The following is a 115,109-nucleotide window of genomic DNA, read 5'->3' as shown; positions in this document are numbered from 1 at the left end:
CAGGGTTGGCCGGGGGCTACCACATGCATATACTTACCTTTTTTCTCTCCCGTATTTCAATAAAAGCATTTTCGATTTCCTGAGGACTGCGTCTGTGCCATCGTTTCCTTTTGAAGAATCGTGGCTTGAATTAGCACGCTCGTGCTCGACCCTGCCCTCGGTGGCCCGGGCCGGCTAAAATCGCCAAACGGGTCCCAGAACCGAGCCGTGTCCCGGGGCGTGGTGAACTCCGGGGGGGAATCGGCAAAGGCCCACAATCGGGTCATCCATAACCCTCGGTCACCACGCTCCCGGCCTGGCCAGTCTCGACACGAGGATCTCCCCAGGCACTAGCCCCGACCCGCGCCGTTTGAGGCTGGGACCTGGGCACGAGGCCTTGTTCAAGCCAAGACACAGAAGGACCGCGGCACAGGCCATCCTCGTCTCATACACACAACAAACAGAGCTGACGCAGAAATCTCCTCTTTACTTGATTGTAGATTAAATCAGTCTATACAAGAAGGGGGCCCGAAGGCCTCGGAAGAAGAAGGAAAAGTTATTAAGATTGGCGGGGGCCTGGGGGCTCACTCCGACGCGCCCGGGTCGTTGGCCTCGTCGTCGCTGTCCTCCGCACCGTCGTCACCGCCCTCCTCGTCGGAGTTGAGCGCGAACGCGAGCCGAGGGGCCGTACCCTCGAAGCTGTGGACGATGTGGTCGGCGGCGTCCCGGACCTGCGCGCGCGCGCCGTCCTCGGTTCCGGGAGGGAACTCTTCCAGCGCTGCCCACGGAGAGAAGTCAGGGTCCCTGGCCTGGTAGCTTGCCAGTACGAGCTCCACCGCCCCCCGGGCGAGGTCCCTCGAGGATGACTTGATAGTCTCCTCGAGCTCCTCGGGGAGCCGCTCGAGGGCCCCGGTCATTTCTGAGAGGCGCTGGGCGAGGCCCCCCCTGGTTGGCGGCGTACTTCGCGTGCCGCCCGCCCCAGAGGCCCGCCTGCCGCCCGGCACGGTCTAGACGGGAGACGGCGTCCCGAAGCATGCCGGGCCCTACCTCGCTCGCCAAGCGGAGGGCCTCGACCTCCCCGGCGGACGAGTCCAGTGCGCCCTGCAGCTCGGCGATGGTGTGTTCGGCGGCTGCGAGACGGGCAGCTAGGTCGCTGTGGCCCGCGGCCGCCCCGCCGCTGTGCGCTCTCGCGTCCAGCTCCTTCGCCCGCGCCTCGAGCTCAGCGGCCCGCTGATCCAGTGCGGCCCTCTCGGCGCGGGCGCCTTCCAGATTGCGGCGCGCCTGCTCCTCCCGCGCTGCCTCGCGGAGGAACAGGCTGTCCGCCAGCCGCTGCGCCGCGGCCTCGGCCTCCTCGAGAGCTCGCCCCCGCTCGGTGAGCGCGTCCTCGCGGAGGCGGAGTGCGGACTCCTCTTCGGCGCAGGCGGCCTCGTGCGCCGCCAGTGTTGCCTCCCGGGTGGCGACGGCGGCCTCGCGGTCCGCCAGGTCTCTCTCCTACGCGTCCAGGGCGCGGGCACGCTCCTCCAGCGCCGTGGCGCGAGCCTCAAGGGCCTCTTCGCGCTGCCGGGACGCCGCCTCGTTCTCCGCCGCCCGCCGTTCCCGGGCAGCGGCGGCGTCAAGTGCTCCCCGGGCGGCGTCGAGCTTCTCCTCTAGCTCCGCCACCCGGCTCCCGTATTGGAGGCGGAGGTCGTCCCGCGCCTCGTCGAGCACGGCGGTGGCGATGAGGGCAGTCTCCCGCTCCTCCTCCACCTCCCTGGCGATCTCCGCCAGGTCTCTACGACGGGCCTCGAGCTGTGAAGCGTGCCGGCGGTGTGCCATGCGGCCCGCCTCCACCATGGCCTCCACCGAGCACCGCCCCTCCTCGACGCGCGCCCACGCCGCGTCGAGCTCCGCCCGCTCCGCCTGCAGGGCCTCCATCTGGGCACTTAACCCGTCCAGCACCGTGACGTTCGCGGCGGCCAAGGCCTGCAGGAGGGGCTCCGCGCTTGGTGGGGCAGCGGAAGGCAGAGGGGAGAGCCCCCTCGGTGTGGGTGCCGCGCAGCTCGGCCCGCCGATCGACGTGCCGGACTCGGGGGCGTCCCCCGAAGCTGGCTCGTCCCAAGCGTCGCCCGAGGGGTCGGGCCCGAGCGGCGCGCCCGCGGCCTCGTCGTGGGTGGCCTCGGAAGTCATCGTCGCCTCGGGCGGAGTCGGGTCGGGGGTTTGGCAGGCCGCCTCGCGTGCGTGCGCCGCCTCTGCCTCCCGGATGGACTCCCCGGCCCGGCGGAGTCTGGCCTCCTCCCGAGCGGCCTCCTCAGCCTGGCGAGCCCGGACGGCCTCCTGGGCAGCCTCCTCGGCTTCCTGGAGGCGGTCCGCGGCTTCTCGCCGATCAGCTTCCCGCCTCCGGGCCTCCGCGGTCGCCGTCTCCTCGGCCTCAGACCGGCCGGACTTGGAATGGCGGGGGAGGGGGGGCGCGACGGGATCTCGCTGAGGCAGAAGAAAAACCAGAAGACAAAAAGAAACGGGTGAGTGAAAACTCGCCTTGGGAGATGGGAGAATGAATACGGCCGCGGTGGGCGCAGGGACGAACCTGCGGGGAGGTCGGCTAAACGACCACCTCGGGGGCGAGATGAGGCTCCACCGGCATGGCTCGGTCCCCCCCATCTTGCGGGGCCGTTTCTTCTTTCGCTCCCCCTCGGGCTGCGGCGTCGGCACGGCACCCTCCGGGCGCCTGCTGCTAGCACGCACCGCCCCGCCCCCTCGGGGAGGAGATGGGGGAGGGGTACCCTCCTGCTTCCTCTTCCCCCGGGCGTCGGCAGGGCGGCTGCCCCCCGGGCCCCCGTCGCGGGGCCTAGAAGCACGACCCCCTCCCGGGGTAGATTGTTTCCCCCTGCTGCTCCCGCCCGCGCCATCGTGGCCTCAGGGGGCCCGCTCCCCCGACGCCCCGACCACCTGCATGATGGTCAGGATCTTGGCGCGCTCTGGATCGCAGCAGAGGGGGAGGACCCCTTGGGGGATGAGGGATGCCTCCACGGAGCTGAGATTCAGCACCCGTTGGACCACCATCCTGAAGTCCTCAGGGTCCCAGTCCCATTTGCGCCCCTGGTGGGTCCTCATGTAGTCCTCGGGTCCGGTGTACTCCCAGTCGCCCCGGGCGCGCCGCTGGAGCGGCGCGATCCGGCGACGAAGGTAGTCGCCGAACACCATGGCCCCCGTGAGCCCCTGGGATCGCAGACCCGCCAGGCGGTCAAGAACGGCGTCGTAGCCGTCTCCCAGATCTACCGCCGCCCGCCAGCTGGAGGCCTGCGCCGGGGGCTGGCTCGGAAGTCGGAGGCGCGCTTCGTCGGCGAGGGGGGTGTAGAACCGGTCGCTCTTCCAGTCGTCCCACTTTTTGCAGAGGACGCAGGGAACGTAGCGGTTCAGCACCTGCCCCCGCAGCTGGAAGTAGCAGCCACCGACTACCGTCGGCGGCGACACCGGCTGTACGGTGAAGAACCACCGGAACAGCCGGAGAGATGGGCGCACCCCGATAAACATCTCGCACAGGTGTGCGAAGATGGCCAACGTCATTATCGCGTTGGGCGTGAGGTGCGCCATCTGGAGATCATAAAACTCCAGAATATCCATGAAAAAAATAGAGAATGGCGGGACCAGCCCCGCCATTGCGAAAGAGAGGAAGAAGACGGACCGCCCCGGGTAGTGTGGCGCCGGGCATCCCTCGCCCAGCGCGACCACCTCCCGGCCGGTGGAAGATTCCGGCATGAATCGGCGCGGCAGCCCGGCCTGTCTCTCGCTCACGATGCGGGAAGGCGGCAGCACGCTACCATCGAGCGGTGCGGAGCCCCGTGCCATGACGCCGGCGGAGGAGGAGCTTGAGAACGAGCGAGTGCGGCGAGGGTAGGGCACAGGAAACGAAGAGTTAGAGCACAAGTGGCGAAGGCAAGGGGAAGAGTGGCGAGAGGAAAGAAACTAATCCCTTCCTCGGCGTCTTTACACCCTTGCCAACGCTATGCCCGGCTCCTCGCTTCCCGCGCCCACTACCTCGCCCCCTCGTTTCTCGCGCCCACGCCTCTACTAACCCCACTCGCCCATTTGCGGCGCACGCGGCAGACGTGCGGCCGTGGCGGTTGAGATGGGGCAGATCGTGCGCGCGTTAACTACGCTCGCCAACCGTGAAAAACGCCATCATCATGTCTCCAGGCGAAACGAACCGGCTCGTCCCGATTCGCGCGCTGCTCGAGTAATGTAGCGGTCTTGAAGAGGCCGCTCATTACTATCGATCGGTTTTCCCTTGCCGATGCGCGCGATTTGCGACCGCTGGGTTTCTGCCCGCCTGTAGGGACCGGCCCCACCTGTCACCGGGCCTAAGGAGTGGCGTCACGCTCGAGCGCTTCCCTCGAGGGGGGCGATCGCCCTGGCGTAACGCCGGGGGCTACTGTCGGTGACATGGGGCCGGGGGTATCGTGACTAGAGGCTTGGGTAGCCACGGTCACCCACGTGGCCTGACCCCCTCGGGGGGGTCGGGCCCGAGGATGACGTGGCCACCCCTCCCTCTGTCTCCCCGAGGGGTCGGACCGCTCCCGTTTCGGCCCCGAGGGCTGGGGCACCCCCGTTTCGGCCCCGAGGGCTGGGGCGCCCCCGTTTCGGCCCCGAGGGCTGGGGCACCCCGACCCCCTGTGGTTTTGGCGCCACGCGTGTGGGTTAGGTGAGCACAGCGGGGCTCACCTAACCGCATTTATAGCGGGATTGGACGAGTGCGCCACGCCGCATTTAATGCGGCGCAGCGCACACTTATCCGGTCCGTGACTGGTCGCGGTGTGTGACCGGTCACAGACCGGTCAGATCGCGGGTTAGGTGGCAACAGGCGGTCTGTCACACGCCTCGCCCCGTCCCGTCGGAATGATGAGAGCTTCCTGGCTCTCGTCCCTAGCCGGAGCCGGCGTGCTAACTCCTGGAGTTGGTATGTCAGTCCCGGTCAGATCCATTCCAGGCTTCAGCGCAAGTATGGCAAGGAAGTCGCTGGCCATTAAATGAAGGTTGAAATGGGCGTCCACCGGAAAAGCGGGCGAGCGGGGCAGGAGACGTGCGCTCTGCTTGTCAGAGGTCACTTCCGGCTGTAGACTAGCCCTCATTGTAAAAAGCATGTTTCCCTTCTTAGGCAGCTAGAGGCCCATGTGGTGACCCCTGACCAGATAAAAAGGAGGCCCAGGCCTAGGAAAAAAAGGGGGAGAGAGAGAAGAAAGGAGGGGAGTTGGGACTCTGGCGAAGGGTTTCTAGAGCCTGAACTCTCTTTCGCTCTCGGCCTCTCGGGATTCCTCCACGCACCGATCCACCAGAACACAGGAGTAGGGTGTTACGCTTCTCAGCGGCCCGAACCTGTCTACGTCGCCCGTGTCTTGCGCATTTCCTCTCTCGCTGACGTTCCTCAGATCGAGGGCGAAGAATCTCACTTAGTGCCCCCGGCCGAATCGGCAAAGGGGGGCCTGCGCGGTCTCCCGGTGAGGAGCCTCACGCTCCGTCAAAAACCAACTCCATATTATTTATCATCTATTCCAAATTTAATTACTCTTACTTTTGGATATTTATATACTATATTTTTCTATGGATTCTTCTAGGTATTTGGTCTTCACTTATTTAATTTTTTCTTATAATTTTGTTTCAAATAAAATGATATTTTTAAGTTTATTTGTAATTATTATTGAAAATACAATTTTAGAATTTACTTTATTTTTTATTCTGATTTTTGCATAATCTTATGTTGTGTTCTAGATGTTTCAAATTCTTTTTTTTCCTGAATTTCACTTTTTTAAAAATGAATTCCTAGTTGTACTTTCTTTTTATCCAATTAATGTTGGAAATGTCTAGCATCTGGGTCGAGTATTTTTTATATTTTTATTTCGATTTTCTGTGATTTCTTTAAGTTTTTTTAAATTCGCATTGAAAATCTAAATTTATGATATATTTTATCTTTTATTTTGAATTTTAATTAATCTCTTGTTGTGTTCTAAATGGACCATTCTTTAAATATTTTTTTATTTCAAATTTCAGTAATTTCTAAATTCTATTCCTAAATTAAACTCTTATTTTCCTTTTTTTTCTTCTTCAACTAATACTAAAATTTCTAGCATCTAAAACAATATTGTGGCCTTTTGAGATGTTTTAATAATAGATAGATAGATCGATCGATATATAGATAGTTCTGAGTGTCGCACCTTGCGCGCCACCGAAGTTGACAGCTGCCTTACATTTCTGACCTCTGTATGCTTGTGCATACGGCATAGCGGCATGCTATATGTATATATGTTGTTTAATTGTTTCTTTTCTCCTAAATATTGCATGGTTATATATTTACAGCGTATACATGCTCTGCCACTTATTAATTTATTTTTATTGCTTTGAAGAACACTATATTTTTTCCAACCAACTTTGAGCGCTTAGGCAGTGTTATTTGAACACTTTCCTAACTTCTGCCTCTCGTTTTTCACGCACGCATATTCTAAACTATTAAACGGTATGTGTTTTGCAAAAAAATTCTATAAAAAAGTTGCTTTAAATAATCATGTTAATCTATTTTCAAGTTTTTTAAGCTAATGCGTAATTAATTATGTGCTAATCCGTTGTTCCGTTTTATGAGTTGAGAGGAAAAGGGTTCCAATTAATCCTCACTAAAGAACACTGCCTTAATACAATACCCCTATTTGCTTGTTTTTGCCATGGGTGAGTACGCAGTGCAGATCTCTTATATCACAGTGTCAAATGCTATATGCATGCGGACATGAAACATGCAAGCATGTCCGACTCCTAATTGGATTGCTCCAGCTGCCTCCAGCAACATATATGTTGTCTGATTCTTAATGAGATAAAACCCTTAATTGCTTATGACTTTACCATTATAATATAGGAAAGAATAGGCTAGCCTCAATCGGTCTCTTTAATGTTTTCTACGTGGACTCTGCATATTATCTTACCTTTTTTATTCCGAATTTTAGTATATTTTATAAACTGTATTTTTACATAGACTCTGTTTTTCTTTTTCTCGATTAATGTAGGAATTTCTAGCCTCCACAGCGAACGTGGTACCTCATTTCAAAGCTGTTTTAATAATATAATAGATAGATAGATAGATTTGGATTTTATTTTATTTTTATTTCAAATTTTGATTAATCTCGTATTGGGTTCTTATATGGAAACTTCTTTCAATATTGCTTAATTTTAATTTCGAATTTCAGCTTTTTTTAAATTGTATTCCTACTTGGACTCTCCTTTCCTTTTCTAATTTTGGATTTTATTTTAATTTTATTTTGAATTCTGATTAATCTCATATTGGGTTCTTATATGGAAACTTCTTTTAGTGTTGCTTATTTTAAATTTCAAATTTCAGCTATTTTTAAATTGAACTTCTACTTAGATTCTCCTTTTTCTTTTTTTTTCTTTTTCTACGATTAATATGGGAATTTCTAGCCCCTACAGTGAACATAGTGCCTTCTTTCAAAGTTATTTTAATAATATAATAGATAGATAGATAGATGGTGCAAACGGTGAGCCAATCATGGTGTCCCCCAACATAGACAACCTCACCGCGAACACTTTCAGCATCACCATGCCGGCCCATTACCCTGCTGTGGAATTCTACTACAACGGTGTAGGCGGTGAGCAGAACATCGAGGAATTCTACTACAACGGTGCAAGCACTGAGCAGAACATGGCGTTCCCCACCATGGACACACACGCAGCGAACATTTTCAGCTTCGATGCGTCAATCAATCACTCTGCTGAGGAATTCCGCCAAATCAGTGCAGGCGGCGAGCTGAACACGGTGTGCCCCAACATCGACACCCCCCTCGCCGCGAATGCGTTCAGCTTCGTCGCGCCGGTCCATTACTCCGATGCCAATGCAGACCTCCATCTCCATGTGGTGGATGCCGGCGGTGAGCAAGACACGGTGGCCGCCATTGTCGACGTGATCGGCATCCCAGCATCACCACCATCTCCAGCACCGGCAAGCATCACCAATGCCACCGTGAAGAGCGTGTGGCGGGAGAACTACAGGGAGCAGTTCAAGCTCGTGGTCGACGCGCTCCACCAACCTCGTCGCCACCTCTACATCGCCGTCGACATGGAGTTCGCCGCCGACGCCACCACCAACATCCGCCGAAGGCCGGTAACCTCCACCGGTTGCTACCATCACCTGCGCGAGTTTGTGAATCGCGGCGACATAGTCCAAATGGGGCTCGCGTTCGTGTTCGTCGGCGGCGGCGAACAATCCTCCTCCTCCTCCTCGCCGCCGCCGATAACACTGGAGATCAACTTCAAAATCAACATCAAGGCGCGCAAGTACAACAAGAAGTCGATCGCCTTCCTGTCCCGACAAGGCCATGATCTGAGGGAGCACCGGAGGAGGGGCGTCTCGCCGCGGCGCTTCTACGAGGGGCTCCTGCGCCACCTCCCGTTCGGCGATGGCCGCTCCGTCACATGGCTAGCTTACCACAGCGACTACGACCTGGGTTTCCTCCTCCGCCTGCTGCAATGCGGAGGCCGCCGCCGCGGAGGCGGCGACCTCCCGCGTCAGCTAGCCGCGTTTCTGCGCCGGCTACGGGAGAATTTCCCGGCGTTCTACGACGTCCGCGTGATCAGGCAGATGCTGGAGGATCATGGCTTCAGCGGGAAGCTCACCGGGCTCGCCGAGCACCTCGGAATCCGGCGTACCGGCGGCGCCGCGCACCATGCCGGCTCCGACGCGCTGCTGACACTGTCGTGTTTCTTCAAGATCTTCAGATCCCTCTCAGGACAGCAGCTGCATCAGCTGGATGCTCGGCGAGGGTTACTCGCTGGGTTAGAGGAGTGGAACATGGCGATCAAGTGCGCTCGCCACATTGACGATCACACTAGAAACATCAAGGTGATCGAGGTGGTGGCAGAAAACTTGGACGAAGAGGCGCGACGAATCGGAGAGCTGGTTGCCAGCAACTTCAGCATCATTGGAGTAGATGTAAATCAGGTAGTAATCCATCCTCGATTGGGCAGGAAGGGTTATGAAATGATCATCGCGTTCATGAACCCTGAAGGAATGTTGGCTTACGGGCGTGCCTGGAAATTCTGCATCAGTCGTTTTACGTCAGACAACAATGGCAATGTACTGAATCTGAAACAGCTTGTTGAACTTATGCAATCTTGTGGAGCAACCAACAACCCTGATGTATCCTGGGTGACATTCCAGGGATCAGATGTGATCTACAGACTTATCAGGTCAGCCAATGGTGGTGTTATTCCTTCATTGATCAGCGGAGAGAGCTACTTCCCTAGCTTGTATGATGTCGCATTGATCGTTGGTGGATTCCATGGCATCGGCACACTCGCTACAACTGATCGCAAAGTAGGTATTTTTGATGTTGCTCGAGCGCTGAAACTGAAGGCCATCAAGGCCGACAAGGAGGCAGAGAGGGTTCTTCTTACTTTGAGATGCTTCATGAGATTGGCAGAACTGATCCCCTGATTTCCCAGACATGGCGTCGGCTGTCCAATGGTATTAGCTTGTGGCGAGCTTCCGCGATGCTGGAGCGTTCAATGTGCAGTGGTACCAAATCCTTGCTGTGACTGTCAACATAGTGTTTTAGCTATTTTGCTGATGATACGAACTTCTTCTTCTCAGACTCATACGAGTGAACTTCATATATGTATGTAACAGTGTGATTTTGTAGCTCTAATTTGTGCTTATATGACTTCCCTTACAACTTGTACAAATTCCTAGCTTGGAATATAATAATACGGGTGTACATACGTGAATTGCTCTGGGTTTGTATGCTGGTGAAAAAATATAGATTAATTAATTGGATGTTAATGGTGGATGGAAACGAAATGCATCACGTTGTTCTTCCGTTTGGAATGTTTTTCTTCCGTTTGGCTGGAACATGTTGGCATCTAGCATCTGCCGTTCGATCTCTCCGTAGTTTACAGCGCTTACTTTTTTCTTTTCAACAAGTGCCAATCGAAATTGAAGAAAAAGAGAGCTGTTCTACTAAAAATTAAAACTTTAAACTCGAAATTAAAAAATCAACCAAAATTTAAAACTTTCAACACGGAAATTGAAACTTTCAAATCAATTTTAAAAATCTATCAACTTAAATTTGAAATTGTCAACTCAAATTTCGAAACATTTAACCCAATTTCCAAAGTAAAACTCGTAACTCAAAAAATATAAAAAGAACTCTACCCAAAATTTTGAAACTTTCTACACCAAATTGAAACTAAAATTAAAATTTTTTAAATAAACTATTTATTTATTATTCTATTTTAGAAAGCCATTAAAAATACCAAAAAGTAGCCTTAATTATACGAGACTTTTTACGTTCCTTTAGGAGGTACCACGAGATACTAGGTATCACGAGGTACTACTCACATCCCACCGTTGGTTAGAAAGGGGTAAGATGGGTATCAGATATTTCTATAGGTAGGAGTCCTCGCGGAGTCCGCCTTGCACAGCCGCGTTAGGTCGCGCTCGCGGAGGGAGACTACCTCGCCGGTGCGCGCGTCGCAGATGTGGTAGGAGACCATGGTGGAGGCGGAGGTGACAAAGGATGCGTGCCGAGAAGGAGGAGAAGGCCGGAGCGGTCGGCGGCGGCGCGTAGGGGTAGCATCCAAGGCACGCCGGGAGGGAGATGTGGGGCGGCACGGTGAGGACGGAGGCCCGCGGGACGTCGTTGCGGCCGACGGAGATGTCGGCCCACCACGTTGGGGATTGCGGCTAGGATGGCCCAGGGGCTCCTGCGCCGGCGGCGGCATGACTGGATTTTTCGGAGGAATTCAATCGGTTAACAGGTCCGTGTTTCCACGCCGTGTCCGAGATTGTGGAATTCACTGCCGCTGCCGCCGCTCGATGTGCATGCCGAGCTCTGCAGCGCCTAATCGGAGCGAGGAGGCACCACCGGAGTTGAATTGTTCACATAGCCATCAATTTGCTCTACTGGTTGGCCACATATAGGAGGTTGTTTGCACCAGCCAAGGTGAGCAAGGAAGCAGCGCCTCGCTGTCGCCATTGGAGCCACAGCACCATGCTTGCCGCTGCCACTGGAGCTGACTAGCGTGCTTCGAAAAATCTAGACGCCTGAATCTTCTCCCAAGGGCGGGGCAAAATTTTTTCTTAAAAAAAATGAGCAAGAACATTGGACGACAATGAGTAGAACTTTGCGAAAATTTCACTGGCATATGCTAAATGGCGTAAGTGGGAGGAGGGTGGTCATAAGAAAAGAAAATAGATCGGAGAGGAAAGAGGAGGCAGCCCTGAGAGAGCGCACGGGGAAGAGGGAGGAAGCGGCGGCGCCGTACGGAGGGGAAAGGAGGGCGGTCGGAGGTTCTCCCGAAGTCGCTGCCGTCAACCGATCCGCCGCCTCCAACAGGCTGCCCACGAGCTCTACGATGCCTTCCCGCTGCCTCCATCAACCAGATTTGGCGCCCGGCGGCGGCGGCGGCGGCCGGATTTGGCAGCGTGGAGCGCGAGCGGTAGAACGGGCGCGCCGAGGGGAACGGGATGAGCGGGGAGCGGGGCCGTCCGTGCTTCGACGAATTGGGTCCAGCCGTCCAGATCATGCATGCGAAAATACCTTTATGCCCTTTACAAGCTCGGCACCTGGAGGTACCGAGTATTCTCGTCCGTCAGATGACGCTAGATGGACGACCATGATTTTGTACCTGCCTTCGTCGAGGAATCACAGGTAGTTTCACTAACTATTCTTACACGTGCGTATCTTGATCAAAATCGGATTCTTTTGCTGACATTGCCCTTGTAGTAAAAAAGCACACCATAAAAGATGAGACCCTATTCCAGACTACTCATTCAGGAATCTACTGAACATTCTACTTCATTTCAGAGTTTCAGACCATATTTTTTTCAGGAGATACTGGTGTACTGCACATTCTATTACAGAGTTTCAGACCATGTGTTCAGGATCTACTACACATTGTACTACACCCATTCCTACTCCTATCTTGCAGTTTTGCTGCGCATAGTAGCATGCCTCGCTCACTGTCAGGAAGATCCACTCCTCTCCGATGAGCCCGAGAACATTTGATTTGTCCAATTTCCTCATGATTTCACTCCCCGGGTTCGCCAGCGCAATCTGCAGACACAACATCAGAAAGTAATTCAGGTGATATATAAGCCTTGAAACCAGAGATTTTAAGCAATTTGAGGTGCTAATGCAGCTATTAGTTTGCTCCTCCTTACCTGAATGCTACTCCTGTCTAGGTTCTTCTTGAGATCTTCCAACATCTTCGTGCCGCTCGTGTCGATGCTGGCAACGGCTGCAGGAAAGACATTGGTTGATCAGCCCTCATGCAGAAATTCCCAAATGAACAAGTTATTTCAGGTTCAGTGTTTCAGAGTTCAGATATGTGTATTATTTCAGTCCAGCTGTACAAGAAGAACTTACCACCCATGTCCAAGACTACACACTTCAAGCTCTCCAGACCCTCGGCCTTGATCCGGTCCTCCTCGTGGTCGATCCACCGCATGATCCTGAACACAACACCAGAAATTTGCTGTCAAACATGAGATTCTCCAGTCAAAATATGTTTGTCAGATATTGTACAGTGCAAATGCACTGTAGCATTTACTCTCTTTTTACACACCTCTCTCGCAGGTAGCCTGAATTGGCGAAGTAGATAGGTGAGTCGATGCGAAGCACGAGCAATCCCGGCACGGCCTTCGCCACGGTGTACTGGTCCATCCTCCTGAAGTTCGTCGAGTTTGGCATCTTCCCGAGGACTGTCGTCTTCGGCCGTGCGATGAACAATAGGATCCGGAGAATCGATATCCCAACCTGCAAAATCGCACAAAACCACAAGTTTGATCACAAATGTTCAGAACGACAAGCTTCAGAGAAGTATGATGATGATGTCAGTCTTGTTCAGCTCAGCTCAGACTAGAGAAAGCTTCGGAGCATGTGCTACTCACTGCAATGGCGAGTCCGATCTGGATGTCGCCGAAGACGACGCCGAGGTAGGTGCCGACGCAGACGCAGAAGTCGATCTTGTCAACCTTCCACAGCCGGACGGCGGCCTTGTAGTCGATGATGCCGATCATCGCCGAGATGATGATCGCCGAGAGCACCACCAGCGGGGTGTAGTGGAAGAGCGGCGTCAGGAACTGCAGCGTCAGCATCACGGCCACCGCCATCACCGCGTTCGACATCGGCGTCTTGCACCCGGCGTTGTGGTTCACCGCCGCCCTCGAGAACGGGCCTACACCACGCCAGCCATGGAGATCGGATCGATACAGTGATCAGTAAGAGCTCACAGAGATTTTTGTCGGAAACATAACAGTAACTAATTTGTTACGGAAGAGAAGAAGAAAAATCTCTTGTATACCAGCTGTGAGGTAGCAGGAGGTGCAGGAGCCGACGATGTTCATCGCCCCGAAGGCGATCATCTCCTTGTTCCCGTCGACATTGTAGCTCTTCAGCATTGCGAAGCTCCTCCCGATCGCGATTCCCTCCTGCAATTTTATGCAGACACGTTACAAGCTCGGTGAGTTGTCTGACATAGCCGATGTCATTTCTGACGAAAATGGAGTTCAGCTGAAAGAGTGAAGCGGCTGCTTACGGCGAGGCCGATGATGCCGGTGATGATCCCGGTCCTGAGAGCGACCATCGTGTGCGGCGACGACAGGAGGAGATCGCGCGCCGACGGCGGGTTTATCCCCTTCTTCAGGTACCCAATCTGTTAATTGTTCATGATTCAGTCACATTTTTATCACTACTGATCAGTGCAAATGCGTTATGTTTCTTGGAAATTAAAGTGATGAGATCTTTTGTTTTGCTCGTGCTCACCACCGGGATGCCATGGCGGTCGCCGTGGATGAGGTAGACCAGAACGCTTCCGGCGATGACCGACGCCAACGGCGCCATCGCTGATAGCAAGAACCACTTAGGCTTCCTCTTGCTCTGAATGTACAACAGATTATTACAAAAAATAAATAAATCAGCTTTGATCGATCAGAGCATCAGAAATTCAGAACATTGGGTTTTCTTGACTAGCTAAATTAAAGATGAACTGAATTCAGGGCAAAATGCCAAATGGATATAGTAGTCTAGATTACGTCTATGATTTTGTCCTGGATCATGTGCTGATCGATTCGTTTGTCCTAGTGCGACATGATGCACGGCTCCAAATATCTCATGGAAGTATATATTCCTTGGATCCATCACTGACTGTCCGGTAGCAATAACGATCTGCAGCTAGCTTATTCGGTCCTATACTAGCACAGGTTCAGGACCAGTACTGACAAATGAACCACCTACCACTACTACTACTACAATCCTGCAAAATTCTAGTAACTTCTAGGCTTCAAAAGTTAAAATATCAGGACCAGTTACCGTACTGCTTAGTCTGTTTGGAGAGCTTCTAACAGCTGTAGATTCTCCAGCTGCTAGAAGCTCCCCCAAACAATCCAGATTTTTACCAAGATTTTGGAAATATGTAGTTATAAAATCCAAAAAAGAACTAGACTCAGCTTCTTCAGATTCTCACCAGCTGATTTTTAAGATCTTAAGCTCCCCAAACAGCGCGCTAGTAGGGGTGGAAATGAGCCGAGCCGAGCCGGCTCGGCTCGGCTCGTGGAAGCTCGCGAAATGCCAGGCTCGGCTTGGCTCGGCTCGGTTCTCCAACCGAGCTGTACATTAGGCTCGGCTCGGCTCGTGGTCTGGCTCGAGCCGGCTCGAGCTGGCTCGTGAGCTTTGCAATAGCAGCAGTTGTATTGCCAGCAGCAGTTGTGTTGCTTTGCAATGACTTGGTTATTCAGATAATAACTCTCAAGTCCCTACAAAGATAATTAGGTATATTGTATGCAGCCAACATATAACAAATTGATGGGCTTTTTTGGTTTTCGGCCAGAAGTCTTTCTATTCAAACCGAGCCTACTAAGCTCGTGAGCTGCTCGCGAGCTGGCTCGGGCTCGGCTCGGTTCACAAACGAGCTAAAACCCAGGCTCGGGCTCGGCTCGTTCAGGATTCGAGCCGAGCCGAGCCAGGCGAGCCCGAGCCGAGCTTGAGCCGAGTTCACGAGCCCGAGCTATTTGTCCAGCCCTACGCGCTAGTCCTACTACTCTCCCCAAATCTCAAGCATCCAGCTCTGGATCCTACCATAGTTTTCACGTTTACATTGTATATGTGGATTACGCTACCTATTTTCCCTCACTGCATATATCCGGCCAGTTACTACTAGCTACACTTGATTATATTTTGGCTTCAAGATTTACCAAAACCTGACTTCTTTCTTAGTATATCATTATCATTTATTAGTTTGATCTTTCCACTTTTTTTTAAAAAAAAAAACACAATCATACTAGTAGCTGAGATGAAAAAGGCAGCACTTACGATGTAGCGAGCGAAGAGGAGGAAGATCAGGAAGCAGCACCCGACCACGATGCTCTGCCATCGCCACTGCCAACCCAACAACACAACACAACCAAGTTAGACACGGATCGAACACCGGAGACAACAATGGCGCGGCGGTGGCGGTGGCGGCGGGCAGCTGACCTGGTGCGACTGCGTGACGACGGAGCGGACGACGGCGACGACGTCGGTGGAGGTGGTGAAGTGGGCGAGGCCGAGCATCCCCTTGAGCTGCTGCAAGCACACGATGGTCGCCGCGCCGGCCATGAAGCCGACGATGGCGGCGTGCGACAGGAGGTCCACGAGGAAGCCCAGCCGGAGCACGCCGAGCCCCGCCTGGAGCACCCCGGCGAAGAACGTCGCCGTGAACGCCAGCGCCGCGTACAGCTCCGGCTTCTCCCCCGGCGGCGCCTCCTTCCCCAGCGTCGCCGCGAACAGCAGCGACGCCACCGCCGTCGTCCCCACCGCCAGCTCCCTCGAGCTCCCCATCACCGCGTACACCAGCGGCGGCACGAAGCTCGAGTCTGCACCCACACACAAACACCCATCACATCAACAATGGCACGCATGAAGAAGGTTGGACGGCGGCGGCGGCGACGACTTACATAGGCCCATGATGGGAGGGAGGTCGCCGAGCTTGGCGTAGCTGATGCCCTGCGGCACGGCGAGGCTGGCGATGGTGACGCCGGCGACGACGTCGGACCAGAGCGCGGCGAGCGAGTACGACGGCAGCCACTCCAGGAACGGGAACACGTACCGGAGCGCGGCGAGGGCGCGCCGCCCGCCGCTCTCCCGCGCCACCGCCCGGAACGGGTCGTCGGGGAAGAACGTCTCCATCAGGTTGCCCCCGATCGTCCTCAGCAGCGGCTTCGGCGGCGGCACTGGCACCCTCGTCGTCGCCGCAGCCGCCGCCGCCGCGGCGTCGACCACCTGCTGCTGCCCTACCATGGTCGAACACCTGGTGCTCACGTGCCAATGAACCTGAGAATAATTAAGCGTACACAAAAACAGGTTACACACCTTTCCAATTTATAGAGCTCGTGTGAGAATAGGTGTTATATGTACTAGTCCTATTTAGTTATGGTTGGATTTAGAATTATAATAGGTGGTAAGGGGCCGAGTTAGAGTCGGCCTCTGTAACCCGACAACTAGTTGTAATAGGTGGTAAGGGGTCGAGTTAAAGTACTCTCTTAAATAAAGAGAGGGGCACTACCATATAATAATGGCGACTACAATGTAGCGTAAACACGCAGGGAGATAATGGCGGCGTAACCATGGACTCGTAATGGTAGGAGCTATATTGATTGGAGAGGAGCGTTCATAATCAGAGCCCCGGAGGTATAGGCTTCAGCTGAATTTCGTGAATAAATATCGTATGTTCCTATGTCGTCATTTGACGTGTCTTAGGTACACAATGGCTGAATCGATCAGAGAAGGCTAGTCGTTATTACTAACTTTCATAACAGTTTGTGTGCGTGTCAACGGCACGATTGTCGATCGATCGATTCGTGACGTGATTGAATGATCAGGCGTGATGGGGAAATTATTCAGTGTGTGAGAATTAATTACCGGATTAACCATAATTAATCCTTATTGCTATTGTGGCTATTAATTTATACTTTTTCATAGTTTGGGGGCTGGTGTACGGGTGGAAACGATAGGAACCGGTAGCATCTCTTTAAAAATGACGTTTGATCGGATGGTAATTATCATTTAAAATACCCTATTATGATATTAATACGATGCAAAAATAAATTAGAAAACAACAAAATTTATAAATAACAAAAACGATACAGTCGGAAACGTTATACTTTATACAGAAACGGTGGTCAGTTGGAATTTTTGTGAGGTGAATCGGACATAATCAATCGGTTGACCGATTTCACCCCTAGCTGGTGAATCGGACATAATCAATCCGTTTATACGAAGTTAAGACTAGTACTCTGAGGTATCCGGATCAGATTATACAATGGTGTACATGGAAAGCTTTTAGGTGGCAGGATAAGAATATTTAAGGAAACGGTTATGAATAGGTCTCATTTACAAACACACAAATAAGTTAAAAATGGATTTACTTTTTGTGGAGTTTCAAGTACTTCTCTATTCCTAACAGCACAAAATACATGTACTGCTATTTGGCGCACATGTGCGTTCCCAACGATACAGTAAAGAATTTTACGTATTTTTTAAAAGCATTGAGGAAAATAACATGCGACAATAATCTGGTAAATAAGGGGATTCTAGGTGAGGTTGTGTCGCGTAATACAACCTTTTTTTTGTGGTGAGGATATTTTTAAGTTGGTATAGAAGTGCAAATTTGCAATCATAGCGTTGGTGGCATATCACGAGGACCGAGAATGTCAAAACATATTATCAATCTCATGGGTGAAACATTGAAGAGGCGAAACACCTGCTTGAGCGAAGACGGGAGCCTTGGAATAGTATCGTGAGGCGAAATACCAAGCCAAGGGGAGATGAAGCAAAGAACCTTTGCTAGTAGGCGAAGGAAACCAAGCCTCAATTGGACTGGCCCTTGGGGAGGCCACGGTTGGTGGCCTAGGAATGGGCCCTAGGGCCCAAAGGCTAGTTAAATAGATTAATTGTTTGTAATTACCCTGTAAGTATTCCTATCGTAAGGATAATCGTGTAAATTTCTCTGTACATATAAATCCTAGGGTTGCTTGGACTAGTGTTAGGCCTATAAATAAACCCCAAGGGGTATGTAACGGAGGACCCCCAAGAAAAATATTAACACAAATATCATTTACTTTTTCATATCTTCGAGTGAATCATGTCTTTCGAGAAACGATGTTTTCAATCGACAACACGTAGTTTGTTATATGAAGAAAATTATTATTATTAGACAAAATATGCATGCTAGCAAGTGTGATGTCACTAACAATCATATGTTAGCTTTTTCTAGTACGTGATGAGTATGCGATCAAAGAAAATTCAATTAGCAAAATACTATAAAGTATTTCTCTTTATTTTATATTATAAGATGTTTTGACATCCTTGAATAGGCATGTAAAATACATGCATGAATCTATACGAATCTAATTAAAACAATTTGAATAGACATATAGAACACATGCATGAATCCATACGAATCTATTTAAAATCTAAAACAACTTGTATTGTGAAATTATAGGAATTAATCTAAGACTATCTAGTTGAAAGTGACAAAAATCCACATGAATTAAGCACAGATTTAACATATTTAGCTCAATTCTTCAAAATAGATCTTCAATGTATTCAAAGCTTTAACACATATCATCATCGTGATTACCCCTATTACAAGCTCAGCACACATATTTAATCTGTTAAATATACATGTATTTCTTTTTATATGTACAGAAATCGAGACAGATTAAGATTACAACTCCGATACCTATGTGTCGATTAATTACGTGTATAACCTTACCAATAATTTGTTAAATATGATTATGTATTTAGCCGATGTAAACTAAATTAAGTATAAATGTTAGGATATATCAAATACTAATAAAAAATCCATTGAGATGGAGATGAATGTAGAAATTGTTCATTTAAAGATAAAAAGAGAAAAACAGGAAGACCCATACGTGTATGCTCGATTGCGTAGAGGAGTTGTTTGCGTTTCACAATTGATTTTGACAAACAATTTTTGAAAAGAAATTTTGAAACAAACGATGAGGTTTACATTACACAATAATTGAAAGTAAACTTTACATGAGTAATAATTAGAGGAGCTATTTTTGTTCCACAATTAGGTTTACATTACACAATAATTGAAAGTAAATTTTACATGAGTAATAATTAGAGGAGCCGTTTTCGTTTCACAATTAGTTTTGAAACAAACAATTTTTGAAAAGAAATTTTGAAACAAATAAGGTTTATAATACACCGCTATTTTTAATGTAATTGAAAGTAAATTTTACCTGAGTAATAATTGATCTTCCTCTTTCTAGCGTATGCTCTTTTTAGCCTTATTTATCTCATAAAACCAAACTATTTATCTCATAAAACCGAACTGATAGCTGATGGTTTACTTGTTTCGAGAGATACACCGACAGAACATACGATCAAATTTGCCAGAACATGTAATCTGATTTGCCAGGGAGGAATTTAATTACATTAAAGTTTTAGATTTTTGAAATGAGAAAAATTATATATGATGAAGTGATTTTGAGATGAAAGCTCATATCTCCAAGGGCAAATTTGTTACATGGCATCTAAAAACGTGTAATTAGTTGGTTTACACTACAAGAACGCGTATATCCTGGGCATAGTGAAGAAAAGGTACTTAGCTGTTGGACACTTGCGGTATTATTTTATTATTTCTAGAGGAATTGGATAGAGATATTGATGTGAGAATAAGATTATGCCCCTGCCTTCAGGGTTTACAGCTAACTGGTTTTATTCAAACCCAGACCCAGACCAATCTCACTCTCCTAAATCCCCGTCTCTCTCCTCAAACCCTAGAAATTGAGGGCGGTGAAGTAGTTGCAACAGCATGGTCCACGACTAGCGGCGAGTTCCGTTGAGGGTGATGACAGATTGAAGTTGCGCAGTGGTTGCACCGATGGAGCTGTGAGCCTGGTGTGGTGTCATCGATGCTTGGAACGTTGGCCCTGGGGTGATGTATAGGATCAAGATGTCGACTAGAGGGGGGGTGAATAAGCAATTTAAAACTAAATGGCACTTTATCAAAACTAACCTAAGTTGCTAGACAAGGAGAGATGCAAAGTTAACTAAGCAACTAAGTTAAGTTTTGCAAACCTAGGGTGATATGAGCTCAAATACATCTCTAGGAAAGTAAATCACACACCTAAGTTAAGTTTTGCAATCATAGGGTGATATGAGCTCAAATATGTCTCTAACAATGTAAATTGCACAAATGTAAATGCAACAAATAAAATGAGACAAGATACTGGGAATTTTTCACCGAGGTTCGGAAACTCGCCGATTTCCTAATCTCCGTTGAGGCGAGCCCAACTCCACCGATCAACCACAAAGCCACCGCACACCCCCTTCGTCAAGGGGTGGGCAAGGTGGGAGCCGGCCCACGGAGAGGACTACCCAAGTCTCGATCACTTTGGTAGTTCTTCCTTCACTCCGAAGGTGGTGAACTCCAAACCACTCACAACCGGGCCGAGCCTCCTCTACTATCTCCTCGGAGAGGTCACCGGGCAACACCTCCACAAGCCGTTTAGGAGGCAGCAACCTCCAAGAGTAATAAGCGATGACCCGGCTCTGAGATGATCAAGTGACACACTAGCTCTACAATGAAGCAAAAGCACTTGACTATTGGCTAACCAACCCTCAATCACACCTAATGGATGAACACAAGCACTAGAGAGTGTGAGAGAGTGTGCAAGGGGTGTATGCAAGTGAAGCAAGTGCCAAGAGAGCTCCCTTGCTGCTAGTGGGGGAGTATTTATACTCCCACCAACCAAAACATGCCGTTGGGGGTCGAAATCCCCCAACTCAGTGCACTACCGGTCAGACCGCCACTGTGTGGCCGGTCAGACTGGACTACTATGCAATGCACTGACACACTGGGGGCCAGTCAGATCGCAGGTGTGCGGCCGGTCAGACCGGCCACAACTCGGTCAGAACACCGTCGGCTCGGTCTGACCGGCTACGGCTCTGGCGGCTCTAGATCGCCATCCCAGAGCACAGCCACCAGCCACCAGGGGGCCGGTCAGACCAGGGTTAACCCGGCGGTCGTACCGGCCGCTACCCGCCGGTCTGACCGGCATATATGCCTCGGTCAGACCAGCCCTGGTCAGACAATCTCAAATGTATATAAATTGAAAGAGTCTAAATGAAAATGACCTAATGTGGCAATTTGATCATCTCTTTGTCTAGGTCATTACCCCTCTTAATAGTACGGCAAAGCTATAAATAAACTAGCACAATTTTGATCGCCCAAATCCTCGATCAATTTAAAATTAAAACACTAGTTTAACGTCTTCTTTTCCTTTTGCTTTGCGCCATCAATTTTAGTCCACGATAATCATCCATGCACACATATAACGTAATCCTATCTCAAAATATATAACTCAAAAGAGCGGTTAGTCCACAATAAGCGCTTGTCATTAATTACCAAAATTAACAACGGGGGCCTAGATGCTTCATGATGTCACTGAGGAAGAAGCCCGTCGCTACCAGGTTGAAACCACCGCGCCACACTTGCTACCAGGACATGTCGGCGACGATCGCTGCCACAGCCGCCATTAGTCATCGTCTCCGCCCAAAATCTAGGGTTTATGATGGGGATCGATTAACTACAAGAGTCCTCGAGGCTGGTTTGAACCGGACCCATTCAGGTAGAAATAAGTTCAACCAAGGGCAAACTTGTCTTTAATGGTTGTTTCTCTCTCCAATTACTTCGTAAATAATAAAATAATACCGCTAATTACCGATTTTTTTACAGTGCCCTATAGCAGATACGCGTTTTTGCATTGTCCACTAAGGGTGTGTTTGGTTGGGTGGATGAGCCTGGATGGGAGATGGCCATCCGATTTTCTGTGGTGTTTGGTTGGAGGGCAGTGTGGATGGGGCGGCCTGGAATAGGGAATATTCCCTCAAGATGCTGGATGAGTGCATCCGACCGATTTGGCTGGATGAAGCCATCCAGTTTTGGTCTGGGTGATGTGTCCTATTCTGATTGGGTGTGGTTGGTTTGATTTCTCCAAATGATTTTTTCCCCTAAACCATTTATCTAATTTATGATTTGATTACACCATTATATTTGTTATAATTAAATCTTTAAAACAAGATCTCGGATGATTATATTTTGATAAAAAAATGTATATGACAAATGGGTCCCACTAACTTATGGCTTTTCCCATCAATGCTATATCCCTCCAACCAAACAAGAAATTGGATCGCCATATCCATACAAAACAAACAAAAAATTGGATCACCATATCCAACAAAATATGGATGACCATGTCCCATCCATGCATGACCGTGAACCAAACACACGCTAACCAATTACACTTTTTTGAATGACCTGTAGTAAATTTTGCCTATCTGCAATCGGAAGCTTCGTTAAATCAAGATGATTAAAAGTCTTGTGCTTAATTTGTGCTGACATTTTCGAATTGAATGTTTGAGATTTCGAAATTGAAAGTTCATTGCACATGTTAAGTAAATGTTTTAAATACGTGGAGCATTTCTTTTTTAAAAAAAGGAAAAGCGGAGTACAAATCCTCAGCACAAACAGGGAGGCTAGGACTTTTCTACTCGTGCGTGCGCGCCTGGCCCTGAATCGGCTAGGCGCGCCGCGTGCACGGCCTAGGTTCGCCGCGCACACGCGCAAAACTAGCTAGGCAACCTGCCCCGGATGAAACCAGCAGCTTGCTCCTTAATGAGGGTGATGTTGGCAATGCACAGTACGTCGACATCTTCACTCTTGACTAGCCTTAGCTTAGCTATCCATAGGTAAGCTTAGCTTGGGCGAGTCTTGAGAAAAGGAAATAAATAGAAAGATAGAGAGAAGCTGTTGGGGAGTTTGGACGGACGCTCATACATACGCTGTCACGCATGCACGCACGACCAAAACATGTCAACTTTGACGACGAGTATCGACCGTCGGTTTGGTGATTGTTGGTTGCGTTCAAATCGAATATGACCGCATATTGTTTGACCATGCTGCTTGACATGGAGCAGATCTGACAGCCATCGAGATAGAGCAGCTTGTCTGTAGTTTACTGTCTTTTTTCAGTAGCAGCAGCGATCGTCATCATAGGCTTTTTTTCGTGGGTGCCACGCGCCGACGTGCGTGAGCATCTCTTGAACGTAGTCCCAAAGCAACGAGCGGCGGCCGTTGGGATGGATAGCTTAGCTAGCTGGACGCCGGCCATGCATCCGTTGTCGTCGTAGCCCGGCCCGGCCCACGTGATCCCCGTGTGGTGGGCTAGGAGTTTATGTTGTTCAGATTGATGTCATTTTAAACGATACCGATTTTTTTTTGGTAAAGTTATCATAAATGTGCATTCATTTAGTTTTTATCAAACTTTAGTAAATATATAAGAAATTCAGCTAAAATTTGGCAATAATACCAAATTGTCAAAATTTGGTAAGATTTATTTCGACTACAATCTGAACAACCCCTTAGTTTCTTCAAGATTTGGACAATAGATGGCAATGGCCCCGTTTCCCGTTTCACCGAGGTGAATTCACCCATTAGAAGGTGGGGATGGTTAGAGTTGGTTTTTCATGAGAATATAAACAAGAGTAGACATGTCCCTGTCGGTTTTCCCAGGGGCGGGGATGGTCCTTCATTCCCATTCCTCGCTCCTAGTGGAGACCAGTGGCGAAGCCAGGAATTTAACCCTGTGTGGTCAATTACTACTAGTTTGTATTTAAGTGGAGTCTTTTCTCTAATTTTTCTGGATTTATACATGAAAATCAAGGTCTATAGGGGTGTTTTTCAAAAATCTATGGGGTCAGCCAACCCCATAGCTTATGCATATGCCCGCCACTGGTGGAGACCTGCATAGGGATCCAAGTTTAATGTTTTTTTTACTTATTTTACCTGATTTTATTACTGGTAATCTTTGATAAACGATAATATTGTGTTTTTATCATGTGAATTAGTAGATAATATTACTAGATATATATATTTATTTATTAATATAAAGTGAGAATATATGTTTAATTGTATATATAATTTGACATATGCATATTGTTTTAAGTGCGGACGAAGACCCCTCGAGGATTTATTCCCCGTGTGCGGGATGGGGATGGGGACAAAGTTTTTCCCTATTGTACCTGCGAAGACGGGGACAAGGAAAGTTTTGTATCGTGGGGGTGTGGATGGGGATGCATTCCTTGACAGTTAATTCCCCGTTACCATCTATAATTTGGATATTGCAATCTTCTAAAAATACTTGTTTAAAACATATTGTTATAAAAAAATAATTTTATAAATGAACTGCGAACTCGATCTTCACCAAACCCGATGACATTGAGATCTAACATCTTAACGTCAGATGCGTTGGCGCTAACACTTTGCAAAGAATGGAGCAGCTGATGCTTTGTCCCGATGCAGCTTGTCTCATAGGGTGAGCTTATGGGGCCGATGGATTGAGATCCAGTGCAGTTGTTACTATCACTGCAACTTTAGCAGTTGCAAGGTAGCTGATGGATCAAAAACCAGCGGCTCAGATCATCAGAAAATACTATTCACGAATCACTGTAGCGTACATTGTTACTATCACTGTTCACGAATCACTGTGGCAGAGCAAATCCAAGCTATTGGCTGCATCGATCCAACGGTCATAATATGCTATCACTGCTAAAGTTGCAGTTGTTATTACAACTGTATTAGATCTCAATTCGGGGCCGATGTGGTAGGAGGTCAGTGCCAATTGGCCTCCTAACCTCAACGCAAATAAGCCTGATGCCAAGGTAGGGGGAATTAGGCACCGCTGTTTATTCTTAAAATAAGTTTGTTCTAAAAGGGTTAATTGTGAAAATTTTGGTAGATCCCCTCTCTCCATAGGGAGAAAACGACGAGCGTGGTGGGCCCACTACGACGAGGTCAAATGGTCAATTAGTGTTTGGGTCGTTTAGGCCCACCAAAATTTAGAGAGCTCCACCCAAGGGCTTTAAAGGGAGGCCCATTCGAGGCCCAATTTTGCCGGCCCTAATCAAGCCCAAAGCGATATAACACTGCGTTTCATCGCAACTACAGATTGTACGTACCTAGAGTCCTAGAGTACTGAAGATGAAATCATCGATGAAGATTCTGTGGTTCATTCAAGAACTGGATCGTGTTCGCTGGTTAATTGCGCATCAACGATGAATTGTAGCACTCCGTAGCCCGTACCACTACTCGATTCAATTGATGGCAAAATTCCGCACGATCGATCTCGTTAATTTTCATTTGTCCTTCTTCCATCATTCATCAGAGAAAAAAAAATCATGTACAGATTCAGTTCGAATCTCTCACATGCACTGCCCATTATCGTACAAATCATCCACGCATTACATCGATCGAGATCACACGTTGTGTTGCTCACATCTCTATCAACAGTTGGAACACGGAATCGTTTGACAAGAATTTGCTCAAAAAACAACTCGAAATTGATTGAAATTTATACAAACTTTGACGGAAATCGGCGAGCGAGCAAGTGTTTGGTCGATCAGTAGTGGCCCCTGTGGAGGTCTAAGCCGACGAGGGAGCGGCAGTAGCCGACGGTGGTGGCGGCGGTGAGGACGGAGCTCGTCGTCGACCCGCACTCGCTGTCCTTGAGCGACGCGCTCGATCTGTCCAGCTGCTTCACCGACCATGGATACTGCCCGTAGCTGTAGAGGTGGTGGTGGTGGTAGCCGTGCGCCGCCGGAACGCCGACGTGCGACGACGAACGCTGCATCTTGACGCTCCTCGGCACGCCGCCGCCGCGGCGGCGGCTGGGCTGCCGCTCGAAGTGCGGCGGCGGCGGCGGCGGCTGCGGGAGGTGAGGCTCGGTGCGCTGCCTCGGCGCGCTCTGGGAACGCGCCTTGGCGCGGGAGGACTGCGTGTTGGCCATGTAGTTGGGGAAGAACTCGCCGCCGCCGCCGCCGCCGCCGCCGCCGGGGGATGGCGGAATGTACGGGCTGCTCCGCGCGGTGGCCGGCTCGAACGGCGAGAAGTCGTCGAAGTGGCCGCTGTACGACGCGTCGCGCGGCGGGCTCGCCGCGGCCGCCGCCGTGAACGCCGACGACGACGGCGCGGGGGAGCACTGCGCGTAGTAGCCGTACTCCGCCATCCGCCGTTCCCTCGACTCGCTCGCCGCCACCGAGCAGCTGCTCCGCCCCCGCCGCGGCGGCGCCGGCTCACCCACGTCCACCTCCACGATCTTGGCCTGCTCCTCGCCCGACCTGTCCATCTCCTGCAAAGCGTGTACATAAGAAAAGTTTCCACGGCGGCGCGAGGGGAGGCGCGCGCGGCTTACGTAGGAGCGGCGGTGCCGGGGGTGGTGCGGCGATGACCGGCGGTGGTGGTGGTGGCCGTGGCCATGGACGTCGTCGTCTTCTTCCTCCTCGAGCATGCGCATGCGTTGTGCGCGGAGGCGGGCCTGCGCGACGAGCAGCGCCTGCATGCGGCGGAGCGTGGCGGTGGCCTGCTTCCTCACGAGGTTGCCTCTGATCAGCGCTTGCAGCTTCACGAGCCCCCTCAGCGCGCACAGCGCCTTCCTCGCCTAGCACATTCCACAAATTCTCTCAAATTTCGCCCAAATTTCGATCGAATGGGTGCGGAATGAATTAGTGCTTTTTGAGCTCACCAGGTAGCCTCTGTAGGTGGCCTGGATCATGACGGCGGCGACCACCTCGACGGCGCTCGCCGACACGTCGTCACCCTCCGCCGCGGTCGCCACGGCGGCGACCGCCATGGCGTGCTTGCTCTGCCCCTCGAGATCAGCGACGTCGCGCGCCCGCTCCGACACCGACGCGAGCCCGGACACGCTCGGCTCCGGCGTCGACGGCGCCGTGACCGCGGCCGGCTTCCCCATCGCCGCCGCCGACGCCGACGCAGACGACCGCCGGAAGCTCCACCGCTTCTTCTCCCTGGTACTCGCCGCCGCCACCTCCACCGCCGGCGTCGCGTCGCCGCCGCCGTGCTGCTGCCTCTCCCCTGATCTCCTCCCACCCCCATCCTTCTTCCCCGCCAAGAAGCTCCTCAGCCACCTCCCCGCCTTCCCCATCGCCAAGAGAAAACCTCACCAAGATCGCTCGCTCACACGACAGCAGCAGAAGCAGGGACGACTATATAAGCGCTCGCCGGCGAGGGAGAAGATGACCGGCACAACACCCAATCACCAACCACCACACAGTACAAACGCTTCTCAGTCAACACGAGAGGTGATCAATGGCGAGCCGGGCCGGCATGTGATGTGATGTGAGCGAGGAGAGGAGGATCGGGAGGAAGGAACGTGGAGGTGGGGATCCTAAATTCCCGAGCTACGAGCTACGAGTACGAGCTAAAAGCTTGGCTGTCAGAATCTTTCGCCATTAAACTACACATACAGGACGAGAAGATGGCGGAGAGCCGGTGAGAGAAGCTAGTGTGTGTACTGACACTGTGTGTGCTCAGCTGAGCTTGGGGCCATGCTCGCTTCCAATCATGGCCATGCTCGCGAGGAAGACGATGGATTGGCTGTCTGTCTGTCCTTGTGGATTGTGATCTGTGTGAGCTGCAGCCTGTAGCAGCGTAAAAGGCAGCAATGGTCTGAATTTTTCTTGGATCAGTCACTAACCATATACATAGCACTATGATATATCTGTCTGCTGTTGATCTTTCTTCAACAAACCTCTCCATTCCATATTATAAGATGTTTTGGGTTTTTTCATAAGTTAAACTTCCACAAACCTGATTAAATTTGTACAAAAATTTAGCCACATTTTTAACATAGAAAAAATATATTACAAATAGAGATTTAATGGAGGTTTTAAATAAAAATTTGGTATTTTTAATATGTTTTCTTATAGAGATTTTTTATTGTTCTTGAGGTTGTGCAGTACCAAATCCCGACCGTTGATCTAGCATCATCCAACAGTTAGAAATCGTCCGTACCTCATGGTATTGCACCTCCTCATCGAAGTGATACCATGGGTGGGAGGGTATTTCTGTCATTTCCTGTTTCACGAGAGGGAAAAAATCGTCGGGAGGGCAGCGAGACCGCGAGAGGCAGGGGCAGCCAGATGCGCGACGGCGGCGGCAGTCGATGCGCAACGGCGGCGGAGGGATGCGCGACGGCGGCGACTGGATGCATGACGGCGGTGGCGGGCTCGATGCACGACGGCGCGGCGGCCTAGATGCGAAACGTCCCTGGCCAGCACAGACGACCAGCAAGAGAAGAGACATCTTTTTTGTTTGCCCGATCATACCCCTGCTAATCCAACGGTTAGATTAGATTGGTACCTCGTATCTCATGGTATCTCATGGCACCTCCTCAAAGATGAAAAAGATGAGATTTGCTCTGGTCAAAAAAAAAAACCTCGAGGTACTGGTAAAAGGAGTATTTGACTGACAGATTTAGTCAAACCGAAAGATCAAACTTAGAACATCTTATAATATAAAATAGAAGGAGTATTTGACAGACAGAGACCATGAATAAAACCGTAAATCTCGTGAAATTTCCTGAACATGAAATAAATTTGTCTCATAAAATCCTGAACATGAAATAAATTTGTCTCATAGTTTGTACCTGTCATGTTGGCGACCATTTTATCCTCACATTTCCCAATTAAACATATCTGCTGGCGAAAACCGAGACATGTGACCGTGTCTGCGTGAGTTAAATAATAAGATGATTGCCCTGTCCTTACTGCATTTTTGTATGAAGGAAAATGTTATTATTTTCGCAAGTGAATCGTTGTGGATATCTGCATGTTTTTGTATGGATGCATGATCTGTAACCAGGGGAGTTGAGATTACTGGTTGGCAACCACATGGTTGGTCTCCTATAATGGTTTCTATTCTCCTGTGACCCTTGTGTAACTTGTGTGTCGGGTCATCAGAGACAAACAACACTAGTGCAGGTACTAAACCCAATTACTAACAGGAGAGAATAATAACAAACAAAATCGTATACCCTAGATAGTTACAAGATATACTTAGTAAATATTACCTCTTATTTTGGATTTCTTACAAATTACAATCTACTTAGTCTTTTAAGACTTACTTTACATATAGATTTCTCATATAACTTATTGCAAAAAATAAACCTCTAGCCTAATGCAAAGTAATTGACACCGATACTCTTAAAACCCTGTGGTTATTGGCGCCGACCTCCGATGACCAATAAGGAACAAAAGTCTCCACCTCCATCCCTCTCTCACCACCTCCATTTGATTTGGCATGAAATAGACCAAGTAATTAATATATACCTTTTTCTCATCCCCTATATTTTTTTTCATTGTACTACATGATGTTTGAGCTCAGTTCAAACGTACCTCCTGCACCTCTCTTTTCAAATCCAGTTAATTTTGGCATAAACTTTTTTTTCAAAATGAAATTGACCAAGTAATACACCTCCTTTTTTTTCATTTCCATGTGACTTTTTCTATTTCTATTGGATGATGGTTGAGATGGGGGATACAATCTAGCCTATACGGGGTGTGAAGGTCGGCACAGATAACATCGGCGTTGAGGGTCAACGCTAACGATATTGGTGATAACAATCTCTATGTCATTAGCCATGGTGGACTCTATGCCACCCGCGCTATGTTTCGGCGCCAACAACATCCAAGATGCCAGGTTTGGAATGAGTTTGATAGAAGATCTATTTATAAAATATGTTTTTAAAAAGCACCAAATTGCTAAAATTCCATATCCTAATTGCTGTTCAAGAGGCAAGACATATAGAATGATCATTTCACCCAATGTAGCTAATTAATCCACAAAGGATATGATTGATGTGGTAATTAATTGAAGTGCCGTCGTTGTAGGCAGGTTTTGCAATGGACATAGACGAAACCAGTGGCACTGTCAGTCGTACGTGCTAAGGAGTGTCGGCAACTGAAGATGAACCATCATCATGTACGTGCCCCAGGCTAGCTAATAAAAGAGCAGAAATGCAGAATTCAGGGATGAACAGTGTGCTGCTACAGCTGCATAATAAGTTTGTCACTGTCGTCGTCGATCGGTCGCACAGCAGAGTTGGTTGTGTTCAACGTGTGCATGCTAAGTATAGGGTGTGTTTAGTTCCTTCCAAAGTTGGAAGTTTGGGTTAAAATTGATACGATGTGACTGAAAAATTGTGTGTGTATGACAGATTGATGTGATGGAAAAAGTTGAAAGTTTAGATCTAAACACAGCCATACATTCAGGCAGCTGTGTGTAGAAAGCTGCAGGGAACTGCAGGAACCGCCCTGCCCATGCTGCTGGCCACAAATTGGCCCCGTTCTTTTCTCCAACAAAAGTTGTATTAAGATTAAGATTTTCGTGGCATGCTTTTTAAACTAATAAATGGTACGTTTCGTGCGAAAATTTATTTTCCCAACTTACCTAACTCATCTTCCTCGTTTTTCCCATGCATGTTTTTCAAACTGCTAAATGGTCTATTTGTTAGCTTATCAGTTACAATTGAAACTTCAGTTTGAGGGCTTTTTTTTGGATCGAAGGAATTTTTTTCAAAAAATGAAGGATTTTATTCCTTGGAAAATACTTTCTATGAGCTCCTTGGAATCAAAGAAATAAGGGTAGCAAAGTCCTATGGTATGGTTTCTTATGCCCTCATTTCATAGGAAAACAAACATGAGGTCTAATATCGTCTTTTCATTTCCTTTGAGAACTCCAATGCACTTACTCTCTTTGGGTCTGTTTGGGGAGCTTAAGATTCTGATAAGCAGCTGGTTGGTAGCCTGCTTCTGAAAATCTGGAAAAACTGGGTTTCCCAGCTTCTGACTTCTAGTTCATTTTCTAGATTCTACAACTACAGCTTCTCACAATCTGGACCAATAGCTGTATTGTTTGTGGGGACTTCTAATTTTGGGAGAAGCTGCAGCGGCATAAGCTCCCCAAACAGACCATTTATGTCTATACACACTCTCTCTAATTCCTTCAAAAATCTTGTGTTTTATTTCCTGTGAACCAAAGGCATTGCTTCTGATATCTTTTGTTCTGAAGTTCTGTAGGATTCTACTGTGTATGACATCCTATTTTTTACGTTTTTCATGTTCCCGCGTTTTCAAAATCCTGTGTTCCAAAAAGAACCTTTAAGACTTGAGTTCATTTACAGGTTTTTATTTTCAGCTCTAACATTCCTAAAAGTAATACAGACATTAACACTTCCATTCATGGATCAATTTTGGTTATTTTGTTTTGAATTTCTATGGCTTACCTGCCCTACCCCAACTGATCAGAGCCAAGTAGCCGGTGGTTTTGTTGCTGGCATGTGGCGCCACTGTGTCATGTGCATGCATTGCGCTTGCGCATAATAAGGAGAGAAGAGGAAGGATAATTAAGCTTGGGCTGTTGCAGAGCAGCTACAGATTATTGCAGAGGTAAGGTATAATGGTGTGCATGTACGTGTGCAGACGATGGTTCCAGGAAAAGACTATGGGTCTATTTGGAGGAGATTCTGGCAGCTGAAGATTTTCTAAAAACTACCCCCAAACAATCCAAATTTTCACTCAAATTATAAGAAACCGTAATTATAGAATCAAAAGATAAACTAAAAGTTAAAAGCTGGGTTTCAAGATTCTACAAATTCTAAACAATCCAAATTTTCACTCAAATTATAAGAAACTGTAATTATAGAATCAAAAGATAAACTAAAAGTTAAAAGCTGGGTTTCAAGATTCTACAAATTCTTACTAACTAGCTTCTCGTTGGCTGTTTCTCAGAATTTAAGCTCCCAAACAAGATCCTATGAATTGGCCGGCGGCACACTGTTGCATTGCACAGCATGACAGCAGCACAGGTCGATCTGATCTGATCTGCGGCAGGGCATGCAGCTGCCATGCCTGAATGCCAGGCAGATGCATGATTGGTCTATTGGGAAATCATTTTTGTAACTTCAATCGGCAAGTATGTGTATATGCTCTTGATGTTTTCGCTTTGATGTGGGGAGAAAGTAGATTCAATGTGAGATTTTCAATTGTTTTCGAGAATTCATATTTGGAATAGTAAAATTTGACCGGAGTTTGATTGAAACTTGACGGAAAATGTTATACCACTAGGCTACTTATAAAGTCATCTCAAAGAAAATAGGGAAAATGTCCAAGGGGGAAAAAGAGATATTTGTGCAAAGAAAAATATTTTTGCCCGCTCTAAAACAAAACGGGACACTTACAGTTTGCTCTACAACAAATCGGCCACTGCCAAAACTTAAATTTTAATACTTTGTTTCGAAGTTGATTTTACGGTACTTTCAACATGATTTCTTTTTCAACATTATCTTTACAAGTTGCTAAAAACACATAAATGTTTTATATGTGAAATAACTCAGTGGCGAACAGGTGGCGACATGCCGATGGGGAGAGCGGGCTGGCTGCCAGCGGCACAAAGCCCATAGAAATGTAATGAAAAGGAATAAGTTCACTTTGAGTCCCCTCATCTTGTCGTCAAGTTTAGATCACATTCTTAAACCGTAATACCAGATATAACGTACTATCCATTAACTTACAAAACCAAAATACACAAGGTCTTGAGATAGTATTGAGACCGGTTTTGAGTGGCGCGGCACTGAAAGTCAACAAGGAAATAAAATATCTGGTATTGTGGTTTTCAAGTACGTAGGCCCTGTTTCTTTCAGCTTGGGATTATTATAATCTAGATTATTGAGTCAGATTACTATAAGCTAGATTGTTATAATCTGTAGTAGAATAAGCGGTTAGTTGTTTCTTTCCTAGATTATCAGAGCCTAGATTATTGGGTTTGCAAGTCTAAAGAGGGAGTGGGGTGGCATGGTGGGTAATTTTTCACCCAATAATCTGGAAAAAGCTCACCTAAATGAGCTTATCAGATTATAATAAGCTGAACCCCGGATTATAATAAGCTACTTCAATAAATTGTCTGTTTCTTTCAGTTTACTCCAAATAATCTGGATTATAATAATCCCAAGCTGAAAGAAACATGGCCGTAATCCAAACTGGACGCCAATATGAGAAACTTAAAGTGAACTTATTCCTAATTAAAAGGCCCACGCTATACAGCCCACAGAAGTATAATGAGAAGGCCCACGCTAAACAGCCCACGTAATAACCGCACGGCCCACGGATCCGATCCGAGCACGGCAACCTGCCTCCTCTTCTCTCGTCTCCTCTCCTCGACTCCAAAGTCCAAACTCTCCAAGCAGCAGCAGCAGCAATGGAGGACGACAAGACGACCCAAGAATCATCGGCGGCGGCGGCGCCGCCGCTGAGGAGCCTCGCGGACTACGCCGTCGGCCCCATCCCGACCCTCCTCTACGTCCCCGGCTTCATCTCCGACGCCGAGCAGTCCCAGCTTCTCCACCATGTATTCCTCCCCGGATTGCTTGCTTTTTATTTTTTGTGTGTGTCTCTGTGATCTTGTGGTTTTGATGCGTCTGGTGCTCGCGGGGGGATGCAGATTTACCAGGCGCCAGCGCCCAAGTGGAAGTCACTCAAGAACCGGAGGCTGCAGAACTGGGGTGCGTGTTACTCTCTTCTCTGAAGTCTGATCCCTCGCTTGGAAGAGCCCCTTTTTTTCCCCTTTCCTTTTGCTTTGCAATGGGCAAGGTTTTGAGTTTTTGACTGAATTCGATTTGTTGGTTTCTGCAGGAGGAGTGGTGCATGAGAAGGGGCTCCTGCCGCAGGCATGTGAGTATATAGCAATCAAAGCTTGCAAATTTTAGCTCAACTTTGTGGTTTATCTAGTGTGATTAGACAGGATATTGCATGATTGAAGTGATATGAATTTCGTGGTTTTGTTTTATGTGATTAGACAAGAAGATATTGCATAACTTAAAGTGATCCCCTTTTAAGTTATTGACCTTTTGATTCATTATCTAAAAAGATCTTCTTGTTCAAACTGTAAGCATTAACAGCTTGTCTATATTAAGGGCTTGGATGCCACAAGGTTTCTTGTCTGAACACTGCATAAACAGAACTAAAATTTGGGTCTCCCTCTGTAATCTGCTCAAATGAAGTTCCTTAGGTGATTGAGAATTAACTCCTAGAATAAAGCTTAACAATCACCGGGGTTGCCGTGTAAAACCGTTTCAAACAGCATCAAGCTCTTTCTTGGCCAGCAGAGTAGTTTACAGTAACAATGTCATGAACATCTATTGGCTAGTTTGGCACAACTCAAGATTTCCCAAATTACCTTACTTAAGGGCTTCAATTTACAGCCCCTCTGACTGGATCCAACTTATTTGAGGCTTCTAGTGCAATGAGGATTTAGGCTTAAATGTAAGGCCTTAGAAACCTTCACCTTTGGCCTAGCTTATCTTTAAAAAATGCATAAACTGAAGCAGTAGTTCAAGCTAGTCCAAAAAGGTTCCCTAAATGACTATATTTCTTATTTTGTGGACTGCAATTATTTTCTGGTATTCCATACTTATTTGAAAAACAGTGATACTTGGATGATTACAAGTATGCTCACATTTTACTTTTTGAAATATGCAACATTTTATTATTGAAGTATCAATCTATATATCAGTGAAATTAAACTGAATGTGCATCTCATACTGCAGTACCTTCATGGCTAACAAAGATAACCGACCGAATCTGCCAATGGACTGGTTTATTTCCTTCAGCAATCAATCATGTTTTAATTAATGAGTATCATCCAAATCAAGGGATCATGGTTTGTAGTTTCCAGCTCCTTATTGTTTTTTCCCCTGGCTTCATATTATTTTTTGCCGTACACTGAACTACAAGTAACATTGCACATTTCAGCCACACCAAGATGGTCCTGCCTACTTCCCTGTTGTTGCTATAATTTCTCTTGCTTCACCGGTTGTGATTGACTTTACCCCTCATCAAAGGCTTAAAGGGGAGGACTTTACAGATCCCCAAAATGCACACTCTGGAGAGTCGCAGGCAACTACAACAGAGAGCAATGGTTCCCATAATCTTGAAGGTGCAAATGAAACTGACCCTGCTTCTTCATCACTTCTTCTGATGCCGTGCAGCCTGCTGATATTCAAAGATCAGGCTTATACAGGTTAGATGAGTACATTTCTTTTCTGCTCATCTAGGCACATTTGAAAACTTTTTTATTTTTGATATTTGATGAGTTTTGCAGACTACCTGCATGGAATACAAGATAATGAGCTACAAAACCTAGACAAGGTGCCACAGTTTCAAACTCTGTAAATCACTTGTACATTTATTTGACAAACATTTGAGCAAATCCCGTACATAGAAAACCTAATACTTTTGTCTCATTGGCAGGTCGCCAATATGTTACAGTGCCCAGAATTCAAGCATCTAAATTCTGGTGATGGGCAGGGGAACACAGATGAGTCTTGCAGCCTTGAGCAAAGTGGCGTCTACCGTAGGACTGCGAGGAGAGTCTCGCTAACGTGTCGGCTGGTGTTGAAAGTTCACAAGAAGCTGTTCAAAATGTAGTCTATTCCTGTTGGTTGGGTTAACAAGAAACAGTGTAGAGTATATTCTAAGAGTAACCTGTGACATTATGCTGGTACCGAAGACTACTGACTGGTGTACAAGGCCTTGATCTGCAAGCTGGAACAGCATGATTTGTCTAAATTCTGAAAGAAAGAAAAAACTGTAGTTGTTTGGACTAATGGGCAATATGCTGCTGCATGGAAGAGGGCCCTGACTCCTCAATAGTGTTTAGTTTTGAGACATTACTGTGCTTTTAATGCCCGTAGGAATTCAATGGCATATGGCATTGTACTATTGTGTTTTTTCAGTTTTAACTGCTCATCCTATATTCGGAAGGAGCCCACACTTTCAGTTTTAACTGCTCATCCTATATTATGCTGTTGGGATCGTACAGAATTTTGACAAAATCAGTTTAATTTCTTCAGTAACCAGACAAATTCTCGCGGTATGTGTTTGAAATCACTTGAGAACCTAATTGAATTGGACCATTTCTCCCTGTAGTGCGTCCAAAAGAGAAGGTTCTGAAAGATCCAAAGGAGATCACCAGTTTGAGGTGAAGAAACCCAAGACCCCTAACCTCGTTTGAACCGATCAAATCCACTTGCTCCCTCTGTCTCAGATTATAGATCATTGTTTCAGATTATAGATCATTTTGATTTTGATTAAAGTTAAACTACTATAAATTTAACCAAATTTATAGATAAATATACTAATATCTACAACACCAAATTAGTTTTATTAAATTATAGATTTAATATATTTTTATAATATATCTGTCTTATGTTAAATATATTACTATATTTTTTTATAAATTTGGTTCAACTTGAAGCAGTGAGACTTTGACCAAAATCAAAAATAACTGTAATCTGAAACGGGGTAGTACATAATAACACCTACACGCATCCCATCTTTCCCTGATCGATCCATCCAACCAACCATGGCCGCCGCCGGCGGTTGCTTGCTTCTTCTGCTGCTCGGTGTGGTCGCCACCGTCGCCGCCGGTGAGTGCAACGACGACGAAGAACTTGCACGCCGGCGTAAGTACACATGTCGCTGCAGAGACATATATGATGATCGTGAACGTGCAGGTGCAGGTCCGGCGTGCGAGACGGCGAGGTGCGGCAAGGGGCACTGCGTGGAGGAGCCGGGGCCGTTGGGGCTGGACGCCTACCGCTGCGACTGCGACGCCGGCTGGTCCAACATGTTGAAGCTCATCCCGGCCTCGCCGTGCACCATCCCAAACTCTACACCCATATATATGCCTTCTCACTTCACAGCAGTTCATATATATACTCCCTCAATTTCATAGTACTATTATAAGCTGTTTTAACTTTCTTTTTAATAAATTTGTTTTAAGTTTATTTAAACTTATAGGAAAAACAAACATATTGTTAAATTATATTTAATGCGAGATTTAATAAAATTAATCTGGTGTTTTAGATGTTGTAAAACTTAATAAAGTTTTCTTGTGTGGAAATAAAACTTTATTAAGTTATAATGCTAGATTTCACTTTTTTTTAGTATCCAAACTTTATTAAGTTTAATCAAGCTTAATTTAGGAGCGATGGATTTAACAAGCCTCGCAGGCACCGTTGACAGCGCGTGCTTCAACACCAGCATCTCTCTGCCCAACAGCCCAAGGGCGGCATCCCGCTCACTGACAGTATGTAAGCTGATCCATGATCATATGACGGATTGTTTCAGTTTTTCTGTACCATTTCTGCCGATAGTATTTTACTACAAGTATTATTGTTGTTATCTCAAATATTGATTTATGAGTTCCACTGCCAGTTAGAAAAAAGATATTCGCTCCGGTCCAACAAAAAGTACCTCGAAATATCAATACCTCACGGTACCAAATCGTTTTCGATCGTTGGAGGTACCGTGAGGTACTGATATTTCGAGGTACTTTTTGTTGGACCAGAGCAAATCTCGAGAAAAAAATTCCACTATCAGCAATTGATGTGTTAGTATAAATAATACGATTTATCGGATCAGAAAAAAAACAAACAATCTGGATTGCTTCTACTGCCATTACATAGCAGTGTTTTGCATAAACATTTTTTTTTATATTGCAGCTTGCGTTGCGGTCAACTGCGGGCCGGGAGGGCAGCGCGTGAAGGAGGAAGGGTTCAGCTACCACTGCGCCTGCTCGCCGGGATTCGTCAACATGCTCAACCTCACCGAGCTCCCCTGCATCAAGAATTGTAAGCTTAGCCAGATCGAAGAAAGCAAGCACTGAATTTTCTTTTTTCTTTTCGATGCCTGAACCTTGCTGCTGCTGCTGCTGATGGTGTTATTACTTAGGTGCATTCGGCAAGGACTGCGCCGCTCTGGGACTCTCCCCGGCGAGCACACCGGCACCGGCGCCGACACCGGCTGGTAATGATATAGCCATTAGCCAAGACAAACAATTCATTCGTCGACTAAATGTGGAACCACTTCTGTTATTATTTGTCTGTCTTTTTTCTTTGCCCGGCTGATTAGAATCGCTAGCATATCAACCACAATATATTCAAGAGAACTCCATTCATATCCTGGTAAAGAAAGCTGGCTGGGTTGGGCTTATAACTTTTTCGGGTCACTCCTGTAGGCGGCTGTAGTTCAGCTCGTTCGACTTTAGTAAAAGTTTTAAAACTCATGGTTAACGGGTAGATCGGTCTATATTGTTGGATTTTAATTGCCTCTCTGCATTTCGGTCTCAAAATGATAGTCCCAAAATTAAGCCTAAAAGGAGGTAATGTACCTTTGTGAAAATTAAATAGTTAATACTCCCACTGTTTCAGATCATAAGATGTTTTGACTTTAGCACTCATTGTCTATAGATAGAGAATCTTCCATCGAGAAACCTATCTCCGTCGTCTCATTTGGAATCACTTTAAGTTTAAAAACAATTGTTAGTTAGGACATCTACAATGTGATGGGTTATATGGTTAAGTCGTAATGAAATGGTTTTCGATAACTCTAATGTTAATAAATTAAATCTTATATGCAGGTACTTTACGGGAAACAAATTGGTTTCAATTATAGCTCCTGTTGCAAAAGTGTCAAGAAGAGAAATAAATGATGTACTCTCTCCATTTCATAATATAAAACTTTCTAGTATTACCCATGTTCATATAGATGCTAATGAATCTAGACACACATAGATTTATTAACATCTATATGAATATGAGCAATGCTAGAAAGACTTATATTATGAAACAGAGGAAGTAGTACACATGTTGTTATCTATACAACTCTTTGCCAATCATTGATGGTGATTTAGCAATACGATTTGCTCTTAATAATTGTCTTATCATCCGAATTATGTTGGCATTCTGTAAAACTTTGGGATGGAGAGATGGATATATCCTACGAACTATATAATAATGGTAAAATGTACTACAGAACACTCAAATTTTATGATCTTTGCTGTGAGACACTCAAAAAACGTGTATCTTCCCATGAACACTGTAAAAATATGGTAATTAGCTGCTAGACACCCGCCATATTATTTTATTATTTTCGGTGGAAAGTGAGAAAGAAATATTGATTAAAGACAAGTTTGCCCATGGGCTTACTTGTCAATCTCACATATCCTCTCTTTCTCTCCTCCTATTCTTCCTTGGGCGGCGATGGGGGCGGAGGGGATTGCGGCGACGAGCGGCAATGGTTGAGGGAGCGAAGGGAGCTGGCAACCCTGTCCTCACCTCCTCTGTCACAACGCCCTCCACTCATCTTCTTTCGCGTCGTCGGATCCCGCACCCGCTTGCCGGCTTCGTCGCCAAGTACCGCAGGCGCATGGGGAAGGGGCGTCCTAGTTGTCATCGTGCTCCTCTTTCGTGATCGCCTGTAGTTGCACCAAGCAGCAGCCATCGTAGGAGGGGTGAGGGGGACTTCTTCTTCTGCTCGCCGGCCTCTCCGCTATTGGCACCCTCTCTCGCGCCCACTGTCTCTTTTATTGCCACCGCTGATGTCACCGTTTTTCCGGAGCGCCGGTCCCCAAACCCATCCCCTTCACTACTCGGTATCGTACTAGAGCAGGAAGAAGAACAGTGACCAGGGTCACATTCGTACTTTTCATGGTTTCTCTCTCTTCATTTGCACCAAATATAATATAATAATAGGTTCGGTGTCCAGCAGCTAAGTATCAAATTTTTACAGTGTCCACGAGAAGATACATGTTCTTTATATGTCTCATAGCAAAAGCCATAAAATTTAAGTGTCTTGTAGTAAATTTTGCCAATAATAATTTGGCTCTAGCTTCTTACAAATACCAAGATTTTTCCTGTTATATAAAAGCTCTGGAGCAACCATGCATCCCTCTCACTCTAGCCCAAAAGGCAATGCAACTATCACGTTTTCGCTAGATTCAGCACTTCAGCTCCTCACCGACAAGTCAGACGCATGCATTAAATCCATAGCACATACTCCCTCTGTTCTTTAAAGAAAATAGTGACACCGTTAACTTTTGAATATAACGTTTTATCATTTTTATTATTGAAAAAGTGGTGCGTTATGAAAAAAGGTTAGGTTTACGATACTTTAATAACAAAACAAGTCATAACAATATAACTAATACTGCATAGGCCTATTTAACAACATGACCTATTTTCTTTTAATAAAATGAATCGTTAAACATCATGTCAAAAAAATTAACAACATGACCTATTTAAGAACGGTGGGAGTATTCGTATATTTCATCTGATTATTTTTAATGAAAATACTGCATAGGCCTCAAAATATAGTGTAGCGTCGGAATGGATCATACCAGAGCTTCTATAGCGTAAAAAGGTGAACACAATGTCCAGAGTTTTCCAACATGGTGGGATATGAGAATAGGAGTATTTCCTTCTCATATTGCTTTTTTTTAATTGTCAGCTCTCTCTACTGGTGATAAAAATTGAATGAAAAAAAGATAAACGTTGAAACGAAAATCCTAACTTGAAAAGCAAAAAAAAAAAAGTGCCCATTTCTCCATCAAACATCGATCGTCCACATCTCTATATAGTCTCTATACGAAAGATCAAAACAGAAGAACCCTGAAGAGAAACAAAGAAAAAAAGAAACTGAAAATATATACTCCCTCCATTCGAAAATAAAACGCACAACCACTCTTACCTCAAAGACCAGAAAACACTTATTATCACCTCATTATTTGAATCATCCTAATAAATACAATGTACATACCTAATACAATTAAAGATTTTAAAGGTGAAGGATTTAAATAATAATAATTTAGTGGAGAGCAAGTGCATGCTAGTTAATTGCGTCCACTGCATGCAAACTTTGTATTATGAAACATCTAAAAAAATAGATGTGCCTTATATTTCGGAATGGGGAGTATAAAAAGTGATGACAAATCAGGTATTACTCAGAGGTTAGCCTCTTACAATAGTAGATACAACAAAACCTCTTAAATATTAATGTATCAAAATATTCCTTTTATCGAAGTGAGCGTAATTTAAATGGTTGGGTTCCATGTGGTGAAACCAGCTCATTCGGGTTCAAGTCATATACTTAACATAGCTGCTTGTATTTATAGTTAATTATTTTTTCACTGGTAATGACTTTGTCAATATCTAGGTGTTCATAAGGGTAGGGGTGAATGCGCGCGCGATATGTGTGCTAGTGTTTATACTATGTTTCTTAAAATATTTTCCTTTAATTTTTGGGATAGAGATGTCTCTCCAAACATTTTTTTAAGAAGAAAGTGTGATCGTGTTAGGATTGAACACGAGACCTCAAGTGCATCTCACAAAATTCCCTTTAAGAAATGATAAGAGTTAACTTTGAGCCAATGTCATGCGTAGCAATCATGTTGGCAAAGCCATAAATTATCAAAGCTCAAGGTCTTTGGGAACAATTTATAGAGAAAATTCCCTTTGTACCCCTGAAAGATCACCCAATCCCTTATATGCCCCTGAGATTTGCTCATTCCCTTCTATACCCCTAAATTTCAGTTTGGATCCCTTCTATACCCCTCCCGTCAGTTAACCGTTAGTTGACAATTAAATTTCTATCATAAAGTCTATTTTGCCCTTTGGTATCAAGAAAATGTAAATTTATGAATTATATTGATGAAGTATATAAATTTATTGTATGCGTATATTATATGTATGAGTTTATTTTGTGAGATATTATTTAATAAAAGTAATATTTTAGTTTCACCTCGCGAAGGGAACAAATATTTTTTATCTATGAAAAAAATATTTTAGATAAAACAAAAAAATAATATTTTTTATTATTAAAAACTGTATATATAGCATATTTTGTTATAGTAGTACGAAATTTTTTTATAAGACAAATCTTTTTATGTGAGATAAAAAATTAGTTTTGTTAAATAATATCTCACTAAATAAACTCATAAATATAATATTCACATACAATAAATTTACACGCTCCATCATTATACTTCATAAATTTACATTTTCTTGATACCAAAGGGTAAAATGGACTTTACGATATGAATTTAATGGTCAACTACATGCGAATATTATATGTATGAGTTTATTTAGTGAGATATTATTTAACAAAAATAATTTTCTTATCTCACATAAAAAGATTTATCTTATAAAAAAATTTCGTACTATTATAACAAAATATGCTATATATACAATTTTTAAGGGTAATTTTTTTTGCTTTATATAAAATATTTTTTTCATAGATAAAAATTATTTTTCCCTTCGCGAGGTGAAACTAAAATATTACTTTTGTTAAATAATATCTCACAAAATAAACTCATACATATAATAGTCGCATACAATAAATTTATACACTCCATCAATATACTTCGTAAATTTACATATTCTTGATAGCAAAGGGCAAAATGGACTTTATGGTATGAATTTAACAGTCAACTGACGGGAGGGGTATATCGAAGGGATCCAAACTGAAATTTAGAAGTATGGAAGGGAATGAGTAAATCTCAGGGGTATAGAAGGGATATTCTCCAATTTATATGTATATAAGCTTCTCGTGCACACCAACTAGCAAATATCACGAAAATTCTATAAAATATTAGACAACATACTTCCGTGCTCAACTATAGGAATATTAGTTTTCTATAAAAATTACATGGTAAATTAAGCACAATTAAACATGATTATGAAGGCAAAGCCTAGAAATCCCAAGCTGCTCTAGGCTTGTTTCTGCATGCCTCTTCCCTGAGCGGTCTGTGGTGATGATAATAGGATTAGGAAGGGAACAAAATCACTTGCTCCGTACGTAATTGAATCCCCCTTTTTTCTCCTAATTGAATCGGACCAAGTCCCACGTACATCGCGTCGCGTCCAAAACAGAACGTTCTGAACACATCCAAAATTAAACGAGAGACTACCAAAAAACCAGTTCATGGTGACGATGAAACCTAAGACGCCGGCGGCAGAAGCAGACGCGCGTCGCCGCCGCCGCCTCCGAATCCCCCCCCCCCCCCCCTACTCTTATACATTGCTCGCAACGATATATCAAAGCCTCGTCTCGATCCATCCATGGCGGCGACAACAATGCCGCCGCCGCTGCTGCTCGTGGCCGCGGCGGCGCTCATTGCGGTGGTCACTGCTACTGTCGCCGCCGGCGCCGGCGAAGGTCCGGCGTGCGACACGGCGCACTGCGGCAGGGGCCAGTGCGTGGAGCAGCCGGGCCCGCTCGGCCTCGACACCTTCCGCTGCGACTGCGACGCCGGCTGGTCCAACATGTTCGCGTTCCTCCCGGCCTCGCCGTGCACCATCCCAAAATGTACTTAATTACAGCTGGATCGAGTAGCTAGCATCATCGTGCAATCTAATTACTTTGCTAATGGATGAATCAATCAGAAGCTTAATTAATTTGATTTGTGAATAATCTTGCACGCAGGCACCTTCGACAACGCGTGCTTCAACATCACCTTCAACTTCCCCAGGGGCTTCCCGCTCACTGACCGTACGTAAGCTAAACTAGCTCATTGATCGGGGAGAGTGATTTTATTCCCCTCGTTTGGTGCAAGCCATTTTATCAATTTTATTAAAAAACATTAACAACATACTCTCTCCATCCTATAAAAAATGAATCTAGAATCGGATGTGACATATTTTAATACTACAAATCTAGATATGTCTAAATTCATAGTATTAGAGTATGTCACATCCGATACTAGGTTGATTTTTTATGGGACGGAGGGAGTAAATTAATACTACCTCCTTGCATAAATATATGACGTTGATTAGTTCAATTTTGAGCTAACCAATGTCAAACAAAAAAAATATGGAGGGAGTATAAGATATATCACTCCATAAATATGCAAAAAATTTAACTTTTATAAGTTGTAACAAAAATAACAAATATAGCTACAAATGTACGTTAACTATTTTCAGTTTAATTTGTTTTTTTTTACCGGCTTGCAAAAATCCACATCCCATTGATCGATCATAAGTTCATTCATTCACGACAGATTCAGTCTCAAGTTTTCTCTGTATACACAAACTTAACCATGGTGATCATGGATGCACGAATTTATTAAAAAAAAAATTGTTGCAGCTTGCGTGGCCATCAACTGTGGTTCGGGAGGCGAGTGCGTGAAGGAGGAAGGATTGAGCTACCACTGTGCGTGCTCGCCGGGATTCGTCAACATGTTCAACCTCACCATGTTCCCCTGCATCAAGAACTGTAAGCTAATTAGCCAACTGATCAATCTTCGGTTTCTCTGCCATGCCTGAATCTTTTGCTGCTGATGATGATGATGTCCGTGATAGGTGCTTTCGGCAAGGATTGCTCCGCGCAGGGGCTCTCGCCGCCGGGGAGCCCTCCGCCGCCACCGCCGCCGTCTCCGTCGTCGTCGTCTCCGGCGACACCTGGTAATGATAGCCACGACTCATCCGGGCATCCCTCATGCCCAAAAGGCAATGCATCTACTGTTGCTACTTCTACTACTTCACTAGGTTACACGATTACACGATTTTTCACGTGAAACTATTTTAAATTATCGAAAAGATGTTCGCTCATTGTTTACATCTTATTTAAATAGTTATGATTTTTTTTAAAAAAATAATAAGATATAAGTATTATGTGATAGATCACTTCACAAATATCAAATTTAACTGTAAATAAATGTTAACTAAGCTATAGTTTGTTTACTTCGCTGTGAGAAAAAAAAAAGAATCCTCAGTTCGTTTTTGAAAGAAACAAAGAATCCTCTCTGCTCTAAACCAGGCCTCAATTAGTTCCTAAACCTCGTATTCCATCTCTTCGATCTCTTCATAAATCCATTGCATCCATAAGAAATTTTTGTAGCAGGATCTTGCAACCGAACACTGACATCCTTACTGCGATTTACTGTCGTGATGTCTCTCTCTCTCTCTCTCTGCAGGATCTGTTCCGTCTGATAGCCTTGTGCAGCTGCTGCTACTGCTCTCAGTCGCCATGGCTCACATCATATGATTTCAGAATGAGACACGGCCGGCCGCCCAGGCCGGGATGGATCCACATAACACGTAGTGTGTTCATATATAACTGCATATATACTTAATATACATATATTTGCATCCGGCAAATTAAGTTGCATCCACAGTCGATCGATGCCTGTATTTCTACAGATAATTTTTTTTTTTTTGAAATTCTACAGATAAGAAATTGTATGCGAAGAATTTTTTTTCGCAAACACACAAAAAGACTGCACGTCAATATTAGAAGAAATTAATTACGTGAACACTGCAATCAAACTCATTGTTCCTCCTTGATCATCTTTGTAGATTTTGTATGCAAACCTTGTGAAACTGCAGAGTGTTTCGATCTGAATCTGAATTTCCTGGAGCCATGCTGAATATGTATTTTTCTTGTTTAAACTCGTTTAAACCACGTTATATTAGGTTTTCATTTAGACTTCTTTTTGTCGAGTTACATGCACTACTTTACTCAAAAGCTTAGAGAAACACAAATGATTTCACTTAACCCAAAAGCTTAATACAGGTCATGAATGTACCCATGGTTAATATGTTGAACTCCATCAGGCTTAATTACTACTCCTGCATCCATGGATAAACAGGTGAGATTATCGTCTCTAGTATTATCTAAAAAAAATCGTCTCTAGTGTATAGAAAGCCAATTCAATTAATTTTGCCCAAAAATGATGGGATTCCCCTTAATCTCCTCTTGCATGAAAGCGAACTAAACTACAAATGCTGATAGGAAAGCGATCTGGAGTTGTGAACACGAGACTTACTTGTTGCAAAATTTCTCCCAAAGATGGGTACAAATTGAAGGTCCTACTCTGCCACTGTGCAATCACAGATAAGACAAAGAGCATATAAAGATTTTTTACAAACTTAAGTGTACATGGTCTCGTTTCATACACATCACTATATTAAAGTGTTTTAATAGAAATGCAGAAAGAGAAAAAAAAATCAAGCGTTCACGATATCACACTACAAATAGCAAGATTTTCTTGTTGGTCTATGTGTAGCTCAAAGTTAACCTCGCGCACTACTGGAGTAATACATGATACCCTTCATCTATGTTAACTACTAAAGAAAATGATACATACCTGAGTGAAAGAAAAAAAAAATGTAACTGCTGCGTTTGAAACAGTTTTTTTTTTTTTTGCAAATTACTCCCTCCGTTTTTTAATAGATGACGCCGTTGACTTTTTCTCACATGTTTAACTATTCGTCTTATTTAAAAAAATTATGCAAATGTATAAGATATAAATCACACTTTAGGTACTATGAGTGATAAAACAACTCGTAGCAAAATAAATTATAATTACGTAAATTTTTTGAATAAGACGAATGGTCAAACATGTGAGAAAAAGTCAACGGCGTCATCTATTAAAAAACGGAAGTAGTACATAGGAAAAAAAAGGAAATTTAGAGGGAAAAACGTCTTAGAAATTATGAAGTTTGTTGAGAATTGAATATGAGACTTCAAAGTTGAAATAATACACCCCTTATCAATATACTATCAAGTCCTCCCTCCATACTCATAAAGTAAGTCGTTTAGGACATCGACACGGTCTACAAAACACAACTTTGACTTCTTATTTCTATAAAAATATTCATTGAAAAGTGATATATGTATACTTTTATGAAAGCATTTTTTAAGACAAATCTATTCATATAATTTTTACATTTTCAAACTCAACAAATTAAGGGTTATTCATGATTTATATTCCCATGACTTCCTTTACGAGTACGGAGGGAGTACATCTCTACGTAGGCAGACTATGTACTTGAGGCCCCATCGTTTGGCTTTTTCCCTAATAAACAAAAACGATTTATTAGGGAATAAAAATAAATTTATAGGTAAAACTTTTATGTATGTGTTTTTTGTGACTTAAAAGCCAATGCTGAAAAAGAAACTACGTTGAAAATATCTCAAAATCAATCTCAAAATTAAATTTGAAAATTTGGCTTTTTTTTGGCTGATTAAGCCATCCGATGGGAGGCTTGATTAACATGGTAAATTGATATTTTGATAAATAAACTTCACGACTAACTCAGAACAACTGGTCTAAATGATGCAATAGGAGAATATTTTTTTAGAAGCATGCAAGAAATAATCCGTGGACAAAAAATGTGGACCAAAAAAAAGTAGACTTTCTCCGGTGAACTTCCCAGCAAGCAACTGGGACATATGTAATCGCGTCCAGAGTCCAGACACTTCACTACGAAGAAAAATAATCAGCGAAACTCTGAACTTTCTGAAGATAAGAAAGCTACGACACTCTCTGAACACACACACACGGCCATCAAGCAGCCACACGAACGCCCCCCCCCCCCCCCCCCCAAAAAAAAAAAAAAAACTAATTAAGCTGCAAGATATCCATTCTTGGTTATGAACATGATCGCATTTGCGGCGCAAATCTTGGCGTTCTGCCTCCTCCTGCTGCTGCTGTTGCTGCTCCAGTTGCAGACAACCATGGCGGGTGATTCTTCTTTCAGCGGCGTGTTCGACCATGGGAGCCATGGCGTCACCCTTGTCAAGGTCGACGAGGCGCCCAGGAAGTGCTCGTCGGCGGCGGCGGCGAAGAAGACGGATGATGATACTGCTCCGGCCGGTGGAGCGCCGCCGAAGCCGCTGCTGGTGGCGGCGCCGTGCGACGCCGGGGTGTACCCGGTGGTGGTGTTCTTGCATGGATACCTCGCCTATAATTCCTTCTACTCGCAGCTGTTCGAGCATGTCGCCTCCCATGGCTTCGTCGTCGTTGGCCCCCAGGTAAATCAATCCATCTTAATTTACTACTTCTCGTGTGAAGAATTTTTGGACTGATTTTATCTGACAATTTGAATGCTAAAATGGTGTGTAAAAACTACAGCTATTTTTGGGTTGTGAACTGATTTTATCTAACAATTTTGATGCTAAAATGGTGTGTAAAACTACAGCTATTTTTGAGTTATGAACTGATTTTATCTATCAATTTTTGATGCTAAAATGGTGTGTAAAAACTGCAGCTATATACGATGTCTGGACCGGATACCACCGACGAGATCAACTCGGCGGCGGCCGTCATCAACTGGCTCGCCGCCGGCGGCCTCACCTCGAAGCTGCCACCCAACGTCCGCGCCGACGCGACCAAGATCTCCATCTCCGGCCACAGCCGCGGCGGCAAGGTGGCGTTCGCGCTGGCGCTGGGCCACGCCAACGTCTCCCTCCGGGGCGGCGCCGGCGGCGCCACCATCGCCGCCCTCGTCGCCGTCGACCCCGTGGACGGCTTCGCCGCCGGGAAGCAGACGCCGCCGCCGATCCTCACCTACGGCGGCGCCAACTCCCTGCGCGTGCCGGCGCCGGTGATGGTCATCGGCACGGGCCTCGGCGGCCTCGCCCGGGCGGCGCCGCTGCTCCCGGCGTGCGCGCCGCCCGGGGTGAGCCACGGCGAGTTCTACGGCGAGTGCGCGGCGCCGGCGTGCCACCTGGTGGCGAGGGACTACGGCCACACCGACATGATGGACGACGTGACGCCCGGGGCCAGGGGCCTCGCGACGCGCGCCGTGTGCAGGAGCGGCGGCGCCAGGGCGCCCATGCGGCGGTTCTTCGGCGGCGCCATGGTCGCGTTCGTGAAGAGGTGGGTGGAAGGGGAGCCGGAGCTCCTGGACTGCGTCAGGGCGCGGCCGGAGACGGCGCCGGTGGTGCTGTCCGCCGTGGAGTTCCGCGACGAGGCGATAGCTAACCACTCTTATTAAAATTGGAAAAGGTCTTCGTTTGAACTTAGGGATATTTTAGAAACTTTGAGCAGGTTTTACTAAAATCACTACTAGAAAGAGTAAATTTCACAGACTATATGTACGATGGTTTAAGTTACACAAAATTATATAGTACTCCCTCATTGCCTAAATGTTTCACGCCGTTGACTTTTTTAACCATATTTGACCGTTCGTCTTATTCAAAATCTTTTGTGAAATGTGTAAAACTATATGTATACATAAAAGTATATTTAGCAATAAATCAAATGATACTTAAAATTTTTAATAAGACGAACGGTCAAACATTTTTTAAAAAGTCAACGGCGTCAAACATTTTGAGATGGATGGAGTATTAAAGTAGTTTCGAGTATTATCTTTATACAGCTTCATACAACTACATTATCACCTATTTTTTCTTCGATCTATCATATGTGTGGGTTATAAATTGGAGGCGCCTACAAATTGGGTGTCCTATTTTTTTTCAAAAATTGGACAATGTTTCACCATGTAGATCGAAAATGTTTCACTAAATAGATCAAAAATGTTTTAATCTTTTACAAATCTAAAACACAACCAAATCATATAATGAAACATTTTGCTACAATATATGAAACAACGGTTTCCAAAAAAATCAGACGTTGTTTCACCATATATAAAAATAATGTTTCAGCAAATAGCGAAAGAATGTTTCAATTTTTTAAAAAAAGTGAAACACGGTCAGATCGCTCAATGAAACAATTTGGTTCAACATATGCAAAAAAAATGATTTAAAGCAATTGCAACACTTAAACTCCGTGTACATCAACAAACCACGTGTACATCAAGAAGAAATTATTAAACAATATAAAAAATCCACTATAACATTTGATCTATATATATAGTGAAATATCACAGAGTACACTAGCTAAAATATCGTTGGTGGAAAAAAAATGGATCCTCCTTAATAGGACGTTTCTGTTATATCCGGACGGCTGTTGCAACGGACGCACGTAGTGGGGTGCACGGAGGCGTGGCGTGGCGGGGCCGGGGGGCGCTCGATTTTTTTCTCCCCCATCGGGCGCCCGACGCGGAGGATTTGCGTTATAAATTTGTATCAAATATTAAGCTATAGCTAATTATTTTACATTTATTTTTATGATTGGCATGCAGCAACGCTGAAAAGACAGTCATTATGTTTCCTGTTTGAAAGAAGACAATCATCTTAATAAGATTAAGGGTATATTTAGAAGAGTTCTGGTTAGATTAGCTTCTCATCCAGATTATGAGAAGTTATAATTATAGAATAAAGAAAATCAACTAGAAACCAGAAAGTGACAGCTGAATTCCCACATGTTGCTTCTAAGAAGTAAGAACCTGAAACTCTTCCAAGCATGTCTTGAATGGTTTTGAAATTCCACGAGTTATTTAGGCTGTTTTCGACACCCCTTTTCCTAAAAGGAATAGTACGCACGGAAAACGGAGCGATCCATTAGCACATGATTAATTAAGTATTAGCTAATTTTTTTCAAAAATGGGTTAATTTGATTTTTTTATAACAACTTTCGTATAATTTTTTTTATAAAAACATATCGTTTAATAGTTTGAAAAACATATGCACGGAGATAGCCTTAGTCCTCGACCGGAGTTAAATTATCCCATTGGTGGTAAGCCATGATATATGACATGATAACTGTTGTAAATCGTGAAAAACTGGATGAAATTGATCAGAGTTTTTACTTTTTCAAAATTGTTCTAACTTGCTCCAGTACCATTGTACTCCCTCCGAGTTGATAATACTTATCGTTTTGGATAAGGGCATGGTCGAAAAAAATAGGCATTATTTTTCAATTATAATATGTATAAAAGTGTTAACAAATATATGATTTTATTGAAGTAGTTTTTAAGATTAATCTATATATGTAGTCACCATATTTGAAAGACAAATATTTTAAAAATAATTCATAATTAAATATTCTAATATTTGACTTCACCTTTGTCTAAAACGACAAGTATTATCAACCCGGAGAGAGTACTTCCTATGTACGAGAAACCTTGATTTCAGCTGTACTTGGTCAAGCTTTTGGTATAGAGGGATAATATCTAGATTTGTTGTAATAGGATGTATCATATCTTAGTACGAGATTAGCTTATTTTGAGATGGAGGGAGTACACCTCACTAATCAATGGGTTAGCCGCCCCCACACTCTTACACGAGCTTGTTTATTCCCTCCGTCTTAAAATAAAAATGATTTTGATTGAATGTGGAATATATCTTATTACTACGAGTTTGCATCATATTCGTATTGGACATGTCTATAACGAGACCGTTCTCTATATGGTCATAACCAGCTACCTCAATCTCATATCTAATTACTACATACTCAAAAGTGCATGTATTTTTTTCTTCTTATGGAATTTTCTCTTAGATTACTCATCCGATTTACAGTCTGATTACACCATTGTGTTCATAACAATTAAATCTTTATAACAAGATCTCACGTGACTATATTTTTATGAAAAAATACAATTTACTTTTATAATATATCTAAATTACTTTTAGATTTCATTAAATTACTTATTAGTCATAAAAGTAATTTAATAAAGCCTAAAAGTAATTTACCTACATTATAGATGTAACTTAAAACAAAATTATAGTAGCTTGTTACTGCATTAGAAGAAATCTATACATTCATAATGTTGTGAGTTGTTTATTTTATAATCATTTTTAGTCAATGATGTAATTTATGCTGATTAAATTTAATTTCTATATAGACTCATGTTTTTACCTTCATAACGGATTTACTTTTAATGTCGTGATAAAGTTACTTTCTTTTTGTTTTAAGTTTCTTCTATAATATATGTAAATTACTCTTACGCTTTATTGAATTTACTTTTATGGGTCAAAGAAGTAATTTAGTGAAATCTAAAAATAATTTAGATATATTATAAAAGTAATTTATAATTTTTCATCAAAATATAATAATGTGAGATCTTGTTATAAAGATTCAATTCTTACGAACACAACGGCGTAATCGAATCGTAGATCGGATGATTAGTTTAAGAGAAAATTTTTTTTGAAGGTGGCGTAGTGTAGAACATCACATGAATCACGTGGACGAGCGTAGTGTAGAGCATCATAATCGGACGGGCACGCTATCGATCACGTGGATTAGGGGTGGACAAAAAGCTTGGGCTCGTGAGCTCGGCTCAGGCTTGGCTCGGGCTCGCATAGCTCGGCTCGGCTCGAAAGCCAAACAAGCCAAGCCTAAGCCTCCTTCCTAGCTCGTTTCCGAAACGAGCCAAGCCCGAGCCGGCTCACGAGCCGCTCGTGAGCTCGCTTGGCTCAGTACAATAGTGTCATATGCAAAAGTTTTACACCTTTTCAAACAATTTATTTGTTGAAAATGATAATTTTGATTACCATATTATCTATTTATGTGTTGTGATGACGTATTAAAGAAAAATATCACTTTATTATACATTCTATGTAGTAAAATGTTGCTCCATTTCTCTTAGACCTGCTTGAGATTTACTTGATGCCAGGCCCGCGAGCCAGCTCGAGCCCATAAACGAGCCGAGCCAAGCTGCAGTTTTAGCTCGTTGTTTGTAGCGAGCCAAGCCAAGCCGAGCTTCCCTTGCACCAAGCTTTCACTTGGCTCGGCTCGTTTCCACCCCTAATGTGGATCGCCATCTATTGGACGGCCCCGTACTGCCGTACAGCGTCACGCGATAAGGTAAAAACGAGAGTGATCTCGATTTAGATTTTGCGATTCGTATTACATACCAAAATCTTATATTTCAGTACGTAACGAGTATTTGGCAACGCCCAAAATCTCAGTCAATTTTGGACGATTAATAGAATACCATAAAATTCCTAGCCTATCTGGCCTTGCACGGTTCTTCAGTGTTCCAGGGATCTGCAATCTGTTGCTCTCCACTCACCCGACTCCAAATCAACTCCGCAACCTCCCTGTGGCTCTCTTCCCATCACCAATCTCCGCCACAATCCGCTCACAAGAACACGACGAATTCGAGCAGGACAATCTTTGGTTTCTGGAACCAACCAGTAATCCATCCTCCTCATCGATATATACTCCATACACGTCCGGGCAAGCAGAAACCAAAACGGAAAAGCTCTCGGATTTCCCCGTCCCCATCTCGTTCTGTTCCCACTAGCCATGGCTCATCTGGTGGGTGCAAGAGCAAGATCGATTTTTTTTTTTGGTTCTTGCAAATCTTGGTGATTTTGCGGCGTGCTGATGTGGTGGGTGGTTATGGTGTTGGTTCTTGGATTAGGTATGGATGCTGGGGGAGAACGGAGAGGAGAAGAGCTTCGAGAATCCCAACGAGTTGCTGCCACTCTCCAGACTTGAAGGTGATGACAGTAATCCCGTATCTCCCGTTATTCTTTCTTTTTATTCGGGAAAGAAAAGGATGATTCGTGGAGGCACTAGAAATCATCATCTACTTGTTGATTTCCTGGGTTCTTGAGACCTCTTCCTGGTGAAGAAATTTAGTCAGAGATGATTTTCTGACCAAATGCCCCCTTTTTGGGATGGGATGAGAGGTATATTGTGAGTTTCACCTGCTGATTGTTGCTATGCTCTTATATGCAACTGGTTGAAGAGAGGCACATGATTCAACTGGGCAAACCATACAATGCTACCTTGAGATTTGGATCTGAGCAACTGTGGTGAATTTAGTTTGTGTGGTCAAATTCTAACCTGTTTCTCAAAGATTAATTGTCTTTAGCAAATTATGTACTGCTATTGTCAACAAGAGATTCCTCTGAAGTCTGAATGCGTGCTGCAATAGCCTGTCAAAAACTGAACAACTGTTTACAATCTGGGAAAATACAAACAGGATGGCAGACAAAGGAGGAGATACATTACAGCTTATCTACAACCAACTTCAGTTAGCTAGGGGATTTGATCCTACCTAACGCTGTCTGCAAGTTGTTTAACATACCCCATCAATGTAAATAGTCAGATAGTATGAACTAACCATTGTTCTTAACTTCTTGAGCCTGTAGCGATATAACTTAGTAAAGCAGTTGACCAAATTGTTCGAGAATCTGGCCTGTTTTTGTGCTAGACCTGTTCTACTGTGCAACTTACTGACCCTATTTTTGCAGAGATCGGTGTGTTGTATTGGCACTTGGATCCTAAGAAGTCTGAAAGCGAAGAAGAGCTCACAAAAATCCGCAGAGAAAGAGGATACAGCTACTTTGTATGGAACTAACCCCTCAAGAGCTGCAATTTCCTTTTGTCCATCCCTCTGCTGTGCACCAATTAATATGTGCTGTATTGCTTTTTCTTAGGATCTTACTGAGATATGCCCTGATAAATTGGAAAATTATGAGGAGAAGCTGAAGAGCTTCTATTGTGAGCACATTCATGCTGATGAAGAGATCCGGTACTGCTTGGAGGGTAGCGGTTACTTTGATGTCCGTGACAAGGATGACAAATGGATTCGGATTTGGATAAAAGAGGGAGACATGATCATCCTGCCAGCTGGGATTTATCATCGGTTCATCGTCGACAGCAACAACTATATCAAGGTAGGAGCCACTAATAATCTTTTTTGTGTCACTGAATCACAGCTACACACAACTCACACAACTGACTATCTGACTTGCACGATCAATTTCAGAACTGGGACAAAGGTAGCATAATTTGAGGTTTAAGATTTATGACATTTTGTAGAACTACAGAAAACTTTGAAATGTTCCACGTCCCATAACTTTGTTGTCAACACACTTGGTAATTAGCCTCTCTTATTCTAGTCATGTAATCCTCATGGACCAAGGGAAGAAAGAAGTAAAACTAACTGTTATGGCCCCTACGCAAATATGATAACACCGATCTAGCTATGTGTGTAGAGAATGTATTGTTCACTCAATGCTGAACATGCAGATATCTCAAAAGCTATATCTCTAAATTTAACAAAACTACTGAACTACATAACTGGCATTAAAACATAAAACATGGTTCAGCTGGTACAGATTTGATAACACTATAGTTTGAGAAAAAAAGTATGATATCTCTTGTTTTAGAGTTTAAGCAAAATATTTATCTGAACCCTGGCCGATACATTCTGATCCTTTTACATTTGCAGCTCATGAGGCTCTTCATTGGAGAACCAGTCTGGACCGCATACAACCGGCCACAGGAAGACCATCCTGTGAGGCAAGAGTATGTCAAGAATGTGAAGGGGGACACCGGATTTGCTCTTGCCGCACATTGAGTTTGCTGAATTGGGGGCTCACTATACAACTGTCCTATACATCACACTACTCATGAAATCATGAACCCATGCTGTTTTTATCATGAATCATGAAAACACATATGCAGTACACTTGAAAACTATCATATGTAGTACTACTATCCGGCTATCCTACAAAAATTTTAGTACTACTTGAAACATTGCAGTATACACAGTGACTGGTCCTGTACTCTTGTGCAATGTACTACACCAAAAATTGTCTATAACAAGTCGGTTGGATACCCTAATGAAAATATTGCTCTGTATTCCATTTGGAAACGCACTATTCTATCTAACCTGTTGCGACTGATCGTGTTCATTTCATTTTCACCAATCATGGATTGGGACTTGGGACTGGGAGGGCAGAGGGGCGCTATTTGCATGAAGTTTAAGGTGCTCTTTAATAGAGTTGTCATGACAAATGTGCTTTCATTTAATTTTATATTTAATAATCTATTTTTTATAAATGTATATATTTTTAGTCACGAAAAGTAGATAACCAACACGTGCATGGGAGATAATATCGATGTTTTCAAAACACATACGTAAAAAGAAGGAAGCAATCTAGTTTTGCTATAATTGGTGGGTTCGTTGGTGGACCCGTTGGATAGAGGGCCCATATGTCAGTGATCCACGCCAGAGGAAAATAAGTTGGACCTTAAACTCCTGCTGTCTAGTATATATTTGTTGAAACAAATTTCAACATTTTATGAATTATGGACCATTGGATCGTCTTAAAATTCATGCCAACGCCCTTGATCATGATAGTTTATTCTTTCTCCTACCTAACTCTTGCGGTAACCACACTAAATTTCTTTCCCCGCCTCATTTGCCTCCACTGCAACAACGAGACACTTGCCGCCCTTGTCGGCGCCAACGAAGCCCAACCTTCCCTCGTAACATGAGGTGCCCCTGTCCTGTCGACTTTCCTACCCCGGTGGCTCCCTGCTATCGGAGACGACTCTGCCTCTTAACCACTTGTGCTTTTTCTCCACCAATTCCGTTGTCGCCAGTTGCTTGCGTGCCATTTATGCAAATATCACTTCCCCGCCCATCTCGACCTCTCTTTTCCAATTCCAAATCCACATCACACATGTTGGTTGTCATCATTGCTTGTCTCTGCCACTCACGCATTGCTTTGCCACAATATAACCTTCTTATCTCCTTTCATCGATCGGTGCTCTCACCCTTTCCTCCCATATCTTTTAGCAGATGCAACACTCCTCTATCCACCTCCTTTCGTATCCAGTGGCCTTGATGCAGAGCAGCCTATGAGATGGAGTGAGCGGTGAGGAAATGGGGTGGTAGAGTTCTTGGAAATACTTGATGGGAGCCTAACATGAGTTGACTACTTTATTACGAAACAACTTAGTGTTAACTTCGGTGACAGTGCAGTCTAAGTCTGCGTGATGGCTAGTCAATTTACTCCATCCGTCCTAAAATATAACAACTTTTAGCATTTAGGATTTGTCCCAAAATATAATAGCTTCTCCACCAGCATTCGCTTTCCAACCAATCACAACCCTCCACCATTCATTTTTCCTACTTACTTCCACTTCTCAACCAATCACAATATCTTCATATTTAATTACTTCCACTTCTCAACCAATCACAATATCTTCATATTTAATTCTACCTACTTTTTAATAACCATGTTCAACTCTAAAACTTCTTATATTCTGGAATGAAGGTAGTATATGATATGCCACAAGTGGTTTTTTTACTGTCTCTAGTGCAAGGACTAATGTTTTCTACATGCGTGAACCACTGTTTTTATGCTTAAGGCAGTTTCGACTCTACCATATTGCAAGCCACTTTCTATTTCTCCTCTTCTCTACGGTTGTGTTCATCTCCATTGTGAACTGGCTAAATTAACAATATCTAGTATAATAAAATATGTTATAATACTCTCTACGAAAAAAGTGTCATGTGTTTCGTTTCTCAATCCATTTTTTTTCTCTTTCTGTTTTATATGCATATCTTTTGCGATAAAATGAGCATGCACTAGTGCACACTACTAATTATTATCTGGCTGCCACTCCTTAAAAATGAAAATGAAAATGAAAAGTAAATGTTTCATTTCTCAATCCATTTTCTTATTCTTTCTTGGTTACAACACATATCCAGGGATTGCTATCTGTGTGCGGCAGTAGTTTACTTGACACTGGATTCCATGAACTTGAACCCTTTGAAGTAGTCATATGCTCAGCGCCGGCATGCATGACTGTCCAGGTTCAACGCATCGGAAAGTTTTCTAGTGGGTCCACTGCCCAGTGGGACCGAGAAAAGCAGCACATGTAACAAGTGCAAATAGCCTATCAAATAGAAAAAAAATCACAAGTGCAAACAGGTCCCAAAATTTGGGGTAGTCAAACAGAATATTGAATATCTTAACATGTGAGGGATACTGCTGTAAGAATTTTGTACCCAAAGAGGTTTTTAGATCTTTTAAGATTTAGGGTGTGTTTGAATAATGAAAAATGGGGATGGGATTGGGATTGAGAAATGAATGAAGGGTTAGGATTAAATGGAAGCGGAAGAATGAATGGTTAGGATTTAAATATGCCATTTGGTGGGTAGGAAATTATTTTCCTATCCCATGTTTGAAACCACTTTTGACTTTTGCGGGCTCCATATGAGGAATTTCTAGAAATTACTACTAGTTCATTATAAAATTGAGAATCCGATACACTTTCACACTCCGTTTCAGATTATTTGGTGTTTTAAGGGTTAGATACTAAAATCAATCAAACATTTTGATATATGACCATCAACATCTATAAACTTATACAGTATTGTTTAGTATCATAAAATTTATATTGTTAGATTCAATATGAGAAGTACCCCTCACAATATATACAATTATTTCTAAAGTTTGATGATAAAAGATGGAGATACGTTTGATTTATGATAGGCCTATAAGTACCAGTAATGGAAACTGAGGTAGTTAAAAAAAAAGATTTTGACTTTGTACTCGCTCGAGAAATTCCAACGAAATTTCAGCATTCCTCGGGGTCCTGCGAGCAAAAAATCCCTACACCGAGCGTATAGAAATCGATCCTTCGCTCTTCCCGAGGAAGAAAAGAGAGAGCAGCAGCGAGAGACGAACAAAAAACAGAATCCATCGCCATAATCGAAGGTTCGCTCTTGCTTCCACCCCGCAATCCACATGGAGAACGAATTCCAGGTACACGATCGATCTTTCCCACGGTTTTCTTTCCGCGGATTTTTGTTTTTCTTTTCTCCACTGTTATCTTCTTTCTCTGGGAGCGAGCAGTACAGCAGCAGAGTACAGGATTCTGCTTGTTTCCTGTGCAATGTTTCTCTTTTGGGGGTTTAGGGTTGGGGTTGGTTTGAGTTCTCTGGCAGTAGAGAGATTCTTGAGGGTGAAGTGAGAAATGAGAGGGCTTTTTCGTGTATTAGGTACGGATTTATTATAGAAAGGATCTTCAGGGAGATTGTAATTCTTGGAAACGACAAGGATGATTTGTTTGGCTAAATCCCAGTTATTCTTGGAACCGTTTTATTTCGGTTTCTGTTGTAAAGCAGAGACTAAATCAGCAGTCACATTTTCTTCTTAAAAAATTGGCACAGTGCCTAGAGAAAATCTGATACTCATATGGAATATGGATACCTACTGTGTAACCTGACAATATGAAATCTGTGTGTTTTCATGCTCATGAATGCTGATTGGGGGTTAAGTTCAGTTAGGAAACGTTTTATGTGTCCTCATTTTGCAGACAATTTATTGTAAGTACATCATTTGTGGTGTGCGGTGTTTAAGTTCTGGTAATCTTGTTGATTGTTGTACTGTTCTTTTTCCCCCCAAAAAAAAAGGATGGTAAGACGGAGGTGATAGAAGCATGGTACATGGATGATAGCGAAGAGGACCAGAGGCTTCCTCATCACCGCGAACCCAAAGAATTCATTCATGTTGATAAGCTTACAGGTTTGCACATATGTAGATCAGCACATTGCCTTTGTGCATTGAAGCTCTTGTTATTGTTGTTGTTGTTGTTCATACAAGCTAGTAAAACATGTGTGTTTCTTTAATATCTAGAACTAGGAGTAATCAGCTGGCGCCTAAATCCTGATAACTGGGAGAATTGCGAGAACCTGAAGAGAATCCGCGAAGCCAGAGGTTACTCTTATGTGGTTTGTCCTCAGCTCAGACCTGCATTTGCAACATACTGTGTTATGTTCCAACATAGTACTGTTCAGTGACTGTAAATTCAAATATGAGAACTCTTTAGTGACTGCTTTGCCCTGGTCAGGACATTTGTGATGTGTGCCCAGAGAAGCTGCCAAATTATGAAACTAAGATCAAGAGTTTCTTTGAAGAACACCTGCATACCGATGAAGAAATACGCTATTGTCTTGAAGGGAGTGGTTCGTATCTTATCGTGTTCATTTTATGTAATTAAGTGCATGTTATGCAGCCATTGAAACCGAGGTCATCCTTCTCAATATAATCCTGTATTTTGTTCTATGTTGTTAAGGATACTTTGATGTGAGAGACCAAAATGATCAGTGGATTCGTATAGCACTGAAGAAAGGAGGCATGATTGTTCTGCCTGCAGGGATGTACCACCGCTTTACGTTGGACACCGACAACTATATCAAGGTACTCCTCTACCTTGTCAGCTTTGTCTGATCATCCCATTGCACACATCATTTGTCATTAATTAAAAAAAAATGTGACGACGTTGTTCCAAATGGGTAATTGCATCATGTGTCTGGTACTGCCTAACCAAGTACATACCCAATGAGCAAATTCATCATCAACTGAGATGAAATTTTGTGAGGGTTTGGTAACTGATCTACTGAAGGAAAAAATTGCTTTGTTGAGTTATTCCAATCAAATACATACATATAATCCATTTTTTGTTTTTTGAAATCTGAACTCTTGCATTGACTCTTATGAATAATAAACAACTTATTAGTTCATTGGACATATTCTTTTACAGGCAATGCGACTGTTTGTTGGCGATCCTGTTTGGACACCCTACAACCGTCCCCATGACCATCTTCCTGCAAGGTAAGCCCAGGATTTCGACGTCATTCTCATTGCTGCCTACCATCAATTTTTGTTTCCCTCCTTTTCTTGTTCCTCTACGGAGCCTTGCTGTATTCTTTCAGAAAGGAGTTTTTGGCTAAACTTCTCAAGTCAGAAGGTGAAAATCAAGCAGTTGAAGGCTTCTGAGGGTTTTGTTGGGCTCCTGCACTGCGGTTCTATATTCAACCTGAATAAGATGTGCTATAGCAATGTAAATTTAGCACAGTGGCTATGGTCGCCACTCACCAACTTGAAGTGAAAGATTTAATGATTTTTGTTAATTCTTATGTATCAATCGGCATATAGCATTTCCGAAATGTGTTTTCAATAAACAGAAAGTAAGAGTCATGAAGCTGAAAATGAACAAAATTTCTCAAATATGCAGTGTCATTGGACCATGGTCTGTCTGCTGCTTGCCTGCTTCTTTCGTGGTTTACTCCGTTATTGTTTCTGGCCTTATCTTTTCGCTTATGCTTATCAGCCAAAATTTCAATTTTCAACCTTAAATTTAGAGCTGATTTTGGGTTTTTTCACCTAAGTTTATTTTTCAGCCTTTGTTTTTAGATTGTTAAGAACACGCATATAAAAGTTTTATTCACAAATTACTTTTTGTATGCAAATATGTCGTTTCGCTTATTTGTGAAATAAGCGAAACGATGGGCACAAATAAGCGAAACGACAGGGCCATTAGTATACTTCTGACCAATAAGAGTCTCCTGGCCAAAATAAAATAAAATATATAAGCAACATAATTTGAATTTTTAAATTAATTTATGATTAATTAAGTGGATTTTCTGTTACTTTTTATTTTTTAAGTCGTCTTTTTGACAACTCTAAAATCATTTTCACTGCCTTTATCATGTATCTTCTGTATATCGCAGCTATAAAGCTACCACATCCATTTTAAAATGTAGCTATTCTTAGTTATGAATCTAACACTGTTTTAATCAAATAGGCCTACAATGTGAGCAAAAAGTTTCCTCAAATAATTAAAAGGAAATGCCCACAGATTTCACACAAGTTGGCAAGGCATTTAGTAAACGCCAAAGAAGATTACACCGAGTCAATTCCAGTGTAGTACTTAAGGCCCAATGCACAGGTGACAAGTGTCTCTACAGTATGCTCACGTGTTTGGTTGTAAGGATTGGATGGAATGGGGCGAACCCACTTTTAGAGATGTTTGTTTTAGGGTGAGTGGGATGGGTTGGTCGCAGGAAAGAAATATTCCTCTCAGATCTGGGACTAACCGATCCGGGCAAATCTCGCGGACGAACTCGTCCTACTTGGGACGAGCAAACGGCGTCACCGCGCCCTCCGCCACCTCCGTGACCGATGCCTCGTCCGCGACCGCCGGTCCGCCGCCACTACTCTTAGATCCGGGAGCGGCCTCGCCTCCGCCCGTCCGCGCCCGCCGCCACCTCTCCTTCGCTTGCGCCGCCGAGCTCCTCCGCCCCCACGCTCACCGTTCGCTGCATCCCTGCCGCTAGAAGCCAGACGGCACTAACGGTCAGTACAAATTTGTCCTGTCCATCCCATCCCATCTCAATCCCTTCTACCAAACAAAAAAACCATAACCATCGTATACCATAAACTAAATAGACAACTGTAACCATCCTATCCCACAAAATAGGATAGGTCTAACACATCCCACTTCGTGTCCAAACCAAATACACGCTAACTTTATTGTGCATATGTCAGTTCATAGGGTGAGTGTACGTTCGATGTAAGCATATGATTTTATACCGTGTTTTTTTAAAGAAATATCTTTCTTTGCATTCAGACCAAATTAAAAAAAAAGTACTTCCTCCATAAAAAACACACTTTTGGGTTCTTAAAAAAACACACGCAAATCCATAAAGTGCTATTTTTTTGGTTATTTTCCTCCACTGTATACGAGTTATGTCATATTCAAATACAGAAATGTCTTTTAACGGAGAGAGTAAATTTTACAACACTGTATACGGAGTAGTAGTACACTACTACCAGTAGACTACACACGTGCTGTGTACAACTGGGCTTTCAACCAGCAGCGTGACCCAAAAGCTGCCAAACTGGGCCGACCTCGATGATGAGTTGTCACCCTCAAATTGGGCCACCTGTCCACCACCCGGCCCATCCACCTGCCCCCATCTGTCCCACCCAACCCCCCTCCCCCCCTCTCTCCACTCTCCAGAAGCTTCTCCGCGGCCAGTGGCGACGCTACCCTACGCGGCGTCTAGAACCTTCCACACCTCTCCCGACGCCTCTCGACGTACGGCGAGGGTATTTTTATCTCTCCGACCACCCTCCGCCCTCGCTCTTCTTCCCCCCGCACACGAAGAATTTCTCGCTTCGTTTCATCCCCACCATTTTTTTTTTGTTTGACCTCGAAAGGGAAAGCAGAAGAAGAAAAAAATATCCCAAAATATCCCCGAAATTCCACCACCTGTAGCAGCAGCGATCGCGTGTGTTCTTGGTTCCAATTCGTCGCCTGATACTCCGATTCGAGTTCTTGATCAAAGTTGCTGGGGTTAATTTGGGTTCTTGGTTGTGAAAGGCGGGAGGGGGGGTCATGGACCCGGCGGCGGCGGGCATTGTGAAGGAGGAGATGCTGGAGTCGCAGCAGCAGCAGCGGCAGGAGGATGGCGGGGCGGCGCCGCGGCCGATGGAGGGGCTGCACGAGGTTGGGCCGCCGCCGTTCCTGACGAAGACGTACGACCTGGTGGAGGACCCGGCCACCGACGGCGTCGTGTCGTGGAGCCGCGCGGGCAACAGCTTCGTCGTCTGGGACCCGCACGTCTTCGCCGACCTCCTCCTCCCGCGCCTCTTCAAGCACAACAACTTCTCCAGCTTCGTCCGGCAGCTCAACACCTACGTGAGCACCCCTAATCCTAATCCTAATCCCTTTCCTTGTGGAGATAGTACTAGCTGTTCTTTTAATTTTATTCCTCCTGAACCGGAAAAAAATACCTGTCTGATGATGTAGATTCGTAAGTAATCTTGGGTAGCACTGTAGTTGTTGTTTACTGAAGTAGTGCTTACCGTTTAGTGTCATTGTGATTTGTGTGGCAATGGTATGCGCATTCTGATGATTGTAAATTACAGATTTCTGATAGTTGTTTACACTGTTTAGGATTTGCGTCATTGTGATTTGTGACATTCTCTGCACACTCTGCAAAAGCTTTGCTTGTCTTGAGAGATGTTGAAGCAGAGTCTTCTAGTGTTTGATCCTCTTTGTAGTCATGTTTAGGTGCTAGTTTTTTTTTCTTTTGCCATAACGGTACAAGTATATTTGCTACTAGGTATATATGTGTTGATCCAACTTGGAATGCTACTAAAGCATTTGTGCTTAGTAGTGTAAAAGAACATTTCAAAGAACCATGAATTAGATTGTGAAGGGTTGGTTTGGTTTGTGGCCTAAATAGGCCTTACCAAATTTTGTCAGTGCCAAAATTTGGCTAGTTTTGTCATGACTAATTTTGGTAAAGCAAAGTTGTGTTTGGATTGAAGCCAAAATAGCCTAAGTTCACTATTGAAATGGCCTATTTTCTTAGGCATGCCAAAATATGGCTTCAAACCAAATAGATAGTAAACACTATTAAATTACCAAATATTGGTAAGCCTAATTTAGGCCTCGAACCAAACCAGCCCGAAAAGTTAACATTAAGAAAATGTTGTGTGAAAAGTGAAATAGAGAACCAAATTGAAGCGTCGGGAAGCAGTGGTATCAACTATTTAGTTGTTAGGTGATAGTTGCACTGAGCTTGGTATACATAAATAAATGTATTGAAATGTTACAGAAACTTCTTACTACAGAGTTTGTGGAAGAGCAGTTTCAGAGCAGACTAGGGCTTTATTTGCTACTACCTCCGTTTCATATTATAAGACTTTCTAGCATTGCCCACATTCATATATATGTTATATCGTCACATTCATTAACATCTATATGAATGTGGGCAATGCTAGAAAGTCATATAATCTGAAACGGAGGAAGTACTGTTTAGTGTTTAAAATCACTTCGCTGCCACAGGCTAACTGACTTAGGTCTTTGGCAGATTTAGTTTTCAGGACAGCCTATAAAATAAAATTTGATAATGTCCATCCTGATTTTTTGATACTCATCAACCAAGTTTTGCAATCTTCAATCCTACTTCTGAAATATTGAATTTGTGTGATGCATGTATAAATGGCACCTTTAGCATGCTTATATTCTTAAAACAATGCATGCTCCAATGAGCTTCATCTCACGTTGAGGTTAGGGGATTCTGGGAGATTAATTCTCCCGCGCAAGTGTATCATCCTGACATGATTTCTCAAACTTCTTATTGTTGCTAGATGGAACAAGATACTGGATGAAGTACAAGAACCAGATTGTTTTTGTTCTAGAAGACTCAACTGATCACCTTCAAATGATATAATATACTGATGGTCATTCTTTCACTAAAAAGCTACAGTCTAAAATCTAGAGCAGTTATCCTAATCTTTCACGTTGGCATGTGCATCTGGCCTTACAATGGTGATGTTTGTCTCATTAAAATCTACAGGGCTTCAGAAAGGTCGATCCTGATAGGTGGGAGTTTGCAAATGAGGGTTTTCTCAGGGGCCAAAGGCATCTCCTGAAAACGATAAAGAGAAGGAAGCCCCCGTCCAATGCACCTCCGTCACAACAACAGTCCCTCACATCTTGTCTGGAAGTTGGTGAGTTTGGATTCGAGGAAGAAATTGACAGGCTGAAGCGTGATAAGAACATCTTGATCACAGAGGTAGTAAAGCTAAGGCAGGAGCAGCAGGCCACTAAAGATCATGTGAAAGCCATGGAAGATAGGCTACGAGCCGCTGAGCAGAAACAGGTCCAGATGATGGGGTTCTTGGCAAGAGCAATGCGCAACCCAGAGTTCTTCCAGCAGTTGGCACAGCAGAAAGAGAAGAGGAAGGAGCTTGAGGATGCCATCTCGAAGAAAAGAAGGCGGCCTATAGACAATGTTCCATTCTATGACCCTGGGGAAACAAGTCAGACTGAGCAACTTGATTCGCCGTATTTGTTTGATTCAGGTGTGCTTAATGAGTTAAGTGAACCTGGAATCCCTGAGCTGGAGAATCTCGCAGTGAACATTCAGGATCTGGGGAAGGGTAAAGTAGATGAAGAGAGGCAGAATCAAACTAATGGTCAGGCAGAGCTCGGAGATGACTTCTGGGCAGAGCTGTTGGTTGAAGATTTCACAGGCAAGGAGGAGCAGTCAGAGTTGGATGGCAAAATTGACGGCATCGACGAACTGGCTCAACAGTTGGGGTATCTGAGCTCTACTAGTCCAAAATAGAGTTGATTTTGTGATTGTTCATCCAACAACTACTGCTGCTTCAGTGCTTTTGAAGATCATCTTGAACAAACTGGTATATTTCACATTCAACGGTGCAAATCTGATAAAACTGCTCATATATTGATATTTTGTTTAAATTACATTATCTCGCTTATATCTGCAGGAATGTTGGCTGTGTACATCCGTTTGGATGTAGAGGCCGGTTTAATCCATTATCTAAAAAAAATCTGCAGGAATGTGGATTAGAGTAGTGATTGGATCTTTGCCATCGGGGCTGAATATTGATAATGCCGATTTTTCATTCCATTTTTTCGAATATATGTTTCTCCATTTCAGCCCTGCTACTTGCTTCTGAATTGCTCTGTTGCTTGTTAAACAGATCCAATTGACTAGTGGAAATATGACCAACTACGGAAGGTGTTCATGGTGTTTCCCAGACTATGGACGCCACTGTCTAGAAGCTGTATAAACAGTCTGTAAGTAATACTTTCTTAATTGCCATTTTATCATGCCACAGCAATTCAGATAAAATCAAATTATAGCAAATTAGCAATGTTGGGATTCTTTCATGCAGGTTTGCCCTGACAGAGCTCCATGATCTGTAATATGGTGGCTGCCTCCAACCTGATTAGCAAAGGATCCTAAAGAACTCAATGACTATGGAAGTAGACAGCTGATGTATATAATCCAGTGACCATTAGCTGGTATCAGTAGCTCTCTGTGGAAGCAGTTTACTGCTTGTAGAACCAGTTGGGTGAAGTTCTTGTAGGCTATGCCAGTGCATTTGTATGGGTCCTTGGCCTGTTATTGGCATCTGGCTCTATGTTGCCTCAGTGTCTAAGTATGGTCCCTGCTATCCCATCTAGTTTAGGTCTCCATGTGGTCATCCATGATGTATCCTTGAACATCTATGCTGTTCAAATAAAGATGGAATTTTGCTTAGTTCTTAGTTCTTACCTGTTGTTGAGTCTTGAGAAGTTTGATGCTTCTGGTTAGTGGTTACTGAAGATTGAACCTGTTAATTGGCTGAAAGCTCTTGTGAGCTCCTGTATCTGTCACAAATCCTGCAGTTTCGGCAGCATTCGATCCATTTACACACAGAATGTTGGTGATTTCTTGCTTGCCGAAGGATGTTGTTGATTAGGACCAATGCTTTTGTAGCCTTCTGTGATGCCACAAGTTGCTTTCTTGGTATTTGGAAGCATGTCACTATCTGCGCAACTGAATGGTTCAAGACTTCAAGTTATTTAGTGGATGGATTTGTTCAAGTGTTTAGTGTTGCTGAACTCTTTGAATCCATGTGACTAGTTTGGGAAAGCAAATGTTTAGCAGGAATGAGCCACTGCATAATCTCACTGATACATTCAGACAGGCAAGGGTCATGGAGCCTTGTCTGTTTATACAAGGGAAAACACACACTGATCTTGTATACTAATTAATGAGGGCATAAGTAACATGCTTAAGATTAGCAGGTTTGTTTTGCCTTTTACTTTATCTGGCACCCAATTGAAGTACAACAGATGGATGAACCTGACAGATACAATGAAATGAATGGAGCTGAACTAGTCAATTGTTGGAACAGAGAGCAGTCAATTGTTGAAACAGGGAAAAGGCATCAGATACAACTGTTACCTATGGTGGTGGATGGATGGATAAACATCTGCACACTTAACACTTTGCAAGGTTAGTAGCTTTCAACAACACAGAGAACACATTAGAAAAAAAAGGTTGAACAAAAATAGACAGTGCTTAGTAGAACAAACTGAATGAGATCCAAACCCAACCAACCAGCTCAAGAAGAGCCCACAAAGCCAAAGGGAATTAAGGGGCAAGGGACCAAAAAAAAATTCTCATCAGTGGGGCTAGAGCTAACACTCTCTTCCCTGCACTTTAGCCAGCCATTGGGCCGGAAAAGCAAAGGATGGAATAAGAAAAGGAGATACACACAAAAGAAGGAAAAGATCAAAGCAGCAAGCAAGGAATTAAGATCACAAAAACCAATAAAAAAATTGCAACCAAAAGAGCATCAGAAAGATGGAGAAAGAAACCCTTAATTAAGTGTTGATCAGAGATCAAGCCTGCAGAGAAGAAAGGAAGGACAGCAAAGAAGTAGTAGAGACAAAGAATGGATGGAATGTCTGATCTGACTTTTTAAGTCCTTCACAGGCTTTCTAAACAAAATATGCTCCTACTACCTGCAAGTTAACGGAAAGTAGTCTTTAAACATCAATCACAAGGTGTATGTAAAACTCTGAGAATTTCTTTTTTTTTTTTTGCTGATAAACATCAGAGGAGCCAGTGGAGGAAAAGATCAAGATTAAAAGAAGAGGAGGGTCAATGAGTGGGTGTACTGTTACTTTTGCTTTCTTTGTAGAGGGGGGATCCCTTATGTGTGCATGCTCTCTGCATCTTTTTTTCTCTACTTTTCTTTCTAGTCATTGCTATAATTCCTTCCCTTGGCCTTCAGTGAATTCAGTGAAATAGTGCAGGTGCAACCCAATTAAAGCTTCTGATGAGATTAGCAGAAGGGGTGAGTAGAAATAGCATGCACACTGCTAGCTTTGAATATGGTTGAATTCCATTTATACTTATAGATAGAATTCTGCACCAACCAGTTCATTCCAAAAGCGCAAAGTTAAAAAAGAAAGAAAACCATATATTCAGATCATAATGATCTTAGTTAATTTCTTTTATCTTTACATAGCATATGCATATATCTCACTTTTCTCACCTTTGAAGATAAGATCAGAAAGGAAAGCGAGAAAACCAGTGCCTACAGAACACATATGTTGAGAGAAGTTTAGGGATGAAATTAGCTCGAGTATATTGGGCAATGCTTAAGCTAATTAACTAGCCGGCCAAAACAACAGACCGGCACTAACTGAGCATATCACATTAATTAGCAACTCTCTTTTAGCAGTCTGACAAAAATGCAACTAGCTAGCTAGCACTGCAGATATATATTTTTTACTTGCTCTAATCCTCTAAATATGAGACAAGCTGGTATAACTAATGAGTGACATCTAGCTAGCACTCTAGATAACATTACTCATTGTGAATATGACAAGGAAACATAAACCAAAGTTGATGCTGCAGTCAGTCATGCATGGAGTACATATTGCAGTGTCCTGCCAGTTGTCACCACATGTTTTTTTTACATGTATATATCCAATCCAGCTAAGTGATGATCAAGGCCTAATTTCCCATAAGCACAGTGAAAATTTGGGAAATATAATTTTTTTCTCAGAGAAGATGTCCCCTCTCGTTTCTTACATATTGCTTATAGTTATTATTTATTCTTAAAAAAATGACAAGATAGATTAATATGAAATATATATTACTCTACAAACATGCAACATCAAATCCTCCTTTTACAAATTGTAACGAAAGAAAAAAAAACACTACTCCCTCCGTCCTATTTTAAGTATAATTGTGGATTTTTTATCCAATGTTTGATCCTCCGTCTTATCTGAAATTTTTTATAATTAATATTTTTATTGTTATTAGATGATAAAACATGAATAATACTTTATGCGTGATTTATTTTTTTATAAGTTTTTCAAGTAAGACGGACAGTCAAACGGTCTACATAAAAACCGTACAACTACACTTAAAATAAGATGGATGGAGTAACAAGTATGCACACAATCACAGTCATATTTATTACTAAGCAGCAGTAAGCTAATAAGTATGATGGAACTGATCAATGCCTGATCCATCGATATGCATGCGTGATGTGCTGCAAGTGAGAGAGAATTAAAAGGCGAGATGAAACTAAAGGGGAGGGAGAGAGAGAGAGAAGAAAAAAAGAAAGAAAGAAGAAGAGGGCACGGCTGCATGGCGTAGCTAGCTTTCTTCCTGGCCCAGATCGAGCGAGCGCGATATGATTGCATCATCGATCGAGCTCAGCTCAGCTCATCTCACCTCGCCTCGCCTTCTTATTCTGGCTCATCTGCAAGCTGCAGCTGCAGCAACTGCAACCTGCAGAAGGCGAGGCGCCCTGACGCCTTTTCCCGCGATCTGATCTTGCCTCCCACCCTTCTCCTCCCACTTCTTCTCATCCACCCACTGTAGCCTCGAGACCACACGTAGAGTTTTAGCTAGCCATGTTGCTGTCTGATCTCTCGTCTGATCAGGAGGCCACTGGGTCCAACTCCCATGGAGGAGGAGGAGGAGATCGTATGGTGGTGGGTAGCCATGGCGCCGCCCATGTCGTGCTCAGCAATTTGTTTCTGCCACCGGCGGCGGCGGCGGCGGCGACGATGCTGCTGCCTGCTGCTCCGGTGATGGTGCGGCCGGCGGCGATGGCGGCGGCGCAGGAGCCGAGAGCCAAGAAGAAGAGGAGCCTCCCCGGCAACCCAGGTGAGCGAGAAACTGCCTAGCTCTTCTTCTTCTTCTTCTTGCTTGATCGATCTCATCTCAATTCTGCTGTCTCGCCATGGTGTTGGATCGATCAGACCCGGAGGCGGAGGTGATCGCGCTGTCGCCGCGGGCGCTGGTGGCGACGAACCGCTTCGTCTGCGAGGTCTGCAACAAGGGGTTCCAGCGCGACCAGAACCTGCAGCTCCACCGCCGCGGCCACAACCTCCCCTGGAAGCTCCGCCACCGCGCCGCCGCTGTCTCCGCCGTGACGACAGCGGCGCCGGCGCCGAGGAAGAGGGTGTACGTGTGCCCGGAGCCGACGTGCGTGCACCACGACCCGGCTCGGGCGCTGGGCGACCTGACCGGGATCAAGAAGCACTTCTCGCGGAAGCACGGGGAGAAGCGGTGGCGGTGCGAGCGGTGCGGGAAGAGGTACGCCGTGCACTCCGACTGGAAGGCGCACGTCAAGAACTGCGGCACCCGCGAGTACCGCTGCGACTGCGGCATCCTCTTCTCCAGGTCCGGCCACCCCCACGCTCGCCGTTAAACACACACCTTTGATTACTATTTATTACTACTCCCTCCATGCTCTAATACAACGGATTTTGACATTTTACTTGCACTATTTAACTATTCGTCTTATTTAAATTTTTTTGGAATTATTATTTATTTTATTTGTGACTTACTTTATTATTCAAAATCTTTAAACACAACTTCTCGTTTTTTATATTTGCACAAATTTTTTTTAATAAGACGAGTGGTCAAAACTACAAATAAAATATCAAAATCTCTTATATTAGAGGAGAGCGAGTAGCTCTTAATTAAACTTCTTTGCATATGCTATTGCATTAAAAAAGAACATCTCTGAAAAAAAAAACATGGATGGACACTGATCAACTACCAACTGTTAATTCATCACTACTTCGAGAGGTTTTGAGTATTTTGGCAGTATAATACCTTGATATATATCTTCCAATTTCGAAGCTAGTGTTCTTCTTCCTGTTCTTGCTCTTGTTTCCTAGCTAGCCCAGGCTTTCTGAACTTTTAGTCCGAAGTTAAGCATATACTCTCACTGGATCTGGTGTTTTATGTGAATTTCATCTGAAAATTCTGCATTTGCAAACGGGCTTTTTGAAGGTTTCAATATGTGCTTGTTATTAATCTCTAATGCATACATGGTGCTTATCATGTACGTCACACACACACACACACACACACACACACACACACACATATATATATAATCATACTCGAAAGTTTTATATTTCAAATATGTTTTTGAAAACCTGCAAATCCTGCATGCAGCTAGCTAGCTAGTCCGGGGCCTTTTTCAATGGTTGGGCATGCATGTGGCCATGAGATCTCCATCAGAATTTCAAAGCCATCTTCATCATCATATCTGCATTTGCAGGAGGCATTGATGGAAACACTTCATTTATAGATAATTTGCTGCTGCAGTAGGATCGCTTTCTTGCTCCCTTTTCTTGCCACAGTTCCTGCATTAGCAATTGAAATTTAAGGAGGCAGTTTCAAGGAGCAGATATAGATATATATTGGCTTATAGTTAGCTATAGCTAGCAGCTGGGGGACCCCAAGATACACAATAATTATGTACACTAAGTTTACACATGTAATTAATTATCTATGCAACACTACCAAAAATATTGATCTCAAGAAGTTAATTAATTAAACAGACACTAAAAATCTCTAACATTTACCCTGCTTGTAGCTCTAACTAGCATGTAAATCCATGAACCTGAACATCCAATGATCACACACGCGCACAAACCTTGGAAAAGAAACTAAGCTAATCATACGGCAAGGAGACCTTTCTTCACCAAAGTTAAATGCAACTTTACATGCATGCATGCGTTCATCACTGATCATGTGCACATCATCACTACTGTTACCCTACAAAATTTGGGAAATCAAACATAAATAATCACTAAAAAACTCTTTCATCTGATCAATCCACAGTCGTCCTTAATTAAATTAACAGTTGACAAAAATACAATAATTCCAATTAATTGTTCATGCCTGCAGGAAGGACAGCCTGCTGACACACAGGGCCTTCTGCGATGCCCTAGCTGAAGAGAGTGCAAGGCTTCTTGCTGCTGCAAACAACAGCAGCAGCATCACTACTACCACCTGCAACAACAGCAACATCAGCAGCAACAACAACAACAACAACATTAACAGCATTAGCAATAGCAATAATCTTCTGATCACCAGCAGCAGCAGCTCACCACCACTGTTCCTGCCATTCTCCACCACTCCTGCTGAAAACCCTAACCCTAATCAGCTCCTGTTCCTGCAACAACACCAAGCAGCTCACCACCAGCTGCTTCTTCCTCAGTTCCAGCAGCCACCCTCCTCGCCGCCGGCCTACTTCGATCACCTCGCATTCGGCGGCGGCGGCGGCGTCATCACCGGCAGCAGCTGCAACGACGACAATAGCTCGATCGCCGGCGATGTCATGGTGGCTGCAGGTGGTGACAGTGTCAGCTTCGGGCTTACCTCGGAAGGCTCCGTGACCATGCACGCCGGCGACGTCGGACGGCGCCGGCTCACTAGGGACTTCCTCGGCGTCGATCACGACGCCGGCGAGGTCGACGAGCTCGAGCTTGATGAGCTGCCGGCTGATCTGTCCACCACCGCCGCCGCCTGCCAGGGTTGCAACTTCGCCGCCGCCACCACCGCCGCCTGCTGCGCCACCGACTTCACCACCGGCAGCAGGCAGTACCTCGGCCGGCTGCCGCCGGTGAACGAGACGTGGAGCCACAACTTCTAAGCTAGCCATGAAGATCAAGCCATAATGCAAATTACCAAACTCTTAAAAAGCAGAAAATCGAAACTAGTGCCAATGCCACATCGATCGCATGTGTCATCGATCCTCCATGTTGTTGATTTCTTGATCTTGATTTTTAAAATTTCGTCTTAATTTCACTTAGGTGTTATTCTAACTTTTGCGACTCTGGATGCCAAGAAGCTTCATCCATGCAATGGATGAACCGATCAAATTTATGTTAATTGTTTTTTGTGCATTTGTTGAGATGGTGATGGCACATTGACACCTGCAGAGATCAGCTGTTTCTTGTCACAGTGTTATTTTTTTGTGTAAACTAGATGTAGTACTCCAGTAGGCAGCAACTCAATGACCAGTGTTTTAATTCTCAACTACTACTCTATGCATGAAAACACTTTCATGCATGCACTGCATGCAAAAGTTATACTACTGATTGTTTAGCAAATTTACATGCATGGATTTGCATATTGCATGCATGAATGATGAGCAGTGCACATGTGCATATGATGCATGAATGCATGTATATATGGATAGTACATAGGACTTAGAGCTCTCGGCAGGGACCATCCATGGCGAGAGATATACATGTGCAATCCCTAGGTAGAGGAATTGATCAGCTAGCACATAGTTTGAGAATTAAAGATGGAGAAGAGAAGAATGAAAAGGACTTGTGAAAAATGTGTGCAAACTTCTTTATTGCCGTGCGTTGACACGCATCATGCTCATGTGCCCCCACACCCATCTCCTAGCTCCTCTACCCTTTTTGACTCCTAATCATTAATTAGTAAGTTCATCATTAGTATAAAAATGTCAAGTCGCCATCAGCGTACCTATGAACATACATATGGTTAGTTACATTGGTTAATTAATAAAAATATCAAATAAACCAAAATAAAGCTAGGATTTGATCGAGAGAAATTTTATGATACTTGAGAAGAGGTACCGATCGAGAGGCATCATATTTTTCTAGTAATCCCTCGATTTCTTATTGTTCTAGCTTTGTACTAATTAAGTTAAACATTTATATATTTGACCATGATTTTTTATATTTTGGTGTAGTTTAACAACATATGAATTATATATTGTGAAAGTATTCCTCATGGTGAATCTAATAACATAAATCTTATGGTGTTGAACTATATGAAATTGTAGAAAATACTTCATCCGTTTCATATTATAAGACTTTTTAGCATTGTCCACATTCATATATATGTTAATGAATTAGACATATATATGTGCCTAAATTTATTAACATCTATATGAATAGTTAAAGATATAAAATGTTTGACTGAAAAAAAGAAGGTACAGTATCCCAACTATTACGCTAAAAATCGTGTAACTCCTTAAGACCGAAAATCACTGTTTGATCAATGCAGCACACATTAATAACATTGTGATACTACAATAATGTAAAGACTTGATGCATATATATACATGCTACATACAACTACCATTTTGAACGGATCCAAATGCTTTTGAAAAAGAAGGGGCAGTAGGCATGCAAAAGATCAAAAGCCTAATGCTAGAATATTCTTGATGAGATGTGGATAAAGGATATAAAGTTTGCATGGGTGTGTACATATGGAATAAACCTAGGGATTATATCCCAACGCATGCACAGCAGGTTTTTGCATATACTTAACCCAGGCTTTTGAAGAAAAGCTATGTGCATGTGAGATATGCAGGGAATTAGTACACTGAGCATACCAATTGCCTCCCCTGGCCTCCTCCAAAAAGATCACTGCTCCTCTCTGCTCTTGGCTTTTCCTCTCCTTTGCTTTCTCTTCTTTATTCCCCTCTCTTTGCCTTTTGCAATCCAGGCATTAACAAAAAGCATAACCCTCTTTTACTTCCTGACAGTTTGCTTTGTGTTGCTGATTCTGATCAGCTAGTTAGGAAGGAAGCAAGTATCCGTTTCTGCATACAAATAGTAATTGAACCACTAGCTGTAGTGTTAGTACAATAATGCATCATGCAAGCAAATAAAATTAGTTTATGTATATGGAGATATCATTTCAGTGCTCAGTCCAAGAAATATTTGCCCCTGGCAAGCTAGAATGGAGTGACAAATGATGAGATGATCCACGTACAGGTAGCTTTCTTGGAAATGTATGGGCAGATGCAAAGTTTTCAGTGCTGTACCATGCTCAGGAAGATGTACACCGTACCTTGCTGCAGAGACATTGCAGATTTGCAGTAGCTGGATCAGGATTCAGAACAGTACTATGAGCATTAGCAACCAATCAATCATCGAATAATCATGCATGCACATAGTCATATACAGTCCACACTTATATATGCTGCATGATGTAATGCATACCTGCATTGCTTTCAATTGCATCAAGGTTTTTGGTCCAGGCATTGCATTGCATTGCAGCAGCAGAATTTGGGAGTGGTGGTGGTCCAAGAAAAGAACCAAAGGTTCCACCTGTGGAGGGCACATATGTTCTTGGTGGGCATCCCTGGCCTTGCACTCACCATCATCGCCATCGTCCCGCGGTCGACGCGCATTCCCCGATGCTCGAGGTGCGTGATGCATGGGCAGCGCAAGCCGAGAACAATGCCTCGAGATCCATTCAAAAAGAATTGGTCAGCTAGCTGCTCCCTTGGTTCCTCCTGAAAGGGACACCATGGCCACCGGTGCAGCCCTACTTAGGCAACTCTAATTGTCGTCTCTTGTTTGCTTGCTGCTGCACCTGCAAAGTTCAGCATAATTCATATGAGAATCTGCACTACAAAATGTTGTCGAAGATATGTATTATACTTTACAAACCTGGACATACTAAGATGTAGCAAACTGGGAGAAATTACCTTCAAATCCCATGATACTAGGAGTAGCACATGTTCTGGACCTGCAGCAAGAGGGAGTACTGCAAGGTTAAAGTTAAAAGCTGATGAGGAGTAAAATGTAGCACTTTGGCAGTGAAAAGGCAGTAAAATTTTGTGGCAGGACTAGACTAGTAAGGCTGAACATCCCATGTTTTCATGGGCTTCTCAGTTATCAGCAAGTAGCAACAACTTTAAATCAGTTGTGATAAAATCAAAAGAACTAAATGGAACTGCCAGAATCTGTAAAATTGATTGTGATTTAAGTGACACAACACTTATTGCTCTAGCTAGCAAAAAGAGAAATTTCAACCACTACAAAGCTGTATGCAGATGTTGTAACCTCTGCCACTCATAGTAGTATCATTTTCAATATATGATGGAAGAGAGATGATTTTAGTACTTCACTCATGCAGTGACATAAAAGTTAAGTGCACAGAAATGAGTTTAACATCAATATGACATATATTTTTTTGATAATGTAAAGCAATCACTACATTGCACACAGCAGTACAACACCAATAACATCTGTTGCCCAAAATACACAATCTTTTCTTGGGCATGGACAAACATAGTTTGTTCAAATTAAGCCTTGAATAAGTATCCAATGGGGCTAGAAAGAAATAAAACATAGCATAGCTAGAGTATATTTTAATTTGCATCTTAATATTTACAATGATTTTGGAGGTGGAGTGTTTGCAACCCTCCAAGAATAAGGCTCCAGTACTCCAATAAGTCTGGACCCAGCCACCTCGCCAGCAGGGACAGCAGCTGAGATTTCTTTCAGGTCTTCCTTGCTCAGCTTTACCTTTACAGCACCAATGTTATCATCAAGGTTCTTCACTTTTGTTGTGCCTAAATTCAAAGAGCAGTTTCTTAGATGGAATGCACCTTATATATGTATGAACAACACTAGAATATAATTCCTACATAAAGAACACATGAATTAACACTAAGAAGACATCATATTTAACTAGATTGCCCACTGTATCAGCTATGGAGTATTTTTTGTCATGCTATTTTAACAACATGAATATAATCTTATAAGGGAATCACATCAGTTGATAACAAGAACATATTCTAAATAAAGGGATGCTTTCAGCGAATCTGATCCTCAGGTCACAGTACTTCCTGAAGTGGAAAACAGATGCCAAGCTTGAACCAGTGAAAAGTTTATTTCAGAAGGAGCATGCTGCGCATGACATGGGGGGAAGAGAGGGGGGGGGGGGGCAGACAGACGACTCCGCTTTTAATATTTTGATGTATGAAAGAACACAATAACACCTAATTGCAATTTGGAGGTCAAGATGGATTGCGGCATTGAGCAGGAGATTATTCAAATTCACTCTCACACCCTACACATAAAGCACATATCAGGTAAAACCGCAATTTCGAAAGCCAACAGGCATGCCTAACTAGCTAGGTGTGTAAGACGTTTCTCATGCTAACTCACTCTTTTAGCACATGAACCATGCTTCTAAAATTTCAATATTACCGTTAAAATTCTTCAGCTCTTCTAATTTCTAAAAGAAAAAAAGGGAGCAGCTGAACAGAAACAGAGCAATTTACTCTGTTGCATATTCAGGTGGTGCAATAACCTAGCCTGTTCAACAAATAGAATAAAAGACAAACTAATCTTCATTTCCTAACTGCTAGACATGATAACACAAGCTTCATATGCATCTCTTCACCCCACTATATGATTCTGTCCTTTTTTCTAGAATGCAGTTCTAGCTTAATTAGGAGCTAGATTGAAGCATCTCCTATACAGTAGTCTAACTCTAATTTCATTAATTTTTACAGAGCATACTAGCTTTGCTTGTCATTTCATATGAAGTAGGGAAAATTTGAAGTAAAGCTCTGCCTCCCATGGTAGTCCATTCAGGAAGCAAGACACGGAACAAAAGAAAAAGAATTACACTGAATTAAGGGAAGTCCTAAATATACGCCAAGATATTCTCTTTTTGAATGAAATCAGTAGGAAATGATCATCCTGTATATAGGTAGGTCTTCCCCACACGAGATCATTTGATTTGGTATGTAAAGCCACACCACCACACAGGTTACGGCAAAAAACTGCCCAAGTATGGTACACAATCTTTCCAGCAAAATCTCCCAAGTCAAAAACATGTTTCTCAATGTGGTTAATTTGCTATAAATATTTGATTTGATTGAAATATTGAGTACTACTCCCTCCGTCCCATAATATAAGGGATTTTGGGTGGATGTGACATATCCTAGTATAATGAATCTAGACATACGGTCTGTCCAAATTTATTGTATTAGGATATGTCACATCCACCTAAAATCAATTATATTATGGGACGGAGGGAGTACTTAATGAAATGATACACAACTCTCTTGCAAATTCAAGAAAAAAAGAAATATTGAGTCCTAGAACTGAAGCTAGTTTCCAGAGGTGATTTTATGTACGAAACCATGTTCTAGAACAGGTAAAAGACCATGTTAAGCCTGACAGTATGGAGTATCCAAGACAGGAAAATACTTCTGACACTGACAGCGTACTAAATATGTTTAACACATTACCAGGGATTGGAACAACATCATCCCCTTGATGAAGAACCCAGGAGAGAGCAAGTTGAGCAGGGGAGCAGCCATACTTGGTGGCAAGCTCTTCAATTCGTGTGTAGAAAACTTTATTCTTCTCCAAGTTTTCCCCATTGTACCTTGGATGTCTAGTCTGTGAAGTAGCAAAGAAGATACTAAGTTATAGGATGTACTCAACTGCAGAATAGAAGACTATACCCAAACTTCCCTGTGTAGAAGAAGATTATAGTAGTGTGAATTTAATTTTACCAGCCAACTCTCAGATGGTATGCTCTGTACAGCAGCCCTGCCAGCAAAGAAGCCACGGCCAATTGGGCTATATGGAACAATTCCAATGCCAAGCTCCCTGAACACAAGTAATGCTTCGAATGAGTGGCACGGTGAAGCGATGTGGAGGTTCAATGAACAAGGAGTAAATGATGCACAAACTTGAATAGGAGCTAACAATATAACGGAAGAAAGAGCTCTATCTGAACATATCTAATAACTTCCCAGCAGAAACAATCACCCTATAATGCGTTGTTTGCACAAAACAATATTAAAAATGTCACAAACACACAAGCATTCCTTAAGATCGAATGGCATAATCAAAGGTTCCAGTTATAACTTGTAAGTGCTGTACTACTTTCAGAAACATGCAAGTACTTGTATTTCCTGCAACTAAAGTAGAGTAAAAATGCTGTAACAAGTATATGAAATTGAAAGTACATGAACCTGCACAGCGGGATTATTTCTTCCTCTATATCCCTGGTCCATAGAGACCACTCCATCTGCACTGCGGTGATTGGGTAAACTGCATGTGCTCGTCTAATGGTATCAGCACTGGCCTCAGATAAGCCAACAAATTTAACTTTACCTTCTTCCACCAACTTCTTTAGTTCTCCCATCTACATTTTCCCACTGATGAAGTCAGTCAAAGTTTAAGGGATTCAAGGTAAAGCACAAGGTCTGTAAAAGAAATGTTCTCATACACACAGTTTCCTCTATGGGTACTGACTGGTCAATGCGATGCTGATAGTACAGATCAATGTAGTCAACAGCAAGGCGCTCAAGGCTTGCTTCACAGCATGCACGCACATAATCCGGAGTGCCCTTCACAAGCATGCCATTGGCATCAAATCCTGCAATGCCGAACTTGGTGGCCACTTGTACCTTCTCACGAGGTAGTTGCTTCAGTGCCTGGTCAACAATATATCCGTGTTATTCGCCAGTTACTGAGAAAAAAAGCTTCAACTCACATATCAAGGAGGAATAAGATTGGTGATTTGGGACCAGGGAGTTTCCTTCACTATTACTGAAACCTATATAAATAAACTGTATGGTTATTGAGTGACTGGCTTGTTACGATGGACTGCTGCTCACACAAAGTTTGGGGCTCACTGATGACCATCTCAGAAATTGGTAATCAAAACATCACTAACTAGTCAATAAGGCATAATGGTAATCAGTACTACTTTCTGGGCTTTATCTGCACTAAAGCTAGGATCACGCGTCAATTAAAATAACCTATGTAGGCGCGTTCCACACTTGTCTGTTCTCTTTCTGCAGTATGCATGCACTGTTAAAACAGAGGTACCAAGTAATTTTGCGCAGAAAATCCTGATTCTAAGTACGAACTGCAACTAAATTCTATCATTTTTTATAGACAAGTCGATAGGGTAATAGGTTAATAAAGCAAATGTGGTACATTCTCTTGTATCAAGAAAGATAATACACCATCGCAAAACAAAAAGAGAAAGACAACATTTAGATGACTTTTTGTAGAACAGCTAAATAACATATTATACCATTTCATCTAGGTCCACATGTATGGTGACAAATAATGAGAATTCCACATAATCTAATGCATGTAATGCAAACCATGGACAAGAAACTGCAGAATGATATCATTATAAGTCCCAACACTGGAACTGCCCAAAACAAGTTCTTTAGATAAAAATAGAAGCATACCATCCTAATCATACTATAACATCACAAAAATCTCCTAACTCCTAAGAATGAGAATCTGAATCATGAGGCCTATAAATATTCTTGTCGATCAAATCCACATTTATAATCATCCACAAATAGTATGCCAACACAATGATCCCCTCCAACTCCACCGGCCACAAATTCCACACTAGACTCAACATCGCAGTCAGATAAAAAATACTCCCTCCGTTTCTAAATATTTGGCACCGTTGACTTTTTAGCACATCTCTAACCATTCGTCTTATTAAAAAACTTTTATGAAATATGTAAAACTATATATATACATAAAAGTATATTTAACAATAAATCAAATAATAGGAAAAGAATTAATAATTACTTAATTTTTTTAATAAGACGAATAGTCAAATATGTTTTAAAAAGTCAACGGCGTTAAATATTTAGAAACGGAGGGAGTAAATAAAGTAATTTTATTACCTTCCCCAGAAGGACTTCGTTGGTGTGCGGGCCGTAGGCATCGGAGGTGTCGAAGAAGGTGACGCCGGCCTCGAACGCTCGCCTGACGACGGCGACGCCGTCTTCCTCGGCGACCGGCGCATTGTAGACGCCGGTGAGGCCCATGCACCCGAACCCGAGCTTGGACACCTACATCGGGGATCGATCGATCGAGCCCGCCCCCATTAGCATCAAGAAAACCCACGAATCGCATCCAAAAAAAAAAAAACCCAGAAATCTGGAAACGAAATCGCTTCTTTTTGCCCAATTCCTCTCCAAAGATAAAACGCGCCTTTCCCCCCCAAAAAAACCGCCGAAATAAAAAGATTTGTGACGCATCCAGAAGGGATTCGGAGGCAGAGCTAGCTTGCAGGTGGTTTGCTTACCTCGAGGCCCTGGGTTCCCAGCTTCACTCTCGGGATCTGGACGTGCTCCATCGATTGATCTCCAAGCCTCCAAGAGAGCAGGAGTGGAACTGTCAACCCGTGGACTCTCTCTGACGAAGAACAAAGAGAGCTTTTTTTTTTTTTGAGACAGTAAAGAAAACATTTTTTTAGGGACACAATGAGAGAAACTGGTCAATGGCCCGCACAGGTGGCAGAAAGTTGGGCCTGAATATAACAAGGAATCGCAGGAAGGAATGAGTCATTTTACCTCCCTCAACTTTCGGTCGACTATATTATCTCTAAACCGCAATATCAGAAGTTTTGATCCCTAACGTATAAAATCGAGTTGAATTAAGTCTCACGACAGCATGGATGACTGATTTCGCTGATATATAGGGCCCATATGTAAGTGGGCTTCCACCTCTCATACCTATGCATCTCTTCCCTATCTCTCACCTTATCCCTCTCTTCCCTAGGAACTCGCCGGCGGAGGAGAGGGGCACAATTGGTGAGCTCATCCGCGGGAGGGAGGTGGTGGCGGTGGGTGGCTTGTCAAGACCCTGCTAGCGAAATGGACGAACAGAGTATGCAGCAATTTGGATCTTTCTAGGGTTCTAAACTAATGCAACTAAGCTACAGGTAATAATTGAGAATGTTGATTACTTTTTTTTTCTAGGGCCAATGGCCTCCATAAGTAGCTTACATCTCAAGGTTTACATCCAGCTGTAAAGATCATCTCAAAGCAAAGTAAACAGCATCAGAACAGCATCTGACGCGCGATTCTAGCTAAAAAGGCAAAAGAAGACAGCTACAGTGGTCCCAACTATTGCCACCCATCTGATCTCCCTCTGACTGCATCTCTGCCGTTGGATTTACTTAACTCTTCTGTTGAAACGTTTTCTTCTCTCCTGAACTCCTTCTCCACCCTGAAACTGAACTTCTCTGAATATTCAGTCTGAAACTCCATTTCTCCATCTAGACTCCTGACAATACTCTCTTCCAATAACAACCTTGTCCTCAAGGTTGAAAATTTGGAAATGCAGCCTGAATATAAGAAGCATCTTCCCAGGTTGCTTCAGCTGGGGTTAAGTTTTCCCAAAGGATCAACCATTGTGTCACTGGCTCATTGTGTCTAGGAATCATCCTTCTTTGTAACACAGCAGCAGGTTCAGTCTTAATCTGCCCATCAGGTCCGATTGCTGGCAGATTTGGCATTGGAATAGCTCTGGCTCCCAAGTGCTTCTTAAGTTGGCTCACATGAAACACAGGATGAATGCCTGCCCCATCTGGTAGCTGTAACTTATAAGCCACTGCACCCATTTTCTCTATCACCTTAAATGGACCATAATACTTTGATCTGAGTTTCAGTGACCCTCTAATTCCCATGGCAACTTGCCTATATGGCTGTAACTTCAAGTATACCATATCTCCTAGCTCCAACGTTCTTTCAGATCTGCCTTTATCAGCATAAAACTTTATCCTCCTTTGTGCTTCCCCTATACTGCTCTTCAACTTCTGCAAGATTAGAGCCTTATCTTCCAGTGTCACCCTGGCTTCTTCAGACATGTTGCAAGGAATGGCAAACTCAGTAATCTGTGGTGGAGGATATCCATACAAAGCTTGAAACGGTGTCATTTGAATGGAGGTGTGATAAGTTGTATTGTACCACCATTCGGCCAAAGCTAGCCAAGAAAACCATTTCTGGGGTTCCTGAAAAGTCATACTTCTTAGATATGATTCAAGGCACTGGTTTACTCTCTCTGTCTGCCCATCAGTCTGTGGGTGATGTGCAGTGCTAAATCGAAGTTTGACTTTCTGAGTTTTAAATATCTCTTGGAAGAAATTACTGGTAAAAACTCGGTCCCTGTCAGTGACTATGACCATAGGCATCCCATGAAGTTTGTGTATATTGTCCATAAATATTTGAACTACTTGCTCCACAGTATATGGATGAGATAAAGCCAAGAAGTGTGCATATTTTGTCAGCCTGTCCACCACTACTAGAATCACATCCTTCCCTTGAGATTTTGGCAAACCTTCTATGAAATCCATAGTGATATGGGTCCAAGCCATATCAGGTACCTCCAATGGATTGAGTAAACCAGGAATGTGTATGTGTTCTGCCTTGGTAATTTGACAAGTGGGACATTCTCTGATATAATGCTCGACTTGTTTCTTCAGTCCAGGCCAATAGAACAATTGTTTAATTCTATGGTATGTTGCCCTAATTCCAGAATGTCCCCCAAAATATGATGCATGATAAGCTTCCAGTAATAACATTCTGATTTCAGTGGTTTCCCCCACATATATCCTTCCTTTATACTTTAACAGCCCAGACTCCAATTTATAATGTCTCTCAGGGTCACCATCAGTTTCAATTAAACTCAAAATTTTGTGTGCAAATATATCCTCTTCATAACTCCTCTTGATGTCTTGAACCCACTCTGGTACAACAACTGTTATGGGTAAACACTGCTCTTCTTTCAAGTTTGGGCTCCTGGACAGCGCATCAGCCACCAGATTTTCCTTTCCAGACTTGTATTCTATCACATAATCAAACTCCATTAACTTCAGTAACAATTTGTGTTGAATGCCCTCAACCAATCTTTGACTCATCATGAACTTCAGACTCTGCTGGTCTGTCTTAATGATCAAACTTCCCCCTAAGATGTAGTGCCTCCATTTCTTTAAAGCTTCCAGAATTGCTATGGCTTCTTTCTCATATACAGACTGAGCAGCTGCTTTGGGACCTAATGCCTTACTAAAATAGGCCAGTGGTCTACCCTTCTGCATCAAAACAGCACCAATTCCTATCCCACAAGCATCAGTCTCAATCACAAAAGGTTGACTGAAATCAGGTAAAGCCAAAACTGGGCTATTGCACATTTTCTCTTTCAGCAATTCAAATGCTTCCTGCTGAGTATCACCCCATTTGAAGCCATCTTTCTTCAGCAAATCATGCAGGGGTCTGCAGATAACTCCATATCCCTTAATAAACCTTCTATAATACCCAGCCATACCCAAGAACTCTCTTACTTCAGTTACATTCTTGGGTGGTTTTCTGTTTTTAATATCACTTATCTTCTTAGGATCAGTTGACACTCCTTCTGATGAGATGATGTGTCCCAAATAGCTAACTCTGTCCAGTCCAAACTCACACTTTTTTAACCTCACCACCAATTGGTTTGCAGAAAGCGCTTGCATCACCAGTTTAATATGCTCCAGATGTTCAGATTGAGTTTTGCTATATATTAATATATCAGCAAAGAAAACCAATACAAACTTCCTAAGGAATGGTGCCAATACCTGATTCATTAGTGCTTGGAAAGTTGCTGGAGCATTAGTCAGACCAAATGGCATCACATTATATTCATAATGTCCCAGGTGTGTTCTAAAAGCTGTTTTTGGAATATCACCCTCTGCCATTCTTATTTGGTGATACCCAGATCGCAAATCCAACTTAGAAAAAACCTTAGCTCCATGTAATTCATCCAACAAGTCTTCTATTATAGGCATTGGGAATTTGTTCTTTATTGTCTGAGCATTCAATTGCCTGTAATCCACACACAATCTCCAGGACCCATCCTTCTTTCTAACCATGACAGCAGGAGAGACATAAGGACTATCACTGATTCTGATCTCTTGTGTTCTGAACAGCTCAGTTATAATATCTTCCATGGCCCCCTTTTGAAAGTGTGGTACCCGATATGGTCTGAGATTTGGTGGCTCAGACCCCACTTTCAGATTAATCACATGGTCACAACTCCTCCTGGGTGGCAATCCTTTAGGCTCCTTCAAAACTTTAGGAAAAGATTGCAAAACTATCTGTATATCTTTTGGAATCCCGACCTCCACATTACTTTGATCAGTAATAGCATTGATTTGAATCACACACCCCAAAGCTCCCTTCTTAATCATCTTTCCCATTTTCTTGTTACTAACCTGAAAGTATTTACCAGGTTTAGTGAAATCCTGAATTTCCAATTCCCTACCACCTTTGGTTATCTTCATCTCCCTTTTCCTGAGATCCAAAGTGATTGGACTGTATTTGAAAATCCAATCAGCCCCTAAGATAATGTCATATCTTTCCAAAGACAACAAGTTGAATGAATTGGTGAAGCTTTCCCCTTGTATCTCATACTCCATTCCTGGTACTATCAGCTCAGATTTTAATTCTCCTCCTCCTGCCACTATCACCTTCCTCATTTTAGTATTCTCCAAAGTACACTGACTTTTGATTGCAAACTTGCTATCCATGAAAGTAGTAGTACTCCCACTGTCAACCAATCCCACTGCTTTCTTCCCATTTACTTTGATCATAACTGAAAAGGTATCAGGTCTTGTGAGACCATAAACTGCACTTTGAGATATACTCATCAGTTCCTCCTGAACATTTTCAGTTTGTTCTGGCAATTTTTCTCCTTGCTTCTCTCCTTTTATTTCCTCCTCCTCTACAGAATCTTCCTCCACCTCAACTGACTCCTCATTTTCAACCAATAAGGCATGTATAGCCTGTTTAACCTTGCATTGGTGTCTAGGGAACCAAGGCTCTTTACAGAACCAGCATTTCTTCTCTTCCTTCTTATCCCCTTCCTGCCTCGGTTGCCCCTTGTTATACACATTCTTTCCTGTGTTACCCCCAGTCTGCAGTCTGTTTCTGTTGAAATTTGCTGCTGCTTTCCTAGAGTTTGCTGCCTTTTCATAGTTCTTAGCATACCAATATGACTCCAACAGTCCCTGGGGTTTCTGACCACACACATCATGTTTGATATCACCCCTCAGCCCACTAATGAAACAACTAGTAAAATATGGCTCCTGAAGATATGGATGGTCCCTCCTAACCAAATCCATATATTCCTCAAACTTATCGATGTATTGCTCCACTGTCATTCCATACTGCTTTACATTCTGGAATAACTCAACAGCTTCATGGGTATTGGCAGTAGAGAATCTGGTGCACACCATGGCACACCATTGTGGCCAAGTAATTACTTGCCAAGGCAGCCCTACACCTCTGAACCACTTAGCTGCTCTCCCATACAAATGTGCCACTGCCAAGTTTACCCATTGATCCACTGGGGTCCCAGTGATCTCAAAGAACTTTTCACACTGCTTCAGCCAATCTACAGGGTCTTCACCAGTAAAAAGAGATATCTCCAATCTGGGCCCCTTAATCACAGCCTCAGCATATTGATTCCCCTCTCTTGCTGCAGTACCAAACAGATGCATCTGCGGGTCAATGACATGTACCCCAGTATTCCACTGATTGACACCCCTATTCACCCCTCGATTCAGAGTAGGTCCAAACCCAAAATTGTTCTTTTCTCCAAAGAAATTCTCCCTTTGAGTAAACAGAGTCGATTCTGGCCTAGTATGCCCAAACCCCTGACCACCATTGTCTGAATTCCCCATCCTTCCTGTATGATTCTCACCCTGAGTAAACACTGTGGGTTCTGGATGAGTAGTTCCAAACCCCTGAACACCACTATTTCCCATCGGACACGACAGACTCCTTGTGGTCATGGGAGCAGTAGGCACAACCGTATTAGTTTCAATAGCAAATCGTACCTCTGGAGCTGCTGTCCTCGGAATTCCTCCAGTACTTGTTCCAGCTGCTTCAGTACTCGAACCCAACGTCCCCTTCGTGGCTGCTGTTTCAGTGACTACCTCTTCTCCACCTTCTACGACTGATTTCTGCTTGCAAAGCTCCAACAGCAACCCCTTGATTTCCTTGACCTCCCCCTTGAGAGATTTCAGATCAGCCACATCTTTCTTTAACAACGCCAGATTTGTCCTGAACTCATTCATCTCCTCCAAATCCACCAACGATTCGCTTGAGCGAGTCTTGGTCATCTTCTTCTGCAGGATCGGCTCGGAAACTAGTTCCTCCCCTTTAGATCCCAACAGAAACGCCGCCTATCCTTAGCTGCGAGCTCCGGAGATTTTACAGGAGCACACCCAAAGAGTGGCACCCCAACCCTTGCTCTAGCAACCAAGAACACCACCGCGCCTCCGGATTGATTCTGCCCTAGCTCAGGGATTTTACGATGGAATTCACCGCCGTCGTCCACCAACCCTCACCGGACAGAATCAAGAGCCAAGAATCGTAGATGCTCTGATACCTCTGTCAAGACCCTGCTAGCGAAATGGACGAACAGAGTATGCAGCAATTTGGATCTTTCTAGGGTTCTAAACTAATGCAACTAAGCTACAGGTAATAATTGAGGATGTTGATTACTTTTTTTTCTAGGGCCAATGGCCTCCATAAGTAGCTTACATCTCAAGGTTTACATCTAGCTGTAAAGATCATCTCAAAGCAAAGTAAACAGCATCTGACGCGCGATTCTAGCTAAAAAGGCAAAAGAAGACAGCTACAGTGGTCCCAACTATTGCCACCCATCTGATCTCCCTCTGACTGCATCTCTGCCGTTGGATTTACTTAACTCTTCTGTTGAAACGTTTTCTTCTCTCCTGAACTCCTTCTCCACCCTGAAACTGAACTTCTCTGAATATTCAGTCTGAAACTCCATTTCTCCATCTAGACTCCTGACATGGCTAGAGAGGATGAGATCACGGCTGTCTGTGGCTATGGGTAGGAGAGGACGGAGGTTAAGGAGGAAGGCTGGTTGGGTTTTGCCTCGTCATAGTCGTTGTCAAGCACTTGCCATGCCAATCTGGTTGCCGCTGCAACGCAGAGATATATAAGGTACCGTCCAAAGAGATGGAAGATGAAAAATATACTTATTCCCACCATATAAGAGACGGTCCAAGGAGATTAGGGAGGTACATTAGACTTTTTCCAAGGAAGAGCACAATGGATTATAATAGCAGTCCAGCCTTTTCTTTTAGAATACAAATGGCACTACAGTTATACGGCCTTCAAATATTTGATTTGGTGAAAGCACGAGCACCCAAATATAAAAAGGCTGTATTTAAATTCTTTTTTCTAACATAGCCTTTTATTAATCTAGTTTTTTTTTAATTACTAGTAACATTCCCTTATGTTGTAATGAACTAGGCCCATATAATTAAGAATGGTCCAGGAGGATGAACAAGGATAAAGCATATATATATTTTTTTGAAGTAGAGGATAAAGCATATTGGGTTAGGTGGTTACACACACGAAACATATGGAGGTGCTGCACGCCGTGGGAGGAGGGGATAGAAAGGGGACGACTATACTTTTATAGTAGTAGAGATAACTACATACTCCCTCCAATTAAATTAACTTGATGATCAATTTTCCCAATGTCAAATATTTTTTTACCAAAAGGGAATATATTTTACCAATAACATAAAAAGAAATTGAATTAAGTTATATATATTTAGAATTGGACACTGATAAGGATTAATTGGTATAACATGAGCCCACTTACAATATTTAAGTGAGCTAGTTTAATTAATTTAGCCCTTTTTTCAGTCTCCATGTGAGACACAAGCCTATGGAGGCATATTCTATTTTGCATATGTACATGAACCAATGTACGTACATAACTGATTTTTGACTCCTCATCCTCCCTAGTTGATGTGAATGAACAGAAGAAATAAAAAGGTGGTTGGTTCTTGGATCCTGACTCAAAAAGTGAGAGACACAGGAAGTTAAGAAATACTAATGTCACATATCTTGTCTTGCAAAGATAGGGAGATCACATGATCTTGTTGGCTTATGTTAATTCAGGGGTTAAGCCTTTTGTTCCCTTTGATGATGAGCGTGCACTAGCGACTAGCGTGTGGTTGCATTAGAACAACAGTGCTGTAGGAGCATGGTCCCCTACCTTGACATTGCACTATAGGAATAATATTGCTATGCACACCTGAATTTAGAGCGTTAGTAATTTTGCTGGGATCAAATGCATCATAGATGCCTTAAAAAAACATATATGAATGTGGTTTTTCAGTGTATACCACTAATTGATGCACTATAAACCATTGAATATTAGTATATTAAAAATATAATGTAGTGTTTAAGGTTTCATGCATGGTTTTGAGAATTTAAATTATTAGCTCCTTCTCAAGTTTTAGTTGTTGCTAAAAAAACTATATACGGCGACAACGGTAAATTATAAAAGTTGTACTTCATATTCATACACATATGAAGTGGGAAGTAATTTTTCTTTAGTTATCTCTGTTGTGCAACCCAAGCAGCGACACGTACCCTCCTGCACGAATTTCGTACTAACACAATTATATGCATAGAGATGCACGAAAGACCCTGAGAAGCTTTTGAAAAAGCCCGCTATATATATAGAAAAGGCTTGGCGTGCATGATAGCGGGTGAGCATGCCAATATTCTACTTCTCTTCTTCTCAGGGACCACACAACCTCTGAATTATTCTTTCACAGCACCTCTCCCAGCACAAGCAGTACACAAACAGGCGTGCATTAGCAAGTCCAAAAGCTCAATAAGAAGCCCTAATGACTCCTCTCACAATCACATCTTTGCCTAACCTCCATTTTCTCCCCAAACATCTCTCTCTCTCTCTCTCTCTCTCTCTCTCTCTCTCTCATATGTATGGTGCACCACAAGTGGATGAAGCTGCCAGCATGATCTGATCACAGTAGTTCTCTAGCTGATGATGATTTACAAAACCTAGAGACATGCATCAGATCATCTGGCAGTTTCATCTTCTCATGGCAGCACAAAAAGAGCTTACTAAAACCCTAGCTAGCTAGTTAGAAGCAAGCATGATATGAACCCCTTCTCTCTGCTAGATGCTTAGATCTACAAACTATAAGGCCAACCTAGCATATGTACATGCCCAATCTAGCTTAATTGCCTTCTTATCGCCAGGATCGAATTAATGGAAGAATTAGCCAATCAATGGTGATGGGTCAGTCATCTTCTCTACAACAAGTACCGAGTTTTAATTTGTTGGCTGGGATCATCTAGCTAGATGCATATTTATGCATGCATATGTTTCTGAAGTGCATATATATCTGCTTGTTTCCTTTTTCTAGCTTGGTCCAGTTAATATGTTTTTTCTTTGTCTATGATAATCTTTTTTTCTCGCTTAATTAATTTCGACATCTATTGACTGCACATATTGTGCTACAATGTTCAAATAGCTAGTTTCAGAATTCTATGGTGTGAGTGGGGATTTTGGGATTTTTTTTTAATTCCCAGCATCCTCTTCAGCAGTGTAGAATTGATTATTTAGAACCGGATTGGCTTGTAGAGAATACTGTAACATGTACTGATCAGATCCAGTTTTTCTCCCCTGTGTGTAATACAGAGAGCTAGTACTCAGATCTATCTATTGTACATTATAAGGTTAGAATATAAATCATCGTTTTCTCCTGATTTTCCAACCTCAGAAAAACATATCTTTATTTTATATGAGATATATTCTTAAACAAAATCACCAAACTTAGAAAAAACAAAATAAAACAATTAGTAACATATATTTTAAAAGGCTCAGTTAATTGTATTTCGATCTGCACCATAATTTAGGTGAGTTTCATCTAATAATATCTGATGTTATACAATATTTGATTTGTTAATCCCTCTTGGGAGATCTACTAGATATGAAATGTGTATGGGGTTAATTTGAGCTGTTTAAGGTGCTTAGTAGCAGTTCAATTTGCATTTCCATTTTGATTAAATTAATGCTGCAACAATCACCATTGACTGACCCCATCTGGGAAATTAAAAAATGTCACCAAAAGCAGGCTGTGCTTTCCAATTTGATTCAGTCTCTAACAATATGATTTAAACTAAATCGTACTTAGGCTCAGATTGGGGTTGGCATTATGTGTTGAGTTGTGCATTTTCTTTAAACTTGATATGAAAATGAAACTTATAATCGTTGTAGTTTGTTATATATATAGAGAGATCAAATTACAGTCAGACAAATATGTTATCTAGCTAGCTGTAACACACCTCTCTCAATTGTTTTATTTTTGGAACATTATAGATGTATCGTTTGTGGTTTAGATTAAAATAAAGACATTTTGTCAAACATAGAAATATCCAAAAGTTATTATAGCAAACAAGATTATCAAAATCCACCATAATAACAAAACATATTGCTCCCACCATAATAACAAAACACTTGCTAATTATATATGTTTAGTTATATACTCCCTCCATCCAAAAAAAAAGATCCCTCATAGTACAACGAATCTGGACAACCCTCCGTTCAAATTCATTGTACAAGGAGATTGTCTTTTTTTTTTTACGGAGGGAGTACGTAGCTAGCTAGGAGTAGCTAGGAAAGCTAGTCTTTGTTTACGAGTATATTAACCATGAATTGAAGTTGACTGCTGCTTCTAACAATCAACCACATATATAGATTCATGTCCTTCAAGGGAACAATTGAAATGGCTGTCAATTATTCGCATAGCGACGACGGCGGATTAAAGTTGACAGTAACTAATTTGCTAATTAATAAAACTTCAGTAAACAAAAAGAAGTGACCGGTGAAGATGCACTATGGCAACTAGTGTAGATTCGTACTGATATTTTTCTTTTGCACATATATATTACTTTCACCAATCTCAATTATTCCTTTTCAATTTTAGATAAAAAAAATGCATTAAGCGAAGTCAACATTCTGTAAAGCAAGTTGGCCAAGTACTCCATTTTAATTCTGCTGTGCCGTCAAAATGTTACTGACTAAGTTACTTGTGATGAATCTTTTCTGTCCGGGATTAAATCCTAAACTTAACATGAATATTTATATTTATAGTTAATTATTATTTCAGTGATAAATGACATATATACTAATCAACAATAAGATATCAGTCCAGTCTCTCAAGGTACTTATACGAATAACGTGTGCATGTGTATAAGGACAAGTAGGTGCATGTATATACGAGCGTCTGTTTTTACTATGTTTCTTAATGTTGCCATGCATGCATTTATTAAATTAACACAACGGAGTGAAACAACAAAGCGAAAAATATGTTGTATGTAATCAAGTGGACCGACCCACGAACCCACTTTATAAACAAAATTAGTGGTTAACCCACGGATTGACTCATGAGTTACCTACTAATTTGACCTATAAGTGGGTTTACGGGTCGATCCACTTGCTTAGTTGCAACAAACTAGACCACAACGCGGGATTATCCAGTTATTTGATCTATAGGTGGGTTCGCGGGTCGACCACTTGCATCTCTAACTATATGTCAGAGACATGCGTGTGATGTGGTCATGAAATGGTTGGTGCGTGATTTTGAGGGAGGATAATCAAAGTTTGCACTAACATCTACTAATATATATATATATATATATATATATATATATATATATATATATATATATATATATATATATATATATATATATATATATATATATATATATATATATATATATGTTCAAATTATTGATGGAAAAAAAACATGTATTTACTTAAAAAATAATTAGTTGTGGAAGAGAACGGGGAAATCATGGCCTCACCCTTGGGCCCGCCTCTTGAAATGGATGCAAGATTAATGTAGCAGACAGAGACTGCATTCAAGAAATATGCTACTTGTCGTTGCTGATTGTAAGCATGCTAGAGACTGCATTCTAGAAATGAGCATGAGGCATGAGGTCTTACCTCATATTTTCTTCGGATCAGGATACTATACGGTCGAAGTCACGTTACTTTGTCACTAACATATGGGTCCGATATCTCTGGGCCCACATGTTAGTGACAAAGGCACCGTACATTTGACTGCAGATGATCTCAATCGGTTTTCTTCATCCCTTGTCTTGAATTCCTACTTTTTCCGATGACTATTAGACAATAATTTTAAAACTTTCTTATTTCTAAATCCTATATATAAAAGTCCAATAAATTAACATGTTATTCTTATGTCTTTTTTATTCCTGTGTTTTGATAATCCTGTGTTTCGAAGTAGCCCAAAATGAGGTACCAAGTACACTAGCTACTGGTTGTTGCTAATGATTTTTCCTTTGAGAACAAGCCCATAGACACAATAATTACTGCACGTATATAGTATACCCACTAACTAATTACTCACATATTTGCACTCCCAAAATTGTTGAGGCTAGGACTCAAACACTGTTGCACTTGGGTATAACAACCCCGCTATCTAGCTTATGTTAATGATTATATATTTATGAGTAATTAATTGCATTTGTATACAAATGCAATTTGATAAATGTTGGAGAGAAAATTTGATAAAGTAGGGCATCTATATACTATTCTTGCAATTGATAAATGTTGGAGAGAAAATTTGACGACATATGTACAGTGAAATTGCTAATTTCTCCACCTTTCTAATAGGGAAGAGAGGTATATATATTTTATTTTTCGAAGGCGGGAGAAAAAGCTCTTATTATTGATAAAGAAAATGGTGCTTAACGATTTGCATGTCACATGAAGTGGTGGGCCTAATGGCGCTATAGCGGTCTCAAATCGAAACATGCCTTCACACCTTTGTCCACATCGGATCCATGTCATCGGGTTGTCCAAGCAGCGACGACACTGCGACACTGGAGCAGCCGATGTATAACGGTTTTCACTTGTTCGGTTACGATTTGGAATGTCACTAAGTCTCTTCACGATGAAAAGAATGTAACAACAATTTGTGACGAATGTAACTTTGTGACCTTTTTAACTGGTCTCATTAGGTAATTCTAGATGGAGCTTCTGTGACAGTGCGATTTCATGGCAAGGTCATCACAAAATAGAGTTGTGATGAAATTTCGTTAGATCTCGAAGAAAACGGCTCGTCAATAAAGGGCATAATCATTGTAGTGAGTAGTGGGCCTAATGGCAAGCTAGCGTCCAAATCGAAACATGCCTTCACATTTGGTGTCAGTCTTCTATCAACCAACTAGTCAATGTTATAAAGCATGAGTATAGAAACATGACTTATATATGTATTATTATAACTACATACATTTTACCACTATAATTATACTATATATTTATATGAGATAATTTTTTTAAAGAAATTTATTTTGACAAATGTAAAATAGTATCGTTAATGTTTCTACCTCACAAATACATGAAGAGGTGTATCCGTGTATAAACTGTTTTGGTTTAATGCCAATTAAATCTTGCAGTACCAAATTATTGGTAGTCTACATAGTACTTTGTGTGATGTCTGGATTAATTCCAAAACTTATCCGATCAATAGAAATCTCTACCAACATATTGGTAGTACCAAAACTTATCTAAGATTTGACACTACAAAACAAATAGATAGGGTAGCAATTCAAACATGCCTTATACCTTTTCTAAGGCGGCTGGAAAAAAGCTAGCTAGTCAAGGTTAGGCATGCACACATATAGTCAAGATTAATGAAACCACTTGCCCTTCTAATTAAGACTAGTCTTGGGTGTGTCCAACCATGATAAGAGGCGCACATATAGGGGTTGCATGCATATGTAAATGCTATAAATACAGCTTGCAGGGCCAATGGAGATTCAACAATAAATGCAACATATACTAACTCAAATCGAGGTGATAACAGACCAGCAGTAGTGTCAATATAATGGCATCCTCGGCAACATCTGGCCGTGTCCTTGCGATCATGCTACTCATGGCCATTATCGCCGCTCTGATGATCATCAACAGTCCCGTCGCAGAATGTAGTAAGTACCCAGCTGGTGTCTATCTTAATTTGATTTTTTTTGGGGCTTCCAGTACTTGTCCTAGCTGCATATTAATTTGGTCAAATGAAGTGGTCAATAACAGTATATATATTGCTCTATCGTGCTTGCATTTGCAGGGGTTGCTCCGGATCAGGTTGGGGTGGATCCGAATGGCCATTGCTATTTCGATCCTTCTAGTTGTCGTTCGCCGGGTGCTCCCTGAGAGTGTGCCTGCCAGCATCATTTCCAGCCTCTCCTCTGTTGATCGGTCCAATCAATGGGGAAAGCAGCAGCCAGGGTTTACATTACCAGTTGATCCCCATCGGTATCACGGTTTCGATAAATTTCGATCGGTTTTTGATAAATTTGGACTGAATTTTGACCAAATCTACTGTTTAACCTTCGAAATTCCAGCCGAAACTTAATGTCGAGCCGTGTCGAAATGTTGAAATTTCGTGAAATTCGACCGGTTTTCGTCGGAATTGTGAACCCTGGCAGCAACATCATTTCCGGCTCCCCCTATGGCGCCCGGAGGAACACGCCGACGGAGGAAAGGTTTTGAAACGATGCTCCCGTTGGATGCGGAATTGATAGTGATCTGGCACGGATGTCTCTCTTACATAGAAATCCTCTATGTCGGAGAATCCGGTTTCAGTGCCCTATATGATATGTGTGGGCCAATTGCACAACTGACATTAAGGTTTCTTGTACGTATTTACCATGTAACTAGAAAAAATATCCGTGTGTTCAAACGAAAAAAGAAAACTAAAATTACATGTACGTTAATATATGTTTTAGTGTTCAGGTAAGTGATCTAAACTCTTTAAGAAAATATTATATTATTTTATATTGAGTCTACTCATTATCCACCAGCTCCAACAATAACTAAAATTTTGTAAAAACAAAATAACCCTACTAATTCACCTGGATTTCTCTTCTTCTACTTTCTTTATCTTGTAAACATAAACCTTATAAATATTGGGATGGCTAATTGGCACGTACGCGCCGTTTCACCAAGTCGCACGCACGAGGTGCAAGGCAGTTGTGGGTCCAATTTTCTGTTACGCGTTTCGCGTTACGCATGACCGAAAAAGAATTCCTTTACATATTTCCCTTTTTTTCGGGCAAAAAGTTTTTTATGCGCGTTATTTTTCTTTTTTTCGTGTTGTAAACTAAGATTTGAAATTTTTTTCAACTTAGATTCGAAAACTTTCAAGTCCAGAATTGAAAGTATAAATTTATATTTAAAAACTATTAACTTAGATTTGAAAATTTTCAAGTCAAGATTGAAAACTTCCAACTCAGATTTAAAAACTTTTCAACTCGGATTTGAAACTTTAAACTTAGATTTGAAAACTTTCAGCTCGGATTTAAAAATTTTCAAAACAAGATTTGAAACCTTCAGCTCGGATTTGAAAATTTTCAAATTAAGATTTGAAACTTTTAGCTCAGATTTGAAAACTTTCAACTGAAGATTTGAAACTTTCAACTCAAAAATGAAAACTTTCAAGTCAAGATTTGAAAACTTTCAACTCAAATTAAAACTGTCACCTCAAAATTCAAAATATTCAATTTAAATTTGAAAACTTTCATCTCAAAATTTAAAAACATTCAACTTAAATTTAAAAAACTTTCAACGGAAATTGGAGGCGAAAGATTCAATTTATAAAATATATCTTTAAATTTTTAGTATAACAGGAAACTGAAAAAAAAGCACGTTGGAGCCGCGCGCGCGATGGTATAGCGCCCAGAAACGCGCGCTACCTCGACTCGGAGCATACGCACTACCTATAATTCTCGGTAAATATTATTTCTTATTAATATAAAATTATGATAGGAGGCGCTCATGTTGTTTCGCGGTAAAAAAATTTCTGTTGCCCGTGCGCTTTCTCTCTTTCCGCATATCATATATGATACTCCCTTCGTTTTTAAATATTTGACACCGTTGATTTTTTAGCACATCTTTAACCGTTTGTCTTATTCAAAAACCTTTGTAAAATATGTAAAACTATATGTATAATATAAGTTCATTTAACAATGAATCAAATGATAGGAAAAAGTTAATAATTACTTAAAATTTTTGAATAAGATGAACGGTCAAATATATTTAAAAAAATCAACGACGTAAAACATTTAGAAACGGAGGGAGTATGTCTTTGGCCGTATAGTGTCACATGGAGCTCTTTTTTCCCATCTTAAATCTTCCAAAGAAACGAGTCGGTGTTGAACCTTATGAAGCAAAGCGTAACTGCTCATCTTTCGATGACTCCTATGATGCAGAATTAGCTAGATAAGTACGTAGCTCTATCTTTTTCATATACTTCGAATGTTAGAATTAGCTATATATTTCTAGCTAATTGATTGGGACCAGTAACTTAGCGTACGTAACAATGTTGCTGTAGAAAACTGTAGTTTTTAAACAAGGGAGGGGAGATCCCGGAATCAAAATCCACAAATAAAGTCTCTGTGTTAACAACGTTTGTTCAAAACCTGGGCCACCTACGAGAAATGAAATTTATGGGCTGCTTCCTCTCGGTCCGGCCCATTAGCGAGCGTGTGGTAGGTGGGCCCACATCACACATACTCTTCGGCCCAAACCAGCAGCATCAGGCCCACGCCGTGAACCAAATGCTACGGCCTTCTTGTAATTAATTAGTTGGGCCTCGTTGCAAATATCGCAATAATCTGCAAGTCGTCCAAATTTCCTTCGGTAGTACATTTACTACTTTGTCAAGAAGAAGGTCTTAAATTACCCTTAAAAAAAGGGCTTAAATTGGACATGTTTGATTTATCATCAAGGGGTCGCATGCATCTTGTCACAATATCTTCAGGTACCAAGGTTGCGAGCAAACCAACGAAAAAGCTATGCAATTAGGCAAACCCATGTGTATACATGAGACCATTCGAGGCAATTACGTAAGCTGCTCATTAGGAACTAAATTGAAGTGTGGCAAGTCGATCAAAGCTAGCTAGCGTACGTGTACAAGCGTTATGGAGTATGGTCAAATGGTCAATGATCCCTGTGCATGACCGCGCAGAGATCCATATGGACAAACGAAATTCCGAACTGAATTAGCTAGCTACACATGGCATGAGACTTTGACTGCAAGCATATGTACGTCAGTACATTACATGCCGTGTAAAAGATGACGCAGATGGTGCTGACGCGAATTACGCAAGATCAGGGTACTTTCACTTTCGCTAGCTATATACTCCCTCCGTTTCAAAATGTTTGACACCGTTAACTTTTTAGCACATGTTTGACCGTTGTTCTTATTAAAAAAAATTTGTATTGCTGACTTCCATCTTCCAATTAATTTCTTTCCTTTACTGAATCCATTAAAAACCATTTCAAATTTTGATGTTAACACTCGGCCGTAATTAGATAGCTCTAACTAACATATAGGAGTACTACTATACTCCATCCGTACTCGTAAATGAAGTCGTTTAGTACAATGTTTAAGTCAAACCTTGGAAATATAAATTATGAATACTCTCAAGTTGTTGAGTTTAAACATGTAAAAATTATATGAATAGATTTGTCTTGAAAAATATTTTTATAAAAGTATACATATATCACTTTTCAATAAATATTTTTATATAAATAAGAAGTTAAAGTTGTGTTTTGGAGACCGTGTCACTGTCCAAAACGAATTCCTTTACGAGTATAGATAGAGTACATAAACGTGGTGTAATTAATTAACATGCTAGTATTATATTATACTAGCAAAATACCCGTGCTTCGCTACGGTGTATTAACCAAAGTTATTTTCACACTGTTTTGGTACTTTTGCTCGCTAGAAAAAGTCTCAAATGATAGAGAGAAATATAGTAGCTCATAATAAATTATTGAATTTTTGCTTGCTATAAAAAGTCTCAAATGATACAGAGAAATATAGTAGCTCATAATAAATTATTATTCAATAGTGCGTTGCAACGGGAAAAAACTAATGTTATTAACTTAGTAAACTTATAGAAAAAAGAGCATCCATGTTAGCTCTTATGGTCTAGAAATTCTCATATTAATTGGAGTAAAATATAAAAAATAAGGAGAACTTATTGTAGACAAGGACTCTTTCTTTTTTTTTAAAAAAAGATCACGTTGTCCAATCATAAATAATATTGGATGAGGAGTCATAGAATATATTCTCCAAAAGAGCCTAGAGTGCATATAGGAATACAATTTAGAAAAAGAATTAAAATTCAAAATAAAAAATATTGAAAGAAGAGTTTAGAGTCCATATAGAAAACTAATTAGAACAATAAAAAAATAGGAATATTGGAAGAAGAATAGAGTCCATATAGAATTAAAAAATAATTGAAATTATTTAATTTTAGTCTAAATTTAAATTCTATATCATGAGAAATAAATTACATTTTTATTTGAAAAATAAATAGAAAAATCTAGGCAAATTTTTAGTTTATTGAATTTAGTTGGAATTAAATTAATAAGCAGTCATAAACAATTAAAATGGTATTAATGCTATTTCTTAAAAATAGAAAGATGCTTAAAATTACTGAGAGAGAAAACATTGATTTTAATTGCGGGCTATTTGGAGGCCCAATAATGCGGAGGCCCAATAGTCCAGTGGCCCGATGCGGGAGAAGCCGGAGCCGTTCTATCGAATGGACGGTCCAGATTGAACCAATATAAATATCTGCAGCAAAAACCCTAACCCTAAAATTCTTCCCCCCTCTCCGCCTCCGATCTCCTCTGTCTCTCTCTCTCTCGCTCGCTCTTGATCGAAAACTGACGGCAGCAGCGGCGACCTCCCCTACCGAACAGCGACGGCGGCGCCCTCCTCCCCCCAACCCACGAGCGGCTGCAGTGTGCCCTTCCCTCCTTCCCGCGAGAGGCGGATGCGGCGGCTCCCTCCGTCCCGTCTCGCCTCCCTCGCTGGCAGCCGCTCCCTCCGCCCTGTCTCGCCTCCCTCGCCCCTCCTCCTCTCCCTCTCGCCTCCCTCCTGCGGTGGATACGGCGGTGGTGGCGGCGAGTTGGCAGTGGCCACGAGCGGATTAGAGGGTGGTGGCGGTGGATCCCTCCACCCCCTCTAGCCTCCCTCCCATGGCAGATCCGCCGGCGACGGCCGCGGGCGGATCCAGCGGTGGCAGCTCCCTCCCCCCCACCTGCCTTCCTCCTGCGGTAGGTCCGGCGTCGGTGGCGTCCGTGGTCGGATAAGGAGCGGCGGATCCCTCCGCCGCAACTCTTCTCCCTCCGGCGACGGTGGCGGCGTCGGCGGCGGCCGAAGATGGATCAGGCGAGTGAAGTTTTGTGATGTATATTGTTGTTTTTCTTTTTGATGTATATTTTTGTGAAGTTTTGTGATGTATTTTGTGATGATTGTGGTTGATTTTTTTTGGGGCAAAGAGTGGTTGAGTTTTGGTTGTGCCGATTTTGGGAAGTGTTTCCCTGTTTCCGATTCTAAGAGCGATCGGGATTCGGGGGCTGTGAAGGCGCACCGCCGACGGACGAAGACGTCCGTCTTGTGATGAATGGAAAATTACGAATATTTTAATTAGTTAAGATATACTCCCTCCGTTTCTAAATATTTAACATCGTTAACTTTTTAGCACATGTTTAACCGTTCGTCTTATTAAAAACTTTTGTAAAATACGTAAAACTATAAGTATACATATAAGTATATTTAACAATGAATTAAATGATAGAAAAAGATGCATCAAATATTTAGAAATGGAGGGAGTATATACACAGCAAGCAGACTGCATAAGCAGAGGAAACGTGTGTAGATCCCTCTCCCTGATGGCTTCGTCAAAGTCCGTATGTAGGCCGCCCTGGACAAAACGGAGTCCGCGACGCGCGTGGCCCACGCGACGTTCCACCTGGGCCTCGATCTGTATGCGTGGGCCTTCATATGTTGAGCCCATTAATTTGTTTTTGCTTGGGCTCAGTTGCCTGAAGAACACTCAGATGAATCGGAGAGCGCACGAGGAAAAATTAGCGCGATTAATGACGGACGAAAGCACGCAATCACAGATGTGACGAAAGGAATTATATCAAATCTTTTAATTAGTTATTAAGATATCTACGATTAATTAAAAGTAGCTAGTAGTTGACTCAAATATATATGATCGGTACGATGTACTTCCTCCGTAACAAGAATTTAATCAATGGAGAAATGTTACATATTCTACTATAACGAATATATCTAGATATGTTCTATGAGGATGTGTCACATTCTCATCTAGATTAAGGCTTTTTTTTGACGGAGGTATTACATATATAATATTCTAAATTATCTAACCCAATATCAGCTAGCTCTGCTGTATATAGCTAGCTAGCAAGCTGGCCGGCCGACATGCCTACAGGACAGTTGCCTTCACATTAATTATATCTGAATTTCGAAGAACATTATATTTTTCGATCGATCAATATATCTGTCAGTTATATATCATTATCATCACTTAACTTGTTTGAAATTAGTAAATTCTTACGCGTTCCGACGTCGTACTCAGTTTCAAAGATTTGGTCGTGCCGCGATCCTTCTCAGACAAATCAAGTACGGATTAAATTTCTAAACAAATCAACTCTCCTTTATGTCTAAACGAATTTAAACGCAGAGGGCTAGCTGGTCGATGAGGATGCAGTTTCCTTAATATATCGGATTTGATTAAGCCCAGAGTCTGATCTTTTCTTCGATCTTACCCCCATAATGTTCACAAGACGTGTGTACCTCACTTCATTTTTTTTTCCAGTAGACGCGATCGACTGTCTAAAGTTTTTTCTTTCTGAAAATATCATAAAGCTAGCTAGACTGTCTTTGGTGATCTCTTCCACGCTTATGCTGTGTCATCAATTGAACTAGGCCTGTTCATGGTTTGGGTCCAACCCGGTGAAACCGTTAAACCAACCCAGACCGAACCGCTCAGCCGGTTATACGTGGGTTGGGTTGGGCTACTCTAAAACCCGTTTAAACCGTATAAAATACCGCAAGGTTGATGAAGCCTGGGATGGTGCCATTGCCGGCGTCCATGCCGTTGCTGTACGCGAAGGCAATGTTGTCGCCGTGGTTGCGTTCGGAGACGGCGAAGTTGACGCAGCCAAGCCGGGAGGTGATAGCGCCGAAATCGGACGAGACGAGAGACACGAGCCGCAGCAGGAGCAGTACCAACCCCTGGCATCTCTTCTGCCATGGCTTGGATTAGTAGATCGGCAGTGGTGGCTGCGGCGGCGGCGGCGGAACCACCGCGCGGCGCCGCGAACCGCGTGACCCTCGGAGAGCCCTCCGTGCAGCTGCGCAGGAGCCAACTATTTTAACCTTCTCGTTGAGGACATCCATGGCTGTCTCCCATCTGCATTTTACTCTGGTTCGTTCGTGTGTGCAGAGGAGGAAGACAAAGACGGTTTAACCCGGCAAAACCGTTGGCAAAAACCGTCTAAACCGGATTGCTACGGGTTACGCTGGGTTGGTTTCAAAACCCGCTCCGAACCACGAATGAACAGGCTGAGGTTGAACGACAAAAGTAGAAAGGCAGAGAGGCAGAGGGGTCCGTAGCAATTTAATTTTATAGGACGGTTCAAATCTCAATCCTTACCGAGAGTAGGATATTTTTCTATTGGATATAGTGAATCTTGTCAGACATGTTCTAGACGGTGCCTAATCTAATATACTCGATTTTACATTATAATTAAGTCGGTTGACTTCTTTTTCTAGTCAAACTTCTGTATGTTTGAGTTTGTAGAAAAATATAATAGTATGTACAATATAAAACAAACATATTATTAAAATATATTCAATATTAATTTTAATGAAACAAAATTAGTGTTCTAGATTTTGCTAATTTTTCTATAAACTTAATTAAAAATAAATAATTTTAACTAAAAAAATAAACATCAAAACAGATAGAGTACGACGTTATGGTATTTTAGGATGGAGTAAGTAGCCTGTACGTACCAGTAGTTGTTGATTGAAACGTGTAGTGCGTGCATGATGCCAACTAATTAACCACCAGATCACATTTTCGGCTGGTCGACGACGTGCCAACCCTTTACTCCGATGATCCGATCACATTCGCGCATCTATTCTACCAATGTCCGAATTTCCAAGAAAATGGGTGTACACTTATATATCCAGCTTTGACCTCCTCGTCACGTCTTCACAAACAAACCAAAAGGGAAAAAAAAACACCGTCGTGTGCATGCGTGCTGTACTGATACTGCTATTTGCCGCGTATGTGTGCTTGTCGCAAAAGTACAGTACGTTACGTTCGCTATTGATTTAGTTATGCGTGCATGTGCTACATAAACGAAAGTAACTAATTAAATATGATCTAAATTACATCAATGTTTGGTATCCAGTTAAATTAGTGTGTTTATTAGGTATAGGGCGTGTTTAGTTCACATCAAAATTGAAATTTTGGTTAAAATTAGAACGATGTGACGGAAAAGTAGGAAGTTTATGTGTGTAGGAAAGTTTTGATGTGATGGAAAAGTTGGAAGTTTGAAGAAAAAATTTGGAACTAAACAAGGCCATAGACTGGACGACTGATTTGCCTGCAGAAAGCAAACGCGTTATACTTCTCCTTTTCTCTCTCTTAGTAGTTTCTTTTCTTAAGGCCATAACCCCCCAGCAGAGAGCCGCATAGTTTCGTCAGACTTTTGGCGAGGACCAGATGAGGGGCCGCGTTGGGGAGATGCCTCACCCTAAGTCGTCGCCCTGCGGCGTCGTCATTCTCGCTCTGGAGAAGATGGAGAAGGGGTGGACTGGAGAGAAGGGCTGCGACAATCCACCGCCGCTGCATCGACCCTCGCCGCCGCCACCGTGTCGATCCGCCATCTCCGCATTGATCCGCCATCGCTGCGTCAATCCCTTCCACCACCCATGTTGATCCACGCCGCTGCCGCGTCGATCATGCCACAGGGGAGGAGAGAGGAGAGGAGAGGCGACGATGTCGCCGGAGAGGAGAGCTTGAGCTGGTGGGAGGTGAGAGGGTGGGGGAGCTCGGCTGGTGAAGTGGGTGAGGCATGGGGAGGGGGATTTTGGTGTCGGTGGGGAGAGGAGGGAGGGAGGAGAGATTTTTTTATTAATTTCTAGATTTTGGGGTGTTTAGTGTAAAATTTAAACTTCTATATAAATTGGAAAGTTGTGAGTACTAAAATGAAAAACACCAAAGGCTAAAATAAAAATGTGAAACTACCACTCGAAGCAACTTGCACTGTGAGAAATTTGTATTTTGAGTGTTGCTCCATCAAATTTGAGAGGTACCTCGTCACCGAAAGATCACATATTCACATACATGTCTGCTTCTTCCTTTTTTCTTTTTCAGAAAAAAAAAGACGACTAAATAAGTCGACTACACTATAAAAAGTTATTAGGAGTACTACTCCGTCTATAAAAAGAATTCAATCTTAGCAATAAATCTGGATGCATACATGTTCATGTTTGTTAATAAGATTGGATTTTTTTTTGACGAAAGGTAGATCGGTATACAGTAGTCCTGCGACTGCGAGTCACGCACGTGGTCAAAGAGATTGGATAAGTACGGAATGTCAAACACACCATGGTTGACCGTGGGGCCCACAGGAGCCTGGGAACATTACATAATAACCAGTTTACAGTTAAACAACCAGTTATTTCTTATATATATATATACTCCTCCGTACTCCCCTACTGATCTTCCAAATATGGCTACCTTTTAAAAAGCTATTAGCTATATTTTAGTACCAGAGGGAACCTTTCATGCTCTGAGTTCTCTGGCAAACAATTCTCACTTAATCCCTCCGTTCCATGAAAAATCAACTTAGGAGGGGTCTCCTAGGTTTTTTTTTTCGGATGGAGCATGTGTTTACGATATTGCGTTCTAAACAACTTATTGGCATAATTACTATCTTATTTCTAGTAAACACACTGCCCGAACTTTCAAAATGGTATATATTTTTAAAAAAATCAATATTTCTATTTAAAAATAAATCAATAATTAAGTTTATAGTAATTAATACTAAATTAATCATGCACTAATGAATTTATTTGTGTTGTACGCTGCAGGAAAACTTAGTTTTCACTATAAGAAAGGATTTCCGTGGACACATCCACAATTATTTTTACAAGCGGACTAAAAAGAGACCCACTTATAAAATTATACGGGAGGTGTCCAGTTACGATGCGTTTGTAAAAATTGAATTTCATAGATGAACCTCCTAAGATAGCTGAATAGAGAAAGTGTTATTTTTGCAAACACCTCCTTAAATGGCTTGCATGTGAAAATAAATAAATAATGGGGGTTGTGCACTAATGGGCGGACCAATTTTAAATAGCAAAAAGTACGAATTACCCCCCGAACTATCGCGGTCGTCCGAATTACCCCCCTGAACCACAAAACAGAACATTCTTCACCCCCAACTATATAAACTGGACGAATTACCCCCCTCGACCCAATCCGCGGTGGTTTTAGTCTACGTGGCGTACGCGTGGCAGTCCAGTCAGCATTTTATTTTTTTAAATAGTGGGACCCACATGTCATACCCCCTCTTTCTCTCTTCCTCTATCTCTCTCTTCCTAATCTCTCTCTGTCTCTCTCTCGTGGGCGGAGGATGCACGGCGACGCGCAGCGTGAGACGAGGGGGAACCGGACGGCAGCGTGAGGCCGCGGCGGTGGACCGGTGGTGGTCCAGGCGGACCTCGCCACGCGGCGGCGGCTGACGCCACGACGGCGAGCACCGCCGCCTGCCTCTTTGCCATGGCCGCGGCTTCTGCCGCGAAGACTTCCTCCGCCCCAAAGCGGCCGCGTCGGCCGCCGCCGCGCTCCTCGGGCGCACCTTCGACGGGCGCCACTACGTCGTGCTCCACGGTGGTGGGATGCTGTGAGGAGACGGCGACGGGGGCGCCTCATGATGCCATCGGTGGTGGTGCCCCATGTGAACCCAGCTTTTCGGCGAGGGAAGCTAGAGGGGATGGGGGAGGGGGAGAGGAAATGGGAGGGGCGGGCTGGAGGAGGCGAGGCGGCGGCGGCGGGGTGCGGCGGAGGAGGCGAGGCGGCTGCGGAGGGGTGCGGCAGAGGAGGCGAGGCGAGGCGGCGGCAGGGTGCGGCGGAGGAGGCGAGCACGGCGGCAGCGGTGGCGAGGCGGTTGCGGGGGGACGACGTCGCCGCCTTCTCGTCTCGCGCCGCCAGTCGCTCCCAGCCGCACCCGCCGCCGCCGTTCGGCACCCAGCTGCCGCTCGCGCCCACCCCTGCGCTGCCCTGCCTCGCCGCCGCCCCCTCGCCTCCTTCGCCACAACCGCTCGCCTCGCCGCCGCACTCGCCTCTCCACCCCCTCGCCTCCTCCACCGTCGCCACCGTGGCCTCGCCACGCCGCCACCTCTCCTCCTCTGCCGCCACCTTTCCTCGCCTCTGCCTCCTCCGCCGCCTCTCCTCGCCGCTGCCTCCTCCGCCGCACTCGCTGCCTCCGCGGTCACCGTCTGAAGGAGAAGAAAGCCGCGACGCCGCCGTCCGCCGTAGCCGCGATGCCGCCATCCACTACCCGCCCCCATGCACGCCTGCAGACAGAGAAAGATTGAGAGGAAGAGGGAAAGAGAGAGAGATTGTGAGGAAAGTTAGGAAGAGAGAGAGAGAGGTGGGAGAGTATGACAGGCGGGTCCCACTATTTTTTTTATTAAAAAACGTTGACTGGGATGCCACGTGTACGCCACGTAGACCAAAACCACCGCGGATTGGGTTGAGGGGGGTAATTCGTCCGGTTTATATAGTTGGGGAGTGAAGAATGTCCGGTTTTGTGGTTTAGGGGGGTAATTCGGACGACCGCGATAGTTTTTTTGGGGGGGGGGTAATTCGTACTTTTTCTTTTTAAATAAGGACTGCACACTCTTCCTCACTTCTCTAAGCTCCTCTTCCCTCTCTTCATTCTTCTCCTATTGATGGCGTGCATCGACGTCGGGCATCGCCTCCCACTCTCCTAGTGCTCCTTCTCCTCTCTTTCCCTTCTTGACAAACGACACACATTGACAGGCACACGCTTCGGGTAGCGGTGGTGGCGACGGCGGGCGACGGATACGGGAGTGGCGGATCCATACTGCAACTGACCTCAGGGATGGTAAATCTAATGACTTCAAGCGGTGGTGGGGATGAGAGCGACCCTGATGATCGCGCAACCCGGTGCGGCGGAAGCAGCCATCGGTGCCTGCGGGCTTCAGGCAGCGGTTGGATCCGCCGCCTGCAGCCTCATGATGGGCAGATCCGTTGCCAGTGGAGACGGAGGAGCCAAGGCGTGCGGCTGCAAATGCGACCTCAACCTCGACGGTGATGGGCAGATTTGGCGGTCTTAGGAGCGATACAGTGGCAGCATGGTTGCTTCGGGAGAGGAGACAAATTTAGGGTTTCTAGATTTTTCGCTAAAATTGTTTTTCATACAGGCGACATAACGTGTCCACGTGTGAAAATAACGTTTTCACGTGTGGTTACGTCACCCATGACCCGCCTAGGAAAATGACGATTTTCGTTGACACCCGGACGCAAACGGTTGTTTGAAAATATGTTATAATCGTTTGAGAAAACATACTGTTTCTTTTTCTTTAGAACTACTATTTCTGTAGTTGTGTATGGATCCGCTTTGACGTACGGCCAATTGCCACTAAAAAATTCCTCCTCTGGCTGATATGGTTTATAATCTAATAGAGCAAACAACTATAACTACTTCTAGTTCATTGTTTATGATCAGCTGATCAGCTAACAGCAGTACGTAGTACTGGTGAATAATGTATTCATATCCGAGCTAACATTAATTTTATAACCCGATGGTTGAGCAACACATGCTTGTTTGCTTCATGAGTTCGTGACAGTTTCTATCGACTAACGACGAAAAGGAACAGAGATTGGAGAGCATGACGATATGTCGATATCGTCAATCGATCTATGACCACTAATGCGACGACCTGGACGCACGTGCTTTTCCTTATCGCACGTGAAGATGGATGCACGAGGCGCAGCAATGTGTCCAGGTTCATTCTGATCTGACGACGATCGACGACTTTGACTTCCAGAGCAAGTTGGTCACTCACATAATTAAGTGTATTGCGGGGAATTGAAGCAAATGCTAGTACAAAATTACATAGAGACAGACCTGATATGATCCAGATAAGGTAGGTGGTGCAACGGATTAGCCCTCATCAGTGGTTGAGTTGTGGGCACGTGTCTTCTCACTCACTCATGTTATAAACAAACACATGATGATAAAAACACGCGCGCACTTATACCTATAATACACACACATCTTATCTTTATGAATATCTCTGAAAGACTAATCACCATGACTCATTGTTGATGGGTACGTTATCTACCACTGAAAGAATAAACAATCATAAATATAATGTGAGTACTCATATCAGTCTAAAACTTGAACATATGTGAATTGGTTCCATCACGTAGAACCTAAGCAATTGAGATGCAAAAATATTAAGCATAATATCATTTCTGCAATCTGCACATGAACAACACATGTAATCGCTGTTTCTTCTTTTCATGTCCTCCACGCTGCTTATAAAATTTGAAATGCCACTTCTATACTCTTTGCTATGTCGTCGCACAGTTCTATACATCCAATTTTGATCCATCGTTGCAAAAGTGAACAAATATTAGATAATAATTTTGTAAGATAAGTATTACTAAATTTATAGGAATTGTTTACTATTTTTCAATTACTTTTTTGAATTCTACATTTTTCTTTGGAAAACAGACAAAAATTCGCCCCCAACACCTCCCACCAAAATAGTTAATAGTGGGATAACCATTACTTAGGTGGCTGGAGTATTTATAGTGTGCAATAGATATCGGTAACGGCCAACAAACGGACATCGGTGACGGGTTTTCAGTTATCTCAATCGGGCCTAATATTGAACCCGTCACCGATGACAACCATCCGTGACGGGCCTATTTATTATCTTTATCGGGCCTTAAGAAATATAGGGCCTGACAAAGATTACAGAGATAATCTTTGTCGGGCCTAAACATAAGCCTGTCACCGATAGGTCTCATCGGTGATGGGCGCGAAATACATGCATATGGATAATGTATGTACGACACTACTAAAAAAGGCATTTTTGCAGGCGGCCAAAAGTAATTTTTGCAGGCATGGGGCAAGACCGACTGCAGCCCAATGACTGCGATCGATTTTCGCAGTCGGGGCAACCGCCCGCCTCCGAAAATACAATAAAATAAAAAAATCGCGCCACGTGTCTCGCTGCCATCGCCGCCACCCTCCCCCTCTCTCCTCCGGCCAGATCTGCGAGGGAGGATGGGAGGGGAGCCGCCGCCGAGCCATCGTCATCGCCGCCCCGCGCCCCGCCGCCCTCCCCAGGCCTCCCTCCGGCCGGATCTGGGAGGGAGGGGGGAGGGGAGCCGCCGCCACCCCCGCCGGCCTCTCCCCTCCCTCCAACGGCTAGATCTGCGAGGGAGGGAGGGAGGGAGGGGAGCCGCCACCACCGGCCTGCGCGCGCCGTCGTCGTCGCCGCCGCCACTGAGCATTCGTTGTCTCCGGCCCGCGCTCCGCCGCCACTGGTGCAGAAATCATCTTTGGTCGGTCGACCAAATTCCACAATAGTCCCGGTTGCAATAAAAACCGGGACTAAAGATCATTTTTAGTCTCGGTTAAAAAAATTTTGATCTTTGGTCCCGGTTGGTCATCTTTAGTCCCGGTTCAAAGAAGTTGGTGGGTACAGTTAAGCTCCAATTATCTTTAGTCCCGGTTGGTATAAACAACCAGGACTAAAGATCTATTTTTAGTCCCGGTTGTTTATACCAACCGGGACCAAAATAAACTGCCGATATCTCCTCGGTATCCCCTCACTTTTTTCTCTCCTTCGTTAAAGATAGCGATCTTTAGTCCTGAATTGGTAGTCCCGGTTTTTTTTTTTTTAGAAAGAGGACAGAGTCCTCCCATTTCATTAACGAAATGAAAGATCTTTTACAGACTAACTCAACAAAACGACCATACTCATGGCACATATACCATAACAAAAGGTAAAGCTCCTATTACAAACTCAAGATGGAACTGCTTAACATAGCCTAACATCACAATCAGAATCACAACTCCAGCCTCCTGATTTGTGTGTTCCACCCGAAGCTTGCATTAAAGATTTCACTTGCCACCCTCCTTAGCAGAGCCGTTCCCATTCATAGCTTTTCTTGTGCGTCCTCCGATCTCTGCAAAATAGATCAAGATTCGATCCATAAACAAACAGAATGAATTAGTTCCACCGGGTCATTCAATTTTTCCTTTTTAAAGCATGCAGCATTCCTGGCTTTCCAAATAACCCAAAGAACAGCAGCAATCCCAACTACCACTACCTTTTTATCTTCTTTATTAAATCACAAAGCCAACCTCCTAAAAGATGCTTGATATCTCTTGCCAGAGTCAGGTTAAAAACACTGCCAATCACATTCAAAAGAAAGCGAGACACAGGACAAGTAAGAAACAAGTTTCCACATTTTCCTGTCCAGAGCAAAATTGACAATTAGACTCCTTCCCTTTCCAACCTCTCTTTAACAGATTGTCTTTAGTTAGGACACTATTTTTCAACAACAACCAAAGAAACACCGTCACCCTTGGAGGAATTTTGAATTTCCAGATTCTCTTAAAAGGGAAACCACTCCCCTGAATCATTAACGCCCTGTAAAAGGACTTCACAGAAAAGACGCCTGATTTAGTCAGCCTCCAGATAAGAGTATCCTTATCTTTTGTCAGTTTCACATTCTTGCACAGACACTTCAGTTTGCTCCATTCCTCCAACTTCTTATTAACCAGAGTTCTTCTAAATCTCAGGCTATCCAGTCCTTCCAACACTACTTTAGCTACCAAAGTATACTTATTCATACTAATGTTATAAAGAATTGGAAACTGATCAGCCAAAGGACGCCCCCCCAATCCAACTATCTTCCCAAAACAGAGTATTTTTTTCATCTCCCGGTTTAAAAACCGGGACTATAGGGGGTTACAAACCGGGACTAAAAAGCACTTCTCCACCAGTGCGCCTTACCCACCCAAGCCTCCCTCCGGCCGGATCTGGGAGGGAGGGGGAGGAGAGCCACCGCCGCCCCCACCGGCCTCCCTCCTCCCTCCTCCGGCCAGATCTGCGAGGGAGGGGGAGGGGAGCCACCGCCGCCGCCCCGTGTGCACCATCGTTGTCGTCGCTGCCGCCGAGCTGTCCACGCCACCGCCGGTCGAGGGAGGGAGGGGAGGGGAGGGGGAGGGCCCAGCCGGTGGAGGGAGGGAGGGGAGGGATTGGAGAAGTGTTGAGGGAGAGAGAGAGTTGAGAGAGGGAAATGAGTGGTGGGGAGAGGGTGCAGGAGAAGATAAGACTTAGATTTTTTTGGGGTAGGTACGATTTTTGCAGGCGGACCACATAAGTTCCGCCATTTTCGCAGGCGTTGCTTAAGTCGTCTAGTGAATTTCACCCCGATTTATATTTTTGTAGGTGGTCATTTGGCTCCAAAAGTCATGTCCGCCTGCAAATAAAAGACCCCCACGTCGGGAAAAATGTATTTTCTAGTAGTGCGAGTATATCTTTGTCGGTGTTTATTTTAGCTCGTTGTGACAGTCCGCAAGCCCTCGGCACGGGAAAGGCCGTTACATATCAGAAATTCTATAGTAGTGGGAGTTCCCATCCCGGTATTCCTCACTCGGTAGATTTGAGGACGAGCGAGCACTCTCCTCCGACTCCTAATCTCGCACTCGCACGCTTCTCCTCTCCTCCCCCGCGTCTCTCGATCCTCTCCTTCCCGCGCGAGTGGCAAAAATGTTCCCACGCCCACGCCCGGCCGCCCCCAAGAGGGTTTCCAGCGTCGGCGTCATCTTCGCGTCTGCATATCCTATCCCTCCTCTCTATTTTGGTTGCCGCCCCTTGATTGCCCTCCGGTACCAGCTCGCTCTTAATTTCCTATTCCTTTGTCCTCCCTTAATTTGGTCGAGCGTAGTTGATTTGGTCAGCAACGGGACGAATACAAAGCTATAGTAGTATCCAGCCTAATGCCTGTATTGTACTATTAAGCTGTACAATAATGACAATGTCAATCTGTACTGTCATCACATATCAATTGCCATGCAGCTTCATCGACCCTTCACGTACGTGGGCTCATCAGTTCATGCATGCATGTGTGTACTACAAATGCAAGAGACTAATTAATTGCAACAAGCACGACGTTGCCTAGCTAGTTTAATTAAGAGCAAATGCTATGGTAGACGTGATTACCACCTCCAATTTTATATCATTCACTGATAAACTAAGAGACAACTTATATAATATGTCACCTCTGGTACTCCCTTCGTACTTATAAAAGGAAGTCGTTTTGGACAGCGACACGGTCCCCAAAACACAACTTTGACTTCTTATTTCTATAGAAATATTTATTGCAAAGTGATGTATGTATACTTTATGAAAGTATATATTTTTCAAGACAAATCTATTCATATAATTTTTACATTTTCAAACTCAACAACTTGAGAGTTATTCATGATTTATATTCCTAAGCTTTGACTTAAGCATTGTTCTAAACGACTTCCTTTACGAGTACGGAGGGAGTATATAAATACCAATATCTCTAATACTCTCACATCGGTGGCTCATCATCTCTCTCCTTACTTTTCTCTTCCACCTTGTCACTCAATTTAATGTGGCACTCTTAGAGACAGCCACATAAAAAATTATTCTCGCAAAACAAAAAAGTTTATGCATGAACTAATTAATGCTTCAAAATTTGAAACGATCGAACGAACGGACAATGTACTCCCTCCGTACTTACAAAGGAAGTCGTTTTGGATAGCGATACGGTCTCCAAAACATAACTTTGACTTTTTTCTATAAAAATATTTATTAAAAAGTGATGTATGTATACTTTTATAAAATTATTTTTCAAGACAAATCTATTCATATAATTTTTATATTTTCAAATTCAACAATGTAAGAGTTATTCATGATTTGTATTCTCAAGATTTGACTTAAACATTGTTCTAAACGATTTCCTTTACGAGTACGGAGGGAGTACTTACGTACGTGTAACTACAACATTGTGATGTTCACCTAGCTAATTAATTGCAGTGCATCAGCAGCTGCGCCACCTGCTATGCTCCCTCCTTCCCAAATGATTATCATATATGTTTACGCATCAAGAGTCAAAACTAAGAATAATTTAAATCATATTAATCAAAGACACTATGCACATATTTTCCCACAATACGTGTATCGATTAAAACACTATGCCAATTACACCTTCGCATGCACACATTCTCCCATGCTGCATTAATTATATTCTGTTAAAATCCGTATTCATACGGTTATACGATGATCAATTTAAGAAATTTTGAATTTCATTATATAATGGTCAATTTGGGAATGAGGAAGTACTATGTATATAGTTTTTTTTGTCACAAAATAAATACAGTCGTGTAGTTCAAATTTAAACTATATAACTGTATTTATTTAAGGATAGAGGTATAATAGCTAGTAGAGTACATGCACATATAACTTGCTTGGAAACTCCCGGTCAAAAGGAGGATTAATTAAGATAGCTTGCTGAGTCATTTTGTACTACACCGATCTAATTGGACGGCGTCGATATGTCCTAACTAGCTAATTTTTGCCACATAGTACACGCTTGAGGGCACCTAGCTCGGCCGTACAGGCAGTCACATGTGCACCGCAAATGGCCACTTAGCTACTTGTAGCTACTCGCATACATGAACGCGGTGTAATTAACATGCTAGTACGATATTATATATCTACGAATTAATTAAAGTAGCTAGTAGTTGACTCGATGATCAGATATGATCGATATGATGTAAATATCTAAGATTCTAGATTATCTATGCACAATATCAGCCACTTTTTGTTGTCTTATTAAAAAACCAATATAATACTAGATGTGACATATTTTGGTATTATACGAATACCTCTATCCATATTTATTGTACTAAAATGTATCACCTTTAATTATATATTCATTTTTTTTAAAAAAAAAGAGGAAGTAGCTAGCAAGCTAGCCGACATGCCTACAACGCAGTTGCCTTCACATTATATCTGAATTTCGAAGAACATTATATTTCTCGATCGATCAATTAATCTATCAGCTATCGTTACTTAACTTGTTTGAAGTTAGTAAATTCTTACGCGTTCCGTCTTACTCATCACTTTTATCAATTTGGTCGTGCCGCGATCCTTCTCAGACAAATCAAGTACGGACTGTCACAGTGGCCTGTCATATTGAAATTTCTAAAAAAAAAAACCATCCTTCTATCTAAAAGAATTTAAACAAACAGGCTAGCTGGTCGATGACGACGATGCAGTTTTCTTAACGGGGTTTCATTAACCCGCCCATAATGTTCACAAGACGTCTGTACCTCACCTCATTTTTTTTTCCCAGCAGATAGACGCGATCGACTGTCTGAAGTTTTTCTTTCTGAAAATATCATAAAGCTAGCTTATGCTGTCGAGACTGTCGTTGGTGATCTTTGCCACGCTTATGCTGTGTCATCAGTTAATTGAAGGACAAACGCAGAAAGGCAGAGGGGTCCGTATCCTCTGCTGATTAATTAGCTAGTCAGCAACCACCATCTGCAAGCTTATATGGAGAGAGAATTGCCAGGAAACTCTTCCGGAACAAAAGGATCACGACAAGTCATATTTTGATAGGAGGATAAAGATTCCCCCTTTTAATTTGTTAGGGTGTGTTTGAGAAGAAGGGGATTGAGGAGATTGGGAAGATACGCAAAACGAGGTGAGCTATTAGCTCATGATTAATTGAGTATTAACTATTTTAAATTTTAAAAATAGATTAATATGATTTTTTAAAGCAACTTTCCTATAGAAATTTTTTGCAAAAAGCGCACCGTTTAGTAGTTTGAGAAACGTGCGCGCGGAAAACGAAACATACAAACTCACTCTCTCACCCTCTCGAACGCTGCCAGTACACATAGAATGCTATATATGCTTAAAGCCCATCTTTTAATTTGTTAGTACACATAGAATGCTATATATATGCTTAAAGCCCATTTAAAACATAGGACTGAAAAAAATACAATAATATAAAAAATGTAATATTCCGATTCTATCCAAATGCAACTAAAACACATGATTACAAAATATATGAAAAAATACAGGGCGAATGGTCGACCGAGGTTGGACATGATACTAACTTTCCTTTAAAATATGCTTGTGTTAAGCCATTCCAAAGCAATTTTATAGGACTGTTCGAATCTCAATTCTTCGCTTCAAAGAACCGAGTAGAAGACTTTTCTATTGGATACAAATTTAACGGATCTGGATATTCTAAGGACTCCTTTCATTCGTAGAAAAAAGTGGAGGAAAAAACATAGAAACACGAATCCTATACAACTTGGTACTGTGTATCCTTTGATTTGTAGTAATTGAACAAAGGAAAAGCAAGGAAAAAATTCCTATGACTATAATTTCAAGTGAATTCAATAGAAAAAAATAACATCCACCTTGAGCTCATTTTTCTTTTCTATGCATAGGGTCAAGGCAAAGACTATGGGAAGATATGGTTTACCCTAGCAAAACGTACCATTCAAATTCTGAACTAGTATTAACTTAATACTTAACATTCCTATGTTTTTCTGTGCACCAATCAAACTTTTCTAAAAATGAATTGCACAAGATAGTGCGAGGTCTCATATTGATATAGAAAAAAAGAACAAGACGTGCCACGCCGCACGCCAACAACTAATTGCCTACTGTGAGAGAGACAAAACATGGCATCCCACTGTACTCAACCAGTACTGAAAATACATCTTTAGTATCGGTTGGTAACATCAATCCGGAGTAAACATCGAGACAATACTAAATATACATTTTTAGTACAGATTAGTCACACCAATTGGGACTAAAGATATTATTAGTAGTAAAGATACCTGCAGGGTTAGTTAAAAAGAAAGTATCTCTAGCCAAATCAAATGTGTATAGTAGGTAGGATGGTAACACGCGTGAGGGCTAAGGTGAGAGATCTTGAATTCGAATCCCATAATCCACACTTTTTTTTGACTTGTTATGCCTTTTTAGTACTTATCACGGTTGCTATAACAGATGCTAGAGGTGATTTCCGACTGGTGTTAAAAATCGTTTGTTCAACACGTCG

The 115,109-nt window shown here is 43.0% G+C and overlaps 9 protein-coding genes, 3 long non-coding RNA genes, 1 other non-coding gene and 1 pseudogene across 15 annotated transcripts; 8 read left to right on the top strand and 6 right to left on the bottom strand.

The window, feature by feature from the left end:
- Positions 1–11,791: 11,791 nt before the first annotated feature.
- On the bottom strand, positions 11,792–16,345 carry LOC4348651 (sulfate transporter 3.1). The gene is made up of 11 exons (XM_015757913.3): positions 15,944–16,345; positions 15,483–15,862; positions 15,321–15,386; positions 13,776–13,889; positions 13,549–13,665; positions 13,315–13,441; positions 12,902–13,188; positions 12,577–12,767; positions 12,378–12,463; positions 12,173–12,249; positions 11,792–12,065 (listed from the first exon to the last, which is right to left on the bottom strand). Exons 1-11 carry the CDS (start codon positions 16,284–16,286, stop codon positions 11,877–11,879), a joined length of 1,977 nt encoding a protein of 658 aa, XP_015613399.1. The 5' UTR covers positions 16,287–16,345; the 3' UTR covers positions 11,792–11,876.
- An 8,923-nt stretch (positions 16,346–25,268) lies between these two features.
- LOC4348650 (protein IQ-DOMAIN 19) lies at positions 25,269–27,171 on the bottom strand. 2 transcript variants are annotated; one of them, XM_015758275.3, is made up of 3 exons: positions 26,603–27,171; positions 26,273–26,518; positions 25,269–26,209 (listed from the first exon to the last, which is right to left on the bottom strand). In XM_015758275.3, exons 1-3 carry the CDS (start codon positions 27,020–27,022, stop codon positions 25,481–25,483), a joined length of 1,395 nt encoding a protein of 464 aa, XP_015613761.1. In that variant the 5' UTR covers positions 27,023–27,171; the 3' UTR covers positions 25,269–25,480. The 2 variants fall into 2 exon arrangements, with proteins under 2 accessions (XP_015613761.1, XP_015613760.1); XM_015758274.3 differs by having other exon boundaries at positions 25,269–26,518.
- Positions 27,172–33,093: 5,922 nt separating this feature from the next.
- LOC4348649 (alkylated DNA repair protein ALKBH6 homolog) lies at positions 33,094–35,718 on the top strand. The gene is made up of 7 exons (XM_015757645.3): positions 33,094–33,282; positions 33,376–33,436; positions 33,567–33,605; positions 34,481–34,593; positions 34,686–34,953; positions 35,035–35,081; positions 35,184–35,718. Exons 1-7 carry the CDS (start codon positions 33,133–33,135, stop codon positions 35,358–35,360), a joined length of 855 nt encoding a protein of 284 aa, XP_015613131.1. The 5' UTR covers positions 33,094–33,132; the 3' UTR covers positions 35,361–35,718.
- A 528-nt stretch (positions 35,719–36,246) lies between these two features.
- On the top strand, positions 36,247–38,465 carry LOC107277697 (uncharacterized). Its single transcript, XM_026021035.2, has 6 exons — positions 36,247–36,361; positions 36,449–36,654; positions 36,865–37,027; positions 37,439–37,567; positions 37,668–37,742; positions 38,356–38,465. The coding sequence occupies exons 1-6, from the start codon at positions 36,298–36,300 to the stop codon at positions 38,388–38,390; spliced, it is 672 nt and encodes a 223-aa protein (XP_025876820.2). The 5' UTR covers positions 36,247–36,297; the 3' UTR covers positions 38,391–38,465.
- Positions 38,466–43,791: 5,326 nt separating this feature from the next.
- On the top strand, positions 43,792–44,866 carry LOC107277063 (uncharacterized). The gene is made up of 3 exons (XR_010736911.1): positions 43,792–43,985; positions 44,072–44,173; positions 44,686–44,866. It is a non-coding gene; the product is annotated as an uncharacterized protein (transcript).
- A 2,115-nt stretch (positions 44,867–46,981) lies between these two features.
- LOC4348648 (chlorophyllase-2) lies at positions 46,982–48,918 on the top strand. The gene is made up of 2 exons (XM_015757652.3): positions 46,982–47,528; positions 47,765–48,918. Exons 1-2 carry the CDS (start codon positions 47,148–47,150, stop codon positions 48,491–48,493), a joined length of 1,110 nt encoding a protein of 369 aa, XP_015613138.1. The 5' UTR covers positions 46,982–47,147; the 3' UTR covers positions 48,494–48,918.
- A 3,439-nt stretch (positions 48,919–52,357) lies between these two features.
- LOC4348647 (1,2-dihydroxy-3-keto-5-methylthiopentene dioxygenase 4-like) lies at positions 52,358–55,011 on the top strand. The gene is made up of 5 exons (NM_001404018.1): positions 52,358–52,662; positions 52,769–52,847; positions 53,607–53,701; positions 53,793–54,032; positions 54,590–55,011. The coding sequence occupies exons 1-5, from the start codon at positions 52,651–52,653 to the stop codon at positions 54,716–54,718; spliced, it is 555 nt and encodes a 184-aa protein (NP_001390947.1). The 5' UTR covers positions 52,358–52,650; the 3' UTR covers positions 54,719–55,011.
- A 2,801-nt stretch (positions 55,012–57,812) lies between these two features.
- Positions 57,813–60,170, top strand: ARD (acireductone dioxygenase I). The gene is made up of 7 exons (NM_001404017.1): positions 57,813–57,923; positions 58,574–58,685; positions 58,797–58,891; positions 59,011–59,125; positions 59,236–59,360; positions 59,704–59,774; positions 59,876–60,170. Exons 1-7 carry the CDS (start codon positions 57,906–57,908, stop codon positions 59,937–59,939), a joined length of 600 nt encoding a protein of 199 aa, NP_001390946.1. The 5' UTR covers positions 57,813–57,905; the 3' UTR covers positions 59,940–60,170.
- Positions 60,171–61,985: 1,815 nt separating this feature from the next.
- On the top strand, positions 61,986–66,031 carry LOC4348646 (heat stress transcription factor A-2c-like; annotated as a pseudogene). The gene is made up of 5 exons (NR_175793.1): positions 61,986–62,646; positions 64,107–64,199; positions 64,316–65,162; positions 65,469–65,565; positions 65,664–66,031. The product of NR_175793.1 is annotated as a heat stress transcription factor A-2c-like (transcript).
- A 2,885-nt stretch (positions 66,032–68,916) lies between these two features.
- LOC4348644 (protein indeterminate-domain 12) lies at positions 68,917–72,495 on the top strand. The gene is made up of 3 exons (NM_001403972.1): positions 68,917–69,451; positions 69,547–69,970; positions 71,495–72,495. The coding sequence occupies exons 1-3, from the start codon at positions 69,196–69,198 to the stop codon at positions 72,240–72,242; spliced, it is 1,428 nt and encodes a 475-aa protein (NP_001390901.1). The 5' UTR covers positions 68,917–69,195; the 3' UTR covers positions 72,243–72,495.
- Positions 70,584–71,599, bottom strand: LOC112936697 (uncharacterized). Its single transcript, XR_010737250.1, has 2 exons — positions 71,489–71,599; positions 70,584–70,947 (listed from the first exon to the last, which is right to left on the bottom strand). It is a non-coding gene; the product is annotated as an uncharacterized lncRNA (long non-coding RNA).
- Positions 72,496–73,763: 1,268 nt separating the features above from the next.
- Positions 73,764–75,109, bottom strand: LOC136353807 (uncharacterized). Its single transcript, XR_010737249.1, has 4 exons — positions 75,031–75,109; positions 74,578–74,953; positions 74,426–74,457; positions 73,764–74,174 (listed from the first exon to the last, which is right to left on the bottom strand). It is a non-coding gene; the product is annotated as an uncharacterized lncRNA (long non-coding RNA).
- Positions 75,110–75,529: 420 nt separating this feature from the next.
- Positions 75,530–80,610, bottom strand: LOC4348643 (perakine reductase). Its single transcript, NM_001403971.1, has 7 exons — positions 80,462–80,610; positions 80,058–80,225; positions 78,627–78,830; positions 78,366–78,538; positions 77,901–77,997; positions 77,631–77,784; positions 75,530–75,938 (listed from the first exon to the last, which is right to left on the bottom strand). Exons 1-7 carry the CDS (start codon positions 80,510–80,512, stop codon positions 75,754–75,756), a joined length of 1,032 nt encoding a protein of 343 aa, NP_001390900.1. The 5' UTR covers positions 80,513–80,610; the 3' UTR covers positions 75,530–75,753.
- A 28,335-nt stretch (positions 80,611–108,945) lies between these two features.
- Positions 108,946–110,278, bottom strand: LOC136353630 (uncharacterized). The gene is made up of 2 exons (XR_010736968.1): positions 110,000–110,278; positions 108,946–109,166 (listed from the first exon to the last, which is right to left on the bottom strand). It is a non-coding gene; the product is annotated as an uncharacterized lncRNA (long non-coding RNA).
- Positions 110,279–115,109: the final 4,831 nt, after the last annotated feature.

This window comes from Oryza sativa, chromosome 10 (genome assembly GCF_034140825.1).
Source record: "Oryza sativa Japonica Group chromosome 10, ASM3414082v1".
NCBI lineage: Eukaryota > Viridiplantae > Streptophyta > Magnoliopsida > Poales > Poaceae > Oryza > Oryza sativa.
This window is presented reverse-complemented; position numbering and strand designations above follow the sequence as displayed.

Excerpts from the sequence above, each read along its gene's own strand:
- LOC4348651 (XM_015757913.3), bottom strand. The coding sequence starts at position 16,286 with ATGGTAGGGCAGCAGCAGGTGGTCGACGCCGCGGCGGCGGCGGCTGCG. Across the intron at positions 13,890-15,320 it reads TCCTCTTCGCTCGCTACATC|AGCAAGAGGAAGCCTAAGTG; the intron begins GTAAGTGCTGCC and ends TTGTACATTCAG. Across the intron at positions 13,189-13,314 it reads CTCCTGCTACCTCACAGCTG|GCCCGTTCTCGAGGGCGGCG; the intron begins GTATACAAGAGA and ends GGCGTGGTGTAG.
- LOC4348650 (XM_015758274.3), bottom strand. The coding sequence starts at position 27,022 with ATGGGGAAGGCGGGGAGGTGGCTGAGGAGCTTCTTGGCGGGGAAGAAG. Across the intron at positions 26,519-26,602 it reads CCACCTACAGAGGCTACCTG|GCGAGGAAGGCGCTGTGCGC; the intron begins GTGAGCTCAAAA and ends GGAATGTGCTAG.
- LOC4348649 (XM_015757645.3), top strand. The coding sequence starts at position 33,133 with ATGGAGGACGACAAGACGACCCAAGAATCATCGGCGGCGGCGGCGCCG. Across the intron at positions 33,283-33,375 it reads AGTCCCAGCTTCTCCACCAT|ATTTACCAGGCGCCAGCGCC; the intron begins GTATTCCTCCCC and ends GGGGGGATGCAG. Across the intron at positions 34,594-34,685 it reads ATCCAAATCAAGGGATCATG|CCACACCAAGATGGTCCTGC; the intron begins GTTTGTAGTTTC and ends TGCACATTTCAG.
- LOC107277697 (XM_026021035.2), top strand. The coding sequence starts at position 36,298 with ATGGCCGCCGCCGGCGGTTGCTTGCTTCTTCTGCTGCTCGGTGTGGTC. Across the intron at positions 36,362-36,448 it reads GGTCGCCACCGTCGCCGCCG|GTGCAGGTCCGGCGTGCGAG; the intron begins GTGAGTGCAACG and ends GTGAACGTGCAG. Across the intron at positions 37,568-37,667 it reads GCTCCCCTGCATCAAGAATT|GTGCATTCGGCAAGGACTGC; the intron begins GTAAGCTTAGCC and ends GTTATTACTTAG.
- LOC4348648 (XM_015757652.3), top strand. The coding sequence starts at position 47,148 with ATGAACATGATCGCATTTGCGGCGCAAATCTTGGCGTTCTGCCTCCTC. Across the intron at positions 47,529-47,764 it reads TCGTCGTCGTTGGCCCCCAG|CTATATACGATGTCTGGACC; the intron begins GTAAATCAATCC and ends TAAAAACTGCAG.
- LOC4348647 (NM_001404018.1), top strand. Across the intron at positions 52,848-53,606 it reads GCCACTCTCCAGACTTGAAG|AGATCGGTGTGTTGTATTGG; the intron begins GTGATGACAGTA and ends CTATTTTTGCAG. Across the intron at positions 54,033-54,589 it reads ACAGCAACAACTATATCAAG|CTCATGAGGCTCTTCATTGG; the intron begins GTAGGAGCCACT and ends TTACATTTGCAG.
- ARD (NM_001404017.1), top strand. Across the intron at positions 58,892-59,010 it reads CCAGAGGTTACTCTTATGTG|GACATTTGTGATGTGTGCCC; the intron begins GTTTGTCCTCAG and ends TGCCCTGGTCAG. Across the intron at positions 59,126-59,235 it reads CTATTGTCTTGAAGGGAGTG|GATACTTTGATGTGAGAGAC; the intron begins GTTCGTATCTTA and ends TATGTTGTTAAG.
- LOC4348644 (NM_001403972.1), top strand. The coding sequence starts at position 69,196 with ATGTTGCTGTCTGATCTCTCGTCTGATCAGGAGGCCACTGGGTCCAAC. Across the intron at positions 69,452-69,546 it reads GAGCCTCCCCGGCAACCCAG|ACCCGGAGGCGGAGGTGATC; the intron begins GTGAGCGAGAAA and ends TGGATCGATCAG. Across the intron at positions 69,971-71,494 it reads TGCGGCATCCTCTTCTCCAG|GAAGGACAGCCTGCTGACAC; the intron begins GTCCGGCCACCC and ends TCATGCCTGCAG.
- LOC4348643 (NM_001403971.1), bottom strand. The coding sequence starts at position 80,512 with ATGGAGCACGTCCAGATCCCGAGAGTGAAGCTGGGAACCCAGGGCCTC. Across the intron at positions 77,785-77,900 it reads TACCATCTGAGAGTTGGCTG|ACTAGACATCCAAGGTACAA; the intron begins GTAAAATTAAAT and ends GCTACTTCACAG. Across the intron at positions 75,939-77,630 it reads TGATGTTGTTCCAATCCCTG|GCACAACAAAAGTGAAGAAC; the intron begins GTAATGTGTTAA and ends CTTTGAATTTAG.